We start from the raw sequence: 110,619 nt of genomic DNA on the forward strand, positions 1-110,619 counted from the left end.
GAACTCATATGTATTCCTGAAAGAATGGTCCCAACTACGAGCAACAAGGTGAGACAGCTTCCATTCAACGAAGAGAAAAAATATCTGCAACGAGCACCTCCTCCACCGCATACGGATTCGACGACGCCCATGCTATTTACTCTCGTGAGATTCAAAAGAGCGCGGCTGTCGACGACGTGCTCCATTGTGGAGGGAGACGTCCCAAGGGCAACAGGCGCAATGCAGAAACGTGCGGAGACGTCGAGGACGCTTTTCTGGGATACTGACTTTTGACCGAATAAACATAGGCAGACTATTCGGGCTCTGTAGTTCATGACCAGGAGGGTGAGATAATTCAGCCTCGAGCGTGTTTTCACCTCCACTTATTATTCCCCATCGCAATGAGATATTCAAAGTGCTCTCTGCGCTCGGCTGGGTAACGGGAGTTGGGAAATACTGGTTCGGGGGGAAGTTGCTGCCTAACACGCCTCTCGTAATCTCTGATTCCGTCGTGAGCTGCTGCAAGTGGAATTATCATTTTCCCTTCTTCCCTGGGGAATCGAATCGGAATATTCCTTGTTTGCCTGTGTGTTTCCCGTGTTCTGAGCTCATGTGATTTTTCAAAACCGAGCCGGATGAGGAGGGAACGTACCGAGCTCACAAAAACGCGGAAAAATTCAAAGAAGAAGAAGTGCAACCAGTAGCTCCTGCGCCGACGTTCTCGCAGTCTATCGAGGTAAGCATCGCGATGAATCTTGGACCGGAGCCAGAGCGCTGTTCTCGGGAGCTGGCTTCCCGAAAGGTCCTTCCTGCGGAGGTAGCAGTTTCGACGGTGCTAAAGTTCACATGCTCAATCAAACAATGCCGCGTTTGGCAACACTTTACTGCAGCTCTCTACTGACTGACTGAGCTGCTCCGCAGGGCACCCGGGGGAGCCGTTCGCCCAACCCTCCCTCCGAGTTCACTTACTCCCTCCACTGATTTCGAAAAGCATTTCTGGCCCGCTCAGGTCTGGCTGCGACCACGAGGACGATGGTCGTGGATGGCGTCACTCGATACAGGAGAAGACGGAGCTCCCCTCGAGGTTGACAGAGGTAGGTGCGATGAGGCGAGCGTCGAGAGATTTCCGAAATTCCAGAGACGGTCATCGGTGATTTATCACGCCGAACAAGAGCATGTTTCCACGCGGATGCTTGTCCTCGCTCTCAGCTCGAGTGACTTCTCTCCCCTGAGACTGGATGGATATGACTTACAGTCTCGTCGGCTTCTTGACGGAGGGGGAAGCAGGACATCAGTCCCGGGGCACAACGTCACACGTCGCGTCGGTCCAGCCATCCAGTCAGTGTTGCTTTTCCACTCGTGGTTTTCATTAATTACGAGCATAGTTGGGTTTCCCCGCCGCCCAAAGTTCTCCTCTGGGTGTTGCTCGAGTTGCTCAGAGTTCTCCTAGCATGACTCCCGGGAGTCTCCGTTCATCAAGTTTCCTCCTCGTCCGTCCGGGTGTCCGACGCTACGGGATAGCGTTCTTATGAATATTCTCGTCTAGATGTTCGTCCTCTCCCAATGCAGTCATGGCTCATGGCCATGGTCTCCTATGCTCCTAAGAGGCCATCACCGGCCAGCATCCGTTGACCGAGTTGCTAGGCCGATGGCATCGCTCCTTTTCCGCTCGAATTGCTGCCGTGGTCGTTATTGCATAAGAAAAAAAACGTCAATACTACGGTGAAGCCTTTTCGTCGTCCTTCACTCCCGTCCACTTGTCACAGTGGTCCGGGAACAACCTCAAAGGCTGTACGAGTCGTTAGCTGCTTTCACGTCACTCCGGAAAACGCTTGGATGAATTCGCGAGTAATCTAAATCGCTCGGCAGTCTTTCGAGTCTGATTCGGACATTTTTGTGCGGACGTGGGAACACACATATGTTTTTATGTGCGTCCATTCGAAATGCCCCGTTGAATCCTGGAGCTTGGTGGACGTATAGGTAGGTAAAACTTGCGCAGTAATACGCTTCTGGCTTCCCGCATCGACTTCATTTTCCGCTTTCTCGGTCAACAAATTTCAGTCTCCGTCAAGGCAACAGAAGGGGGTACGTAAGGGAGATCATACGCCGTGTGGGCTCCTCTATCGACCGCGTATATGCTCGACGGGTTCATGTTATCCGTTTGGTCCTTACAGTGGCTTATCCTCGGCTTACAACATTCTCGTGAGACTCCTACGGACATCGGGACGAACACGGGGTTCAGCTATGTTTGGGCAACGGTGGTTTTCCAGACGGATTCAGCGTGTACTCCGCCGGTGATTCAAGCTCAATGACTGGGAGGCTTATCGTGTTTGCTCGCTTGTTTGTCTTCTCTTCTCGGGTCAAAGTCTCGTGTACGCCTCGTCCGAGCTCAGTTCCGCGCGAATCCGCCGCGAGCGAAACCCAGGGGGACACATGCCGGAGCGAACTCGACTCGCGCTCGTAGGAGATCGAGATCTGGCCGCTTCGAGAAGTCCACAAAGAGGAGAAGCCGCAGCGAATTATCCTTCGTCGCGTCGGTCGGTGTCCCTCCTTCCAAAAGTCGAAATCCCGAAGAGGAATGACGACGTCCCACCGAGCCCACTGAGCTTCTGAACCCGATCCTCAGCGAGCTTAGTGAGATTCAGACTCTGCGTTCAACGTGACGTCAATCCCATGAGAGGAAATCAAGACCGAAACTGGAGGGAGTGTGTGAAGAAGAGGAATCCTCCTACCTTGAGAAATCCAGAGAAACTTCGACCCTGACTTCTCTGGACTCTCTCGTTCCGGGGCACGAGCGACCCCATCAACGGTGGGACCGCGTGCGCGTCGGTCGAACATCGCGCCTCAATTCGATCGCTATCCGCCGTTCGGCCTGATTGCTAAGGAAAATTGTGGAAAATGTGATGAAATGATATGATCGAGGAGAACCTCCGAGAGTGACGATGACACCCCGGATAATCCTTCGAAAAGGTCCATTGAACGGGGCAGAATGCAAATACACGTCCTCTGGGGAAAGACCGGAGAAAATGATATACAGCCTCGTATAAGCATGTGAGCGTGAAAGATCGAGGGGTTCACACGGTGGAAAAAAAAGCTTCCCGTTCGAAGTTTCATTATGCGACCGCAAGCGTGATAAACGTGACCATGATCCTCGGGGGCACGTGTTTTTATGGGCCGTGTGTTTTCGGAAACACTAGCGAGCGGAAAAACGAGCCGATGCGATATGCATCGTCTGGGAGCGTCGCGAGAATACGCTACGATGGTATTCGAGATCCGGGTATCTGGAGCTCCCTATCTAACTCGAGGGAAAACTGTCAATATTTCGAACTCTCATGTGCAGAATGTGAATGCTCTCCCACAAGCGGGAAAGCCCGCGGCGACAAGTACGGGAGTGATACGGTTCGGAAAGTTCAAGCCGTACGAGACGAGATTCCTATCATTCCTGTCGATCATCCAAGTTCCTGGAGTTTCTCCTTGACGGAAAGCATCTAGCGGACTCATGCCTCGCGTCAGGGACCGTCGTGAACGATTCCTGAACAAGATATTTCCACATGCTTGATCGTACATGTCACAGCGGATTTCCTATACGTGTCGACGCATCCAATAGCAAAGTGATGGGTTTAGAATATGCCGAGCAGTGATATGATGGTCCCGTATCGCGATTTTTTTTGATAGGAACGGCAATACCGAACATGAGCATCGCAGAATCGTCCTCGGACCGCTCGCTGACGATTGGGCGACCGAGAGAACTACTCCCTCCGATCGAGCGCAGCGTCAAATCGACGGTGACTCATCGGGATCTGGGCTATCAGGGCATGAGCATCTGAATAACTGCCTAGTCAGCGAAGACTCATGGGATAACAAGAAGATAATTCTAGCACCGAAGACCAGGTGAAGAAGCGTTGACCGACGGCTGGCACGCGACCCTGCCTGATCCGGGACCGAAACTTTTCGAGCTCCTCCGCGAACATTTCAATCTGGAGCGTGGTCATCAGAAATAGAATGGCGAAACCTTCTTTCCGGGGCTCGCCAATCGGGTTTTCATCGTCGAATCGGAACAGTGGTGACAAATCGGAGAGAATACCTCCTCGGGGGTCGCGATAATTTCCCAAATCATCCGAGTTCGCACGGGATAGTCGCGGAAGTTCACCGACCGGTCTCGTGGAGGTTCCGATGCGGCGGAACGTCCGAAATTCGCCATTTGTATTCGTTCTCGTAATCCGCTCCAGGGCTCGTCGCGCACATCATCATTACCAAGGCGGTCGGATTTGTCGGGTTCCGTACCGAATTCGTCGAACATTCCGCGCGTCAAAACACTCTAACCACCTGAGAAAAAGTTCTAGGGGAGCGAAGGAGCTACAGACACGTCCACCGAGTTTGCGATTGCGCTACCCAGACGACGAGACCTCAGAAGCACCGAATAATTGCGGTGAACGACAGGAGCTCTGCGGAAACGAGCTAGAGGTTTCCTAATATTTTCAACGGCTTTCCTGTCCTCTTCGAATGACGTGTGCCGATCCCATCTCCTCTTCCACCTTTGTGAAACGGCGACATTCTCTCCCGGCACGATCAGAGCTGAATCACGTCCGGAAGTCAGCGTGCCGTCCGTCCAGTCAAAACAGCGTCACAGGTCATCATCGAGTGCAGCTTGCCTACAGTTTAGCTTCATAATAATTCACTACCGTCGATGGGATTCTGCTGAACATCCACTAACCTTCATTTCGCAAGGCCGCACCGCCGTCCTCTCATCCGGTCGTGACCCGCTGTAATTCGCCTTATCAAATCTGGAAGGTAGAGAGAGGAGATATGTCTTGATGAGCCGTACTGACGGGTCAGATTGTCCCGTCCTGATGTAGTTCCCCGGAGTTCCCCGTCACCGCCAAACCCCTGACAGCCGAATCGACAAATCTTAATACCGCTTCAGATAAGCTCGGGCCTCGCTGCCCGGCACAAGCTCCTCTCGCACAAACTCGTGGCGGAACGGTCTTCCTGTCAGCGAAATGCCTCTGCTCCGTCAATGCATCTCTGAAGTAAAGGAACCGCGACTTGATGGATGCATTAAGCACGAGAATCGTCGTAGAGCCAATGTGCTCTAAGGGCTCCTAAGAGTCCTTTTCTGGCCGCTACAGAAGCCAAGGGACGACGTCGACGCCTGTCAATACGCCTCCGCGATCCGGCGCCTTGAGGGTGACAGCCCCACACTGCAGGAAGCTGCCGGTTTCCGTCACGATCGCTAGAAGCCGAGGTCGTCCCTGCCATAGAAGCGCCCTCTTCCCTTCCGTCCATCTACGCAGCTGCAGCTTGAGCCGGGATTCACCCACTACGGAGACCGTCGCTGCCAACTCCGAGCGGATTCGATATCATGGGCCCGGACGCATTCGTACAAACACATCTGTACATATAAACATTCCCGCATGCATACCTCTCGAAGCCCGTACGAAGTATATCGATCAAACGGTCGAGATCTTATGCCGACGGAGACCCGTATGCAACAAGATCGATGGAACAATCATACTGCGTCCTACGTAAACAGAACATCCACTTCCTGCTCAAGCATTCCGGAGGCTTATGCAATTAAGTACCATCACTTAAGTAAGCACGCTCGTAGAGAATCTCTTCCGAGCTCAAGAGACCCCGGAGAAGCGACCGATATCCATTCCCGATTCCGGCAATAGGGAATATAACTGCGATCGATGAGGCAAACTGCACGATCGTTCCCAGAAGACTTCCTCAGGAATCCCGAGTAGAATAATTGGAGGCGATTTGCGGTCCTCGGAGACTTTGAATGATCCCACTCTATATTGATATATTCATCTGACCCCCTCATCTCTTGCGGTGATTGACAAAACCGCCTTCTTCTCTAGTGCATCCAGCCTGACGCACTGAAGGTCCATCTCTGCATGTCTCGCCACACTCGGGGCTCGAATCCTATCATAGATTGAGATGCTGTTTACTGCTCGTATTCTCCACAGATTCGATAATAATAATCCACCAGACTCGTCGTCGTCGACGGACAGTCATTCCGTGATCGGAGCCGTCAAGAAGTTCCTGTGGATTCACACAGCAACAACAACAACGGGGAACTCGGAGAGCATTCGTCGAGAGCCCTATAAACACCGCCACTCGAGAAAGCCCGCTCTTATTGCTGGAAGCACCAAGGGAGGGAGCGCGTAGCATGGTTAGAGGAGGGGACATAGGATAGAAAGTTCGATGGAAAACTCTTCGACTAAGCGAGAAAGGCAGCTGATTCCCCCCATTTACCCCGCGAAAAGTTTCCCCCTCTTTGAATGAGTACCAGGAGCAACAATGCATCCTTGCAACTACGCCCGGAGCCTCACGCAGACCCTCGTGTGCATAGTAGCACGAACCCGATTACTCGCTGCCCAGAGTGAGGACACCGGGGGCCCGAGCAGCTGGACAAGATGATTACTGTCACTCCATTGACATTCGAAGAGCATGGGTCTAGCCATGCCAAGCGTTTCTGCTCGCGGGAACCACTATCGTACGTCCTTGGACCTGCCTGCGATAATTATTTATCGGGACTTGCGATCTGCATCCGCGCCGATCCGCATCTACGGCGCAGCGTCCCGACAGAATCCAAGGCCTCGTTTGTATTGTCTGCCAAAGCAGAAAATATGCAATCGAACGGGGCGTCCGTCCATCGGCTCGTCCATAGGTTCGATTCGACATCGGGCGGCTCGCCGAATTAATCCACCGCCACGGGACACAGACTCAATTCCGAGCTACAGAGCTCCCGGCTCGGAGCTCTCGGGAACGACGATTCCCACGGCTTCAGGGTAGCTCGCAACCGACGGTCGGCTCAAAGTCCCGCAACGGCTTGCCACCAGGCGTGCAGAGATAGGAGCTAAATTCGCACAACAAACGTCAGCGACAAGTAGTCCCCGAGCTCTCGGTGCGTGGCGCCGTCGCAAGGGTTAACGGTGAGCTTTGTCCGAGTCGGCAACGTTATTAATGAATGTGTCGACTCGCTCTGCTCGAGAACGCCGCTGCGAATACCCCGCGAGACCGGCGGGTCCGAAACTCAGTGGGTAGGGTTAGTTAGCGAGCGGAGCAACGAACGAACGAGCAAGCGGCAGTTCTGATGGCCAACACAGCGAGCGGTGACGAGAGGGCAGAAGAGTGCGTGCGGGAAGTGAAAAGGTATTATAGTAATGATAATGATTGTGATTACGAGGGGGGCTCCCGGGCTGGTGCCCCAGCTGCTCGCTTTCTCATCGTGAGTCCCGGAAAAAGATCGATGGGAGTCATACGGAACGACGGAAAACGCTATCCCGCTCGTAACTTTTTACTTTCCAGGATTCGGCGGGTGTTGCGGGAATACGCCGGTGCTGCGGCAGGCCGAAGACCAAACGGTTGCTCGCCGCTCTGATTTACAAACAGAGGACAGCCGTCGTCTATCCACTCTATTGAATAGAGGTGCCTCGCCTTAGGAGACTTCATTGCATGGGAGGAGACCATATAATAGCCGAAGAGGCAACCGGATTCATAATGCTCATTGAATCTACGCTGAAGGAGAAGGAGCCCAACGGATCTCCTTCTCGGAAGGAGGGAAAAGCTGAAGGAGTCCTGACCTCTACGTCGAGTCCTACCTACCTCGAAAGCAAAGACTCGGAGAGCGCTGTCTGGGAGGTTGGGACTTTTCAAGGAGCGTTCACCTGAGCAGCTGCCATAGGAACGGTGACAGCAGCTGGAGCGGTGCAATAGGGGAGGCGGCCCACAATACAAGGACTCTTATCCCTTCGGCGTTTAACCGGCTGGATTCAGCTGCCCTCAGACCCAACGTCGCTGGGCGAAGCCCTTCCTCCGACCCAGGGTGAAATCGACTATAGAAACTCACTTGTTAGCTGTCCCGACTCCCTCCGAGACGCTTTCCGGAGTGGAGCCTCGAAATTACTCAACGTAAGCGTTTTTAGATTTCGGAACCCGAAGATCAAAGATGTGCCACGTTGGCCCGATTTAATCATTAGTTTGTTGGGTCTCCTTCTGTTGAGCTGGAGGCCGCATTCCCTGCACAGATCGCTTCTGCACAGACACGGCGAGCGGCGCGGCGGCTCGGCGTCGAGATAGTTTATCTCGCTCAGAAGGGACCTACGTGTTCCGAGCCATAAGAACTATCGAGATTTCAGCCAGACGAATGAGTCTTTGTCGGACTTCATCCTTGCTTGGAACACTTCGAGCGCCGAGCAGCCATTCGCTTGAATGCCTTCCTCCCGATAGCCACTCATCGATTTAGATCATGGGCCGCCGAGAAAATAGTTCTTACTAGCACGAGCGGAAGTCTGCTTTCATTCCGTGTGCTGCTTGTCGCGTACGGGGAAATTCCTTGTCATAATTTTATACCGACGTGGGATTCCATCATATAAATATCGATCCTTTCGGAGACTTAAATTCTGCCTCGAGCGACACGCTGAACAATGCATGTCTGAGTGAAACGAGGAGAGGAACCATTCCATTGAGCGGTGCGGGAGAACGTCGCACCATGTCTTTCAAGAGCTGTCGTTGCCGTCCAGGCGACTGCGGATAGAAATCAACTGATCGTCGGAATTATCGACAGCAGCTGCATCAACGGGAAGCAAACAAAAGGAGCGAGCCGTCATTTCAGGAAACAGCGGGTAATCGCATCGGATCTCACCCTTCCTTCGCTAATAAGAGTTTCGATCGACTCGGTCCCCGGCTGGATTGAACATCCGAAACGTGGAGTACTACTCGCACTCTGCCGTCCTGTCAGAGATTTCAAGTCAAGGAAGGAAAGTGTCGACTCGTTACGCGGCCTTTGGAACGGCTTGCACTCTGAGCTCTAGCGAACGTTTCACGTCACATCGAATCTCCTTCCAGAACTGTCCGCCGATTTTCCCGTGGAACGAGCTCGCTTTCGGCGGAAATGTCATCTCTCGGCCAGCGATCTCTTACGGCCGTGAGCTCACACATGTCGTCACTAGTTCGTCCGCGCCCAGCATTGTGAAATTGATTTCCGCATAGGTACCGAATTTCTGTTTACCGCTCTCAGTCCGGTCTCTAGCAACACATGATGGACGAAGCTTCCTCTGCGATTCTTGTCCTGCTTCAGGTGTTACGGCACCGCTCGCAACTGAATTGGGCAGAAAACTGGAACAGCTGTGCTCTTTCCCAAGAGCAGGGACTTCAACGGCACAGCAAGCCCGAATGCCCAACTCCGGATATTCGGGACGCGAATCTCGAAGCCCTTGGACGTGTACATCCCATGTGCCGCGACCGACCGGCTTTTAGGAGCCGCGAGATCGCGATTTTCCGGAATACGGCGGTCGCGGGAGCTGCAGATGCGACGCTCAATCAAGGCAGAGGCTCTGATCACGAACGTGAGGAAAATTCATTTGTGCAACACATTGTCTTCAGAACGTCAACGGAGGAGCTCGTCTAGGTCCGCCACACGACTACAAAATTTTGCGGGCGGTCTCGGAATTGCCCTGGACCACGCGGCGGCGACATCTCTAATTTTCGGTGACCTCGCGGGAAAACGAATCATGAGCGAAATAGATGGATGGCAAGGGGAGAGACTGTGCGCTCGAGACGGACCCACTCGACGAGAAGAGGAGAGGAATGATCTCTCGGGCAAATGGCCGGCCAGGCTCTGGCGAGCGTGATGACTGGGGCATATAAGGAAGAAAAAAAGGTTACATGAGCACATCAGGGATCGCCCCTCAGACATAACGGCGAGTCGACGCGATTTCCTCTCCAGCACTCTGTATGCGCGTCTGATGCGTTTTTGGAGAAATTGTGTGAGCGAGTCAGCAGGGCTTTTTTCTCCACCTCAACAGTTGTTCCCGGCTGGCGACAGTGAACAAGGAATGTAAGACTCACAGAGCATTTCGCTGGTTCCGCTCCAGCTAGATTAATGTCGCGGACCGTTTCGCGAGTCCCCGTCCGGCGAGAACGAGATGCTTGGTGCCCCTAGCACAAGCATTCCTACAGCGTTTCTACATGGAGTACAGGTATGGTGCGTTTGTCAGCCGGCTTTGTCGGCCTCAGAGGAAAATACAATATTTCTCCAGTAAATAAACGATACACAACGGCAGCGAATTATGCAGCAGCCGCAATTCACCAGGACAGAATTAGACTCAATGTCCTCGGTCGCCTTACAACTAACTCGAACCCATCGCTGGACCGCGACATTCGAACGAAGTGTCCGGCAGGCGACAATTCCGTATATCAGCCCCGAGAACGAAATTCAGATGAATCAGGACCGTTCAGATTCAGGAAACCTCCGCGGAAGTATCCATCGTGTCGGTAAAGAATTTGAAATATGACTCGGGAAAGCGACTTTGGGCCGGATGATTTCGCTCGTGGATCTCCGCGGTTTCTCCCCTTTATCGCCTCTTTTATTGTCTTGGAATTCTCGCCATTTTTATTTCTCTCCATTCCGGGGACCGTATCTCCTCCATTGTGGAGTTGGAGCCATTTTTCTCTGGCCATTCTCTCGCCGGATGGACGGGCTTGCGATGGATTATGGACTTTCGATGCAAAGTCGAAAACGTGCGATAGAGCGACGCGCGAACAGCTCGAAGACGTCCGGAGTCTGGGCCAGCGTGAGCTCCTTATGGTGGAGAAGATTCAATTCGAAATCCATGGGTGACATGTCACTCCCGGCTGAGTTCCCGAATGACTCTGTGAGCTTTCTACAGTTCCGTCTCTCGCCCTATGCCTCGCTCAGTGAAGGACGGGTGAGCGAAAGATCTTGAGAATCTGAAGAATCAACTCGTTTTGTTCGAGAGAAAATTTTGAGGAAAAAGCCACGCCAGCAAGGATTCCGAATAGCAGTCCGGGGGACTCCTACCCTCCGCAATCGCCTATATCTCGGCTGAGATCGTTAGAGCTCCGGCCCTTCGGAATAGGCCGGTAGATCCGACCCTAAAGCTCGGACCATTGGTATCTTATCGGAGTGCCGTCGTAAAGCCCATGCTGCTGCTCGGCTCTCGACTCACCAAGAATACATATGCAGAGGACCGTGTCGTCTTACAATCCGTCCAGTCCCCTCTAGGGATCGATCAGGGAGAGGCACTTCTTAGAAGCCAGATCGAGATCTCACACTCGGGTACCGCCGGCAGAGAATGCGTTGACGATGCGCGCCATCGGCGTTCCGTGGAGAATCTGATACTTTGACGGACTTTGCGACAGTCCCGCGACGCGACGTCTGAAAGGCCCTTGTGGTAGTCTGAGCATGACACGACGGCTCCGGTCTAATGAAAATCCGCTCAGATGGTGTCTGGTGATCAAAGCCTGCGTACTTTCGCATGTGATTCGGTCTCTCGAGAGATTTCTGAAAGAGTGACTGACGCGAGAAACCGGTCCTCGTACTATTTTCTTGCGCGTGATTCGTGAGCGGGTTCGACGAAATCTTAGGCTCTGCCACGAAGAGGACGGACATGCTCTCGAGCTGGAAGATGCTTTGGGTCAGAATGTTCCTGATCGATTGGAGCTCCAGCTCTGCTGTGGCGATATTAATATCTCGCGGAGGACAAACTCTCCCAAAAGACTCGAGCGAGGACCGCAGTGAACATGGAGTCGTTGGGAATCATGAGTCGATGTCCCATCGATGTGTTCCTTGAACTGGACCACTTGAACCCTTCCGGCGTCCGTCCGGGTCGACATTCCTCGTATGACCGATGAGTTGGCTCAGAGTTCTTTCACAGCGAGTCCCCGCGGAATTTCGTGGCTTCTATTGTTCCCTCATGAGGGATCGTTGCGAGGATTGGGTCCGCGCAAAATCTTCAGCCTCACCGATGACGTATTGCTCCCGGAGACAGACTCAGAGAGCACGTGAGACCACGGGGATCGAGGCCGCGGTTCCCAGAATTTCTGGCTCCAAAGGAAGCTCACCATCGGAGATCTCCATGGAATCCCACTCGGGGGTGTGCCGGGAGCTGCTATTTTCCTCAAGAGGAGCGTGTTTCCACGGAGCGGAGGCATGGAGAGGGCTTCACGACGCTCAAAATCTATGTGGGAGGCACCTCCGCTCAGGGAAATTCCGATGCGCAATTGGCTCAACTACCCGTCAGTAACATTCTGTCGTAGAAGCTAGCAAGGATTTTCAACAACATCGGCAACATATTCTGCGCGGAAGGAATCGGGAAATGACACGGCCGTAGTAGCAACGTCGCGTCGTGATCGGGGCTCGGGCTCTTGGGGAGGGAGAATCTCCATGGCTCGAGGCGCGCATGGATTAAGTCTATGTAATTTCATTCGGTTACCAGGCCCTTGTAGGACTTGAATGAAATATTCATCAGGACGTCACCTTATCGTTGTACCTCACTGACTTGGTCTGCCCTTCCACACCTGGCTCCAGGACTCGGGAATGCCGACGGAAGGCGCAGAGACCTACCAACGGATGCGTGAGACAAGTGGCTTTCCAAGGGGGCTCCAACGACGTTGTTTATAAAGATTTCGGCCCAGAGAGGGTCCGCCGCCTTGGCCGCGGCCCATCGGCCACCAGTATGAGCTATGGCTCTGTTTGGCAAAATAACAATACCGGCATCTTTGTGAGTCGTCCTTGCGTTTGACGTATGGAGTATTCCTGGATCCGCCACGCCGTCGCGGTCGAGTTCCTGTGGAACTTCAAGTATTCCCGATTTCGGATCCTTCCCCCTGCAACGGCTGCTATCACTGCGTGGGCTCGTAGCAACGCGCCAGACTAGCATCTAATACAGAAAACACACCGGAAATACCGCTCGTCTTTTGGATGGTTGGCTCTTCCAATCAATTTACGTTCGACCCTCCTCACCGCTGGTTTCATCCCAGCTTCAATGTAATCGATGGGCCATAGTCCTCTGAATGAGTGGTTCGAGTGATGCTTTGGCGAGGTGGCTCTGACGAGATATTCTCATTGCGAAAGTAGAGAGAAGTCAAACAGTCCGATCCTTAGGTCCCAGTTACGAGCTGATTATAGTCATCAGTGTCGTCCGCTCCATGGCGCGAAAGGATAGAAGAGCGGAGCAAACGGACCCTCAGATATAGACCTCCCTGTCTTCCTTCGTCAGGTCGAGGAAGCTCATCGCCGATCACGCGAGCCTCTTTTAGGTAACAATTCCCAGCGACATCGTTCACTAGCCGATAGTGTGTGTAGAGGAAACTGTGGGCGAGGTCGATTTCTCAAGTAGGTAATACGGATAGCTCCGTGTCACACACCGTCGGCCTAAGCCAGCTCGCATGCGGCATCGACCCTCGAGGTAGACGATGCCGACGCCGACTTGAATGACTGCACAAAGCACTCACGATGCTTCATTTCTCTCAGAAACCTGAACACGAGAGGTCACAAGCCCCAGTAAGTGTATCGAAGCTCCGAGAATGCGGCCACGTAATTCGATTCACGCGAGAGACGCCCTCGATAGCAGCGGGTGCGATAGGACGAATACGGAGAGGACCTCTACCTCTATCTGAAGTAATCCTCGCTACGGGTAATTCCTGATCGGCCCTCCCGAATACGTCATTACCATCGCCACCAACGGACGGATTTCTGACTGATTGCGAGTGGAATTTCAACCACGGCCAGGAACAGATGGTCAGCTGAGTGGATCCGTTCGTTCGGAAAGATCGGCGGTATTCAACATCGATGAAAGGAGCGCTGAGCGAGTGTTTCGACCCGGGCCCGACCCCAACCCCCCCCCACCCTTCACCGGAGACTGGGCAAGCGCTCGCGGCCATCTAGCCGCGGGTCCAGCAAGCGAGCATTCTGAGTGCTCACTGTGTGAATAGATAATTAAATTAGTGGTTTGTGCTGCCTACAACTCGGGTCGGGCTCTGGATGGCGATGCAAAAGTCTACGCGAGAGGTCGAGCCGCATCCCGTTCTGAGCCCACCAGGAAGTTGCATCGGCATAGCGGATGCCTTCCCTCATCGAGGAGACTCCAAGCAGCGATCGCGTAAGCCACCATAGAACGAGCATTCAACGTCGCGCGTGTCCTCGGGGGGAGGGAGTAAAACCATTCGCAGAGAGCTCGGATCGGATGGGAGTCGGTAGCCTTGAGAGAAAGGCCTAGGATTAGCTTCGCGTTGTCCCGAGAGTACCTTGCTTATGACGTCGACCACGGTTACTTAGGAGTCTCCTCCTTCGACATTCGATCCGTTAATTTAGAGCCTCCTACCTGTCAGCAGACGGCCTAGAGCTGGCACTGGACATGAATATTACACGTGTAGAATCTCTTTCTCTTGAGCTTCAATGTGGCCGACTGAGAGTGCCCGTATGTCTTTGAGGTTGAGTGCTTTTCCGAAAAATCTTTATTTATCCCTATGATCCGCCGCATTCGGACCTTATTCAATCACTTGAATCTCTCCCAGAGGCTTTCCCGGACTGAGCCTCCCCAGATGAGGGGAATTCGATCAACTACGAATGCTGTGGAAGCTTCTCGACCGGCTCTAATAGCCGGGAAAGTCTTCCGACTTCCGTACAATAATTTTGTACCGAAAACTGTTCGTTGCCTCAAGCTCCTAGACCGGCGGGGACTTTCCTCTCTCCGCGAAGAGTTCTACAACTCGTTGACCTTTCCGGAAAGCACGACCTTTTCACCTTCAGGGTAGCGTCCACGAGACCGGAGACAATTATCAGGGACGGACTGATGGCCTTGAATTTGTTCGCGTCCGGATTCGCGCAGCCTGCTCCTCAATTCGGAGACTCGCTGGGAGATTTCCCTTGTCTCTTCCGGATACATTTGCGTGTTCTCTGTTTCGAATGATCGCCATGCGGTAGGTCCATGTCTGTTTATTGCATCAATTCTGGGCTAAAGCACCGCCCTCGAAAACAGAGGGCCCGAATGATTACAGCGAGCCCGAAGGCAATGGGATCCGTGATGCACGCTACCTGCACGTATCAGCCGCCGGCGCCGGCAAAACGCTTGTTCGTCCTTCGTCGTTTCGTGTATTAGCGCGGTTTTTGAACACTGCCATTCTACACTTAGTGCTTGAAGATGATTATTGTGGAAGCGGAATCACATAATACCGCGGAAAAACACCGAAGGCAATGCGAATTCTTCAGTTTTCAGGGTCGAGTGCGGAAACCTTTGCTATGACACGCTTCGATTGCGAGTGAGAATTGTTCTCTCAAAAGTACGACTTTCCTCGAAGAGGAGCGAGTCCGCGCTGATGGGGTGAGCGAGTAGAGAGGAACGGGGAAGCTCGGTCGAAAGGGCTCCCTTGCGACTGTAAATTTCGCAGCTCATAGAGAACGGTAGAATAATCCGATTCTTCTCCATGACGCACAAAGCGCTTCAGACTTTCTCCCGTTTCCGCTCTGGCAGGCGCTTCGGAAACGGGGGTGAAGGTCCGTTTGCTGATATTGTTTCCCTAGACCTTTCCTGTTGCAGATACTGGCACCTTCCCACTCCACGATGATAGTGGTTCGAGCCGTGCTCGCTCGAACGCCTCGCTCATACACCGGGACGACTTCTCCCGTTCATTCAGACAGTCAGTAAGTCGGTAGGTCGGTCAGAAAGGTGGTCGCATCTTAAGATCTGTGTCGAAGTGCCACGGAAGTCATTCAAACTGAGCAGAGGTTCTTTTTTCAACTCATGGGATCCTCAGCGGCTTTGATTTTCATTCCAATTGAGAAAAGAACATGATTACAGAGACGGAAATCTTCCGAACAGACAAGTTTTCGACCCATTGCGAGGACTTTTCCAGACGTTCCATCGATGACGCTTGCTATTTTTCGTTGCCACGATATTCCTGCGGTTGAGCAGAATACTTTTGTTCCAGACGAGCTCGTTGTGATTTCTGACTTACGTTCGGATGGTAGGGTTCTCACAGAAGCGAAGTCACTCGTTCCGCTTGAGCGGCGGAACCTTCGCTTCAAATCGTTGTCGACGCATATCAGTTTCTCATGCTCTTTTCCTCGGGGATTCGGCACCGAATTCCGGCATGGAGGTCCCATCATCTCGACGGAATTTCTGACATGCCAGCTCCTGACCTCATGGACCCTCGACGGAGGATTCCGGTGTACATGATTTGTTTGATACATCGTGCAACCAACTCGATCCCAGGTACTGACAAGAATCCCGCATTCTAGATTGACCTTCAATTTCCGTACGGTAATAAACTCATACCCGACGTAGTACGCCACGTGTCCAACGGCCAAGCTGATGTCTCGTCGCTACCGCATGAAAATCACGCACTCTCTGAATACGAGGCCGTATACCGTCGACCACCAGGACGGACCGATTGCATTACGGGATTGTCTCGTCAAGCACGCAACGAGAAGATTGATCGACTTCCAGGGCGTTTCGAAGGCATGCGCGGTGAACGGGGTGACTGATGCGCTGAGATTGTCTCTGACCCGAGTGTACAAACTTCTTGAATGGATGGTCATCGCTGAAAAATCGACTCATCGGCCTGTTGTCAGGCAGCTTCTCCAAAGGGGTGATGGTCTCTCGACTGAACTCTCTTGATATTTCACCAGCCCTGTTCCGAGCACTCGAAGGTCTCTTAAACCACTGCTTCGGCTGTTGCGGAGGTGGGATTAGTGGAGAGGGTGTCGAGGACCGGGACGAAGCCTTTTTGTGACGGCCAAACTTCGGAATGTTTGCGGAACGAGACCGCTTGAGTAAGTGATGAATTAAACCTCGAACTTTTACAAAGATTTCCCCTGAAAAGTGTTGATTTAGGGTTCTAGACTGATCCAATTGATTCGCGCCGAAGGTGCCTGGAAAATCAGCCCTGGAACTTATGGATTGCTTTCTCCTCGAGCTCCCCAACTAAGTATTGCTGTAGTCATCGTCGAGCCCTGGCATGGGAGCCTCATTTATTCGTCGCAAGTTTGCAAGACGAGATTCAGAGATTCTGTACGTGTTTCCGCAAGAGATGAGGAAACTCGGGAGATCATGCGAGTTGACTGGAAGAAAAGTCTTGATATCGGCGGAGAAGTTTCGAAAGACTTCCCGATATTCCGAAAGATTCCCGACGAGATAACCGAGAACCCCTGACACTGCACCAAACTTGATGACAGCATTCACACCATTCTATACGTTCGGGGGTGTCGAGTCTGTCATTGGATCCGAATACATCGGCCGAATTCGCCGCAGCGCCGGCGATTGCTAAGATTTCCCGACGTTCCGAAACGGTGATATTCAAAACCTGGCTGATCTCACGAATCGCGACTTGTGAATCATCCCTCGTGAGAGCTTCAACAATAAAATGCTTCGAGGCGCCTGCTTTACTCCATAAACCCACCAGCCGAATTGAGTCGTCTAGAAATAGCATATTTCTCCGGCCGTAAGTCGTTGTGGAAAGCAGCTGGAAACACTGCTCATGATCACGTCCTCGCGCATTCAGATCTGAGACCGGTCCGCATTACACAGCGAGATTCGTCGAGCAAGATTGCTCGCAAACACCATAACACTTTCGCACAAGAATTCGGGAGAACTTTCATTGTGTCGCGGGGAATTCCTAACTAGGGGACAAAAAAGTCGCTGCCTCCATTTTTCGCTCGCGTGCAGCAGTTGGAACGTTCACCGCTCCCTCGTGACGAATTTGAACGTCACCAGTTGCCTCGAATTCAGTCAGAGTTTTCACATCTGTGCACGTACGCGGCACCATGACCACTCCAAAAATATTCTCATATCCAGCGAAGGTACTAACCAGGGCTACTTCGCAATGGAAGTCCCTCATATCCCAAAGCTCGTCGAGTTTCCTCATCCCGGCTCCAAGCTCGGCGCATCTGGAAACTTCCATCGGCTCGATACGAACGGCTCCGAGAATACGACAGGTATCGTGTTTGCGTGAAATTACAGTGGACGACGCTGTCCGAGTCGGGACTCGGGACCCCGAGGCTGCACAGCGTCTGTGCGTGGATGCGACACTTCACGGGGAGCTTCACGAGAGGAAGGCTCTGGGCATCCGAATGACGCAGACCAGCGATATTGAGATCCTTTGAGAGAGTCCAGAAATCAGAGCTCGCGGGGAGTTATTAAGCTTCATTCGTGATATAATGCTTGCTGACTACAATGATACATAGATAAACGAGGCGAGATCCGCGTGCCGATCGGTCTCAGATGGATTTCGGTGTGCGTGATTCAGCGTGTTTGGCGGCTGTTCGGCCTTCCCGTGGTCACGGTCGTCGTTTTTTTCGACTCCGCGACAAGAATCCTGTACGCTGCGGCTCTGGCCGTCGAAATCGTGGGATGACGAATTCCGAGGACTGAAGTTTGGAGGAAGCGGTTCACAAACTTTGGAAGGGCACCTTGATAGGTTTTCTCCTCCAAATTCTGGACGTTGCAGCATGGTGGAGCGATGATCAACTTGACGGAGTGAGTCAACGTTGGATCCGCTTCAAGTACGAGTGTGTAGGACCACCACCCAATCAAAGCGTAGAGGTCTCTCGTGGGTGAAACACGTCAAGGTCAGAGCCATCACGTTAAGCATTACGTGATAGAGCTCGTTTCTTTCTCGGCTGCGTCGACACTAGAAGCGTGTCATCCAACGATCAAAATGCTCCGTATCCTCATGTTCGGGTCTATCCGAGCGAGTTCAAAGTCATCTAGAACATCCGTTTCGTTTCGGCGATTGAACTTACGGATCATCGAGGGGCATTGCAACCGCCAAAGTATAATCATAATCAGATCTCGATAATTTCCCCGAGGAGAGCTGTCGCTCGCGCAGGAATCTTGGCCCCGGAACCCATCTGAAGCCGTTCGTGCTTCTCGAGAGTGGAACCTGGTGGAAAAACGGGCTCTGTGACGCGCTCGCTCGCCTCTACTCTTCTATTGGTCTCCCGATAAAGCACCAGCTCAGACGAGGGAGATTATCGAGAAGATTATCGTCTTCGTCGCCGAGTCCGATTCGTTCGGTTCGGAATTAGGACGCTTGGCGAGACTTGCTTCTCCTACACGAGGCCGTTCCTTACGTTCTTGCTGTTCGTGTTTCATGCCTCCGTACTCCGTCTGTTCCGAATAATCGAAAGTCTTTGCCCGACTCCCGTACGACGCGACGGCTTATCGGAGCCAAGGTATCTCGCACACGAAAAACATACAGCCCGGAGCTAAGTGAAATCCGCGTAACTTCCGGAGATACACTGTGTGGCTGCTGCCAACGACGGCCGATGGGTAGATAGAGTTACCTCCTGGAAAACACGTCAGGAGACCCGCTCTGCACAAATTGAGTAATCTTTCCGACGCTCCACCTGTTCGAGAGGCTGTGTTCCGGCTTCGTATCGGAGCTCAAGCCTTCAATGTCCTGGATATCACCAGGAATTTATATTTTCGGGGAGGGCTTCAGACTCCAGACACGAGGAGTAATCTAGTGGGTCGAGGAAGGGGCTCGCGAACTCCGTACTTTTCTTCGAAGGATGCTTCCTGAATCAGGGCCAGAAGTTTATGGATAAAATCGGGATTAGGTCACGGCCCGACATGACGCATAAGGCGGACCCGAAGCTCGCTTGCCGAGCTCTTTCGAGAAGCCACGGCAGGATTGTGCACATGCTGCAGCACGGCATCCCAGATAATCCAAGCGTGTAGTGAGACACAACCCGAATCCATGCCGCAGGCTTCCGCCTCCATTGAGCGAGAGACAAGTCTCGCAGGTCTTTTTGTCCCGCTCCACGCGCCGGTATCCGCGAAGCGGTCTCTTCCCAGGCAGCTCGGATGGATCTCCCCTCAAGTATGCTCTGATTAGGAATGACTCCAGCGTTGCATTCCATATACCCTTAAGGGGCGAATGATACTCGTCATCCCGGCAAATCACGAGGATATCGTTAAAGGCGAGAGTTAAGAATCGGTCCAACTTCCCGAACGACATTAGACATTGCCGCAGCACTCCGCATGGGACTTGCGTTCGTGCAGCACAAGGAGATTCTTGGACTCAAGGTGCAGAACCCAATTAATATACATATATGATGATGTCTCACATGGGGGACCTGAAGCCTAATCCGGGGGCAAGCGCGGACACCCCAAACTGGGAGCGACCGACTCTCTCGGGCTCATGATCCTCGATTTCCTCAGGGACAAGCTGCGAATATTTTCCGCGTTTTCTCGGCTCATCTTCTGGTCGACTTCCGCGTTCTCCAATAAAGGCCGCTCGCGACAGATACGCATTCGCCCTGAGCAGAAGAGCGCCGAGAACCGCACCAATCGTTCAGTCGACCACGGCGGCTACAAAAACTCTGAAGAGGGTGGAAATATGGAAATGCGACCCATATCAGCGAAGTGATGGAATCGGGGATAAATCCTAAACGAGGTCCAATTTTCGCCGCTCCGAAAGCGGGATTCTATGCCTCCCCAGAGATGACATACAGTCATAAAAATTCCGAAAGTTTTTCCACTCGTTCCCTCCACCTCCAACCTTCGACCTCGGCTTTTTCGAACCTCGCAAATGTGCAAAAACAAGCGCTAGCTGAAAGCCTCATTGGGGACGACTTGCGAAGACGGGTGTTGTTCGACCATCTTCCGCTAATCTATATGTAAGTTGAATGAAAGGACATCCTCTCGAACACGAACGATTTGCACCCGAGTCTTTTCTCCCGAGTTGCCGGATGCGCTGAGCTCAAGTTCGGACGACGGTCTTGATGGAAGTACTGCTCTTTTGCCTGCTCCGCTTGGAGCGACGAAAAGCAAACAGTACTTATTCCGCGTTATCGAGTGCCGAAAGCCTGGGTTTACGTAAAACGCGGTCTGTCCTTCTATAATAATACGTAAACATCGGCTAGACACACGCGTTCCCCTGAGCCGAAGATCAGCAGTACACCTGTTCTTCGTCCGATAGATGCGAAGCCGCTGACAAGTTCACTCAGGAGTCTGTAGTTCGTTGAGAGCTTTGTTTTGACAAGCTTTGACGTTACGAAGGGAAAGGGTAAAGCTGGGAGAGAGTCGATCAAGACCAGGCTAGGAGCTATTAATTGATGAGCACTTGAAAACAGCGCTGGAAAGGTTGACAAGATTTGTAACGACCTTTTTACATTCTAGTCACGTTCCCCTCATCACGGTGTTAGAAGAGATTCAAGTCCCTTGAACTGTAGGGTGGACGTCGGGAACTCTTAGCGCCTAAAATTAAGACATCATTACTGCGGAGCTCGAATCGAATCAAAGTTGCGAAAGTCATGAAATTTCCCGGTCCTCGGATGCGAATAGGTACTTTCGCTTCGTATTCACAGCTGCGGGCCTCTGCCGAGCTCGCTCGAGACACAAGTCGGGTTCGTTCACACCATCGCATCGACTATCAATATTTGACGCAGGAGCCCTCGCATATACTGTGTCACCGCCTCGGCTCTCGACAAGGTAGAGGAGGGATCCGTCAGGCAATCGGGAAAAATACAATAACTCGCGTCCGTCATCGGGCAAAGTGAAGGTTTCGCCTGCTCGAGGAGGGTGCTTATCGACTCACGACGGGTGGAAGCCTTTAATTCGGGAAGGACGCGACGTTGATTCAGTAGACGATGATATAGTGCTTTCCACCACAGTGCGCGAAGCATTCCACCTTACTTCTGTGTTTATGGGCAATGAAGCGGTTTGGCCTCTTCCGTGGTTAGTTGGCATGGTCGCGGTACCATCTTATTAAGCTCGACCATCGGAACGAAGCAACATTCGAAAAGGCGACAGCGTCTCTTTGGGTACAAGTCGGGAGCCGAAAAAGTTTGCTTGGACTCCCCCCGGTCTCTCGGGGGAATATCGTAAATTCTTTCGGTCTTCCTCCAATGCCGCGGATGACCTTGTACCGTAATGGACGTTGCTGGAAACCTCTGGCGTAGTTCGGAGTAAACTGCGTCGGGGTGATGCTTCTCGCTTGTTTATTCGAGCTCGCTAAAAAGCCCCGACGGGATGGAACTTTCTCCCGAGGGAAGTATAGCCTGCGATCATTGACTAAAAACTGCCTGTCGAGAGCCTCCACGTAGATTCATTACTCCCCATTCGGAGCTCCCAAATCTGCCCTTGTCAGGCCCATCGACGGACGGGATAAGAATCGCGAGAATAAAAAGCCCGGGTTCTTAACTCCCTCCGAAATTCCGAATCAACGGATTCCGCTGAGGGCTCCGTCGTTTGCGGGGAATTGAGTGCAATGAATAGAGGACTTCATCATTCCATAGAGCATCGAGACTCCCGCAGCGATCGCCCAAGACCGGTACCCCGACTGGCGCGTGCAAATCGGGAACCTCGTGCTTGATAGGTAGATTATTCGATCGATTGATCGGTCGGCGGAACGCTTCGGGCTCGCCTGTAGCGAGCGAATGAACTCCGAGGATAGACTCCGGAGAAAAGCTCTTTTTTTTCCAGAGTCTGCGGAATGAAGTGCGAGGAATGTCAGAAAATGGATTTTCCCGGCAGCCTGCTCGCAAATGTCCCTGACTGTCATCGATCGATCGTTCGCTCAGACCGGAGCTCCCTGGGCGACGAGTGAATCTGTTCGACTTCGACGTCGAAGCACAAGCGCTAAATGGAGCGTTCCGATGAACGCAAACAGCAACCGAGGGAAAAAATATATTTCGCCCCCCTCCGGCGTGTCGTTTCCTCTTTTCCGTTGAGTTTGCCAACACAGATGCAACTCCGGAATCAATTTTCTCCATGCGCTCCGATGCTCCTCCGTCAGTCTAAGTACGATGTCTGGTTTCCAACGACAAAAGAACACCTAAAACCCGCTCATAATAGTCACCCGATAGCTCGTTCCGGCAGCTGTGTATGAGTTCTCGTCGAACAAGATCTATTAGCTATCAATGGGAAAATAGTTTACAAGCTCAGCCTATCAGCAATCGATACAACCGAAATTTCTGAGCTCATGCACGGCGTAATTATTTTTTCTGACGGGGGAAAACCTTTTCTGTTGTCAGAGAGCCGGCGATACGGTAAGAATATAATTGACAGTGACCTTCCTTCTATTGGAGGAGCGTTTTTTTAACTTTAGGAGGGCAATGGCTCGCAGTCAACGTCAATGATTCCTCTGCGTCGGAATGCGTTCGGAAAGCCGAGTTACCTTCTGCCATGTAAAGCTCACTTTGCAATGAACGCAACAGAGAGCTTCTGGGTGCCCCCCTGATTTCGAACTCCCGGGGACGGTAGCGGCACCGAACGGTAATTTTATCCTCCTCCCAATTATGCTCACGCATGCTCTACCGGTACTTCCCTATCGAGGTCTGTCTCTCTATTTTTGTTTCGAATGGTACTCACTTTTGGAATTTCCCCAATCGTCAGGTCGATGTCAAGACACAGAGCAATCCCAAGCATGAACAAGTGGTGATCGTGATTACTCAGCGATGGAACTTCCGGTCAGCGTTTATTTAGTTTCGAAATCCAAAGTTGTCAAACAAGCCGTCGGACACCCCAACACTCGTGTCCTCAGGACTGAGTGCCGGCTTCCAGCATGAGACCGCCTTTATATTCTGGCGATCGGGACGCCACCGGCGGACGGAAGACAAACTGAGGGCCTGTAACAATCGGGCGAACAGGGCCTGTTATCGCATTTTTCCTATTTTTCAGCGAATTGTCATTCCAGCAAGTGACATTCGTGAAGGGATATTGTGGAGACATTCCGAGTGAGACGGATAAGGAGCCGCAGATGCGGTTCTATGTAACGGGTGAACGTAGGGTCTCCCGAGTTTCAGGACTCGACGCATGTCGCTCGGTTCTCCAGCCGCCTGCGACATCACAGTTCGACTGATTAGTTCACTCGAGCTGTCCAGATGCCGGGCAGTCTATCGGGAGTTGTTTGACTAAGAATTTTTAATGAACCGGCGCGTCCATTATCGGGTCTTTGCCGGGGTTCGGAATGATGCGGCGCGGAGGAAGCCTATGCATCGGTTCCTCTCTCCGCGCGAGTACCCTGGAATATGAACATCGATGCCTCGAGCATGAAGGCTGAGTTACGCTACCGACAGAGCGGATGCGACGAAATGGTCGATGACGAGTCAGACTTTCATTTTCCGGACCTCGAATCGCAGGCCGATTTTGCAAGACCACTCCGATCTTCTGGGAGCGAAAGTCGACCGCGATCGAATCGTTTCCCGGCCGAAATCTCAAGCCGACCTTGGAGCGTAGATTCTGCAATCGTGGAATCGGATCATATAGAAAACTCTCGTTCGAAGCACGGAGGTCCTACTCGCTCAGGAAGCTACGCAATCAGGTATAGACGGGAGAGGATCCTGTGAGCATTGCTCGGCAAAGCAAAGTACTACCTGCAATCCCATAGGAGAAGAGTTACGACAGAGTTCCCGTAGCAGCTAGGGTCTCTGATTGCGTTCCAGCTCCGGTACGAGAATCCTCCGCTTCCTAGGCTTTCTGACAGAATTTAAGAAAAAAGTTGCCAAGTTAGCGTCTTTAGTGAGCCCGGCTCATCTCGTCTTCAATGCTCCACTCATGATTGAAGCTTCCCAGAGCGGACACAAACGCATGGAGTGCATCCATTATAAAACTAAGCCGTGCCCGAGTGCCGTGCCGTCTCCCCCCTCCAAGTTCGAGTGTCCGAAACTCGGGATTTTTGTGGGAAACCTCGGAATTCTGAAGCACGCGAATGTCTGCAGTAATTAGAGTTCAAGCGGCTCCACACTGAAATGTTTTGGTCTCGAGTTTTCCACGCTATTTGTTGCGGGGAAATTGCCCGCTGCATTGGTCCTAGATCTCACTAGTTTGTTGCTCAGGAATGACTGATGGTGCGCCGTCGCGCTGCCGGCACGCCGGACGAGCCCCACGAGCTGTTCCGACTTGAGCTCCAGTCTCCTCCATCGCTCAGAATGCCCTCTTTTGGAGCAGAACACCGAAAATAGTCGACCGTACGACGCCTGAGAGGGTAATTTGAGCGGTCGTCGACTCCAGTCTAAACACCCCCTGCCATCTATCCGCTCCCAAACCGACATTCTCTTCGCTGTGAGGTTAGTAAATCCTTCCCATACGGGTCGCCGGACGTGATTCATGGAGTTTCTGACTTGGGACGCCGAACCCCGTAAATTTTGATGGCATGGCGTCGAGCGAGAGGAAAGCACGAGTAGCTCGAGCGGTGGCGAGAAAAAAAACAAATGCGAGTTTGAAAAGTCTTCTTGTCATCTCTTTTGTGTTCAGGAGCTCTCGTTTCGGGAAAAGTCAGCGAGATCCGCAGAGCCTCTCCTTTTCAAAAGACTCGAGGATGGCTTTGAGGATAATTTTTTCAACAGCCAAACTGCAAGCGATGAGCCGCCGAGCAAATACGGGATTGAGGCAAACTCGATGAACGGCATGTTTCCACAAATGCCAATGTTTACATGATGCTCCTGAGCTCGTCGTCTTCGTTTTTCTCTTTTTTCCATCCCGAGCACGCGATCAGAAAGACCAGCTCCGTTTACTCAGCTTGGACGGCAGCGTAATGGAGAGAAAATTTGGCCCTCGCTCGAATTTCGCTTGGAGCAGAACTCTTGTCCCTGATTCTGGCCTCCGGGTCACGTCAGGAGGCAAGCTCGAATTTCGACCGGAATTCTCCTAATTGTGTTGCGGTACGTTCCTGCACCGGGAGATTCAATGAAAACATTCGGATGAATCGCATCTCGGCCCTAAGCGAATCCGGCTCGCGTTTGAGGATTCTAATGATCCAGTCAGGTGGATCCGACCTTGGAGTCATGGGGGTCTCCCAGCATTTTGCTGCTTTAGTCCCCTTCATACACTGATAGAATCGAACATTATTCCCATTTTTTTTTGGCGGGACGAGGCCGTGGTATGTTCCTCCCTCTACTTCCCTCAAGCGCGAACTTCAGGGACGCCCCCTTGGGCCCTGTTATCGCACACATCATACAAGCATCATTATCAACGAGCTCACAAGTGGTGTCGGGATGCACCTCTCGATCCGGAACCAATGAGTCCGTTTGTGGCTTTTGGTTGGACTTGTTGCGAGAGAATCTCTAAGATGACTTGAATCGATCCTCACTCATACCTCGTATCGCGTCTACCAATGCTCACCGAACTCTCAAGGAATGGGGGCATGAATTATTGAGATCATTGTATTAACGAGAACAGAATCTCTCGACGGGAGGCTGCATTTGCATCCCGCCTTCCTGCTTACGCGGGTACCGCATACCGCGAGTACTTCTAGCGAATGTTAGTTCCTCAGGTCGCTGCCCTCGAATGTTGAGGCGGCGGAAATGAACTCCTTGATGTTGAAACTTAACTGAAGCTAGGAGGGAGTCGCGCGACACCCGACCCCCTTCGGCCTGGCTGCGCTGGCGCAAGATATTGATCAAAATCAAATCTGAGCTCTGAAAGGATCCGCTACATCCGAGCAAGGTCTTCTGTTTATCAGAATATCCGCTCCCGACATTGTCTGGACACGCCCAGAGTTACCCTTATCGGATTCCTCACATCCTTCCGGGAAACACCATTCCGAAAGAGTTTCCAAGAGTCTCGGAGGAAGGTGAAAAGATCCTCTTTCAGCTTTGATCGCACACAAGGATAAGAGATCGAGTCAAGGGGAGAATCGAGCCAAAGTCAAGATGCCGCTCAAAAAATATGCCGGATATTTCTACTCATGATCATGATGATCGAGTCCCTTCATTGATACTGGAACGTTCCAGATTCAAGTCCGGGATCGAGCCGTGAGCCCGGATCTCCTTTATCGGATGCGACAATGCCGCGCTAATCGAGGTGCAGAGACGACGCGTGAGTCAGTGTATCGTGATAGCCGAGACCGGATATTCGCGAAAGAGAGGTCCAACGATGATGAGCCTTGGGGTTCACGATCATCAACGATCGGTGGAGAGCCTCCTCGAAAAGACCATGACTCCCCGGCAATCAGGCGCGTCTCGCGGTCCGGGATTCCAGAAGAGAAGGTCAGCCCGCCGTGGGAGACGGTTCACGCTCGAGGAGACAATACCTCCCGGATTCTCTCGATCGGAAATACGCAGAGATTGTGAGTCCCACGATGCTTCGGTCAGAAGCCGCCCGCCATTCTCGGGAACATACCAAGCAACTAAACCTCGATTGCCTGGCATCCGAGATTGTGGCTCCCTAGAGCCCATGGTGTCATGGAACGAGGATCTCGCTGCGTGCTATTTACACAGCGGTCATCGTGCTGCGTGTATTAGAAACAGTGGTGATTGATTGAGACAAGAAATGCTTATCGACACAACTCGCCAATTTCCTTCAAAATCGCATCCGCCTCTACTTCCTCATTGCAGTCCGTAGTTGCTCCACGGACGCTCGATGAGCCTATGTCGATTAATACCGCTGTGGCCTCTGTCTCAAATCGCGAGGGATGAAGGGGATCTACGGACGTCCTTCGACCAACCACTCCCAATCAACGTGACTCACATTCAGGAATTTCCACCCTTTGAGAAGTGTCTGAGAATCCGTAACGGGGTTCCACTTCTCAGGACCGAGAACATCTCGTATGCAAACATTCCCCAGTTGGGAATGTTTCCGAGTCAGATTTCCCGCCGGCGGAATCTCAGCCTTTGGATCCACCTGGAACTCCGGAATGAAAAAATTGTGCCAGGGATTTTTCCAGCGCTCGCATGCATCGTTGCCTGCTCAACATCCCTCGTGGGAAGAGGGATGTCTCGGGAAACAAATTGATTCTTCGAACGGGGACATGAGCATGACTGGAAGCAATAGAAGGGACGAATATCGGTCCAGAGCTCGAGGGGCTTATTAACTCTGCTGAACGAGCGGGATATTGACAGCGCAGCCATTTTCACAGGATCCACGAAGTTGATATGAATGCGTACGCGACGTCTTAACGATATATGTATTTCGACGCTCGACCTTTCTGCTTTAAAATCACAGCAGGAAGGCCCCCGCTCAAGTCGCAAGACTAGTTGAACTCTGCGGAATCGGTTGCGCTTATCTGGATCGACTTCAGGGAGAATACACCGGCGTCCCGCAAGCGCTGGGCTACCTAGCATAGTCACACCAGCAAAGTGATTTCGCTGCTAAGGAGATTCTCCTTCGCTTTCGACGACGGTCAGCTTGGGTCTGCAGAATGCGGAACGATGAAAAATCTCGTTCCTGAGTGAGCCGGAAACTCGCCGACTGAGGATGAGGCATGCGAGCATCTCATCTTCGACAGGTCCGACGTCCTAAGGTAATCTACGCACAGCCGGAGGAGGGGAATGACCCTCAGAGCGTCCACGGTCCCTATTACGCTGTATCGTCCAGCACTTGCTCTCATTAGAGAAGAGCCTAATAGCACCGTGGAGTACTCCGCACTGAGCTCACGAAGGAAAATGATTGACTAATCGGGAACGGGAATCCGCGGTCCCCGACCGGCCGGAATTCGGTGAAGCGTCACCGCTTCATCTGAAATGCAGATGAACCAGGGATTATTTTGTTTGTTGTCTTCTAGGAGTGTGGTGTAAAAACTGCTCCGCCTACGGAATACGACGACCATCTTCAGACTCCGTAGCTTGTGACGAGGCGGGAGCTCTGACGCGACACGACCTTGAGATGGACCGCCATGGAGGCGATTTTTTTCCGTCTCTCCGTCATGTTATATGATCACTCCCAGGACGCCGGCTGATGGCCGTGTCGTTCTGAAGACATTGAAGGCGCTAGTCTGTTTCTCGTCAGCGACAACACAATAAATATCACTTCTTTATTATTCATTCACAGCATCAGCTCATCGACAGTGTCGGTTCGGTGGAGCTTGAGACGCGCTACTCAAAACCTGCATAAGACCCAGAATCGGCTTGGGATGAAGATTATGCTGCGGTCCCGAATTACGCTCGAGATCTCCTTAATGATTTGGCCGGCGAAAATCTTCGTGTTTTCGATCGAGTCTCACCCACAACTCGTGGAGATTCTCGACCGATGAAGATTCTCGCGTCGCCTGCTTCTACGGAGTTCCATCCACCCGAGCCGTCGCGTCGTTGCTGATTCGACCAAGATGCGAGAGGAAAGGATCCGACACAAAAACTGAACTGAAGCCAGACGGGGCGAATCGATGGGCTGCTAATGCGATGCTCCACGCTGCGAGCATTCAGGTTTTTCGGAGCTCTTCCTTTTACAAGTCGATTCACGCAATTCATGACCCGCATGAAGAAAACTTCCCGCACCCCGCAGTAGCGCTGCTGGTGACTCCGTGACCATTCACGGACGGCGCAGCCCCCCGCGAAGTGGGAAGAGAAGCCCAGCCCTATTCCGAGCGGGTTACTCGTTGCGAAGATCAGCCGAAGGCATTACACTGATTGAGCTTCGACGCGGCTGAGACGACTTCGATTTCCGCCCGCGATTTTTCTGGATTGTCACCGTTCCCTCGCAATTCGAATTTTCCCTCCTCCTCTCCTAGGAGGACTACCAAGTATCCGCTCCCCTCAAGGCACTCTACGGTCACATTGGGGGGTTAAGGATTATCTCTCCCACCGGAGCAGCTCGGAAGCCGCTCACGTCTTGAGAGCCTTTTTTCCTTTCACCAGAGAGGCCTCAAGCGTCAATGAGGAGAGTCCTTGGAGGAACAGGTGGGATGTTCCCCGGCAGTAGAACCTTGAGCAAATGCCTCCCGGAACAGAACTGAAACTAGAGCTTCCCGAGATCTTCCTGAATCCCCGCGGGATCAAGGCGAAGCGGCGCACCCTCAAAAACAAAAGCATCGCTTCGCTCTCAAGTCGAGAGAGTTCCCGAGAGTTCCACTATTCCGGGGAACCTTTCGAGTTTCGAGGCGGCGTCCAGAACAAGAGACGACCGCGGTAAGGTGTCTTCAATGCCCGCATGCTCCTCTTGGGTCTGTGATGATCGACCTCGGCCCATTAAGCGGATACAGCGCGAATATCGGTCCCGAGTCGACACTGCGCGATGCTGCCCCTTGATGATTATAAGCAGGATGTTGTCTCGGCGGACGGCTTCGCGGGATCGATAAGGCGATGTCCTTCCCTTGGACCCCCGGGAGATACACACCGCGCAGCCGCTGGCTGCGTCAGGAAGCGACAAGTCAGGAAGGCAGGGGGGACTTGCGTTTAGTCGTTCCTTGGTGTCGCTTAAGGCTTATTCTCGGAGAGCTGAAAATAATCGAGTAAGGAAATTATCTCTCCCCTACCCCCGTTTTCGAGAACCTTGCGACACCAGAGGCTCCCCCTCCCTCCGAGGAACTCGATCGAGCCCGCGTCTGGACACTCAGGTGAGAACCGCGGACGGCGTGTCTCACGAGGCACCTACACCTGACTTGTTGTTCCCCCCCAAGTCATCAGAAAGGGATCGTTGTTCATCGTTTCTCCCGATGTTGATTCAGATCGATTCTCTGGCGGAGTCGATCAGCGGGGAAGGGTAGTTATTGCTACTGAATCAATTGTCCCTCCCGCGGAGAGAAGCCGAAGAGGAGACAATGACAATGGTCTCTTTGTGGAAGAATCGACGGATATGAGGTGAGCTGATACATGTATGTACGCATGAGGCCGGATACACTGTGATCTCGGTGAACAGAAGCCCACCTCGATCCTGCAAGAGACCGCAAGCTTGCGTCATCTGTTGGGTCGACTGGATGACGAGAGCTTCGCTATAGTCTCGCTCCCCTTTAGAAGATTTTGATTCCTAAGGCCACGTTAGCTAATCGATTTTTCCGACTGAAAATATAGAAAAAAATCGAGTACGTCTCTCGGTTTATTCGATTTTTTCGCTCCGCTCGAACCGTATGGTACTTGAGAGGATTAGAAAATGTTCACGTGTGTACATGTATACCGTAATTCCTCTGATTATTATTCGAGGGCGTGCTCGTACTCATGGGTATGCTCTAATTAGGACGCACCCAAGAAGTGTTCCGAGTACTCGGGCATGCTGTACAGCACCTTCCAAGCGTATGATTGTAGGGCACTTTTCAAGTCTCGATTCTGAGGCGGAAATCACTCTTATTAGTGAGAGTGAAACAGAGGAGTAAAACATAGGATGGGGCGAGAACCTTTCGAGTGAATTCAAAGTGAATGAAAGGAAACTCCTCTTAGGAACAGACCCTCGTGCCTGAAAATTGAGCCAACCAACTACCAGGAGGGCATCTTCCAATCGAAGGGCTCCTCTATTCGATGGGCACCCCGTCGGGGCGTCTGAACGATCCAGGGGCATGTCTGCCAATGAGAGGAGTCACGCTATTTCTAAGGCATCCTCTGAAGGGAGACGAATCCTCTCAAATTGGTCAGGGGGGTTCTTTCATATCTTCAGGACAGAGGCCGAACCTTCTTGTGTTCAAGGAATATTTGGCTCGGGCGAGCTTAAAGGACGATTCGAAGCCTCATATTGCTCGTCGCGGCACAATATCTCGGGAGCTCCAATCAAGGAACGTGAGAGAATGATATGCGACACGAGGTGTATGAAGGTATTCCGCGCGGGAATCTCCAGTATGACAGCTTGTCACGCGGAATGAGACCGGACGAGAACTCGGAGCATCCAAGCATTTTCGCGGGGAAGAAGAATGCGACACATTCATCTTCGTTGAGAATCAGCGCCAGACGAGCTTGTTCGAGGGCTCGCCCGAGTTTTGGAACAAGCCGACTCTGGTGTGTTCCCTCACGAAGTTTCTGGATGGAGGAACAATGCTGGACCGAGATGGATAGTCGAATAATGTGAAAGGAGTCGCGGGGAATAAATTTTCCCTGAGGTCGGAAGTCGAGGTTCTGAACCAAGTGCAAGATGGAGCTCCCTGCGAGACGAGCTGGAAACTCTCCCGACGTGCCGGTCCGATATAGGTCGAATCCGTCACAGCGCCCGTTCGCTAAGCGCAGAACTCCCCTCGCAGCGAACGAATCTCAAAGCGAGGCTTCCTCACGCGGTCTAACGTCGCTCATGATTCCTCCATCACCAATCATTCGCGAACGATTCGACCGACGGGTTCATCCATCATATGCCGTCACGTTCGCCCGCTTCCGCGGTCCGCATGTTCCCCTCTGCTTATTGTTAGCGTCAGCAGCGTGCAAATGTTTCTAGCGGTGCGCGATAAACAAAGCGAACCGCGAAGTGGAAGATGCGTTATCAACGGTTTCCTTACTCCGCACGCTTGCCTTCATTCTGACGCGCTGTGCACCATATCGGCAGCGAAACCGTTCTCGGCTAGTATAGCAGCTCGCCGTATCAAGTGATGGAGCAGCAGCAGGCGTTTAGTGCCTACTCTGACAGTTGTCGCAGACGAAGCTGAGCCGGGCTAATACACAGAAAATACCGCGAGAAGAAGAACTTCGTCAGCAAGCGAAAATCGCTCTCGGACATATTTATCGCGAGTTCGCCCTCTAAACAGTAGGAAGTCGATCCGAGGGTCGCAAACACATTGTAGGCGTGGGATGACCGGATCTATCCCTGCTCGAAGCGGAGCGTAACCGGAGAGGGTGTCGTGAAAATCAGCTGTCAGAGCTGTCCGAATGTCCAATGGCATGGTAGCGGAGCGAAATTGCTCAATCGGGCCCTCGAAGTGGGTGTATTGAGTTCATGTGATTGTCATTATTCCCTCGAGAGCGCATCCGGAACTCGGGGAAAGGGTCGGATCAGGATCGGCGACTCGTCACGTCAAGGTCGGAACGGGTCTATGGAATACCCCGTCGTCGCCTCCGCGTTGCAGCCGATCGAACCGGCACGGGAGCTTACACTCCCGGGCTTTGTTTTCACTCGAGGAACTCTTACTTACATATTCTCCAGCGACTCCCGATGCCGCCGAACAACAAGATTGTGCTTCTTCCAGTCCATTACGGACAGCTCCAGGGGGGCCGGGCTCTCTGAATAATAAATATTCTATTTTGAATACAGGCACGTGCCCTGAACAATGAACGAAATTCCGAATACTAAAGAGCGTTAGACAACCTGAGGTGCTCTCGTTGTTCGGACTTTGCCAAACCTCCCCTCCTTCCCTCGCTTCTTCCTCCTGATCTTCCTCCCGCTCAGCAGAGCTGCGAGAGACCGTTGCAGGGTCCCCCGCTGCTGTCAGCTATCAATGATTATTATCTCTCTTGGATGGCACTTCGATTCTGCGCCGGAGCTCCAAGTGACGACTCGCTGCTTGAGAAGTATTGCGGGCTGGAATTCATTACGATGATCTCGTGTCCCAATATGCGACCCTCCACAATTCATTGACGGCCTCAACGAGGACCCCTCCACGAGACCTTTCCGGGACGGTGTCATCACAGTGCCCGTTGGGACATCCGTGAGAATATCCCTAAAAGCTTATAGGCATCCGAGTCGACTGTCAGAACGAAGAAGCGACTCGGCGACCGATTGTCGAGGCAGATCCCGTCAGAGCGACGCGCGCTCAAAGAAATATTCTTGCGCGACAAGAATACGCGCATCGGGGAAGTCCGTATCTGTCCTCAATGAAACGGTATCCGTGACAGCATCCAATTCACTCGAAACTGAGGCTGGTTCGATGCGCCGGAAAATTTCTCGCCCGACATGAGAAACGATCGAGTGCGAAGCAACGAGTATGCATCGATTGTGATCGAAAATGACCGAGAGAATTCCATGATTCACCATCCTCCATGGATCGATCTGTTTGTTTATTCGAATGAGTGCAGGAACTTGAAGGAATCCCCGAAACCCCCTGTAATCGATGCTCTTGCATCTCTGCACCTCCCGGATGTGCGAGTCGAGCAAGTACGGCAAATGAGCGAGCGCCTAGTCCAAGAGCGAGGTCTCCTTGCGCTTGATTTGCCCGTCTGATAAAACATCCCCCAGGGTCCCCAGGGCTCGATTTTCGTTTCCTTTCGTTTCATGGAAACTAGATTCTTCCACGAGGATGGACGTCTTCCGAACGAGCCCGGGGACCGCTCCACACAGGCAGTCAAACGAAGCCATTCCCTGGGGATATCCATCGTAAAAACAGAATCGACTCCAGGTTTCATCGTCAGCGATCAAAACGACGTCGTATGAGACAGAGGAGGCGGGTTCCACCCGGAGGCATGGGTAATACCCTCCTCAGAGGCTCCGCAGCCGGAGTAAGCACAGAACAAGCTGAGGAACTTGCATCCCTAAATCGAATGCAGGCTCTCGCTCGATGAGGGCGTGATGAGGTCTTGGGTTGTGGGACGGGAGAGAGCCTGCAGCCTCGTAGGATTTACTGCCGTGCCCCCCGGCACGGGAAGACAAAGAGAACTTCGGAGACCCTCCTTGAAAAAAGTTATTTTGATGAGACCGCCTCCTCTCAGGGCCTGTTGCATCATCCGAGTTCGCCGTCACAACGACTACCCGCACGCTTCCTAAAGGTACACCTACGACAGTGAACCGAGGCTTGCACGAGAGGGGATGGATGAGCGAGTCTCTGAGTAGACGAGTGAAACGCTAGAAACTCGTCCGCCCTTGTACGAGGGGAGAAGACAACTGCTTGCTGGACTACTTGGGAAAGTAACTGAAACGACGGCTTGCCGTCGCAGTTCGAGTGGAAAGTTTTAACTGATCGTTTCGTAAAGCCTCCATCATCAAGGTTATCTTCTATCTAATAGAGAGCTCCCCGAAGCTTCTGGTTGCCGGATCCGCTAGTCAGTGCTGGCTGGCCTTGAACTCCCACGATCAAGAGCTTCTTTCTGGACTCCAAGCTCTCGCTGCTGGAGCAACAGGATGAGCTCTTCCGAACACGATAATCCAGGGGAACGCGGACGACTATCGAAGGCGTATTCTCCCGTAGATACCCACCCGACTCCTTCCCACGAGAATAGCCCGAAATTAGCGGGAGATCTACTTTCCTCGTCGCTCATTGTGGAGCGCATCATCCCAATTAGAAGAAAATTCATAAACTCTAAACGTTCCTTCCGACAACATCGATGCTGCAAATCCTCAACTGCAACGATGCCTCTCTGACGATAAAGTCTCAGGGATCTGAGATCGGCGCTGGGAGGGAACGCATATCGTATTGAAGCTCAACTGACTACTCGTGATACGTGCGAGCTGCGAGAGGCTTTGTCTTGCTCTGGACACGAAAGGAAGTGCTCATTTGTCTTCCTCACTTAAAAAACGGAAACCTCGACCGGTCTCGAGTCACTCGGCGACAATGTTCGAGTCAGTGCACCATGTCCAGACTCCAGACCCTAACTGGAACTCTGCGCAGAGCTCGCTTCCCTTTTCAATGTCCCTCATCGAATCTGCCTCGAGCGTTCGAACGTGCACTTTTCGACCGGATTGTTCGATTCCAGCTGGACGCTCAAACGAATCGAGATCGGGGGAGGAGTCGCAGGGCCTAATATCGTGGATATTCGTCGGCCTTAGATACATCGGACACTCTGCCCGGTTCGGAATCAAGGAACGCGGCGGACTCGAATATTCGAGACGCAATCAGCCGTCGGGATCCCCTACTATTGGGTACCTGCATAAGTTTTTAGCCCTCTCTGTCGATCCGCGATATCTCGGCTCCTGGAGGCCGTAGAAACCTCCCAATACATGCGTTTTGCGCGCAAAGAGGCCAGCTTTCACACAGACTGGTCAAAATTGTGATTGGACGAGCTGTTCTCGCGGAATCGCCAAAATACTGAAACTCACGAAATCGGCAAAATTGACTTCCAGAGGTAAATTTTTCAAAAAGTCCGAAATCCCCCGAATTAACATGCCCATTCGAAAGCTCGTCGAAAATGCAGTCAATTCATTTTTTTACGAAGGATTTTCGCCCATTGGAAGATCTCGCAATCGAGATCCGAAGGTTGAGATCGAATCATAGCGTCTCATAGCGAATCATAGCTCTCAGCGCGTCCACCGAGCCGAATCCCGACCGCCCTCTCTCAAAAAGAGAGAGACCGCCTACGCGCGAAGAATTCAAAAGCTCGAGACTCTTCGGACTGGCTCCTTTTTTGATTTCTTCCTTTTTCCCTGTTCGGAGTGACGCTTCAAGTGGCACGCTGGGTTGCGTTCCCATCGCTCCTCGGTCGCTGCTGACGTTAGACGCCGTGCACGAAGTGGGGACTTCCAGACGGAATTAGAGATGGAATCGAGCGGAGAAAAATCGATCTTGGGGTCTATATTTTCTGCGTTTTCCACGAGGAGAACGATGCGCATGTCGTCATGCGACCAGGAAAAGCCGGGAGCGGCGAGACGCTATGATTCGATCTCAACCTTCGGATCTCGATTGCGAGATCTTCCAATGGGCGAAAATCCTTCGTAAAAAAATGAATCGACTGCATTTTCGACGAGCTTTGGAATGAGCATGTTAATTCGGGGGATTTCGGACTTTTTGAAAAATTTACCTCAGGAAGTCAATTTTGCCAATTTCGAAAATTTCAGTATTTTGGCGATTCCGCGAGAACAGCTCGTCCAATCACAGTTTTGACCAGTCTGTGTGAAAGCTGGCCTCTTTGCGCGCAAAACGCATGTATTGGGAAGTTTCTACGGCCTCCAGGAGCCGATATATCGCGGATCGACAGAGAGGGCTAAAAACTTATGCAGGTACCTAATATAATTTTCGAGTTCTCAAGGTGGTCTTTCGACCAGCAAAAATTGCCATAGCCGACGGTATTTCACGTCGTCTCAGCGGGGTATTGGTAAAAGTTTTCAACTAGCAATAAACGCTCCTCGGTTAAACCTCATTGGATACGTTAACGCCTCTGCGCAAAGATGCGGCATCAAACGTGCAATCTGACCACATTCATTCGCTGGTCCAATTGCCGCCACTAATGACCACCACCTCTAGGGCGAAGTTCGCGACAGTCATGATGGGATCGTGATGTGTTTTTCCACCGAAAAGGGAGTCCATCCGGAGAAAGGAGATTCTATAAGGTCTCTCGCCAGCTACGCGAGTCGACACCCGAATTGATCGGGCCTTTTCTGGTCGCCAGTCGCCGAGCCGAGACGTCACAGAACAGCTGAGATCTTCGCCGCGGTTGCTGCCGTGTTCCCCGGATCCGCAGCACGAGTAGAAATCGGAAACCTGCGGAATGCTTTGCAAGGTACAGTCTCCGGGCGATCCTTCCGTCAAACAACGCAGCGACTCCAGGGACGTTTTCGAATGGACCTGGTAAGTCATGCCGATGAGCATGCAGATTCCCGCCACATCGGCTCGTTCCGCACCTTTTCGATCACCGGAACAATCAAGGCAGACGGAGATAATCGTGAGCAAGCGGAATTGAGCACGCTTCGGAAGGGATCAGGAATCAAGGTCGCCGCTGGGAGTCTACAGATTCGGTTGAGAATCCACCGTGAGATCTCGGAGTTGGCGACATTTCGACACGAAAACCGTGAGAGTAGCGATGGCGCGGGAATCTCGAGAATGGAGTCTGGAAGGTCCCCGTAACTCCACTGTTGACCAAGGCCAAACTTAGGATCCCCGGGACGAGCGCTCCATGCGTGAGTGAATGAATCCAGAGCCGATGGTCAGAGGAGCTCCCGTTTGATGGGAGGCTTCGTTTGAATTCGGGGCACGATATAGCACATCTTCTCGCTATTTAATTCCATGACACAGACCTGAACATGTCAAAAGAAAAACAGCTTCTCCCCATTCAGTAAACAGGTATATTGTATTGACTGCTTTCACAACGATCCTACAACCAAGCCCAAGACTCTAAAAATCCTAAATGCCGAAGAAATCGGGAACATCTTTCCGCAGCGGGTCGACTCGCTTATATTTCCGTTCGAGTTCCTTCAACTTCTCTGTCTCCTCCTCATATTCATCAAGAGCTTCACCCATCGCATCTTCTTTGAACATTTTTGGGAACTCGAAGAAAGATCCTTCGTGCAGCGTGACCGTGGCGATCCGGTAGTCGTCGTTTTTGACGAGGTATCCTTTCCACCGTTGCGGCTTGATCTCGCCGAGTATCACTTCAGTCTTCACGTGAGCAACGGGTATTTTATATATCTTTTCCAGGTAGTTTTTGACGTCGAATTGAGTCATCTGCAGTGGCACTTCGAATTTCACCATGTTTTTTGGAATATCGACTTTACTTTTCACGATCTTCATGAAGAAGTTCGGCAGGAAAACCCGTCGTTGAGGATTGCCCCTCCTGTAGAGGGGATACAACCTCGTCGACATTGTGAGTCGACTTCCTGATTCAGTTGCACAGATGCCGCGCAGAAAAAGACGGTCGATGCTCGCAAGCTCGTAGGGGGACACCCGGCTCCTGTTTATTGTTTTTGTCGAGCTCTCCCAACACAACTCTGCGCGGAAAGGTGTGGATCACGATGGGAGGACACACAGAGGGTCGATAGGCCCTGTGTGGGACGTAGATTTGTGAAACCTTAAAGACCTCAAGCTCAGCGGACATCTCTGGAGGCAGTGCCCGTGGTTCCGGGATTCGTCTAATATTGTAAACTCATATGTGGTGTTATCCGGAAAGGAATCTTTTCCGACCGACTGAGGGAAGGTCGTTGGAATTTAAAGCTCATTTGGAAGTCCCATCGACCGGGTTTCCGAGTGCCGCGAGGAGACCCTATGGCAAGGCTCGACAATGCCGCGGGCGGGACCTTGTATTCAAGGAATTTGACTCTCTGTCAAATGACGCAGACTCCACGGGAGTTTCCTCGGGACGCCCAATTTTATTCACTCACGGAGGCGTCATCGATGACATTTCGGACGATGGACGGCTATTCAGTGAAGGCCGATGCTACCCTTTCATGATTTTCCTTGAATCTTTATTTCCCGGCTTTCTCCGGAGTTTCCGAACGGATTTCGGCTGACGAAAAAGAAATGTGGGGCTCCGAGTCTTAAAGATCAACTGTATTGAAAGTCTGTTCCGTAGAACTTACGAAAAATACACTGGACGCAAGGGAGCGAAAGTTGAACTCTGTGCAAAAAAAAATTATCCGCACTATTCCGATCGACTCGAAGCAGCTCCGGCGCTTTACAATTGAATCTTTTCCAACCACGATCGCTGCTGTGATCCTTCAGACAGCGTACGGAACCTGAGAGGAGATCTGCTTAGCTGAGGAGAAGACATTCAACGGGAATACTTCTCGGTCGCGTATTCAATCGGATATAAATTAAGAAGTAGAGTGCCAATTCCAATGATCTGCTGGACATCGAGTCTGGCTCGATTGAAAAGCAGCGGGCGCTTCCAGAGTCGATCTCGAGAGTTTGGATGTCAGTCAAGTTCGAGTGAATATTGTTCCAAGCACATCTGCAACGCTCGGAGCTCTGACGCGATCCGAGCGTCATAGGCGTACATGGGAAGGTAGAAGTTTCCTCGGGTTCGGTTTTCGCAGGCCTTGAAGTGATGTTCCTTGTCGGAAGGACACTGCTTTCTATCTACTCTCTACTGTCGTCCATATCTAAGCGGAAAAATTCCTCCTTGGTGCTCCCGTGTCTCGAACCAAGGCTGAGCTTCTCTTGGAGATCATCACAGACCGAATCACTATTATCTTCACTGGAGTCGGACAGAGATCGTGTCCTCTGGGAGCGACGTTTGATTGAGATCCCGCCCGGTCTGCGAAGGAGAACGGAACAAATCTCGGTGAGTCGTCGTTCCAGGCTCGATTCCCCCATCGTCGCCGTCGTAGGAAACGAAACAGATGTACTCACTTGTATTTGGTTTCGAGAACCTTTTCATTGAATGTGACCTTCTTGGCGTCGTCGAATTGCATTGAGGAGCTTCGAAGACTCTCAGACAGATCCCACGAGCTGAACTCCATAGATTCCGAACATTCGCTCAGAGTTCTCGAACACAGTCGCCGGTTCTTCAGAATTCCTCGACAACCGTCGTTCGAGAAAAGCGACTCACAGGGTGCACTGAAACGTCTCTGGATGTCCTCGCCTCCGACGGGGGCGCAACTATCACAACTCTGCGAAGATCCGATCGATGCTCGGTGAGGAAATCATTCAATATATGGAGACGGGACCACCATGAAAATTTCGCCTCCGATGAATATTATCGCTAATAATAATAATAATCCATCTCGAATCTCATTGAATTGTCGTCTAGTGATTCCATGCGGCTGAGAACTTGCCTTGTCAACTGATTCGTCTACCAGGGAAAAAGTTCGCAGTTCCGAGGTTCCACCGGCACCAACGACGATTTCCGTCCAAAGATTGTGCTGGTCTTCAGCTTTTTCGAGATAAACAACGAGGGTGTCACGGATAACATCGAAACGAATCTTCTGGGGGAACAACAGTGAGCCTTCAATCGACGGGTGGCCCAGAACGATGCGGTACGTCGTGTGGTGCTCTGAACTCATGCTGAATTCGAGCCGGAGTAAGGAGTTGCAGGTACAGAATGACACGGCTAAAGAGTCCCTGTCAACGTTTTGGACGAAGAAAACAACCGTAAGCGTTGCCATCGTCTGGTGAACGGCGAACCTCGGTAAGCGGCATTTCTTCGCAGGAACGTCTTCTTGCAGTTCGAGCGCGGGCGTGTGATCTTCATGATCTGCAATCGGCAGGCAGAAGGTAAAGGAAAGTCCCTCGATTTTTCTGCCAGCAATGAGCTCTTCCACGTGGTGTCTGGAATCATCAGACACATCCACATGGGCGACGGAACGTGGGTGGGGACAAGAGGTCACGGGAAGTGCCGTGGAGACAACTGTCTCGGATGGAGATACTCACCACCGTCGTTGCTGAGATCGACGATTAGAGCGCCTCCGCCTTGGTCCCCAACGATTACAGCGTGTCGACCGCTGTTTAACCATGGCGTTTGATGAAGGACTTCTATGTCACAGTCATCCGTAATATCCTTTGCACCGAAGAGAAGGTGCAAAACCGAATGAGCAACCGGTTCGATGATTTCTGAAATTCCGAAGGGGGATCAAGCATTACTTTAGACTACAGATTCCCAAGGGAGATCATACACTCGAAGTCCTACAACCAAGCTTTATGATTTTCACATTTCTCCAATTATTCCACGGAATATTGCTCGTCAGACAGACGCAGTCGAAGCTTCCGCCGGATGCATTTCATCAATCTCGTGACGACCTTGAGACGGAAATTGATTGAGTCCACTCGCACACGTGGCCTGTATAATACTGAACAGGAGGTGATGCTAATAAGTTCCAACTCGTTTCTCTCCAGAGACGACGTTCGTTCGTCGCTTCAATTATTCTGTTAAGCATTCGGATGCTTTCTTCGTCGAAGAACTCCGGGTGCATTCGGGGGAATGTGGCAAGATCATCAGCCCGGACGCGTGGCGCTCGCTCCATTACGAGAGCTGATTTACGGTTTACGTGAACTCGACACAGATTCGACCGTTTCTCTCGTTTCTATGGGCCCCAAAGGTCCTTGTCGCTCTTTTCGAGACACTGCGATAGGCAGCGATGCACAGACTCAAAGAGGAGAATCCAGAAACCGCGCAGTTCCCAACGGTGTAGAAAGCCTAATGACCCGATTATGTCCGCCAGGCCGAGAAAATGCATGAGGACGACTCTAGTGATCACTGATCGCTCCGACCGCAATAGATTCCCATGAACTTCCCCCGACGATCTACCGCTGCTCTGTCTTCTGCGATCGCTAGCAACAACGAGCAGCCCACGAGCGATACGTGGCTTCGGCTGGACGGCGAAGCTTCGAGAAAGCCGTGCCATAGACCCTCTCAGAGAATCTTGTTTTCGAAAATCTGCTTTCGGAAATCAGCACTCAGCGAATTGTAGCGGCAATTGCAAATGTCACAACGCCGATCCAGAGAACAAAAGCCGGTTCCCCTCCGCATATGACCCCGATTCCGATGGTCAGTCACTACCGGCAAACAGTCCGAGCCATTCAACGACGCCGGGGACTGCTTTCTTTCGGCCCGTCGTCGTTCCAACCACGAGACAGTAAAAGTGTAGGAAAGAAGAATCAATACGAACCATTTTCCCAGAGTTCGCTGGGCAAACAGATTCTCGAAGATCCGCCATCGAAAATCAAGTCGCATAGGGTGAAGTCTCCGATGTCCAGAGAATCTCCGCAGAGTCGAGTCGCTTGGAGTTTTTCCGATGCTCGAACTTCCACAGCTTTTCCCGTACTGAGCGCGAAATTCAGCGACTGCTGATCGATGTCTTTTGAGGAATCACATGGTGACGGTTTACGTTTGTTGTTTCGCCGAGAACTACGGTTTTTCGTCATTGAAATGAAGACGGGCCGTGTCGTGTGCGACGCTCGAGTCGCAACTTGAAGAGCCAGGAGCTGCCTTGTGCGCAGAGGAGAGTCGAACCCACACACGCGCCAGCACACGTTTCCATACAGCAGCTTTCCTACCAGCGCGGCTCGGCAGCGGCCAGTTTATCCATAGTTCATGGGACGGGAGAGAATGAACGAATTTTCTGCCGCAGATGACAGTCTGATCTATGGGAAATCTTCCTCCCTGCGACGTTTGCCGATAAGAAATGGCGGGGCACAGCGATAGCCATTGATGAGTTCGCCCGAGTTTCAGTGCCGGGCAGCGCCGCTCTCTGGATTTTCTGCTCTCAAATCGGAAAGTGAGGAGCTATTGTCCGTCGCTAAGTGAGCGCTTCATCACATGAATATTGAGGTCTCGGGACTCTTGCGAGGCACGAATGCTACGGCTTACTGAAGTCTCGCTGCCCGCGCATCTCGATTTAGTACGGACACGACTTCAGTCTGTAGGGATATACTCTGCTCCGGGGAGATTGAACTCCGGTCGAAATGGGAAACGGAAAGTCGAAATTCCCCAGGAATCCCTCGGATCCCATCCACGACCTCCAAAGTCCTTCACGAAGCTCCCATATTTTGAGTTTTTAGCAGGGATTTATGGGACCCAGGAAACGTGTAATCACGCGTATTCGACCCGGATGCCGAACACCCGGATATCGCTACTGGTTCTAGGACAGTGTTCCTCAAGGATTTTTCGCTAGGCCCCAACTCAGTTTTAACTCGCGCCCCACCGTGTCCCACCTCCCTAAGGCTTCTATAGGGAAGGAAATTGTCCCACCCCCACCTCGAGAAACGCCGTTCTAGGACATCGGATTCTGTCACACGGAGTCTCATAAATAAGAACTAAATAGGAACATCGAACTCGGCTCTCGGATATGCGCGATGCAAACCCTTATAGCGGAATGATGATGCACTCTTGCTGGGAAGTGGCACTTTCGAAGCGGCGCGGCAGTTCAGCTGCGGATAGACAAAGATAGGATCTGGTCTTGGTTCCGGCTGGATAAACAATGCAGAACTCGCGAGATGTCTCATATATATTCCGATCTTCCAGGTCGATCTCAAGAGTTCAAGAGCAGGCGCAAGGGTACTCCTTGGCGATCGCGCTAGTCGCGGCCAGACAAATTTGGAGTGGCTTGCCAGAGCTGAGCTTCCCGCACATTTGACACCGCTTCAGATGCGACGGTGAGCACCCGTTAGGCACGCTGTTCCTCACAAAACTACGTCCTGGTCACAGCACCCAGGAAGAGTATCGCGGGCGGGTTTACGATTCCTCCTTCTCTTCGCCTAGATATCATTCTTCCCCGTCAGACCGCGATTGCCTTCCTGCCAGATGGGGCACGACTCCGAACGCAAGAGCTCAACCGGGACCGCGAGGGGCTGCCTCAAACCCGCTACGAACGCGGTTTACCGTTCTGGTACACTAATCACTGATTAGTAATCAGTCATCACGAAAATCAGAGTCGGTGCAGTTCTCCCTAATTACTGATTAAATGAGCTTCTTGATGACTGACTCCGATCGGAACGAGTAGATAAGGAGCGGGTAACAACAACCATGATCACCCTAAGCCATCAAACAACCTCCATTGAAAGAGAACATCGGTCGTCCGAACGATATTAGATATATTATAATATTATATGTTCAGTAGCGGGTTTTCCATCGTGGCTCGTTAAATCAACAACTCGTCATGATGTGATTCATCCGAGAAGGAAACTTATATCCTGGTTGTCAGTGAAGGTCTCCTTCGCGTCGTTGTGCCCTTCAGCAAATAATTTGGCACCGCGTTTGCCTTTCAATATGCATTTGTTCCCCTCAATTTCGAGCAGGCAGCCTTCGTACAGACCTGTAATGAACGGAATGTGAGGCTTTTCTACGCCTTCCCCCATATCGTCGAGAGTTAAGGATTTGTCTCCCTGGAGTGTAGGGAAACGGGTCGATTAGCGCTTGGTACGAAATCGGAACCCACCCAGAACTGGCCGGTTGTTGCCCATTTCGAGGTACTCGAGGATGCGTTGAGTGCGCGTTTCTCCCATGTGAGTGCTGGACGGATCAGGGTCCACGAAGTGCGGATTGATGTTGAAAGGGACCTTTCAAATGGGGAAGGAGGAGAGAGTTAGGTTTCCGGGGATCCTCTTCTCATTTCCGGCCCCGCGATGGCTTTCGGACGATTTACGGCGATCTATCATCTGTTCGATGTGACTCACAAGATTCAGCGCCTCGAAACTCGGAGGGTAGACGATCGGCATGTCGTTGGTTGTGTGTATGCTGGCCGTCGCAACGTTGGTACCGGCGCTGCAAATTCAGCTCGATTGAGACGACTCAGATTCTCCCTGGTGAATCAGGCCTCACTAATTGGTCCGATCAGAAAAGAGAAAGCAATATACTTGATATACCTTGCTCCCATGTACATCAATTTCCCGTCCATAACTCGTTTGTGAATTACATCGACGAGTTCATTATCGTAGAGCTCCTTCAAAAGCCGGAACGTGTTGCCCCCTCCCACGAACACGCACTGGGCCTTTTCGACGGCTTGTTTCGGCGACGGGAAGGTGTGGATGCCTGAGAGAAGAATGCTATAAAACACGACACTCGGCTGACGCTCGAAAGCTCCGAAGTGAAGAGATCAACGGTGCTTATCCAATTCATTGACTCACCACGAACAGTGAAGCCCATGGCAGCCAGGGGTTCAGTCATCATCTTGGTGTATTCGTCATGATCTTTCAAAGCGTAAGGCACGAAGAGGATGTCCGAGACACAGTGCTTCTTGCAGGAAGCAATTATCGTGTCCTGAAAACAATGACAGAGAGTCATCACGAAGTCTTGCGTCAAGTCCATAGGTCTTCTCCTCTCCTGATTTGCGCGTCTAACCTTGGCGAATTCCAAACGAGGTTCCCCATGGAGTTTCGAATTCGATAGAAGGAGGAGTTTACGCATCTGTCAATCGAAAGGAGGAATTAGCTCAATGGAATACGCCTCGAGAATCGGTCGAAGCAGGCGATGGTGACAGAAAACTCGATGCGCCCCATGGAAGCAACGTTGAAGGAGAACCCCCTCCGCCGAGTGAAACATCTTGGTGCTCACTTTTCGCTTTATTCACGATCCCAGCAAACACCAGCGGGGGTCAACGTGCGGCTGATTCGAGGCACTCTCGATCTCCTCTCTTACTGCCACCGGCGCCACATGAACAGCTGATTGAGAGAGTGACGTGAGTTAAGCAACGGATCGCGGGGCGTCTTAGTGCCCGTGAGGTCTGTGGCATCCCGACAGCTACTTCAGGATAGATGGCTCATGCTGCCACATCACACGCTGTCCTCAGACCGGCTGGCCCGACAGACGATGTGCTCAGGCGAGAAAAGACCGTCCGTCTCCGGGGACACGGAACATGGAGGAGCGCGCTCCTTAAAAGTCGGACAGAGTCGTCTGCTCATGCTCCTGGCGGGTGCTCGAAACTTACGCCGACTCCACTACTTATGCATGAGGGTATACCACTCCGTGAAAACGAATCTTCCTGATCGCTCGGGAGCCGAGGAGTCGAAATGGTACCGAGGGAAAACCGATTCGAAAGGAGTCGAGCGACTATCGTTTCTTGTTGAAATGCAATATCTATTCCCCAAGGATCCGCGCCGCAGCGCATCAACATAAGGAATGCTTCGTGGTTTTCATTGGCGATCGCAACATGCGATGCTGTGATGCATATGTTAGTCCGTATCCAATCTCAGAGCCTGATTCTGAAACGAGCGGAGCTAGTTGCCTAATCCGAGAAAACGTGTCGAATGTCGGGACCTGACCTTTGACGGGGTTAGAATAATGAATGTCTTCCCCGCGCACATCTTGGAACCTCTTCCTTCCCTGTGGGAGCCAGCCATACATTCCCGGGGTTCAGGGGACTCATCTGTATGCGGAATCGGAGAGTATCCTTCTCATAATTGGAAATGGCAAGTTTCTCGCGTGAAAAAAATGCGAGCTCCCATCCGCGGAACATCATAGCCGCCCCCATAACCCGTGATCTGTTGCTCGCAACCCCAGACGGTTAAGCTTCGAGCTTGAGCTTCCATTGATTGAGCCAGTCGATTCCAACAGTGGCCCTGTTCCTTCGCGATGGACGCAGGGTTGCTGATTGGGGGATTTCGGAGGACACCGGTTGCTCACAACGCGAAAACCCCTATTTCTTGATCAGAATGTCGATCAGAAGGCTACGATGGCACATTGCTCATGTGATATGAGTTGGCAGCTGTCGGCGGAGCGACTCCGGGATCGCAGATGATAATTTTGGATGCGGCTCCTTCGAAACTGTGCGGAACGTTTAGGTTCCTCAAAGAGCTCTTCGCACCTTGAGTGCTTCCCATGGATGGACGAAGTACGACCTCCACGAGGAGCATAGCTTGAAGCTTGGAGATGGAAGCTGCAGGCATTCGGAACCAGCGAATGGTCGACAATGGAGAACCGGGATGCGGGGAGTATCGTTTGCCTCCATCGATTGGGCAGTTTCCGTATCCGCCCTCCTGGAGGGTCTCGGGGTTTCCAGCGAGAACGAGTCCAAGTGTGAGCGAAGCTCGACCGCACTTGGAAAATGTTCGCCGTTCTTGGAAGTTTGGAGCTACCGGAATAGGTAGAAAAAGGAATGCATTTCGGAAGCTCGACCCGACTGTGAATGGACCCGAAACCCTGCGGTTCTCGTACGGGAGGATATTCTGGTTCCCAATGATCGTCGATGGCCGGGTCCCGAAGTGCCCCTGGGTCGTGGGTTCAGGGCTAGGCTCATCACGAAGCGATAAGAATCAGCATACTGCAATCCAAATCATCGAATTCGGATCCCGTGACTAGATTCACCGGATCGATAGTCTTCAAGATACATAAACCGATCCGATCTCTGTCCTCGAAGGTAGCCGGGAATGATTCGTCAAGCGTTCGGGAGGCGAACCATGCACTCGGAGCAAGATGGCGCAAGTTTAGTGGGAGAGGAGGTCTGGTGGGCGGTTCGAAAGAGAGCACAGTGAGGGTCGGAGGCCCGAGGGTGTCTTCAGGCTCTTCGCGCGATACATTAGAAAGCTTCAATCCACTTCGAGCATCTTGTGGGCATTCGAAGGATTGCGGTCTGCGATTACCCATGCCGGGTATGTGGAATATTGAATGGCAGACTTCACGCCGGATTCGAGGATAAGTTCGAGGAATGGCCACACATGCTAACTATGAGGGCCACAGAGTGCCAACTGATTCACATAATTGGAGTCTTGGAGATTATTCATAGTATACGGAAATCATCTCGACGGGTCCTGAAGTGAACAATGATAATACAGTATTTGGATTCTAACGGTCGCAAAGACGGAAGAGAAGGATTCGGCGTCGGCCGACGCCAATGCTGAGCGCGGCTTCCATGTGCACCCACTTCGACGCGGAAGGACCACCGCGAGCTAGAGACTCTGATCGAGAAGCACTTACATTGCGTCTTACGTTGACAAAGATTCTCTGTCAGGAGTGAGGTTTCACTAATTGAATGGTGCGCTCGTGTGATAATCCCAAGCGGTCTCTGGAGGACTGGAAGGGGAGCTGAGAAAAGAATGGAAGAGGTCAATTCAGAGGGGGAGGCCACCGTTCCTTTCCCGACCCCAGGTCCTGAAACAGAAGACGAACCTCCTACTCCTAGCGCTCGCGAAAATAGGAGCTCACTGCGAAAGAACGAGAAACAATGAAAACTTGTGGAACTTCTGTGGCAGTGAGGAAAGGGAATCAAGATTCTCCGCTGATTATCGGTGGCAGAATCAATGTCGTTCATGGCTTAAATGATAGGGCTACCGGCGGCAACAATAATTATGCTCACATTATAATGCTCGCATCGCCGGCTGCGGATCCTTTTCTCCAGGGGGCCTTCCTCGGGAACAGAAAGGGCATGATCCAATCGTCAGATTATAATTCGTTTCGGAGGGACAGAGAGAGCCGTGATCCATTCGGAATTGTGCTCAAGCAGAACCAGCAGACTGACTAAATGACGCTCTCGGATTACCGAGAATCCCACTTCATTGCGAAGGACGTCTTCATCACTGGATTGGGCTGCGAGTCCTCAAAACTTTACACGTAGCAGTCAGGAAAGTCTGCCGTAGCGTCGTCCTCGCTTTTTGATGGGGGTCGGGGACGTCAGAGCAGATATCAGCTCCGTATTCGGAAGGGATGTATCGCTCTTACGCACTGGCATTCATTTGTCAAGACCGCAGCGAAATACTACCCCGATAGCTCTGACCGAGGCATGCTGTGAGGGAATAGTTTTCTTTATCCATGTCCAGTACCTGGGAATAAGTTCCATCAGAGTGCTCCGACAGTCGCAAGCTCGCGCGGGCATGCGTGATATTACTCCCTCGAACCCGACAAATTCATAAGTAGGTCCAAGACGAGGTGTTTCATGGGAGCACCGCCGAGCATCCTATTTGTTGAGGCAGCGCTTCCCGCTCTGGCATACTTCCACTCCTGGATCGATTTAGGACGAAATATCAGATGTACGCTAACTCCGGTATCCGTGAATGGACTCCACCCAGTCCCACAGAAAGTAAACTTCCCGGAGAGCGCTTCTCGCGCAGGATAAACCGTATGCAAAGCGATTCGAGCACTCATACTCGTGCGGAGCAGCTCCGCGAGCTGCGTGCAAACGATTCCCCCACGTCAGAAGAGTTAGGAAGTTCGCTCCTCTCTGTCGATAGCCCTCGGTGCACCCATTGGGCAAGGTAGAGTGTTATCATGTTAAGCTAATTGGATGAGTCGATTGAATTCGTCGCCTCACAATCAGGCGATGCTACGAGCTCGTTCAAAGCCCGTGAAAAAGCTCCATGGAACAATTGTTGTGCCACAAATAGGCTTGATGTTCGGCTGTTGGGTGGCCACAATAAACAAGGCTAAGCTCCGGCCAAAGACTTTTATGAGGAGACATCGTCTACCATTCCAGCCTTGGAGCTGTGTAGAACAAACGTTTACAATGGTTCTGAAGCCCCCTTTCGAGTTCAGTGCACGGAACATGATGGAACTTCTCCAAAATCCTCCCAATACAGTTGCATTACTCAGTGTCGACACGAAGATAGTCCGAAGATGATCCCGACTCTAATCCCCATAGAATGTGGGAATCTGTTTACTCCCATCCCCATCTTCTTGTTCTCGTTCGGGTATTTTTCAAGTTTCGTTCGAGTTTTGCTATCGCGCAGAACAATCATGCAGATCGATGAATGAAGACGGGCGTGTGACATGTGTAAGTTATCTGGTCTTCCGAGCAGGGCGGACGTCGATCCGATGTTCCCCGACCCAGGTATGAATGAGGCTGTGAATAACGACGTATTATGAATATTTGATGAGACGGCCGTCGTCATCAGCATGCGTTCCCGACTTGATGAGTGTCTCCGTGAGGAACGTCCCAATGTGCGGATCCGCAATCACAGGGATGGAGGAAGCTCCTCGGCATGAAGGGTAGCGAGATGAGCGAAGTTTCGCTCTCGAAATTCGGAGACATGCACCGGATATCGGAGGAGGCCAGTGCCGCCGGGTTCGCTCCTGATTCAGTGGTGGAGACGGTAATCTGCCAGTTGTTGTCAAGTTGCCTGGAGGCAACGGTGGAAATTGTTCCGGTAGCAGTAATAAGAGATCCGGCTCGCTTCTCATCTCGTCGCACCAAGCGAACGAACGGAACAAGAAAAGTCGATAGGGGAAGCACAGTCGGCCGAACCACGAAGGAGACTCAGAGAACTGTGAGAAGACAGCTGCTGGGGCAAGCACCATCAACCGGTGGCGGCTGCTCCTGGTATCCGTCGAAATAATATAGACACTGATAGTGTGCACTTACATATACCGACAGGATGAGCGGCCGGACGGCGGGCTGGGCCGAGCGCCCGACCGGCCCGCTGGCCGGCTGGTAGGCTACCGGGTCATCCACGGAGAGTCGGACGGACAGAGCGAAAGTGGGGACACACCGACCGACGGACGGACCGGGCAAGGAAGCACCAACAACCACTACCAAGCGACATATATACACATTTAGACAACATACATACGTGCGGTGGTAACTGCGACACACATATATATCTTCCTCCGCGCACATATATACACCCCACTAGGGCCCCTGGACCCGCCCATGGAGGAGAGGTTTCGGGAGGCGCCGCCTTCGACCGTCAGCTCGCAAATCTCCTTGCTGAGATATCTTCTTACTTTCTCTTATATAGGAATATATATCTATTTAATGGATATATCAAGACGACAGCAGGATGCCACGCTGAAATGTGACGTGCGCTTCGGTTTGTCCGCCACTACTGCAAGCTGACTGGGATACTTTCAGAGTGCTCCGGAGTGTTCGGTGATCAATCTTCTAGTCAAAATGCCGCGAATTTAGTTATTTACCAACTCTTCGGGCAATGCTGTCGTGAACTCGTGCGGAGCAGTCTCTCAACCGAGTTTCCCTCTATCGTACTCTTCATCCTGCTCTCCAATCGAATTCGTCACCTATTTGTTTTCCGCTTGCCTTCGCTTGCGTCTCTCGATTATTTATCGAATTCTTGGTTCCTCGACAAACGATTCTCGGGAAGCTATGAACGCGCTCAATTAGAGCGATCTCTCTTCGAATTCACGCCTCCTCATCTGGGTTGTCCTGCGTGACCGTTCACCCCATCGACACCCCGATACGTGACACTGAAAGTATCACCGGAACGACGCGGTGGACGTACTCCGAATTACTCCTGCTTAGTGGGTGCGTGTGTGTAGTTGACGTGGTCACTCCGGTCGAGTGGAAAAGTGATTGGTGGAGTGCCAACTTTCGAGTTCAACGTCGGCAAGATGTCTTCGTACTACGACTACTACCAGACGCAACAGCCGAGGCGGTTCGAGCCTCCAAAGGACACGAACTACCGCTGTTACATGAACTATCAAAAATTTGAGCCTCAAACAACGCCATACGGAGATAGCCGCGCCGATTCGTACATGGCTCAAATGCCATGTGCTCCATGCGAACCGACACCGTATTTCGACGCTTGTCCGAAGACCGAAGACGCCCTGTCTAATTCTAGCGAAGATCTGTGTTGCAACGACTTAGCTGCGCCGCAAAGCTCACAAACCAGCGCTGGAACTTACCCCGTTTCGGCTGTGCCACCTGTGCCGCACGAGGATCGGACTTGCAGCTCATTGAGTCCCGGCAGCCCGTATTATCCGGCGACACCGAATGAATGGGAGAGGTATTTATTATCGTACCGTCAATGATATCACAACGTGGTGTTGCTCGTCGCTTCAGGTCAATGGAAACGATTAGCGTCTCCATGTACTTCGAAGAAATTTCTCCGTATCTCCTATCGATTCTTGATGGGGGAAAATACAGGGGCGAGCTTAGGTCAGTGACATAACCACTAGCTAAGGGGCAATGTCTTGCGCCTTTGCGTTGATCGAAAAGACGATTTGGAGCCCTCTGACCTAATGAATTGTTCATGGATATATGACCGCAAAGAGCGACAACTTACGGCTAGGTGGAGGACGGACTACACCGAGCTGGAGAGCTAAGCCTGGGTAATGACGTTTTCACGTCGAAACTGCTCATTGAACGAGTTGTGTGGCACGGAGTGCGGGTAGCCCTGGTCCCGTCCCCCGAGACAACTGATCGTAATGCCGAGTAAGGACCAAAACGGGCATAAAGGCGCTCATTACCGTGCCCCCGCACAGGTTGCTTTTACAATCGGAGAGCCCCTGTGATGACCAGCAATCGTCGGTGTCACTTATATCGACTGCTTTTCGGAATTGATACGGGAGCGAGTGTGTGGAACGACTTCAGCTTATCTCCACCCTTCAGAGGGAGCGAATTTTCTGCTCACCAGGTGGATAAAATCCAGAAGTATTCATCGCACATTGATCAGGCTCGCCACCGATGCGAATAGGGTATAGGTATGAAGAGTCTTGTGGAACAAAGTCACTCTCTCTTTGAGCTCTTAATCAGTGGAAGATGGAAGGAGGATATCGATCGCTGGATTCCGTTCTGTTTTAGGATTGTGCATTTAAGTGCATGATATTTCTGTTCTGTGACCGGACTCTCGTTGGCGCTGACGATGCAGCGACACTCCAATTAAGTCATTGATCACGATAGCGTTCCGAATGCGATCTCCTGCCCTGGTCACTTCCGAAAGTAAACAAGTCCCGACAAGATGAGGTCGTTGCTGTGAAATATTTGATGGGATCTTGTACACGGTTCACCGCTTGTTTGGCGGCCACTAAGCACGAAATATACGAGCATGCCCTCCCACCATCCGTGGCCGGTTGTATAAGCCTTAGTTTCGGCCTTTTAGCTGAATGACTTACCCGCTACGGCGATACATGCCAAGACATACGACCGCATGAATCTCATTGACTTCTTCGGAAGAAATATCGGAAATGAGCGTGTCGGACTCCGTCAAGTTCTTCTTCGACTGAATCACGGACGGCAGTATCGGAGCGACGGCTCAAGCCCTGGCTTCTTCCAAGACTTCCCTTGAGCTCTCGAGGACTCCGACTCAGGAGAGGGTTGACCTTCGATGAGAGCAATGGGATTGGAACATGAGCGGCGATTATCTACGTCATGTCTCTGATGGAACTCACCTGCAGAGCAGAAACGGAGGAGTTGTCTTGGGACATGCGGATATTTTTGTTTTGATTGCGGAGGTCGGGAAACACCCCTGACCTCCTCGAGGTTTTTCGGGAATTGCGCTGAAGGCACGACGATTCTCGCCTATGGCTTGGACTGGGACAGTCGACTCGAATGTTCAAATTAGACATGAGCGCTGCTGTCTCAATGTCTAGGGGGAGTAATCGGGTTTTGCTCCCAGCTCCATCATCCTTCCCCATCGTGCTCCGCTATCCCGACTCTACTTCCGATTTCCGAATACATGAGTTTCCGCAGACCCCTGAGAACTTCCGAAGTCGCTCCTTGATTCTTATGCTTCATTCATGTGTCAGTGGCTCTGTGGGGAAAAGGAGCCGAGTCACAACGAGTGCGTCAGAGACTAGGACAATCTATCTACTCTGCCATCACGAGTTCTTGACGTTTTCTCGTCGTCCACACCTTGCGTACTCAATGCGAGAGAGTCGTAGACTATGATCGCGATGAGCTTTACGCGGTTCGTGTACCGAGACCCGGGAGAGAATGAGGAAGCTTCCGTGCCGCGGGACTTCACATTCCGCATTCGTACGACCAGATTGAGCCCAAGCGTTTTCGGATCTCACAATCATTCAGAGAAAATTGCGGTCTATGAACGCGATTTTCAAATCTTTCTCTGGGACCTTCAGAACGAAGCGCCCGACTAATCCCGGATTTTCGAAAAAACCCTCGATTTCCGCTCTGCTCTGAAAAGGGGATTATGTGAACTCTCTTCCGTGAATTTCCCCCTGCAACTACAGCTCTCTCGAAAAGTAATTTGTGGACCACAACCTGTGGACTATAATTTGTGATTCTTCTCGACGTCATGAAGCAAACTCCTGGGGGCAAGGTCCAAAACGAGCTCTACACAGCGGGAATCTACGGAGCCTACACAGCGGCGATTTCTACCCGTAATGGCGAGATCCGCACACTCCATCCTCTAGTTTCTAACTATGTCTTGATTGAGGGCTACTGAATTTCCAGGCATTCGACTGGGACCCCGGAAAGTATGGTTCCCCAGTGTTATCCACCTCAGCAACCGCCGCCTGGAGGCGAATTCACACCGCAACAGGTACGACGTTCAGAAAATCATGGTTCATGTTTATGCCAGCAATATCGATTCGAAGCTTCCATCAAATCATGGTCGGAGGGAAGGATAGTCCATCTCATTCATTTCCGAGTCGATTGCGAGCGTTTGTGGGACAGTATATGGCAATGAACACAGAATGATATCACATGCGTGAATATTCCAATTGAATAGCCATCTCGAACATACGAGCAGTCTCTGATGAGCGAGCCACATTGGAGCCGAAAATCAGGTGTTCATGTCCAGAAGACTGAAAAATATCTTCGGCGAGAGCTTCAATAGACGATTCCGTACTGCGTATTGGTACGTCGGATTCTGGTATGATTGCACTCAGAAGGAGCCTTGTCCTATCCTCATCTTGGGGAATGAGCGAAAAGAAAGAACAGCCTTAAACATACGAGCAGTCTCTGACGAACGGGCAATTTGAGGATGCTCGGAAAGTAGACGAGCACGCTCTCCAATTATAATATTCACGGTATGAGGAAGGGGATACTTTTGGAAGTCCTCGTTCTAGCAACCAATACCGACGGAGGAGCGGAGGTCCTTCGTGAAGGAGTCCCTAACAGGGGGACATCGAAGAGAGAAGAGGTCTTCGCGACGGTGGTGCGCGGAAGAAGGACGAAGAGATCGATAGGCTTACGCCTCCTAACCGAAGTTGCAACTCGAGGGGGGGGACAGAGGAAAGGGGAGGAAGGTTCACGTCCTTGGAAAGACAGACGGGCATAGCGATAGATGTAGAGCTCATACCACTTTGAAAGAATGGAAGTGACGGGTGATAGAAGTACGTCGACGGAATTCCAGGACTGCTCGACAGGCAACATTTCGGCTGATTCGAAAGAATTTAAAAAGGGCGTGCGCGCAGATCCCCCGGCAGTGATTCCACATAAGGGGAGACACAGAAAAGTGATTCGTCCGCTTGGCCTCGAAGAATGCGCCGGAAGCCGCGGCGTCCAATGCGGTGGAGGCAGATTCAAAGGAGAAACATCCGATAGCTTCGCAAACTTCGGGCTCTATTCGTCCATCTGTCGGCCGACCTATCCTCCTAGACTGCAGTGGATGGATGCTCGACGATACGGGCTATGATTGTGACGATGACATCCATGTGCACAACGTTCCATCTCTTTTTGACCGCGAGCCGCAGTTCGGAGAATACCGCGGCTCCGATTCAAAAGTCGATCGGTCCGCTCTCGCGAATTCGCAATCGCAAGCAGGTTCACCTTCATTTTATTTTCTCCGGAATCGTCTAAGTACTGTGTTCACGAGTGTGAACCAAGTCTTCGTTTCATAAACAATCCTGGAAGAGTAATGTGGCAGACGTCGCGCTCGTTCGTTAGGGGAACGAGCCGATAAATCTCTCTTATGTTCGTGCCGGAACCGAATGTTTGGAGATTCCCGAATGGCTCTTCGGGAATGAAATCGACGACCTCGTTGGCACATTTTCCGAAACTGATCGCTCGAAGAGATACTTTTCGGGGAGCATTCGGACTCCGGTTACAATGTTTCTCCAGCTGACTCATGCGGAGAGATGATCTACGGAGGATTTCTTTGATTTCAGCCCGAAGACTGCAATAGCGACCAAGGATCGTCGAAAGACTGCAGCCTCTTGTATCCTTGGATGAGAAGTCAGTTCGGTGAGTCGAGTAATGAGGTTTCACACTGCAGCGATGGATACGATCAAATGTCGATCCGCAGGAATATGCTCGAATGAGCAGTATGTTGACGTTTCCCGGGAATAATCTTTTCAGCAGAGCGCAAAAGAGGCCGTCAGACCTACACGCGTTTTCAGACCCTGGAACTGGAAAAAGAGTTTCGCTTCAATCGATACTTGACCCGTAGGAGAAGGATTGAAATCGCGCACGCGCTTTGTCTCACCGAGCGTCAGATAAAAATTTGGTTTCAAAATCGGCGCATGAAATGGAAAAAGGTTAGTTGAAGTCGAACGAAAACGAGGGAAAAGTCGAAAGCGAGGAGCTCCGTGGCAAGTTCGCTTCCTTCCACTTCTCAGAGTGGTTTCCTCTATGGTCGGGATTATTTCCGACGGCGAAAGCGCATTAGATCAAGGGAAACCAGACTCAGTTCACCCGCCTTATGCGGTGATCCAGGGACGACGCATCTAAACTTTATGGAGCGCACACTGTGGGCTGTTGTTGCGAGCAGGCGTGGCGATAATCAATGGCGTGGAGTGCGGATTTCAAAGCCATAGACAGCACATGTTTGCAACGTGCTGTAAGCCTACTCCAGACAGGTAGCTGGACGGCTCACTGGCTTGCTTGCTTGCTTGTTGGCTCGTTCACTCGAGGCGTGCGGGTGGAACCGGTGTCTGCAGGGTGGTACTCGAGTGAATGCTAACTTATGAGATGGATCCGCGGTCGAGGATCACCCCGCGGAGGGCGATACCGTTACCCCAAGCGGCCCTAAGCGGCCATAGAGTTTGTCACCCCTCGCGAACCGAACGAGCTTCAGCCGAAATCGGCGTGGGAAAGACGACACTCAGAGTTCAGATTACATGCAAAAGCCTTTGCCCCTGATCTGCTGACATTAGCAAAACGTTTGTCACTCCCCCAATTTAGGCCCCCGGAGTCGACGAGTTTTCTCAATTATTCCTCGCAGAGAATGACTGATTCTCCGTGGTCAGAGTCGGGATTCGACATGCGGAATTCCCTTGAGACGCGATGACGCTTTGATGAGGGATCGATCGGATTGACATTCCCCAGAATAGAGTTCTCATGAATGGAGCATCTTCGCGAATCCTTTGCCGTGGGTGTATCGTACTAGGTCATTCTGGGTCATGGTGTTTCCACTCGATGCTCTAGCTCCGCGTCGCTCAGAACCGCCTAATGATCAACAGAAGCAGAAGAAGTACAACGACCATGTGAAGAGGTTGTTCTCTCGTAACGGGACTTTTATCGACCATAGAGGGGGATGCCGTTAGGAACAGATGACTGTTTCCCTCTACGAACTCGCGAGTCAGGTTGATGAAGCAGGCTCGTTCAGAGAGGGTACAACCAGTAACATACCTGAAGACGATCGGGAGGATCTAATGACATCCTCTTTCCAATAAAGACACACCCGAATTCTTTCGCTCGCCTACTCGCTCAGTCAATTCCCTCTCTTTGTTTCTCTTAAGCTGCAATCCCTTAATCGTGCAACGCTCGATCGTTCCTCGGTTCTTGCGTCTCGTTTCTGCTTTGCGTTCGCTCTTTTGGGTATATCTCGGATCCGCAGGAAATACTGACTGATTTACTGAGTCGGGCTCCAGACGGGCGAGCGGGAAAGCAGCAGCGATACGAAAGGATAAGTCTGAGGGAGGGAAAAAGCGAACGACAATCGTATGGTTCTTAGTTATCATCTGCGTCCCCGTCGACACACCGACCGACAGACTGAGTGAGTCTTTCCGTTCGCGAAATAATCCAGGGATGAGAGACAGGACGGAAGCAGAAGGAAGGAAGAGAGAACTGAAGGCGGGAACGGGGAGAAAGAGCCCTGGAGTCGTTCTTCCCCGTAGCAACGGCTTCTTCCTCGCCCTCCGAGGCGGCCGTGGCCGCTGGTGGATTCTGCTAGGCAGGCTGCCAGGTCGGCTTGAGCAGTGCGCTGCTTGGGAGGCAGCTGCAGCGACGGTGGTGAACGAAACACCGAGCGGGCGAACAAGCGGACGGAGCAGGCGTGCTGGCTGGCTGGCAGGCGAGTGAGCGAGCGGCAGCCAGGAGCCCGGCAGCAGCGAACGAGTCCGCATAATGTTGCCATTGCGGGCCATATAACCCCCATATAGCCATCGTAAATCTCCCGTCCGACGGAGAAGCCGAACAGCCGTAGGTTGTAAATTATTGAGGCTCTCACTCGCGTCTTCTCTCACTGTTCCGATCTCGCTGGTTCCGCCTCGGCTGCTGTCACCGCTTGGTACGGCTGAAGCCGCTTCCACTGGAGCTTTCTAACTCAAAGAGATCCAGCAGCTCAATCTTGCTCTCAGCTCTGATGTGAGCTCATATTCACTCCGGTGTTCTCGATCGCTCGGAATCTAGCTCGAACCTAGCCTTGCTCCGATTTCGCGGCCCCGGATTCGGCTCCGATGGATCTCGAGCTAAAGCTCGGAAACCATCTCGAGTGACCGCAAGCGCGTATCGGTTAAGAGCTCGAATATTTACGTGAATCGTTTATTGGAATCAACATTTTAACGGCAGTGATATCATCGGCATAGGCTGCGGGAAAGACGAGAGGATATCTCGGAGGAGCTGTAGGAGTATCGAAGCGGTATGAGAGACCCTTCTGAAGCCATAGATGCTCCAAGAAGGACTCATTCGAAGCTCTAAGCATTCCTACGAAACGAATTCCTCAATTTCGATCGAAAGCAGCAATAAAACGCAGTTCCCGGTCGATCTATGGAGGCTCTCTACCCCAATAAGGAAATCGCGCTGCTCTTCGTTGTGGTGAAATCGCTACTAGAGGTCGTTTTCTCTCCCGTTCAACGAATTGTTGAGCTGACGCGGCCTGATCCGCGGTCGAATCAGTTATGTAACTCCCGACGAGATGACCCACAACGACGCGGTTAGTTCTGCCCACCGCCACCAACACCGCGGTTGCTCCTCTCGGGCATATCATGGCTTCCGGGGTGATTCAGGTTTTCACGAACGGCCGCAGCAATCGTCATTTTACACTCACTGGTCCAGGGACATCCTTGGGGTTGTAAAATCAAGCCTCCAAAATATTCTTGCGAATTCTGTCGCGGCATTATTCTTAGTCTAGCAACGAAGCTTAAAACTAGGAAATGAATGCAGGCTATTCTACCCATGCGGAGATCACGAGCTACAACCCTCTCGCCGGATGAGTCTCCACGATAGAGGAGGCGGGAGCAGGTCGGAATCGCCAGGTCGGAAACATATCTATCTCATTCTCTCCGAACGGGCTATATTTATCCCCATGTTCAGTGAGATATTGAGCATTCGACATCTCCAGTGGAATGGAAAGATTACAGTAAGGAATGGAAGGGCGGAAACTTCGCCCCGTAAGCTTCGCGAAGCAGCATCAAGTTTGGCCCAACGCTCTCCCGGACGCATTGGAGATCTCGGCCGATGCTCAACCTGCGAGAAATAAGCCTACGGAGCTGCTCGCGCCTGGCTTGCAGACTTCACGCGGCTCTGCCCTCGATGAGCTTTGCATTTATCTCGAATTCATCTCGAGAATTGGAAGAGCACTAAGCACGCAGTGCCTTCAATCAGTCCTCCCTCCCCCCCCCCGGTACCTCCGGAGTCCTGCCGAAATGAATCTTCCGCAGATCGAGCAACGTGAGGATCCCCGGGTCGGATACCTAATCTTCTTTTAAATTCGTAGTCGTCAATTACGACTTCGAGGGGACTTCGAAAAAACGAGCTGGCTACGATATTCGAGCCAGCGACAATCAGCAGACGTCAACGTCCATTCGGCTCATCCGGATCTGCATGCGATATGCTCCCTGAATTATCCGACGGTCCGTCAACCCGGATAACATCGGCCGAGCTGCTTCCAGTTCAATGAGAGGGATCCGAAGAAGATATCGACGGTGCTTCCTCATGGTTCATACGTGCGGTCGACTTGTAGACGGCTGGAGGACGAGTATGGTACATCCCTCGAGAAAACGCATCTTGAATTCCCTCAACCACTTTGGGTTCTGCATATGTATATTCGCGCTCCCGACCGAGAAATATATCTTACCAGCTCGTTGAACACTCCTGGGAGATGGCATGGCGGCAAAGTCAGCCCCGCATTCTTCCCTTGGAGCATAAATGCTCATGTGGGCCATCGGAGCCCGCCCGGAACGCGCAAGTTTGAGTCTTTCAATTGCCTCGAATGTCCCGATTCGCAGGATTCCGGACCTCCGGCTGCCTTCGTAGCGAGATCGAGTCGGAGTTTAATTCGATTGCAGTGGTCGGCTCAATCTACACATCCTTCGAGGGATTTTCTTCTGAATGAGGGCTCCTCGTTGCGTACCTTCCGGGCACGATGGTCGGCGAGGCGATCCCTACCGCATGAAGCGTCCCGAGAGTCTCTCTCGTTGTATTATTTGGTCGCTGGATCATTATCGAATCTTTGCTTTCACCGTACATACTGCGTGCGAATCATGCGGAGTCTAGAAGTCTTCTCGTCGCTTGTGTCTCGAGTGAAGTTCCCTAGACTCTCTAATTCGATACGCTTCTTCCCGCTCCTACCATGGCATCTCTCATAGAAGAGCCCGTCCTCGGAGTGAACAGCGACAAAACATATTATGATGGCGACTCGAGGGTCGTTCTCGAGAATTTCCACGAAGTGTTGATCCAGCGTGGTTGAGTTCTGGCGGCAAAAGCGTATTCTCAAGGACTCTCCTCTGACGTCTGGCGGAGTGAATGGCTCGAGTTTTTCGCACGTCGAACCATTCATTCACGGACGAGCATTCCAAATGCCATTCATGAACATATCGAGTAAACACCCGGCCCTTTGGCATGCAGTGGCCCCGAAGCCGAGAGAAGTCCTCTCATGACTTCGAGCTGCGATAGGCCGCCGCAATAGATGCAATTGACTCGGAGACTCTTCTCCCGCTGGTACGGAATGCGCCCCGGAGCGGAGCAGAGGAGCGAGATTTCTCCGATCCGAGTTGTCCAGTTGGGGCCACATAGATAGCCAGGCAGTGCAACCCACCGTACGAGCTCCCGAGCAAGCGAGCGAGTCAGCAAGCGATCGACCAACAAACCCAACCCCCGACAAACAGATAGACAGTCAGCCGGGCAGATAGACAATTCGAATAGAGGCGCGCGAGTTGTTTCTCGGCTTCTTGTATTCCTTCTCTTCATCGTCGTAGGGGGGGCGGAGCCTTGGGCTCTCATAGCAGCAGCGGCAGCAGCCGCTGAACAGAGAGAAGGCCTTCCCAAAATGATATGGCGGCAGCTTCGACCGGCGGCGCTGTGAGCTCTGGGTGTCACAACCGCTCCCGGACTACCGAAGGAGATGCTTGCGCCATTCCGATCTAAGGAGAAGTTGTTTCTCCTGACTCAAACATATTTTCCCCTCTCGAATTGCTTATTCGTGTGGGGATCGATCGGGAACCCTACCCAGAGGCCATTTAACCTCACAACGCTTCAACGCTGTTGCTTGTGACTAGTCAACAAGGCCGAGTAAATCTTCAGTTGTCCAGCCGACCTCGAGGGAAAAAGCACGGACGCGTCATTCATCTCAGAGGAATAGAACTCTGATCCTTCCTCCGAGTTCCGAGCGGCCAGACACCTCAAAAACATTCCTGTGGGTGTTTCGCCGCACCGAATATCGAGAATCGAGAACGACAACCAATGTGGCTCTCTGATTAATCGTCGACGTACACTGTTGAAGATAAGGCGCTTGATTGCGCATGCTCCTCGTCTCCGATAGATGGGATGGAGTGTTCTCTGACTCCAGACGTAGATATTTCTCGTGGTTCTGACTGTGGCTTCGCTATTCGATCTGTCTGGATCGCTTCGTTGCGATGCTTCTTGTCAGTAGCTTACGCAACGGCTCATGAGCCCAGCACTCCTGAAGGCAGTGGCGCATTTAGCGAGGAAAGATAGACATCTGATGCATACAGATATCTGGTATCGTCATGGAATATTTAAGATGAAGACAGGCAGACAGTTGAGAATCTTATCCCGAGACTCCGGAAAGCTGAGGAAGTAGAACAGGACGACGTCAACTGGGAATGAAAGGATGCGAATCCTCCGGGGAGTAAATGAGAACAAGCCTGATCCGACGAAGATCAAAGAGAAAGTCGGTCGTCATGAGAAAAGCCAGTGCTCCGAATTCCAGCCTGACAGACGCTCCGCTCAGCATGCTGCTAATCGCAGTTTGTGTGCTTCAGGCAGTAGACGCGATGAACGAGCATTCCAACTCCAATGTGCAGTTTTCTAGTGCTGTCAGTGACGACTAACTTCCCGAAACAGTAGCCTGTTGGCATAGGTTTAACCGGAGGAACTGGTTTGTTGAGCATGAGGCTCTCAAGTCTCCAAGATAGATCATCTCCGCGAGCAATCGCACCTGGAATGGTGTTGGAATGGGTCATTCCTAAAAGAAGGAGGGTGCCCATCAGTGTTCGAGAAGGTGACGGTTGACTGTATCGCAGAGGTTTCCGGACTGTGCAGAAGATCGCTTTAGCGAATGCTGAAGAAGGAATCCAGCCCCCTGACCTGTCCAACGAACGATCCGGACACGCGGACCCGAAGCCGTATGGGGAGGGGGGCGGGGCTCAGTGTTCCTACTGCTTAGGCGAACCAAAAAAATGGGGTTCCGCAATATGGAATTAACGGAAAACGTCATTTCGATTTCAGGAAAGCAAGACAAAATCTCACGAAGAGGTTTTCGAGCCGGAGTACAGTGAGACGTGAGCGACCTTAGGACTGACGAATTGTCTCCAGCTCTACCACTTTCACTTTCGTCTATTCGTATCAGTAATTCAGTCAGGCAGTCTGTGTGTCTGTCCCTTGATAATTCGACTTTTCGACGTGTATTTTCTCCGGAAGGATTCCGGAGATTTGAAACTCGTTCGGTTTTGTTTCACGACACCCCGACAGCGACAGATGCCTCCTCAGCAGAGAGTCGAACCTCTTTTCTACCAAAAAAAGCGAATTCTGGAGTTCAACGAACAAAGAGTCAAGAAGGAAACTATTCCAAAGAGTGCGAGTTGCTTAAGAAGGAGCGAAAGTGAAACTCGCGTGTGTACGTTCACAGGGTTGACGCGACGGGTTCGACGCAGCTTTTGAATGAAATCAGCTGACTTCGACGCGCGGGATACGATCAAAAATAAGAGAATAAAATGTCATAGTGAATCAATCTCACCACATCCAGTCCGCTAGTCAATCGACCGGTTTAATGATTCGCCGGCTGGGCGGTCAGTCTGACCTCCGTGCAGTCGATCTCCATGCAGCGATCTATCCTTTTCTTCTGATGATAATTGACCTACCACATAGATTTCGCTCTATACCGCTCTATTATCATGATAAGAAAAAAGATATTCAGGACCTTCAAATCAAACCTTATCGAAAACTAATGAAGGCGTCGAAAAGGAATGAGATATGGTATCAACTAGGAAGAGTACTGAGACTTCGGCTATTGGTGACGACTCGAAGATCATTATTGATGACGATACTGATAAGTAAATGGAAATAATATCATTAATAATATATACAAAGAAGAGAAAGCAACGATCAATACGGAGAGTTTAGCTCTGGCGATAATGATGGAAGTTTAACCAAAATATTTAAGTAAGCAAGGTGATGACGACGGAAAACTTGAATTGAAGTTGAGAACGCGGACCTCAGACGGACGAGTTCGAACCCACAGCATTTAAGTCGACGTCTAAGATCTCAAACCTAGTAAACGCAATGTTTCTTAAGCAATCAATATACGAGTGTTTTCATTTATTGAGAGGAATTAGGAAATCCAAGCAGGGGCCGCGCGGCCCCTGGACAGATGCGCCGGCGCCGCTTCACCTCTGTATGGCCTTGTCGCGGAAAAGCGCGACTCCGATTCGAAGAGATTCAGTGGGTGTGAACTAAGCGCACGCAACGGGGTCAGATTCCTTCTCGATGCCAGCTATGACGACGTCGACGGAGAGGGAGCTCGGCCGATTAGAGGATGATGAACTCGGAGGTCGGCGTAACCGGCAGATTTCGACGCTTCTCCCATCGCGTACCTACTTCGGCAATCCTAGCTGGTCTGACGCCGCGGTTGTCGAATAGACCCCGCACTGCCCTCCTTCAGTCCGGAGTTACGCACTCAGTTAGAGGAGGAAGGAAGTGCCGGCAGTTCTACCCTACGGGGAAGTTCCAGCGCTGCGGAATACACGACCTGAAGTATCAAACAGCGGAGACTCAGGGGAGCCTACATCGAGCGTGAGTCACACGGTGGCACAAGACCGACACCAAGAGCTGCTCGAGCTGCTCGTGGATTCGACACCGAAAAATCTTCGAGGAGACGAGGGGGAATTACTTTCGGGATCGACGGAATCCTCCGGATTCTTGATCATTCGCTAATTCGAGTCGCCCGGGGGTCTCGTTATGATGAGGGGGGTCCATGATATTGGGCTGATAGCGGCTTGCCGCAGCATCTCGATTCTCCACCGTTCCCCAATAGGATTGCTCAAGAGATTCGCTGAGGATGGCCCCTCTAATGGGACAATCGCGGTCGAACGTCAAAGTTTCCGTTTTAAGAGGTAAATCGCCTCGCACGACGTATTGAGTCTGCTCAGTCAGAGGACTACAGAGCCCTACAGGGAAAACTCGTGAGCAGGAGCGCGGTAGAATACCATTGGGTGAGAACATATATGGAATCAAGCTGACAGATGACGACAGCGGAAAGAGCCTCTAGCTCTCTGAGTGTACGCAGGCCGGTCGAAGGCATAGCTTTCAAGCTTAGCGAAGAATTATAGCTCGGCACCTCTGGTTCGAGCGATGCTTACAAGCTAGAGAGCTAGAAATATTTATATTCCTGATTCGTGATTGGGTTTTCGATGCTTCCGGGCCCTTCTCGTCAATCATGTTTCGGAGCGATGCACTCCCGCGAAAGTGCTGATCGACGAGGAGGAGAACGTCTCGTCGAATGTATCCATTGCTCGGTCTGCATCGACCCTTAGATACCTTCGATGTGTGTCAAATGCCCTGCGCCCAAGTGAATGCGTAATCGGCTGGATGCTCCCTCGTTGCGTCGCGTCGGTGTCGTCGCAGGTTTCCAGGACTCGACTCATCGGTAGTTAGTCATCAGCTCAGGAAATCTTCGTGACGCAAAATCATCGCAATCGAACTCAGATCAAGGACACGCAAATCTGGGGATGTCTAGGATCCGTTCGCGCTCTGAGATTCTGCTGTCTAGTATGCGTGTCCTCATCCTACGTAGGCTATACAAATTATGAACTCTGCTTGAAGAGAACCACGCTGTTCCTCCATCTCTTCTCTGTATTGGGGTAGGGGAAACATTCTCCACCGCGGTGCAGTGTCCGTACCCTTCAGTCGCGAGCAGGCTCTGATCGCGAGCAAGGTCCCAACTCTCACACAGACCATATTTCCTATCCTTTCCAGCCCTCCGATGGTCAAGAATGTCTCCCGAATGGCCGTTAAAGCGAGCGCCCACGACGCGGCGCGTCTCGACAGGTTGGAGTTTCTAGAAATACGTAACCGGGAGCATTCCGGAGTTGCTCGGAATACGAGTGCGGATGCCCGCGCAGGAGAAATCCGGCCAGTTTTCGCGGGGCTGGTGGCACGAGAGAAATAAGAATGGCAAATCAAAATGGAGTATTTCCATATCCATAACACGGATGACACAGTTAGATTGCCTCATACAAGTTGAAGAGTTCAGGGAATCCACATTAGTTCCGCCGCATGGGATAGAGCTCTCCGGGGAGCCCGGCTCGAAGTTTTAAGCCTAAAGGATGCCGCGCGGTAAAGCAAATAAATACAAAACCGATGATTCGTGTTGCCTCGATGCATGCCATCATTTGAGAAGGTGTAGGCTGGAAGGAGAAACGCTGCAAAGCTCAGGAAATGCCCGATGTTGCTGGCACCGGCCCCATATGCCCTGATGCATCTAAATGTGAAGTTTTCAGGACGCCCTAGACGGCAATTAGCAGGGCTGAACTTTCGTCGCGGCATGTCAGCCCAGAATTCATTCTTCAGCTCCCATTGACTCTCTATGGGAGTGTGATGTGGAAAATCACGCTTCCAGGAACGACTCCGGCATTGAATAATAATCAGCTTCATGGGCGTAACTTCTCCGAGATTCAGAGAAAACGACTATCGGACTCCGTCACGGATTCCTCTCGGAAGCAAGACTCTAAAGTTCACGAAGATGGCCTCCAACACCGCCTCGACGATACTTCGGTGACAGCAAATGCTCGACAGGCTTTCCTTAGCAGAAAGACGAGCATTGAGCGAGTCAGAGACAGCCGCGGAGGGGGCGTACTCATTGTTCCCCGTCGCCCGTAGTCATCTCTACGTACATCGAGCTTCCCTTTCCGGAACCGTAGCATACCTGTCAAAGGAATGCTCTCTGCCGTGGCGGAAACTCTCGGGGGGGGGGGGTCCTTCCTCATTTTTGAGCCGGATCGAGCGAGCTTCGGGAGGGGATTTCGACATGCGCCCGTTGTGCGCTCCCTCGGAGAACGCACACAACAGAAAGAAGTTCCGAATTCGAAGTCTCTGGCGGAGCTTCTCGAGAAATGGAATTGCGCGATTACTGATCATCCCTCACCCTCAAGCACAAGAGGGCCCGGACGCGATCCTGACATGGCTCCAGCTCCCAGCGATCCGCTCCCTCCGGAAACGGCCTGACCGAGTGCGAAACTTTAACCTTTGTGAATCTAAATGGTGTTTCGATCTGCTGGTGCAGAAGCGCTTGCCTGTCTAGTGCCCGCAACAGACGTGAGGCCCTATACCAAACTTCCGTCGGCACCGTCGGCGCTCTACGGCGTCAACGGATGAACGACTGACAGAACTCGTTGCCTGGACAACGGCGCTGACTCGCCCCACAACAAACGAAGCGGCAGAGGAACTTGTTGGACCCGCTGACGTTCGCCGGTGCTCCGTCCTCCGACCTATCTCTGTACCTCCGGAAAAAAGTGCGCTCAATCCTCAAGCAGAATGCCGATTCTCGACCGGTGTTGGAATCCCTTGATGATGTATCACTTCACCAACGTGAGGTTTGGGAGCTACTACTGCGCCGTCTACACCATGGTACGTGATTCGCTGATCCAGAGCAAGCACCTGCCGGTTTGAAACTCAGATCTTTCCTCCAATTTGCTACGTCACAAAATAAATTCTCGTCCCTGAAACATTCCGGAGCTTTGTGCCATTTTGAGACCGCGCGGCCGCTTTCGGTGGTGCGGAATGGAGGCGAAACTCCGCGTAAGCGCTCCTCGAGGCAAATGACTTAAACGGAATCATTCTCTCGATCGCAGGTCCTCCATATCGTATTCATTTTCTATGCGATATACGCAATTCAAGGCGGGAGAACTGAATGGTTCTTTTCTCCCTACTTCGAATACTCACAACGAGGAACTACTGCAGCTGCGAGTATCACCATCGTACTCTGTCTCATCTTCCTTTTCTTCACGTTCCTGTTGTGCAGAGGCGTGCGGAGGGATAATCGGTGAGCTTCCCCGTTTTTCCAGCGGTTCGTGGCAGATCCCCCGACCGTATCACGAAAACTTGCAGCGTCGTGTTGCCCTAACTGTTATTTCACCTGTATATTGAATTGCAGGTGTATGTACTTCCCATGGATGATGGGTATGACGATCGAGATTCTGTTGATGATCGGTGTGGGGCTGTGGTACATCGTGCGCTACTACCGGAACGTAAGTGAATACTCTGGCTCTCTCTGAATCGTCTACTCATTCCCAATCACCCGAGGTGCCATTCATTCCCGAGAATGATTCCCAGTATATTATATCTTCCAGCTTTTCTCTGTGCTCGCCGCGATTCTACTCTGGACCATCGACGGATTTCACATTTACTGTCTCCTCATCGTGATATCTCAGTACCAGATCGTGAAGAACTTGCAGGAACCCAAATTCGAGTTTCTTTATCCCTGAAGTCGCTGGAGTCGAGACGCGATTCTGATCCCCTGATCAGAAGAGACTGCCAATCAGATTAATACCCTTGTACATAAAAGACGTGTTGAGGTCGGTCCGTTCCACCAAGAGGACAGCCTCGTATTCCCAAAACGTACGCCCGCTTGAAATTATCGAAGTTTACCAAGGATCAGCTTTCTTCTCGACTCGGAGTTTTCCGACAGTTCTGTCCTCGATTAGACATAATTTAGGATTCGATGCTGCTGGAATGCCACGTCCCGTCTGGGGGCTTATTCGGAAACAGACCAGGATCGGTCAGTGATTCGCCAAACCTTTCCGAACTCCGTATCGATTCTTTTCCGCAGTCATAGACGATATGGTTCGTCTATCGCGCGAAATTAGGGAGCTTCGGTAATTCAACTGATTCGATAACCACGAATGTTCGCCGCGATGAAGTTGACGAGGCAGGATTCCTCAATGGCCCGATGCTATTTTAGTCAATCTTGAGATCGGTACAGTCCTAGAATGATACGCATGATTCATTGCCGAAGTCTCGCTGTATTTAAGAATTTCCGGGAGGAGATCCGGGCCAAAACCCAGTCGGACGGAACTCAGCGATCAAACCTGCCGACCCTTACGTCACATTCCCCCTCAAGCGCAGCTCCCATGTCCTCGGTCCGTGAGTGCTCGATTGCTTCCCCGGTAAGCGCCCCGGTCCAGGCAGGAAGCGAGATTCGAGAGGAGGGGAGAAAGGCGCAATGATCTCATGGTTTTGATGTGATGTTTCATTGACTTTCGAGTCACGGACGCTAGCACTGTACTGTTCCAAATGTAAATATTGTCTTCATCATCTCCGGCATGTACTTAATAGCTAATAAAGTATCCTCTAATATTTATCGAATGCATGAACGACGCTCGAGTCCTCTTGGGTTAGCTGGCACTAAGTAAGTCGCGCAGAACCTCGCCTGAGCTGGATCGATTGACTTCTTGAGAATCATCGGCGGAAGCTGAAATCTACACCTGTACACTTCACGATTCGAAAATATCATTGGCTCAGCAATAGTGAAGGCAATTAGAGTCGTGACGAGAATCTCGGTCCCTACCATCTTCCTTCCTTCTTGGAATCCAAGCTCTATCGTAAACTAAGTCATGACCGGAGGAGGCTCATCCTTCCTTCTTATCCGAAGCTAGAATCGGTCAAGCATGACATCCGCCCAGCCTGATCGATCCAGTGAAAATCCAGTGGCGCATACAGAATAGCCTCCATCGGCAGAAGAATCAGCCGTCCGAGGAAATATCCACTCGAAGTTCCGAGGAACCCTTACTCGTTTGTTGCAATGCTCGCTCCGAGAACGTAGGATCGCCCAGCTCTGCTTGTCTGGCTATGGGAACAACTCGACTCCACCGGATTCCGTGATATGCCCTGCTCAGTTCGTTCCTGTGAAGGCTGCGCGGAATTTTCCTTCAGATATCGGGCGCAGAAATTCCGGTCAGTGACCCTCCAGCGCGGGACCCATGCCTCTTTCAAGAACCGGCTGGCGACTTCGTGGCTCAAGTGAAGCTGCGCTGTACCGTTAGCCCAGAAATGAGAGAGTTGAATATATCCAAAGGAGATCCGGGCAGAAAAGCCCATTGGAATTCAAACTCAGGAGGGGGGGGGGAGGGGTCGGAGGTACAGAGGAACATTCCATAAGAGTACGAAAGAAATCGATTGACAGTGCAGCATCGACGGTCAGCTGTTCTCCGTTCAGATCAAGCGCGCTCCCGAAGACTCCCGGTTCTGTGAGGATATCTGACCGTGAAGAGAGCCTCCGGGGGATCTCCGGGGATCTGACATACTGTGGAGTGGACGCCTTCCACGATTCCCGGCTGGATTCGAATGTCAAGGAAGTTGGGAAAATAGTTTCTCATTGCCTCTCCAAAGTTCTGACGAACTCGTTGCCCAGACGACGGTGGCGACTCGCCCCACAACAGAGCAAGATGCCAAAGAACTGGTCTTACCATCAGCGGTTGCCACCACACATGACTTTGACAACACTCGGAAAAAATTCAGAACGGCGAATGTTGTGAGAGCCTGTCCTGGATCAGGGTTCAAAATCGTTGTTAATGGCGAGGTAACTAGACTTGTCGCGATTCTTGAGGCTCTTCCCGTTTTAGGGAATCCGGTGTATTTCCAGTACAACTTTCGCTGCAGAGAGTTATCTTAGTGCTCTTCGCTATTTGACCGGGAAAATTGCCTCGAAATGCCGATCCTCGACCGTTGCTGGAACCCCTTGATGATGTATCATTTCACGAATGTACGCTTCGGAAGCTTTTATTGTGCCGTGTATACTATGGTAAGTCACCCGAGTCCCGGAACATTCCACCACAGAATTTCTACTCTGTAAGAGTGACTTGACTGCGTGAAGTCACAGTGTATGGGGCAACTGAGAAGAAATTTGCTAATTACAGGTCATCCATATACTATTCATATTCTACGCAATCTACGCGATTCAAGGAGGACGGACGGAATGGTTCTTCTCCCCGTATTTCGAGTACTCACAGAGAGGAACTGAGCGAGCCGCATCCCTGACCATTGTTCTATGTCTCATCTTTCTCATGTTCACATACATGCTCTGGAAGGGTATTAAGAGAGACAATCGGTGAGTATCTCGACGCGCCTGCGAGGAAACCAAGAGACCAGCGCCTTATGAGAACCTCATCCGATCTTGGTAGGCTCCCCGATGCGTATTTCATACCTTCCGATTACAGATGTATGTATGTCCCATGGATGTCAGCGATGACCATCGAAATTCTCCTCATGATTGGCGTCGGACTGTGGTTCATCGTTAGATATTATCGAAATGTGAGTTGGCAGTTAGAGGGATCTCTCTCAGTGTCCGGATTTCGTTCCAGATTCAACCTGACATTCTCCCTCTTTCCTTGCAGCTTTTTTCCGTCTTAGCCGCTATTTTGCTCTGGACCATCGATGGTTTCCATGTGTATTGCCTCCTTATAGTGCTGTCTCAGTACCAAATCGTGCGAGATCTTCAGGAGCCGAAGTTTGAGTTCCTCTACCCTTGAGTGCTTGTCGAAATCAGGGCGTCAGTCCAAGACATGCGAAGGCGTGGAGTGTCGACGGTGTGGAGTGCTTGGGAACTGCCTTATCGGTGCCACAGATGGCTGATGCTTCGAGCTCGAAACTCGCGAACCCGCAATTCTCATTGTCGCAGCCAACTCTATGCACAGAGAGACTGCGATTCTCGACCATCCATCCATCCATTCTCCTATGTCGTCATACTCGGATACGTCATGCTTTGAGATACTGCCCCATCGATCGACAGGATGAGAGTGGCCACTATGGAGGAGTCCCGAGGGTCAAATTGTTGAACAGCTCGTTCGGGCGTGGTAGATTTTGTTTGCATGGTCTCTGTCGGAATCCCGGACCCGTGAGAATGATACTCCTTAAGCGAGAGCTCCTAGCAGCGCGGATCTACTTCTGAATAAGTCATACTCAAGTGTTTTTCTCTAGGGATCCAATATATATTACCGCAAATCAAAGTTTTTACTTTTTATACCTCTTCAAATGAAGTCAGAGCGCCTCTGTAAACGTTCGCGGAAATATTCAGTGCCTATCCCGCAGCATTTATGACCACATTTCATCGCAGTATCGATGTGTGTGGGCTATATCGATTGATTCAGCGAATAAACGAGGTGATAATTCTCGTTGCTCGGGGGCCGGAGCTTCTTCTTTAGAGAGATATCAAGCGGACAGATGATGCTTCTCTTCGCAGGCTCGACGCTATCTATTGATGTGTCGCGTCGACTCTCAACGTCTCGATCGTTGAGGGCTTGACTTCAGTGTAGGTAAGTTCTTAGAATCGAATTGAACAACACAATGAATCAGCTCGGCTTCTCAGCGTGCTCAAGATTTTCCTTGACTAACTTCGCGCGTGATGGTTTTCGCATCAAATATCAGAATTCGAGACTTTCTCATGAATAATTCAAGGGCACCTCCCGTATCATTCCTGGATTCCTCCCCGCATGTTCCAGATTTTCCGGTAGAAACTCTGAGCTTCCACGATCCCGATGGAGAAGCCAAATCGATGCGGATAGGGAAATCCTCTATCGAAAATCTCGAGATGATCCCCAGCCAGCGGGGACACTCGAGGTTCAGGGCATCTTCGATCCGCTTTCATAACCCTGGGAGCACCATAATGAGACTCACACCGGGGCATGTTTTCAAGAATGATCCGGGGCGGAAATACATGGAGCTAGCAGAAGTCTCCTGTTCCACGGGTACCGATCACATATCGCCCCGCACCCTGATTCGCTGAGTTTTCAGATTCTATGCAGTCGAGAAGCAGGTGGCTTCTGGGCTGGGCTCAGAATGAGCGAGTCCCCTTCGCTTGAAATTAGAATCCGCCCGTCTTGTGCTCGCTCCGAGCTCCCGACTAGAGGTTTCATTCCCCTGGAAGTATGTCGATTCGGTAAACAGTGCGCTCAAGGAACGCTTCGGCTTGAGAATTTCGGACTGAAGCCTTCAGAGCCCTTTCCACGTAACGCTCTTTCGCTTCCTGGAGGAGACCACGACCTTCCCTGCCAGAACCGTGTGCATCGAGCGATCGGAGTGGAGAGCAAATTCACAGAGAGTTTTCCTCGAGGAATCCCGTCGACATGGATGACTTGCAAGCCGGACTCAACAAAATGGTTCTCGACACCAGAAAGAAGGTTCGTGTTGTAGAAGCTAGTCTGCGAACGGCAGCGACTTGCGCGCTTGCTTGCGAGCGAGCGTGCGTGCGTGCTTGCGAACTGAAAGCGGACTAATTGGAATGGTGCTTCGCTGAGAGTATTCGAGACGTCAACCGAGGAGTGTCGAAACGTTTGCCATCGTTTCCCTAAGGGACAGATCCTTGACATTTCGACTCCCCGACTCATGCTCGCGGAAAGGAGAATTCTGAAGGTTATCGACATCGAAAGAGTGGCATGGGAAATATGACAGCCAACATTCGAACTCGCAGTCGACGTCGAGTGTTCTGAGAGCGTCAGGAGCGGGAAGCCGCTGCGTTCGTGATCACGTGCTCTGCCGACTGCGTTCTTGCAGCCCCGACTCGGATTTCAGTTTAGATAGCGTCTACTCGATCTATTATGGGATATTCGAGGAGAAAGAGGCTCTCCTGCTCGGCCTTCATGGATTCTCGGTGAACACACTTCACGAAAAGTGTAGAGCGTGATAATCATTCCGCCCGCGCGACCCTTATCTAACCGGTATGATCGGTTGTTCCTGCATAACACGTCGGGCCATCGCTTGAGGTTCCATCACAGTGCGGAGGAACGCTCAAGACCCCTAGGGAAACCCTATTCGCTGACCTGAAACGATTCCTAATCTTTGACGAAAAGAAACAATAAACGTTCTCGGAATCAGCCCGCGAGTACAAGGAGGAATCACGACTTTCTGAAAAGCCTAGAGAGTCGGGTTCACTTCGAGCTGACAAGTACGCTCCCGATCTTGGCATTCGCAGAAAGTACTCCCATCCGATGCGCGTAAGCGATGACTCGCTTCGGAGCGTCGTGAAAGCTCGAAGCCCCGATAGGTTGATTCCCATGATAGAGAAATCGACGGATAGCTCAATCGGGGACCCATGAATTCGTTGCGGAGATTTCTGACGGCTCTGAAGTAATCTGTCGCCAACGCGTCCTTCCCAGTCAAAATTGAGACTGCAGGTCAAGAGCTTAATGAGGAGAACGCAGCGCAGCGCTACGAGTCCACGCTCACGTTCGCTCCTGGCTCATATGACCGTAATGCATGCCTTGACCACAGCGTGTTCTGACCGGGATGAAGGAATGTGCGGAGGCCTCAGCATGAATGCTCGACGATCTCGTCTGTGAGTGGGTTCACTACAAATAACTTTGTCGGGGGGAAAATCGTTTAGGAGCTATCCGGAGGAGCATCTCCGAGCTCCGCAGCTCGACGACATGCTCAATCCGTGATCTGCGGTGTCCGGAAAAGAAGTCGAGAGCAATGAAGCAGGATTGCAGAAAATCATCCATCGTACCGGAATCCTGAGTCGATTCCGCAACTCGGTGCTCATGACCCTCCATCTTGAGATGGAATCGGAGTCTACCGAGGTTTGCGGGGGACGTGCAGGCCAATCCAATCTCGCCTCCACGAACGTCGCAGCGTCTTATATCTGTCTCGAGGGATTCCCTTGGTGATGCTGATATTGCATGTGGCCATTCGTGGCCGGGTGAATGTCGCGGCGGAAGGCTGAAACTCCAATGCGTGAAGACATTGCGTGCGCTCATTTGCGCGATCTCATGGAGATAGATGCGGAGTCATCGGGACTCTTCGACGGAAAAATTGCGATAGGAGCTCGGCTTGACGAATGAGAAGCAAGAATCAGATTCTGTGCTCGTTTCTCGGAAGGAATTCCGGTGTTTATAGGGTTCCCCCGGAATCCCGAAGTGTATCGCCAATCACGCCAGACCAGACAGGCCTTTTAGGGCGCTTCCTCCTCGGCCCGCTTAGGCCAAACGACGTGAATGAGGACAACAGCCGAGGCACCGCGGGAGCTTGCCCACTCGGGCGGGATTCTACGTGAAGGACGATGCTTCCCGGATTTTCCTCCGCGATGCATTGGAGTAGCGGCATTCTGCAGCACCCTGGATGATTCCTACACGCGCATCCGTACGGGCAAGTCCTGATTCCTCGGATCCTCAGCAATCATTCGAAGATCAACGGCTTGTACACGAAGGATCCAGTCGAGTGACACCCTCCTAGAATTCATGGCAGGATCGCTGTAGTGTCAGATATGAGAGCTCGTAGAAGCACGTGCAAATTCGAAGCGATTCCGAGAGGGAGGGTGAAGCTCTCCTCTATGGCGAGGGTCACCTTCAGAGCAGGCGGTGCGCGCAGGATTCGCAATGACGCAGTACCGAGCACATAATACTCGTCTGATCAGTTCGGTGTCTATTCGCATTTTCTGTCGTTCTCTCTCGGGATCGTGGGACCGGACTCGGAATTCTCGTTCGCGGAAGAGTTCAGCATTAAGAAAGCTCCAATCGATGAAGTCTGAAACTTGAAACTTAGAAACTTTCGCGTTATCGACTAAAATCGTCGCATAATCACGTGACACAGCTGATTGACAGTATCCTCTTTATGAAGTCTCATTAGCGAGCTGGACACATGCTCCGATGACGCTAGCAATACAAACACTTATACCATGCTCAAGGACGAAATATGATTAGGAGCAGGCACAACTAGGCTGTGCAGTCGCGGTCGCACTTCGCTGCTGTTGTGGTATTAAATCCTGTTGTCGTAGAGGGCATGGCGTTTTCCTCGTCAGAGAGGGAACGCGCGGATTCGAGAGTGGATTCAGAGAGCAAACGGAGCCCCGAGTTGAGAAACCGAGAAGTCGCGAGGATGAAAGGTCTCCTCGATGTTCCCACGAGGAGTCGGGTAAATACGAAGCATTAATTTCCATCGGTAGGAATGATCTCGAACCCCGCTTCCGTTTAGCCGGCGGCGGGGGTCGAGATTTGCTGGGTTCGTTTTGAGCCGCATCGACGGGCCTCGGAGCGATGATCGTTTCTCGGCGATAATTTCTGGGGTAGCCGTCCGCAGACGCGATTCCAACCGCGGGATTAGATCTCGAGAAGTCGAGGGTCTCGTCTCTAGCTTGCACCACCTCAAACCTCAAACTCGCCACCCTTGCCCGTTGCGCTTGGCCCGCTTCTCGGAGAGGCGAATCAGTTTACACCTGGAGCCTTTCTGAAAGAGAATATGCCCTAAGACAATGCCGTCCGAGTGAACGAAGAAACATCGCTTTCTCCTGGCGCATGGATGGTGAGCGTCCCGCTCTCCATCGGCTCACTGGATGAGCTAAAACGATCAAATCGACGTTGTCGCGGAACATTGGGCTGACGTATTGACACGTCATGATTCAGCGCAGGGGAAAGTGGTTCGGTTCTCTTCTCTGGAATTGTTACCCTACAATTTTTGACGTCCAATCGTCGACGAAGTCACATATCCCGGCTCGCGTTCCTCCGAATTCGGGACAAAGATTAGATTCCGTGATTTGTTGGGCCGAGCATTCCGACGAAAGGAGAAAATCATTGGGTGTTAGGCGACGACACCGCTCGGTTGAGTTGTTCGAGGGCTCGATACCCATCCGCAGGGAGGGCGAGATCCATGCCAGCCGGAGCGGATTGGCCGTTTAGGACGCCGAGGAGACATTGAGAGCCGCGGAGCTCCACGTTTTCCCCTCAAGGAAGGAGTAGGTGCATGGGAATAGTAGCGGATCATGTCAGCTCCTCCCAAGGGTGGAATTCTAAATTGTAGACAACGACGTCATCGAAAAATTCGAGGATTCCGGAGGAAGATCGGACCCTTGTCCTCAAAATTAAATATGCACTGGTTCAAGAAGGCCAGGGAAAAGGTTCATACTATAGTCTCTGCTGAGCTTCCTCAATTCGCTTTAGAGTTCCCCGCATCTGCTTAGAATGGCGTATATCAAGTCGAGTCGAGACTGGGATTCGAAAATTGCTAGCGGAGCTCGCACGGTCCAGCCTCTGCTTGCTCGGTGGGTTTGATTTGTTCAGAGAGTGAGTCTCGACTCTGATCTCGATCTTTGCGCGTGCTGTGACGTTAGGCGGAGAAGGAAGGTCCGGCAGTTTCCGTAGCCGACTAGAATGGCGTGTCTGATCCATTGACGACTGGTTCCGTGCTCATGATGGGGAAAGGTCCAGCTCGCTCTCACCGCCGCCGCCACCGTCATCGTCGTCGTCGTTCAAGTTTCGTTCAGCATCGAACGATTGTGGCCGTGGTCCGAGCTGCTCTGAACGAGAGAGCCGTCTGTTTATTGTTCTTGCATCTGGAGCCACGGCTGCCTGCCAAACGTATCCAAAACGTTCGCTGTCTATTCGCCGTTTGATTTTCTGGTGTTGGCGGAACTTGTCCCGGAAGTTTCTTCACGCAAAGCTTCTGGGTGGCGCGCGGGATTTCTTAGAGGGCTCCCGACTGAGTGCTACCGTGTCAGTGAGCGGCTCAAATCAGCGCGCGCTTCGAGCTCGTTTCTCTCATTTCGCTCACGCTCCGGCTAAAGACGCAAGAAGCCTCGAGTTGCTCTCGCAGAATCCCGCGGCATCTCTGCTCAGAGCTCATTTCGAACTCGACTTCGATTGTTAGAATTAGCTCAGCCGCCGCCGAGCGGAGAAATTTCAACGGACTCACCAATCCTCGCTAACGTTCGACACCGCGCGATGCCGTCTCGAATTCCTCAGGTGTGTAGATTAGTCCATTATTAACCCTTTGCTCGCTAACACTTTCAGCTCGGAGTCGGTCTCGGCTGGGCAGAAAACACCGCCGCCGACGTCCAACACCAAATACAAGCTCGGCTCCTCAGGAGACAGTCAACGATGTCAACGGTATGAGATCTCCACGTGCTTACTCTTCCTCCGACCCTGGGATGCTGGAGTCAATACGAATCTATGTATTCGGACGCAAAACTCTATAGTAGTATCCGATCGTCGATTTTCGCTCCCATCCGAAAAGTTTCTCTTGAAACATGAAATGACTCTGGTAACGTCAGGATCTTTCGTAGCCTTCCCGGTCGCTTACTCCGTGGAGCTCCCGGAGTCTGAGCGGACTTGAAGAACATCAATGTGTAGATTTGCTATGGAACGACTTCCCCCTTTCTGATAGCTCTTTCTTTTTTGAGAGACCGCAGCTACAAACTTGCGTTGGCGACGTGTGCTCGCTTGAAGGATGCCGGTATGGCTTCTCCGAGTATCGGCTTGACGTTGTCGAAGCCATGAACGTCATACAATCGGACCTTTCGTCCGTCATCGTTTTGATCGCAGACGCTATTATTGACGCAATCTCGAGCTGCCTAGTTCCGGGGAAACGTAACATCATGAAATATTTTGAGAGTTTGCGGCTCCCCGAGATTAGGAATCAATTCTGAAAGGAACCCCCGCGGGTACTCTGTCTGGGTGTCTTGGCAGATTTTAGGACTAATCACCGCGCGTCAATTTAGCGGTAGACATCAGGACTCCATGTTCGAAAGTGACTCCGGAACTCTTATCCCTTCGAAAGTCGAAAATCGAACCATCGAGGTCTGCGAATCGTCGAGAGGGAAAACAGAGAGCTCATTACGCTACACATCGGATGCTTCTCATCCATAATTATATCGGTCCCGCAAGAATGAAGGACGAGACCATCGATTCATCGATTTGATCCGAGGTCATCTCGAATTTCGACGTCCCCTCAAGTGCAACGTAAGACGTTCCTGAGCGAAGGGCTAATCACTCGTAATTCCGGTAGTTTCTGTCCTATAGGCATGCCTCGACGCTTGACCCGTCGATTTACAGCTGTCGTAAAATCCGTTGAACTTATCAGCGATCAAGCTCAATGAGCGTCATCTGCTTGTAACCCTTGTAATTTAAGTACCCGAAGACACGACACCAAAAACATCGAATTCTCACTCAAAATATGTGCATTGGAGCGATCCCGCCGTGGGGATCTTCAGCCGTCTTCGAGATGGCACCACAATTTTCCCTCGTCCAATCCTCCTCTCTGTGCGCTGACAGTCTTGTTGACGAGGTTTCATTTTACGATCGGTTCCTTTTTTCTCGAATTATTCGAGTCCCCACTCCCCCTCTCCCGATAACGGACGGCAACTCAAGCGGAGTTTTCTAAAAATATCCTCCTCGTAGTCTCGAGCCAAGCGGATACATCTGATATCTCGTCTGGCGGTCGCATGATTCTTAAAGGCCATTTTCTAGGTGGTTCCGACTCACTGCTGCGGCGCTCGGTCTCTGTTTGGTCAGCCGAAAACTTCCCGCTCACACTGAGCGTTTTTTTAAACACACGCGCGAGTACAACACTCAACGCTCCAAACGAATGTCTTCATCTTAGTCATTGTCGTCCTTTACTGTTCATGCTCATTATAAGAAACTACTTGACAATAGGATTTCTGGTGGTACCTCGCTGTCGGCGGAGCTCTTTGCGGCGACGCTCCAGAGTATCTTCCGCCTAAGGAATGCTTCCCGTCTTCGCGTATCGGAAGCACACGGAAATCTTCAAGAGGGACTCCTCTATCTTGAATCTACTTCAAAAGGACTGTCGCGCATTACCTACGCGTCGTCACAGTCTGTCATGGTGGAACGCTTCATCGAGTTGCATCTATGTATAACGCGAGAACCGATCTATCAAAATAACCCGGTGGTTTATTCAGGGATACTGAAGAGAACGCACTGCCGCTCAAACGGACAGATCGAAGACGGACTCTCCCTTACCCCATTCATGGGGCAATGCCAACTTGTCTGTACATAAATAGCGGCTCAGAGGTCATTCCGAAAAGAAGAATAGAAATGTCCCACCGTTCTATTTCCGGTCAATGACAGCTCTCCTTCGCCCCGGTCTCTCGAGTCATCAATGTTCTCCAGCGTGAGATGGACTTCGAGAGCCGGTTTCATATGCGCGCCAAACGAACTCTTGCCGTAGTCATGATGTGATGTCATATTCTCACAGAGGAAGCCATCGCACCCTCTCTCGTCACTGCTTTATGTGTTGTGGCACAGCGAGGCTTGCGTGCAGTAAGCGTAGTGCGTGCGTTCGTGCGTCGAGCCCGAGCTTCCTAAATCTCTCAAATCGGAGCCGCGCAACAGATTGGTCTCTCTTGCAGTAGAAAGCCGAAGAATGACTATCTGCAATGGCAACTTGTTGACCCCCGAATACGCTAAGGTATGAAGACCACATTTCATGCTCAATCATGACAACATCGTCCAGCTCATTTCTCACCGCCTCCTGAATACAGTATCGAGAGCTACTTCCACTGACCGCGTATAATTTACTCGCGATTTTTCGGCGTAATATACTTATTCCGTCGCGATTCCGTCTTCACGTCCCATTTTCGCGCGCAAAACATGCTCGCTACTCTGTATCGCTCTGTTTGAGTTTCGGCTCCAGCTAACGAACGAATCTCCGACGCGCGATTAAAATCAAATTGTGCGCGAGCCGATCGAGAAGACAGCGGTCTCCGGTCACCGTGTCATTGGGAATATTTTTAGCTTCTGACCTCTGATGAGAGATGAGAGTTTCTCTCGATTCGATCGGTCCCGTGAGACTAGCCTAGACAGTGCAAATCGTTCTGGCCTCCGAACGGCGAGCTCCAGCCCCTGGGAGAATGACTTCTTCGCCGGAAATCATTCCAACTTCTGAGATTTGAACTAGATAAGCCACGGTCGGGCTGATATCGTCCTCTCGCGACTTCGGAGGATAGGTATCCGCGGAGCTCGATACTCGATAGAATTCTCTGCAGAAAAACCGTTTCTTGAAGGAATAATCGTCAGCAGCGGCTCCCGGACCAGGCTGCTCCTATTGCGGCTCGATGCCTTATTCGAACGCCTTATCAAGGAGTTTGCAGAGCAGCGATGCACAATCTCCAATTGGGTCGCAGTGAAATCCGAGACGATAGACCTGATTCCAGCCTGCATCTATAAATGTAGCCCCCTCGCTTCGGAGAAAGATGGACGAGTTTCTCTTCAGTTGAAATAGCGACTAAGCAGAGCAGGATAATGGGACAAAATATATTGCAAACTTCTATCTTGTATCGAGGGAACGTAGCTCCATTCGAAGCAGACTCCCATCTGCCCGCATGTTGTAGGAAACGAGATTGAAAACCGTGCTCTTCATCGTGGCTCTCCAATCAGATAGATTCCGATTTCTCTTCGGAGCCTTATTCTGACACTGAACTTCCGATCCAAGATCGAGTCGATGTACATCTCGACATCAATTCGACGCATGCCCGTCTCCGAGACTCCGGGGACTTGGCAGCGATCCCCGGAGCTGAGCCCTCTATTACACGCAACGTGCATGCTGAACTCGGAGGACTGCGGAGGGTTATCGACCGATAAGGATCTCCATTCGCGGCGAAGATGAATTTGGTTCTTATATGTTGGGCACATTCCTTGACGCAATCTATCAGAATGAGAAACACTGACGAAACAAAGCGGTCTCTCAGGCCGTCCTGCGAGGACCTGACAGAATCATTGAGCCGCTTGGATTCCCTATCTATGTATGGTATGCAGCATTCCTGCTGAAGATCCCGATTCTTCGCGCCATTTCTCCCCGGGGGAGCTTTGATGTGCTGCCTCGACGTTTGAACGGATGAGCCCTCGAATCCAGAGCAGAAGCCCTGATTCGTATAAATCATGACATCACATCGTCAAACGTTTCGATTCTGGCCAACGGTGTGGGCTCGACGTCTGAGCGACGGGTTGCAAAATATTCTTCATTTCTGAAATGGAGCCCAAACGATACAAGAGCAATCAAATGTAATGTGCATTATTCTCAGAATGACTGGCGCTGTTGCCATCCATACAATTCCGCGATTTCCGCAAACAACTGACGAAAGTGGATATTTTCTGTCAGTTGCAACAAGGGACTCATAAGATTATTATTGTTCGATATCGCATGGATGGGAGGGGAGCTGCCGATAGTTAGTACACGAATGCGTATCCGCGATTGCCAAAGCCCAGGTTATCGAGATGACAGGATCATCATGAGCGGAAGACCTCTTGACCTTTGTCAATCGGACTCTACAATTCGGCGCTCTTCGCTAGGGGCTGTACTCACTCGATTTGCCGTAATTATCCGTGGCCGTGATTTTTTGCGGACTGGTTTCCCGATAATTGGGACTATCGATTCGATCTGCGCACAACGATCAAATGCGGCAGGGAGTATTTCTGGTGCTATATGCTCATATGTACGCTCCGTCATGAGGTCATGAGCTCTTCGAGAGATCCCTGGCGCTGGGCAAAGGATTCAGGCATCGGCGAGGGAGGATGGGGGCTCTCTGAATCAGGAGTTGCTACAATCGTGAGCCCGTATCAATCACGGTCATCATCACTCTCTTGGTGGGACTGGATAGAGAGGGCAACCGATCGGTACGGAGGGCTAAATGAGCAGTGTTTCCGAACGCCGATCATAGCTCATCACGGAACGATGTTGTCTGCTCTCTGGACTGTAAATCAATTTGGACCGGACCCCCTTTCCCGACCTTGGCTGTGTTCGGTCGCTGCCGGTGGTTGCCACTCAATTGTGTATATATACAGAGAGAAGGGTTGGACACGAACTACTTCTTTGTCGGGGACAGCGTAAGCGGAACAGCTCAGAGACTTTGATCTTCGTTACACCTTGTCACCGAAAAGTCCTGCGCTGTTCCGACGACCGGTCTCGTGATCTCAGCATGAAAATTCTCTATAAGGTCGCTTCGGTCGTGGCCGGGAAATTCTGTGGTGCTCCTGTGGATCCTGTTAAGCGATTCGATGACATACTCAGGGTAGACGTGAAGAATTATGGAACGTAGTTTCGTGGTTGATGAATATCGCGCTCGAGTGCTTCTGGATTACACACCAAGTGTAGAGTCCCCAGTAATCGACTGAGGAGTTCTCAAAAAGACTGTTTCCCCCCAGGTGGAAGCCACCACTCGCGACTTGGAAATATCCAATGATGCCTTGGAGAAGGTCATGGGGGTACTCCTTGTCGAACTCAACAAAGGCCTCAAGAAAGAGACGAATCCAACGGCGGACATCAAGCAATATATAACATACGTGCGAGACGTACCCGACGGAAGCGGTAAGTTTACTTCTGCATTCGGAAGCTCCGAGGTGTTTTCGGGTATTGGAGAATATTCAGCGTCTGATCGGTTAGAGCCTGCTCTTCCGACAAGAGAGATTTTCTGGCTCCATTACCGCCTTGTTTGCTAAGCAGCGAAGCAGCGGGGCGTTCCGTCTCCCTCACCGCACAGCGGAACGCTCCATTTGCTAGTCATCGCCGAATAGAGTCCTTCCCGCGATCTGACAGTCTTCGAATCCGATTGTTTCGATGACTTCTTGAGTGAATCGCCAGAAACATGGAAAGCCCTTTATTAGGTTTCGGGGAACTTGTGGAGAGATTCGATTCTTTTAGTCTGAGCGATCGGGTTGATCGTTCAAGACGGAATATATCGCCCGATGACAGCACCAGCCATCATTCCGAAAATTATCCTCCTTCTGGAGCAAGAAACGCCAAGAAACACTTGGAATGTGGCCCAGTTTCCGGGCATCGGCCGAATGGATAATTTGAACTGTGTACCAATAATTCCATCCAAGGTCACTGGTACAGTGAGGACTCAATCGCGCGGGGCGAAACTCTCGGGAAATCCTATCTTCCGACTGAGTTCATTTTTCATCCACAGAACGGGGTAAGTTTCTGGCTCTCGATCTCGGAGGAACCAACTTCAGAGTCCTCCTCATCGAAATCGACGGAGACAAAGTCAAGATGGACACGGCCATCTACGCTGTCCCGCAAGAAATCATGCTCGGCACTGGAACGATGCTGTTCGATCACATTGCCGAGTGTCTCGCTACGTTCACGATGGGTGAGTAAGAACAGATCATCGGATCGCCTTAATGATCCCGAGACATAATGAGCTCGACGACTGAAATTCTGTGGTTCTTCGCTTCGATATCAATCGGATTTCCGTTGATTCCGAGACGTTTGATTTCCAGAACGAGGGATCTACGGTCAACGTCTCCCGTTAGGCTTCACTTTCTCGTTCCCTTGCCGTCAAGAAGGTTTGACGAGAGCTCGTCTAGTGCAGTGGACGAAAGGATTCAAGTGCAAAGGGGTCGAAGGCGAGGACGTTGTGTCCCTCCTCAGGGCAGCTATTGCCCGACGTGGTGATGTCCAGATCGATGTGATGGCCGTCGTGAACGATACGACCGGCACGTTGATGTCGTGCGCTCACAGAAACAAGGAGTGCAGACTCGGTGTAATTGTCGGAACCGGAACCAACGCCTGCTACATGGAAAAGATCGCCAACTGCGAGCTCTGGGACGGTGACGACCAGGAACCACGTCAGGTAATCATCAACACCGAATGGGGAGCGTTCGGAGACAACGGTTGCATCGACTTCATCAGGACGCAGTACGATCAGGAAGTCGATCAGGAGTCCCTCAATCCGTCGATGCAGAAATTCGAGAAGATGATCAGTGGAATGTACATGGGAGAGCTCGCTAGGAAAGTCATAGTTCGTTTAGCCGGCGAGAATCTCTTGTTCAACGGGAGACTTTCTCAGAAGATGAAGACGCCGTATCTCTTCAAGACGAAATATATCTCAGAAATCGAAAGCGACCCCAAGGGCTGCTTCGAGGAGACTAGGAAAGTTCTCGCCAAGCTCGACCAAGTTGGCAGTGACGACGACTGTCAGTGCCTCAAATTGGTGGTTTCAAGAGTGTCGTCGAGAGCCGCACATTTGGTATCGGCGGCAATCGCCACCGTTCTGAACAAAATGAAACGTCCACACACCACCGTCGGCGTCGACGGTTCTGTTTATCGTTACCACCCGAAATTCCATCAGTTGATGGTGGCCAAAATTGCCGAACTCACCAATCCTGATTATAAATTCGACTTGATGCTTTCGGAAGACGGCAGCGGCCGAGGCGCCGCCCTGATTGCCGCTGTCGCCGTGAGGAACATCGAAAGGGGTGGAAAGTCGCCTTGTATGGGTATATAAATTCTGTTCGATCACAACTGATTGATTGACTGATCGATTGGTCGGTTGTTTGATCGAGACATCCGGAGGGAACATTCGGATTGAGGGAAGCCACTAGATATACAATGTGTACCGAAAGCTAGAACACCGAAAATTCCGTATGTTCAACACAATCTCAGAATACGAGGCGCAATCTCACCACCAACATTGCTTTGTCTTTCAAGGCCAATTATTGTTTTAAAGGCCCTGCGTGGTGCTTTTGGAGTCTTCGATGTAAAGAGAGAGTAGGCAGACAGCTGATTACGGATCGAGTTGTTGCGAAACAGCGTGGGCTGTCGAGAGAAATCGAACAGTTCACTTTCCTGCTCCTCTCCGGGGAAAATCGACCTTTTCTTCCGATATGAGACCGGCAAATGGGACGTTGATTGGGCCGGTATCGGACGACCGGTGAAAACCGACTTCAGACTTCGGAACCCAATCCTTACTTAGTCTCGCCCCCTCGGATTAGTGGCGATATCCGTCGATACAGTGTAATGAGATGAAGACAAATACAGTGACTCGAGTCGAGATCACGTAGGCAATTTTTGAAGGGCTTCTACGAAAATTGTTCGCCGTAGCTGGCTACTTTGTTCCTATTTAAAGATAGAAAAACATGACAGACAGAGGATCGCTATGTTTGTTAATGTTGATTCATCAACGAAATCAGCAGTGACATCAACAAATTCAATCCGCGACGAATCGATCATTTAGCACGTCGAAGGATTGTATCCATAGAGCTAAGGTCAAGACGTGACGATACTTAGACGCATCGGAGAATGACATCTCCACATATACAGAGAGACGAAATCGATTATCTCTTCAAAGACACGAGGAGTTGATATCTTAGAAAGCTCGAGTTCGTTGCGAGCGACGACAGAGACAACAAAATCCAGGGAGGCCACTGGGAGTCTTCCATCTATGAACGAACTAGAAACCTGTATGATCACAGCCCGAAAACATATACATAAGTTAGGAGTCGCAGGGGGAGATGACGAATGCGAATCTGAACCAAGGTTCGAAAGAGCCACGCTGTCGGCCTTTCTATCGCTTGCGGAAGTGTCTCCGTTCGCGAGTCCGTGTTTCGTCTCTAGTCCTCCGTTCAACTGTTCAAGCTCAGTCTTAGCGAAGTTCGGAGACGAAAACGATCACGATCATATAAATTAGGACCCGAATTAGATTGGAAACTTATACTATGTATTTATTGAATTTTCGCGTTCGAGATGTAACTCTGACGATACGGTCGGAATGGCCGTCTCAGCGTACAGTAGACGAGAATAAATTTAGTTTCAATTAAATCGGTCTCTTCAGTCATTGTGCTTAGCATTAGGATCGTCCATGCCCGACATCGAAGCACATTTCGATTCTTTGAGTCTCTTTCGCTCGGGTCACACACTTCACGAATTTCCTGTAGCTCCGATCTTGGAGAGGCATCGAGGCAATCACGTGCGACTTGCTCAGGGGAGATAAGAGGGGCTTCATCTCGTCAAGATTCATGAAGAGCACCGCCATTATCAAGTGGACGTTCTTGGAAGCCTCCTCGATTTTAGTCACCACATCCAAAACCCTCGGAATCGCTGGTATTTCTGTCTCCTGGAACATACCACTCAGTTCCAATAGCATTTCAAGCACGACTTTCTCGTTCACTGTATTTATATCGATCAGTTCCTCCATCGTCTCTCGGGATATCCGATCACCGTCGGAGCTTGAGAAGTTTTCGAGCCACAGCTCCAGGTCACCGGACGCGTTGAGGGATTTCTGCACCTCGTTGAGCAACAACCGTGGATGGGTGTCTTTGCTGATGGTCGCGCCGCTCGCCACGGCGGTCTTTGCAAGCGCGTTGAAACCTTCCGAGATCGTCTCGAGCTGCTTGATGTCATCGTAGAGGAAAGTATGGAAGTTTCTGTCGTTTACACAAAGACAAAGTTTGAGCATAAAAAGCCAGAGCACTATCGGGAGCATTGTCGCGTTCACCTAGCCTTCCGGAGCTGACGACGATCTAGACCACAATCAATCTCAGCTCGGTCCTCGCAGACCCTTGTCGTGAACTCAATTTCCAGGAGAATTTACATAGATATTGGCCCAACCTGATTTGCGTCGTGTCGCGGACGGAGCTTAAGCTTGTCTCCCGCGACCTACGTAGGATTCTCAAAGTTGCTGACGAGCAGCAACAAATATCCCGAAACGGTATTTGCCTGTCAGCCGAGGGTAATAGGCCATAAAGGCAGAAATCCTTGACTAGGTCCCGGTTTTCATCTCCCCGACATGAAGACCCGGACCTTTACGAAAAAATATCTATCCTTAAGCGGCCCATGAAAATCGGCGGACTATACCTTATCTCAACAGACTCATCTATCAATTCAAGCCTGCGACGTGTCGTCAAATTATTCGACAGCAAATCCGCATCAAATAAGTACTCGCGGTCGGGGACTGCGATCTGCCGTATTCAAGGAGACCTTCTCAGTCACTCTGGGGAATCCGAGGGTAATCCGGGCAATCAGGATCCCGTGAGGGATTCTGTCTAGAGTTGTCCGCCGGACTGTCGTCAGGCCCACGTATGATATTCCCCTGCTCCGGAAGCGCGGACCCGGGGAGGAACATCCAGTTCTGAAGTCGCTCCTGCGAGGAACGGCCAGGGAGAGATTCTCGGAGTCCCGTCACTGGAGAGTCTCTCGCGATACTACCCCGAAGGAGGAAAGGAATACTACTTCTCGATCAACATTTTTGTCCTGGGACGCTCCCATCTTTTCGTGATAGAGCAGCTCCAGAGACGCATTCCATCTTGACGCTCCGTCAAAAAACGAGTCCTTCGAAACTTCCGAAGGCAGCACTGTTGCGAACTCGCGAGGGGTTTGGATCACCGCTGTTCGAACAGCAGTACCCAGACGTCACCCTCATCAAAGAAGGATTGGCTCTCCCTGCCTACGAGGTCTCCCTTTCAGCCCCTCGTGACTCCTTCAAATGCTGATATACATAAAATCGAGGCCATTTGAAGGCAATACGAATGAGCTGATTTTCACTTTCCCCGCACATTTCAGTCATCGGATCTTTTTCGTCTAGTCCGCCTGGCAGAAGACGGAACGGTTGGAACTCCTCGATGAGCGCTGATGCGTTTCTCACATCGATAATTCGTCCCTTCTGCCCACTAACTGCGATCGATTCTTCAGTGTGGTGATCGAAGGTTGTGACGCATCTCGCTGCTCCCAGAGGCGCGACTCGACTTCCGTCAGGGTCAGCTATGGCTCCGGCTCGAGGGGCTTCCGGCCGGACAGCCACGGCTTCCCCATGTGCTCACTACCGGAACCTTCGTGGAGACGCGTCGAGAGATCACTCCAATGATCACTCCGAAGGAAATGGAATGAATTTCGCGAGCGACGCGACAATGAGATCAAGGCTGACCCGTTACCACTGTCTCACCCTTGATAGCCACAGAAATTGTAATGTTTCGATGAGAAAGCCGATATTCTCGAAAGTTGCGGACTTCTGGTGATTCTCTGCCCTCGGTGGGACTCAGAGCGAATCGATCAATATGGCCATCGCACCGTCCACATATACCGGGTCAATAGAAACTTGAGGGATAGGATAACGATGCGCCTGACCCGCGGGGCGGCAGCGAAAAGAATCGAAGATTATGAAAATGAAATACTCCATGCAGACACGGTATTCCGAGCAGAATACGAGGCAAATGCATGTCCTAGGATATCGTATAGAGAGTTCAATCTCATATGCCTCATCGGCCAAGGTGGTTTCGGGAGAGTGTATAGAGGTATTCGAATGGAAAACGGGATTGAGAAAGCCTACGCGGTGAAGATACAGGTCAAAGACTATCTCCGCGAAGGGAATCGTCTGCAGAGAGCGATCAATGAGAAGAAAATTCATTACGCGCTAAGAAGGAGTCGCTTCATTGTGAAACTTTTTTGGACATGTCGAGCTCTGAGTAAGATATACATGATCACGGAATACGCCCAGCACGGCGACCTTGGTCAAATCTGTCGGACCGGGCCCCTCAAAGAAACAACGGCAAAGGAAGTCCTCGGCCAAGTCGTCATGGGCATCGAATACATTCACGCATGCAACGTCATCCACCGTGACCTGAAATTGGCAAATATCCTTATCTTCGGAAGGGGGCACGCGAAGATAACCGACTTCGGGCTTGCTATTAGGGGAAGCGATGATATGTTACGACGGGCGGGAACTCCAGGTTTCATAGCACCGGAGTTGCTTAAAGAGGAATATTCCTTGGTGACGGAGGCAGCGGACTGGTGGTCTCTCGGAGTGGTGATGTTCATGATCTTGCTGGGCTCACATCCCTTCTACGAGGGTGAGCTGAACGACGACAGGGGAATAAATGAAGCGGTCAGGAGAAATCAACTCCGAGATATGGGAATGGTCACCCCAGCAGCGAGAGCCATGATTATTCAGTTCCTCGAAGAAAATCCTGAGAGGCGACTTGGCGTCACGAGAGCTCGTGTCTCAGACGTCCAGAAGCACCCCTGGTTCAGTCCAGACGTGGACTTCAGTCGATTCCTCAGCGACGATTTCGAAATCCCTCAAGACTTCGAGAAAGACCCGCCGGTGCATCCGGTGACACCTAGTGCTCATGAGTTTTCAGGCGAAGATGATGGTGCCGAGGCGGAGTTCAATGATTTCTGAATTCGTTGTGGATATGGGCTGATGGCAGATACAGAGAGCCAAAATTCTTCCTTGAACTCGACCTGTCACTTCATATCCAGCTGAGATCTCTCGAGAACTGAGAGCGATCCCGGCTCCGTCAGGTGCGACTAGAGAACTCTAGGGAGTACTTGCCTCGGAACATTTCCCCTGAAATCGAGAAGGGCAGTAACGTGGCTCGCGGCTCCGACAGGTATGCTTAGACGAATTCGAGCTCGTGCCGCAGTATGGAAAACGAAAGGAAGAGCAAGGAGACTCCTCCGGACATTTCCATTCATCCCGCTCCTCCAGCCAGGGCGAACTCTCCGGACCTGTTAGACGAACAACCTGATCCACTCCTCGGGCAGAAAAAGCCCCTGACAGTCCTTCTGGTAACTCCGATCAGCCTCCAGGTGCACCTTGAGACTTCCGCATCGGGGCGTCGACCCGACGGCTTCTCCCGAGAGGTCTCCTGAGAATGAGTCCTGAGCAGGACAATCTGGTTGAAGCTCCCAGCTGGCGCTACGTCAGTACCAAGACTCGAGGTGAAGAGCGAGGCTCAGAATCCCATTCCAATTCTCCAACATTCCAACATCGTCCACCCAACCTGGCGCCCTTGTCACCCGAGAATCCATGTATTATCGAAGTTATTCCACAGAAACAGCGCCGCTTGACGGGAATTTACTCCAGGAATAACGGCGGGTCGAGTGACCATGTTTGCCCTCTCCTGGCTGGGCCATTGAAATTGCCATTTCAAAGTTTCGCGCACTCGACGTCTCGATGATTCAGCTCGTTAAGCTCCAATTATTATTGGACGATCGCGCGTTTTTCGGATAATCGGGAAGTCACAGGGTCCGCAGACTTCCCGAATTATCATTGGTGATTCTCATATCCGAAAGGAAACCTTATGGCCTCTAATGTCAGATGCGCCGTTGGCCGAGTCCCCATAATGACTTTCGAGCACTCATCCCTCGAGGATCCGCGGCTCTAGAAAGTTCTGAAAACGAGTTCCGATCTTGAGAACATGGGGCGGATGGCAGAGCATCGAATTCGACAGTCATCGCGACACCGTCCTCGTTTTCGGATGATCTTTGAGCATCGAAGCGCTCGCTCAGTCTCTCATTGCCTCAGGTTGCGTGTAGGAAGACTACCGACGGGTGGGAACAACTCCGCTCAGAGCCTGGAGATACCCGCTGCAATCGACATTCGTGTACTTGAAGAATTCATTCAGATAATCGGATGCGGACCGAAGTCCGTCCTCGATCTATTTCAAATGCAAGAGCTTGCGAGACTATATTTTCGATGTCCCATTCCCGACTCGCTATACCCTTCAGGTCGTACCTGATAGCTGGGTCCGATCCGCGCGGGATTCCCTCCGACACAACGCTAGAGGGTCTACTTAGTGGGGGCACGCTGGATGACCGAAGTTCCCGCGGTGTTCTCCTCCTGTCGATGATTCTCGTGGCGTCCGGAAGCGTATGGAATCGACGGCATCACGGGATTATGAGCCCCTACCTCAACCCTAATTGGGACCGCCGGCGCCGCGAATCTTGGACGACGGCTAATCCTAGACTATACCTGTATTCGCGCGAGCCGACATGCGGAGTGGATAAAGACTCAGATTTGTGAATTCCGGCGGGAGGTAATCTCATCTGGAACAGATGCTCGTTTGCCTTTGGAGATAGTTCCTCCTCATCGAGCTCCATCAAAGCAAATTAGCACCAACTGCAAAGTCTCGCAGGCTTCCGTTTCAGCACCCGCAGATGTTCGGAGGAAACAAGGGATTTAAAGAGGAATCCGCCGCGGATGACCGACCGTGACAGTAGGTCCGGGAAGTGATAATCCTGATTAGGCTGCGGCGCCAGTGTTACTCTCGTCTACATCCAATGACTCTCGTGAAATTTCGCAGCATGCAGGGTTTGATCGAAAATTCCGTTGCGGGTCGATCCGGAGCGAACACGACCTGAAAAACTGATCCCGATGCGGGTTGCACCAGTCTCGTATTCGTAGGAACGCCGCTCGTATATTGGGCCTTCCGGAGACATCGGAGCTCTCGCTCCGCTCTCGCGAGATTCCGTGGTTGCCGACGATGCCACACAGGAGGGATAACTCCCCGGAAGGAAACAACATTCACCATGTGATTCTGATGATGTAGGATACTGAACATAAGAATATTACACCATACACCTAATGCGAGTGACACATGATACCATAGGAAAATGATTCGATGCGCGATAGGGTCGGGAATCAGCGGCGGATGCTCCCGGATGCAATCACCCCTATTGAGGATGACGTTTCCCCAGAAAGTTTCATACTACACTCTGGGAACTAGCATTACCAGCTCCTCATCATCGGTCCCTCTGGGCATTGAGCCAAGCGAGGAAATAGCTTAGTTTCTTGGATCGTCAGCCAGCCCCATGCTAGGCGGAATCCCTCCCCGTCCCATTCCTCTCCCGGGACTCACAGTTCGCCCTGAACGCTTTCCCCTACCTACGATGACAACACCCCGTGTTCTTGAACGTGACTTGACCTAGGAGTGCGACCGAGAAATATTAGAGGTACCATATTTTGATCGGTTGTCAGGCTCAGAATCATCCCCCGACCCCGTGTCACTGAGAGCGTACAAGAACTGACCACTCTCTTGAGCGCTGGCATTAACGAATCGCGCAGGAGTGAGTTTCACAGTGTGTAATCCGTGGAAAGAGTTCGGTTCGTTTGCGCGGCGAGGCTGTGGTCGTTCGCCGTCCATGAGAGTGCGAAAAAAAGGGAAAGTCTTAATGCGCGATCGAAAAGTCAGCGACGACTCTGATGTCTACAACGAGCTAGCGTCAATCAGTTCTTATGCACGCTCCGAAGGCTCAAGTGCTGGCTGCAGCGAAAAGGATTTGATAATTATTCGAGTAGTGCCTGAGGAGCTCCATCGGCCATTGGGAAGACGCCGTCAAAGAGGAGACTTGACCTCGCGCCGCGGGAAGGTATCGGATCCATCCGCGATAGTGTCCCCGTGGGAAAGTTCTCGTTTGCGGAGAACATTCGTTGTTACACCCTGCTTGGGTCGGCATCTAGATGTCCTCAGATCCAGAAACTCCCACACAAGCTGATCCGAGCCTCAGCGATCACGCTCATCTAAGCTTCTCGGGAGGCGGATTTCTCGGAATCTACCATGCCGGAGTTCTACAAGCCTTCAAAGACTTCGCTCCGGAGATAACCACACGTAAAGTTCTCGGAGCCTCCTCCGGAGCCCTGGCTTCGTGTTTCCTCGTTTGCGATCTACCCGTCGAGCGGGCGGTCGATGTCGTTGCCCGCATGGCGGTCCACTGCAGGAGCTTGAGTCTGGGTCCTCTGGATCCTGGCTTCGACATTTTCAACATCATGAGGGATGGACTCGAGAAGTGTTTGCCCGAAGACGCGCATATTCGGTGTTCGGGCAGAATGTTCATCTCCGTCACCCGAGCCTTCAGTCAACGGAACGAGATCATATCGGTGTTCGACTCGCGCGAAGAGCTCATCAACGCGGTCATGGCATCGTGCTTCATTCCATATTTCTTAGGGATCATAGCTCCGAGAGTCAAAGGTGTGTTTTACATCGACGGAGGTTTCAGCGTCAACGAACCGGTGCACGACGAGTTCACCGTGACAGTGTCTCCTTTCCCTAATCGAGGAACCGTTATACGACCTCGGAAGGAAATGTTCCCCATCTCGACGATGCCTTCCTCGATAATTACGATGTACAAAACGGTAGCGGCTCCGCCGCTGGAGAAGCTCATCGAAATATGCCAGCAAGGCTATGAGGACGCTGTTCACTATTTGCGAACACATAATCTGCTCTCATGCCGAGAGTGCTCCGAATCGAGACGGAAGACGTCGATGAAGAAGAAGAATAAAAAAGGTTCCGCAATCGCTTGTTCCAAATGCGACAGCCTTATTTCGCTGTCGAGATCTCCACGGATGGAGGAAAAGTACCTGAAACCCTTCATCGATGCCGCAGCCGCTGAGCGCAAACATCGAGAGCTACACCCGCTAGTTTCAACACGTGCCGTGCAGACCCTAATTGTGCTCTTTTCACTTCTGGCTCTGCCTATAACATCTGTTGTGACATGGGCGCTGAGGGTTTATAGGTATCTCGTGGAGCATTCTACTTTCGTCGGGTACGTGAAGCAGATCACCTCGCAAAACGAGACGCACTTGGAAGGCTCTGAGGGTCGCGGGAAATCCTTCAGGGGTCGTTCGTATCCTCATTCTTGACGTTCCCTCAGGATCGTGCTCCCGGGAAGGAACTTTCTCCGCTTCCCGCCTCAATGAGTAATGGGAAGGGCTGGAACTGCAGCGCGGGCGCGCCAAAAGTCGTGAATTCTCATGGTATTCCCTGGCGATCATCGATGGAAAGTCTAGGGGGTCGGAAACCCGGCGGACTCCCGGGAGAAATGCCGGGAATAGGTCCCAGCCTTAGAAATGAGTATGTAATTGTGCGCAAACGAAGAACGTTGGTGTAGGGATTTCAAATTTAATTAAAGCTGAAAAGTTGTGTGGTGAACTCGAATCAATTCTTTCTTTTCCGAAGGGGGTCCCCTCGTCTGCCACGCTCGGCAAAGCACTCGATAATGATCATTGGTGGAATCTCGTTGAGTGGTGAATCCTACTTCGCGAATGTGCCGGGGAATTTTGATTAAAAAAAAAAGTTCGCCGCGGCATTCTCGGCGGGTATCCATGGGAGCTCTCCCCTCGCTTTCGTCGCAGCCACGACGGGAGGATACCCTACATCTGAAGAACCGATTTGATGGGCCCTATATTCTATAGGCGACGAATTGGGATGATCTTCGGACAGTTTCCCGCGGAGAAGCTGCTCTTGCTTCCGTTTTGTGGGTATCCAAAATTCTTGCCTGGCTACAGCCCGGCGGTTTCCTGTGATTTTCCCTCCTTCGGTCTGTTTCCGCCTGTCACGCATATGCAGTTCACGCTTGCGCCTCAGAGTTGGTTAGATGGGCGGGACCTCAGAGTGATATTTATATGGGCGGGACCTCCCTCGTTGTCGCATCCGGCGCCGGAGGTCAGCAAATTGTTCTGCCACTTCCGGCATTGCTCCCTTTGAACTTTCTATTCTATGGCGCGGCTCTGAATCCGTTCAGCTGAATGAACGGCCTATCCGATTGAGGATGGAATTGAATGGAATCGATCAGGTCAGAAACGTCTACTGTGCGCAGAGATACTCAAGGAATTGAGATCGAGCTTGTGCCTTGACTTTAGAGGCAGAGCTGCTAGTTCAGCTCATGCCGTAGCCTCCGACGCCAATTTGCGATTCCAGATGCCTCCACAGCCGATCGGGGAATGTCTGTCCGCATCCGGTCTCCGAGCTTTCCTGCCAGAGAAACATCAATCCACTCCGCTCAGACGGATCTGTGTTCAGGGAGAATAGGGTCAAAGCCAGGATGCGGGTACAATCGAAATTTATTCAATCAAGCAGCTTTCACATTTTACTTCTGCTTATTTGTCACATGGAGTGATTCATAGTACCTACCAGCAATTCTTCTCGAAGCCTCGGAACTTTGGCGGTGTCAACGAAGGACGTTGCATTCATTCACCCGTTTTCCATTCGTTCCAGAAGTACATATTGTACACATATACACAAGTCTTCCAAGCTGTACGCTGTTCTAAGATAGGATCGGTCCCGTTGTGATTCCGGGGATCGGAATCGATTCTTGATCGCACCGAATGTGGACCTCGACTCCCTAGTTTTACATAGATAGGCATGCCTCCCAATCATTCAAATCCTGCCATAACTCATAGTAACAGTGATTCGCATAATGATTTCTCCCGAATCTCAATACCTTAATAGTATAGTATTTAAAATAAATACACTTAAATAGCAGACCTCTAAGCAGAAGTCTCTTTCAAGCCATACTCTTCTTTTCCGTCCTTCTCTTTCTTGGCCCGATTCAATCTCTGTGCTCTTCGCCTGTAGATGAAGTATGCGAATACTCCGATGCCGAGGACCACGGCAAACAGAATAACGCTTATGACGAACCAGGGCGTCGGGATCGCAGCCGGGTATGGATCGGCTTCGGGAATAGCGTTCGTAGCGTTGATCATGTAGCCCAAAGACCACCCGAGGTTGTATCCCTTGGCCTCCCGCAAGAAGCTGACCCGATTCAAATTCTCGTTGCTGATGCCGAAGTTTTGAAGTAGACTGGTGACGTAGGCGGCTCTGAAACAGCCCGTGGAGGCGAACTTGTCTTTCCCTTTGTATACCTCGTCTTTGACCTCTTGGTACGGCCGTCCGCAGAAGTCGTAGACGGATCTCCCGAGCTCGTCCATTGAGGTCCCATTGAAGCCCAGCTCGTCGATAACATAAGTGAAGCCAGAGAGCGCCGAGAAATTGGCGTTGGGGACGGCGATCGGCATCCTTCTGAAGCATTCATTGAAACCGCGGAATCTGCAGTCCTTTTCGGGGAACAGGTTCGATACGGTGCTTTGACAGACAGCGCTTTCGCCGGTGCCAACGATTCGGAGCTTCTGCAAAGGTTAAGAATGAGAGTACTGATTTTGAACTCATGAAGATCGACCTCGACGATTTCAAGAATCCTTGATTTACGAGGACGTATCCGCTCTTCTCTGGCTCACCGTGGCTTTCTTCTGGTAGAGATTTTCAGGCATGTCCTTGTGAACCGTGCATGGAGAGAGAATTCTCTCGAGGTTTACGAAATCTTTGTAGCCCTTGTTGTGACACGGAGAGTCAATTTGTCTACCGAGATCGTATTTCTGCAGAATAAAATCCGCCCTTGAAAAACTACGCAATGCGGAGTCCTTGGCGTATGTCGTCACTTTCTTCCTCATAGCGCGATTAATATGGGATTCTTATTCCTATCATATGGAAGAGAAACCAACCTGCTCGCTTAGGAGCAACATAATGTAACGGGAGAAGGCCTCGTTGAGTCCGAAGCATAAATAAGTTCGCGAGAACACGTTGTATTCGTGACCGTATAACTTCATGAGACGGAACTCGGGATGATTCGAATTTCGGTCAACTTCGAAGGCGATTTGCGTCGACGCTCCTCCGCAATCCATGGCACCAACGAGATCTTCCGGTTTCGTCTGAAATATGGATATAAAATTGATGAAAAAGCTCCATTTCACTGTCGCATATCTGATTCTTCGTTTTTCCGAATCTCGATTCGTTTTTCCGATTTTCAAGTGAATATCAACGCAGGGTCTCAAACGCGAGAAGTCGTGAGTCAGCAAAGTCATGTAATGTAGAGTGAGGGAAACACGAAATCAAGATCGAGTGATCGCTTCGGGAACCTTGACCGTTACGCGCTCATGCTCGCGAGCGTTGTTGCCGTCCGAGTGCACTCCATTGCACCCGGGAGGGGGGAACTCAGTGTCTTGACCGCAACATCCGGCACGCGGATGCTCCTTCACCACGGGGATAATTTCATCGAGGCCGACGGCTAGATCGCTTCATGCAACCTCGAATGAGCGATCACTTATCATGAGTCAATGCATCGTCCGGATTTCATCGAGCTTTGTTTCGCGCGTTATTGAACGAAGCGTATATGAAGGCGGCGCGTCGATTCTGACGAGCAGAACAATGCTTGCTGAAGAACCCGACCGAGGGATCGCATTTCTGAGTTTAGATCGATGAAAACGAACGAACGACAGACCGCCCTGCAGCGTTAACCGTCACAGAAGCGTCACGAGTCAGCAAAGTGCTCGGAATCGACGTTCCGGAAGGACACGATTCTCGAATGCACACTCTTATCGGGACTGTGTGAGAAACACGATCCTGGAGTTCATGGCGATTCGCGAATCAGTCTGCTCCCGCCGCTTTCGATAACCCGTGTCGAGGAGTACAGAGCGTGAAATCGCTGTGTAGCTAAGTAAGTCAGATAGCTAGCCAGTTCGATGATTTTAACGAACGATTGACGAGAGCAGCACTCCGGTGTCCGTGGCTGTCTGCCTCCGAGACGATTCGGCGATTCTCGTCTTCAGGAGTGCTCGCTCACTGGCTGATGACCGGAATATATCCAATTGGTCTTCGGGGCCTCTCACACGACGCTGAAGATAGCTGTGGCTTCGACCTCTCTCAGCCTCATTCAAACAGCGTGCGAGCGACAAGCAGTCGGCCCGTCAGTCAGCCAGCAAGATCGTCTCGATCCGGAGGGGCACGAAACATGTAATGAAAATCGTCGTCAAGATCTCCTCCTGTGGCTGCGATTCCGACAGCGACCCGCAGAAGATCTTTCATCGAGCTTATCGGTATTATATCGCCAACCTCGCCTCTTGACTGATCTCTTCCCTTCGAGGACATGCATCCGATTGCGGAGCGTTACCCATCTGGAGATAATTCCGACTGCCGGAGATCAGAACTTACGCGATCCTTCGGGAGCTTATCGAGGAGATAATTCGCTGAAAGCCACGCCGAGAGTCCTTCATCTTGACCGGTCAGGATCCCCGCCGAACCAAAGGACATCCCTGAGCCTTTTATGGCTGCTTCCGCGGCCAGAAAATTCAAGTCGGCTTTCTCGGGATCGGTGATGCTAGTGGGGGAAAGATCGACATTTCATTGTGGTCTTCTGATTCGAAGGAAACATCGGATTTCGAACTTTGAATTGAAGCGAATATGAATTTTCCCAGGAGTTCCCGATAATCAGCTTAGTAGACTCACTTGAGAAGCCGCATTCCGGCGGTTGCACTGAGATAAACTTTGGTTCTGTAGAGTTCTTGAGGAGGAATGGCCTTCTTCACTTCTTCCAGCAGATCTTCCAAAACCTTCTGCGTTTCTCGCGGGGTGAGGGCCGAGATCCCAGACGAGTCTGATCCAGCATGGGCGACCTTCGGAAAATTAATGGAGAGTTTAGCCGTTGTGCCGAACGGACAAATAAGGCGTGTCTGCACAAAAATCACTCGTCTCGTATCATAAATTTCGAATTGCACATGGTCTGAACTACTCCGACTCCGAACAGTGATTGGGACATGACTCTTCCTGTCGGTATAATTCGATACCCGCTGAGGTAACCATTATTGATGATTGAGGATTTATCGATTCAAAAAGGGCAAAAAGGAAACACAAACCTGTATCGCTTTTCCGGTTCCGAAAAACTTCGATCCATCCCAATGGTAGAGCGTTGCCTCTGAATGTGAGGAACCCGCATCGATCACCACCCCATACTGGAAGCGAAACGTGAATGAAAACCCGAATCTGACTCCGCTGGGAGGAGGAATATGGTGATGATTTCATCGAGCCCACAGGAAATGTCCCAAGGGATTCAGGGTTAGGGTTCCGAAACGTTTGGCTCGCCCGAATTCCGCCGGGCTGGTTAGTGACTGAAATCTCGGCTCTTGAGTCTCCTGAGCCTAAGACGTATTTTGTGAGCAATCACGGAAGGGTTATCGGGGTTTGTTTGGTTCGACCGTTTGATGGGATCGATGCCGTCGGTGCAACGTTGCCGTGAAGCTATTTCCGCCATCAAGAGTAACAAAAAGGAAAGGCCGATCACGACTCCGCTCCGGCGTAGCGTCGAATGAATCGTGGAGACAACTGTCTTCATTAGCGCACCCGAAACGCGGTTCACAACTTGATTGACCGCGTAGGGGCCGCTCTGCCAGGCTGCTTCCGACCGGAGTTTTGAATTTCTCCGCGGACCAAGAGCAGGCATCGTCATTTCGACACTGCGACAAAAATCTGTCGCGGTCGACCATTCTCGGGATTCCCGATCGCGAGAGCGATCATTGAAAGCTCTCACGCAATCGCTCATTTCGTCTCTCTTGTCGCTCGCACTTCTGATTGTCCGCCTCAGCCTTTCCAGTGGGACCCCGGCTCCTTATTTTCTCGTGATTTCATTCCATGGTGTTTGTAAGTTTTTTTTTCTCTTTGTTTCCCTCGATCAGGACGTTGCTATGCCATCCTTCCACAGCGACATTCACGCAACCCGGATTTCCACCGGGATTTTTAGGAAAGATGACGAGAGCAGTTCTGAGGAATTCCCGATAACGGACCCACATTTCTTAGTTGTCCCGGTGGCTTCTTCGCTCGGTCTCACTGTATCGTGGAGGACCATGGGGGATCGGTTTCGACAGTCTCGAGAAGTCTTGATCCGAACTTTCTCTCACACCTCAGTCGAGTATCTCAAGGAGGAGGACCGCGATCGAGACAATATTAGATGTCGGAAAACTGTTATTCACTAAGCCTGCTCGAGCCGGCACACTGGCTCCGTAGGCCTTCGCGATGCGTGCGAAAGCAGGTTCAGTGAGCATAGCAGCGCTCGATCAGATGCGGCGCTCGACTTACTCAGCCGAATGCTTCCGTGAAGGACAGTCAGCTGTACAGGTATCCACTGACAAGATCGTCAAGTTGTAATTTACATCGCTATTGGACCCTCTCGGCGCCGGTGACGGGAGCGTCTCTGCTCGACACGAAGTCGAACAATCGAATGTGTACAGATTTTCCGTCAGTGTTTCAAAAACTCGCCGTAAGAGAGGCAATCGAGCCTGTGTGTCCAGCACGAAGCTTTGGTCTCAAATATTCTCCGTCTTGTAAATATATCAACATTTCCTCCTTCCCCCCCCTGTCAGCTGTGTGATCAGTCTCGGATAGTCGAGAAAAATGCTACAGATTTCGGATGCACCCTGAGGCGAAGCGTTTTCCATCCCAGGAGCGATCCTGCGGCAGCGCATCACCTACAGTAATCAGTACTTTCTGTGCGCCAAGCTGAACATGACTTCCGACCTGGCAGCTCGTCGGCTAGACTAAGTAATTTGCCGTCTCCAAAAACGCACGCCATGCAGGATCCGTTGGGAAAGCAAAACGAACGTTTTTTGTCGTTGCCGCTAGCCCCGAACACTGCGGTCGCTTCTTCCAACGGCCCGAAAGGAGAGAACGAGCTGTTCAAGGTCGTTCACGAGCAGTACCGTGAGAAGAATCTCTTTGACAGATAGCGTTGAGACAGGGTGACTTTCTGTTTCGTTGAATTGAGCGAATTTATCGGAAAGCTCGAGGCGAGAAGACTTCTAGTGAGAAGGAGTAGACCGCCGGAGCCAAATGGGACGACTGAACGAAAAATCCTTTCTCGGTGCCATCACGAGATCACCGCGCTTCGTTTTCGGGGATGAAACATCTTTGCAACGTGATACTCGAGAATCCTCTATACTATAGTTAGTTTATGGAAGCATTGGAATGAGTACGATCTCCCAGATCCTGCTTTCGGGTATCAAATATACACCGGAGGCAGAATGTGGAAACGCGCTAGACCTGTTTTTAGCGCCGAGCCGGTAAACATGAATAATTCGATTCTCGCCAGATTTCCGCGGTACGTCACCGTAGGAACTCCGGAAGCGATGACGCATTTTTCACTGCGAACGCCCGGGTAGGTACTTTTCTTCGTGGATTGACGATGACCGTGCTCAACAGAACGCTCACGGCTCGAAAGTTCACTTCTGTCGGCGTGACAGAACGCGTCCAGCACACAAAAAGCGCGTCGCGTGGCTTCCTCTCCCATTTTGATACAGAATTTTAACATTCAAGTCCATTCATTGTACGGCTTTTCAATCCATACCGCCTCTAAACGTTGTCAGCGCGTTTCCTAACAACTCTTGAGCGTCGATAATGTCACCCGGGAGTTTATCCCAGCCCGCGTTCTGACCTGGTTTATGAATTCCGCATATCACCAGCCTGGAGCCCGCTCACCACGAATGAGATCGGCACGATCCCCGAACCGATTCTTGGTCAAATTATCCGATGGCAGAGAATACTCGGAGAGAAAAGATTTTTTGGACACTTACCACGAACGGAGCTTTCCCAGATGTCGCGGCGTATATTGAGCCGACGATCACGAGTCCGGTCAGAGCGAGCAGCGATATATATGTTGCCAGCACTCGCCAGTTGATCAAGAATAGGAGATCGTCACCTTCAGCTGGAAACCGAGAATTTTCTCTAAAACACCGTCGAGAATTGAGTGCAATATAGACGGATCAATCACCCCCCAGTGTAAAGTCCACGTTAATCTTCACGGCTTATATTCTGAGACAGCCAAGGGCAGTACACGAGTATTGACCGTGGGGAGTATGAACGTTTTCAGACTTCGAGGCTCGGAGGAGACCAGTTTACGATCTCAGAGCCGGCCTATCCTTTCGAAGTGCTTCGATTATGAACGTTTATTCGAAGGTCTCCACGCACGAATCGAATGCTTTGTTTGACCGAGCGCTTCACTTTCTCGCTACAAACATCTCAGTCATCGTTTCGTCAAAAGCCCCTTTTCCGTCCGTCAATTATTGCACGGGCCTTTTCTCGTCCGTTCCCCGAAATTCCTATATCGTTCGCTCAGCATTCTGAGCGAGCGTCCCTGTGCCTTGATAATTTCTTCAACGAATGTACCCCGCTAGGTATGATTCACCCGGGAAGAAGACTCTCGCGAAGAATTCCGATTGTATGACAGACGCCGCTTTCGTACAAGCGGTCAATGCGGTTGGCATGATGGGAAATAAAGAAGGGAGCTTCCGAGAAACGGATCGTAGATGTGAGCTGTGAATCACGCTGGGTGACTACGTATTTCCAACCAGAATGAGCTCAGTGATGCTATCACCGAACGATCCCGATTGGCGTTTTGAAGCGGCTAATGTCCTCCGTATAGTTTACCTTTCGGCCTCAAATAGACCGTGTCGCCGGTGGTCAGTTTATAGCTGGAGACTTGTTTCCTCTCCGCAAGCATAACATTTTCTTCCGTATATAATCCTGCGGGAGAGAAAACGAATGAAGCGTTTAGAACGACGATCTGGTGTCGTGATTCTTCCCCGAGCTAATTGAGATATACACAGAACGAGCCGTCAACGGGTTTTAATGGGATGAACATAGATTGACGAAGAGGAACGTTCCAACAAATTGTTGCGACAGGAGCCGTGGCTCTATCGAGGAGTGGAGCCTCAGCGATTACATCATCGGAGTCGGCAGAAAAGTAATGAGGGAAACAATCTTGCTGTCAATTCGCTCCGGACGGGAAGCTTCGACCCTCGAGCACTTCCGTTCTTGCTTCCGACGTGAATTTGTCTCATCTTCGGACGGTATGGCTGGATCTATCCGCTTTCAGCGGGTAGTCGATTGGGATGGTTCGATCGTAGTGTCACGGAGAGCTTTTGTCGATCTGCCTCATTTAGATTTACTGCGAGGGAGCCCGGAATTCACTTACCGAGTCGAATGTCCAGGGGTATTTTGAACTCATGACACGCTGCGCCGAGTATCGATGCTGCCGGCGTTTTGGCGCTGGTTGCAACGGTTGCGCTCTCGCCCATCTCCTTCGTCTGGTTGACCACCCGGAGCTCCATCGTATCGATGGCCGAGTAATCCCTGGAAACATAGGTAGAGAAGATGAAGCTTCCGTCGACATCTTTGAATTTGAATTTTCCAACCCGAGGAGAGTCGGTGTTTGCGGAGGCGAGAGCTCTTCAGTGAACATTGAGAACTTGATTATCGATTCTATTGTCTTCATCGAAGCTTCGGTAGGTCCAGCCAGCTTCTTCGAATGGAACACCACGTGAAAGTCGAGCCTATTCAACGGGGAACACTTTCGGAATTTCACTCCGGCAGCGGTCAAAACAAAGAGCCTTTTGAATAGCCGAACGTACGGTTTTCTCGAAACTATTTGCGAGGAATTGTCTTCGAATTAAGCTTGAAAAATCATTCAAAAGCCGACCCGCCGCTTCCTTCTCACGCTGATTAGCCACACTGACGTTTCCCCGAGAGTCGGAGCAGCTACGCTGCGATCCTCGTTGCTCGGTCGGAAATCATTATTTTCCACCGCAAATCGTGAAGGTGTCAACCACGGGTCGGGGTTCACGCAATACTAACGATCAATCTACGAAGGTTTGATTCGGATGTTTGTTTGATTGTTTTTTTGAACCGCGATTAAGTTCCCCAATCGGATTTTCCAACGCGATTCGACGTTGCACGGTACCGTCGAGGTGCTTCCGACTGTGGTTTCATAGGAATTCGAAGTGAGCTCAGCCGCCGGATAAGATTAGTTCGGCATTGTGGCTTCTGTCGAGATTATTAGCTGATATTTAGTCGCCAGGCTACTATCATTGTTTTGCGTTCTTAGATAGCGACCTGACATTGCACTTCAGCCCGTAGACAGGGAGAGTAATAACTCTGTTTCTTTCAGAGACGTTTCTCTCCGACTCGGTCAGCCGTTCGACAACCACACTGATGGGAAACACTGCGGCCGCAGTCGCTCAATCACCACCAGCCCTGGGCAGAATGTAGAGCACCATCGGAATGACGAGGAAACTCCGTTCTCGACTTTCGTCGGAACTCGAAAATCTTCCCTGCCCCGCGCTTCAAGTCGTGAGTTCCGAGCAAATGCTCGTATACCTAATAAATAAATGAATAAAAGCCTCGGAGGGCACGCGAGGGGAATCACGAAGTCCGACGCAAAAAGTACGGTGGTCCGAGACACCGACTCGAGTCTATCTCGTGAACGATCACCTCGCGCTCTCAGGTGGGCGTTGGCGGGTATCGATAACAGCATTGAGCAGGCAACGGGATCGGCAGGCGTCGCTCGCTCACCGAGCCTCAGTCAGAGTTTGTAGTGCTCGCGAGCTTGTATTTTCGGGACACGAGTTGGCTGAGCAATCATTGGGTAAGAAGGCAATTGCTCTGATCACCGGTTCCGCCGGACCGCTCGGGTTCGGCTCAGGCTTCGAGAACGACGAGAGTAGCGATTCTTCCACCCAAAGACCACAAGCAAAATGGACGAGCGGGAAACGACACAGGAAGACGTCCAAACATTTCAGGAAACGGCGGTATGTCCCTAGCGAGGCTACGGCTGTCAAGGGTAGCACGAACGCTGGGCGGTGGTCGAGGTACAAGCGAAACACGGCAACAAGGACGTGTCATCTGGGTTTTAGGACCTTGCTAACGACAACTAGACTTCAAACTAGACCCAAGGACAAGCGAAGTGCGCGCTCTCTGCTAGAATGAGGTCGAGCGCGACTTTTTGAGTTTGAGCCCCGGGAGCACGCTCCGGGGTTTCTAGAGTCGGTGTTGCTCGGAAGTCCGCTGAGAAGTTTGCGAACTTTCGGAGAACGCAGCCATCCTACATTTCGTCTATTGCTCGGTCTTATGGAAACGAGCGAAAAGAGGCTTCTAGGGAAGTCATTCAGAAGTGGGAAAAATTCAACGTACCATCTCGATCGGAAAACTGAAATGCTTGCGAAGAGCCACAGCATAGCGAAGCGTTCAGGAGAGGAGTCCTATCAAAAGGACTCGCGCAGGGTCCCGCTCGGAGTTCAAGCTCGGAGATCGTTGTCCGAGCGAGGAAGGCACACTCCGATGACTCCAATGACAGGTCGCCCTGAGGGCTTGTCGAATTCGAGCTCGAGAGACGTTGACTAGCAGGTCGAGACCCTTTCGCTTGAGAAAGTGAGGTTTGGAACTTTGATAAGACGTCACTTTTTGCGTCGCTTGTGTCAGGATTCATCGAAAGTGAGTAACCTCCTTTCAGATAGAGTTCAGGTATTGAGGGGGGTCGACCGGTCGTATCTACATCGTTTTGAGTACACCCGATTTCGTTCACGATTCCAAAAGATAACGTGGATTCGTCGAAGCTGGTGCTACCGGTGCTGATTCGACGTCAATCTGACCTGTCGGAAGCGGAAACAAGTGACTTACTGATTACGAGGAGAGAGATTCGGCGGTCCAAGGCGCACTGCTTCCTTCGGCTCGCGCCTATCCGAAGCTCGCTCGTTTGAATATTATCCGACGGTACACTGTACTTCAGTCAACGGTCCTCGGAGGAACGATTCCACGAACAAAACAGGTTTCAGTGGCCGTTGCTTGACGCAGAAACTCAATGAAGAGTCGTGGATAAATGCGCGCCACTCTGAACTACCCTTACCGAAAGCAAGAGGAGAAGGGCTCGCTTTGCTCACTGACTGTCAGACTGTCTGAGCCTCTTACCAGAGCCATCATCGCATCGAATGAATGGTTCGATGTCGATCCGATCGATAGATAGAAAACGGTGGTACGCAGAGCGAAAATTGCCTCGCGTTCGGATATATATTCAATTCTTCGATTACCCTGCCTAATCACGGAACAAGCGACCCGCACTCCACGGAGCTAGAACGACAGCTCCGTCTTCGAAACGTCGAAAGAGAGAGCGATCGATGCATCTGTGGGATCGACTCGCGGAAAATACGCCTTGTCGCTGGACTCGACCGCAGTTCTGAGCTTAGGACGCGCATTCTTCTGTCAATCTCCCTTTCATTGTTGCAGCAGTCGGTGGCGTGCGCGCGATCTAGCGAGCAGACTCCTTTGTGCATTCCGACCTTGACGCTGCATGTCAGTTTTTTTCGAGAAAAGTTGAGACATCCTCGCGTGCATGGTTACAGTAATAGGGCTCGCTAAATGATTTTCACGCGGGTACCAACTGAGTCGTCACCATTGATTTTATCCGCTCACACAGGGAATGCCATACGATTCGGCTGCGAAGAAACGAGCGACGTCGAGGTTTCGCGGTTCCTGCATCATTTCACTGCCGCGGCGTCCGTAATTATGGTTGATAAGTTCGTGCGGTGTGGCCTCTGCATTTCTACGGCGTGGATTCGTCCCGGAGGAGCCGATCGTTTGCCTGAAGATTCTCATGTCAGATTCCAAAATCTAATCTTCAATGATCTCACCAGCCTCTGGTCCGACTGCCGAATAGGTGACAGGTTCTCCAGACTCGGGGAGCCGGTGAGCTCCGATGCATCGGAGGACCCTAAGGCGTGTGGAGCCCTTCTGTTGATCTAGCGAGACTGAGATCACTGGGCGCCATCCCTGTGAATCATCTGGCCACGACAGCCAGGCGCCAGACATTCTGCTCTGGCGTGTCGGTGCGTGGTCAGTTCGACCTGCCGTCCCGTAGATATCTAAAGGCTGAGTGAGCATAGACTCTTCCCGGACTGGATCTAAGTAGATCTGCCAAGGAGCGGAGTCTTATGCGAGGAGAGTCACCTCTGTCGTTCTCGAACTCACAATTAGATTCGGGGCGCTAGGCAGCAGCTACGAACTTCCCGGATGAGGAGCCTCGGTCCTGGCGTTCACCGTGCAAGAGCGGATAGGAACGCGCGATCGCGCACAGGGAGTCAGACGCGCAAAATTCTCGATTGGAGGTCGATTCCTCTCTGTTCTCTTCGTCCTTATCGCGAGCTCTGCCTCCGGCGATTGGCGAGTTCGAACCTAAAACGGACTCGGCGCTCCGTCACTGTCTTGAGGAGCGTCTCCGAATGGTGCGAGGTATCGACGAGCTGGGTGAGCCCGCTGCAAAATTCTTCAGAACATCCTCGGAGCTACTTGATTTCGGTTGCACTGCCATGCAGCCCCAATCGATACAGACAGACGCGGAATCGGGCCAGATGTCCGTTGATCTGTCATTGAACGAGTTCATCTATGGTTCGAGCTTGCATGAGGGACAAGGAAAAGATAGAAGAGAGGATGATTGAGAGAATACAGGATGAGGATATGAAATATAGAGCAGAACTCCGAGAAATGCTCATCGTGGGGCTTCGCTAATGGAAAGCTTAGCCGTGACCTGCAATGCGTGAGCCAAAACAAACGGTATCCTTGCCTTCCCCAGAATGACCTCTGGCACTTTTGGTAGAGCAATTATTATTGATGTTGCAAAACTGAATGTTGTACACAATAATTTCCCCATCCCGCATCATTAAGCCTACCACGAATTTCCGCGCGTACCATCTTCGCTTCTCTCCTCATGAACAATTCCAGTGGATACATTTGGCTGAAGAAGAGTGAGAACACTGACTGCCAGAGGGGAGAGGCGAGTTCATGACAGAGAGATAGCCGAGGACGCATCGGAGACTCCGCATGACTCAGAGCATGCGGCAGGGGGAATTTCAGCGTCCTCTCGCCAAGTAGAGATGAACACGGATACCACATCCCTCGATCAACCCATCAACACTAGAACCGATCTCAGAGTATGGATGATGGGCTCCACCTCTTCCAAGGTTGCGATAAGTGCTTTAAAAAATAATAAGTATCGCGATATTTCTTGCTCCACCACGCCCTCCCTCTGCCGGCACTCCCGGCTGCTCATACATTGAAATATTATTGTCATTTCAGTTTGATTGCGAGGCACAAAGTGAGCGCTAATCACCGCCGTGGTCTCACTTCCCGAGATTCGGCTGGACGCCCAGCCGAGAAATCGCTTCTGGCGGGATCATGTCTCGCTCGCAGCGCATGAAATCTTCCGACGAAGTGTGCAATCCGCTTTTCGCTACCCACAAATTCAGGATGAAAAAAAAACATCCCTGAAGTCTTCGTTAGGGTAAGCTCCCGATCCGGTATGGGAAAGACGAATCCGATGAACCGAGTAGACTCTGGCGCTGACGCTCCGCGGAGGAACTCCGAACGGAATCAGTGGACACGATAATCCAAAACTCTCGCGGACAAGCATGATACCCACCGACCATATTTAAGGTCCGGAAAGGTGAGACGCGTGATTGACAGAGACGTCGTTCTCTCCGTTGTGCCGGAAGCACGGATTTCTGTTCATGTTTTTAACATAACAACCAAAGTCGGAACTCCCACACTGAAACATACGAGACGACTACGCCGATCGCTAACATTAAACGAGCGGCTCGCCATTTAATCAATGCGGTGAATGTTGATGCTCTACCACTTGCGGAATGCGAGCCGCAGTGTCTTCAACACATTCCAGAAGGAGCCGCACAGCTCGTACCGACCAACTGATAGAAACATCCATCAAAAATCTTCCACAATACATACGAACAGCTCAAGCTGAGTGAGTCCATCACCGCGGCGGCACACAATGATAGCTATTGGACGCATTACCTCGTTTCTGCCTCTTCGGCGGCGAAAAAACGAAGGAAAAAACTTCGCCATTTTCCATCAAAATGTCAGTGCACCCGCGCGATCGACTATGTGTTAGCCGCTCCGCTGCTGAATCCCTGTGACCGGGAGACTTGATGCTTAGGCGGTTCCTGTCTCGTATGCTCGACTGCTCCACGTACACTTCATGCATGAGATGATTAACATCCGTGCAGCGGTCACGTTCACTTAATGTCGCCGGTCGTAACGTAGGATGGTCGCCTTCAGTAGCCACGGTGAACTTGGAGCACGAAGCCTACGGCAAAAGCACTCCCGGAATCATTTTCGTCTGGAGGTTCCAATGGCGCGAGAAACCCAAAACGTCGTAGTACCTCAGTTCAAAGCTACGATTCCATACGTCGCAACGGATCCTAGAATTATTGCTCGTTCTCATGCTCATCGCGGTCCCCGGGAAAACACCCCGATCTGGTCCTCCGAATCGCGTTGCCTCTGATCGCCGCTCATGTTAATGACAAGTAAAACAAAACTCGAGACGAGAAAGTATAACTGTCGACGCTCACGAGATTCCCTTCCGAAAAAACATTCTCTCTGACCATTGATTCTTTTCCCGACGCGGCCCGTTGAAGCTTCTCACAGCCGTGAGCGGGCTCCGGGCAGATTGGAAGCCGATTTTCCGTTTTCCTCAAGACCGAGCGGAAAATGGGAACCGGTCTCACCGGCGGATCCGGGCGTGCTCAGATCTGTGAGTATGAGTACGTCTGCTCTCGGAGCTGACAGTACGAAAGCGAATTTCCGCGAAAACGAGATATCCAGCTCCCTACAATGGCCGATATGGCACTTGACGCGCACGGCCCCGCTCGTATCCTCAGAAAATGCGATTGTGTAATTCGTAACGGGCAGCTTGTAATGAGGCGCGCATCCGAACTCTTCCTCATCGCTCCACCGACTTTCTGTCATAGCTGAGTCTTCGGGAAGCGGACTCATCCGCCGCGGTGATGTAGCGACTTTGTATCCAGGTGTCACAGCACATCACTGATAAGGCGTGATATTGAGGCAGAAGGTTCATGTTTGCTAACTACTCACCCTTGAGTTTTCATCGTGACGGTCCGGTGTTTGATTTCGTGAACCGTGTTGCTCCAACGGCGCCACACCTCACTTCAGCGCAAAGCCGCCATCGCCGTGGGTGAGAGAGCTGGCCCTCACTCTCCTCCATCGAAGTGCCCCAGCCAGTGAGCGTCGCTATACTCGTGAAAAAAAATGTTCTGAAACATGTCGGGGGTAGCTGTATCAGAGGGGCTCAGCTCGTGGGGCTTCGGATAACGAAAAAAAGAATTGCCACGGCTTAATTGCTCATTGGACAAAGAGCTGAGCAGGGCTAATCCGAAAAGAGGTTCAAACGTGATCGAGAACTGGACTTGGGATCGTAGAGGCCCACTGTCCCGAACGACCGACCCATGCCTGAGTGAGTGCCTGCCTGCCATGGCCAGGGATCAACGACCTCCATCGCTCTCTGGGGGATCATGGGTTAAGATTCTGAACCACAATCATTGGGATGAGGTCGGACTCCCTCGAGCCGAGGGTGCTCAACCGATGTCTGCAAGGTTCCTGTCATCGCGCGTTTTTCCGGGATGCTCCCCGAACCGCGCGTAGCGGTGACTCACGCAAGGCTCCGCCAGTGAAGGTACATGGATGACGGTTGTCTGGCCGGAAGAAAATGGTTCAAGACTCGAGATTCGGGGGGGGGGGGCTGCGACCTCAGCGAGGCTCGAATGGACTCTTCGTTGGGAGGTTTGCCAACAACGATTGCTATTGGCTCCCAGAAAACCCTCCTGAAGACCAGGAATCGATTTGTGCGCGTAAGGTGCGATCGGTGGCCGGGGCTGGGATCCCGAAAATTGAAACAAGTTTGAGTCGAAGCTGGACACCCTTTCCGATGCTCTTCGGGTCATGGCTCATCACCTTTCCTTTCCGTGCGCATGTGAGCGCGAATGTCACGCAGAATCGCGGTACACCAATCGTGTAAGCGAGACTGGTCGAGGCGCGGATCATCGGAGGCATCGAAGCGATTCCTGCATCCAGGCCATGGACTCTTACTGGTAATGGGGCGAACGGCTGTACACTGATTCTTTCAGAAATGTTCCGCGAGAGCGATGCTTTTAATTGCGCAGGAGCGTTCTTCGACGAACGAGCCGTTGTGACAGCTGCGCATTGTCCGACAGAAACGGCACCTGCCGAAATCAAGATCATGTTGGTCGCCGAAGGCCGTGGCTGAAAGCTTGGTGCAGGACGTTTTCTTTCTAATGATTTCCGAAATCCATCCTGAATGGGTCATCACGGATGACTCATCAGCAATTCTGATGACTGATGACCCAATGATATTGGTTAAGTATTGTGTAGCATCGAACAATTCGGGCGATTTATCTACCCTCGGCAACAAAAAATGTCGTGATAGCCGCCGACGATGCCTTCGTGACAGTTCGGGGCATGACGAACCTATTGGACGAGGAGGCTCCATATGTTTCGAAACAAGCTAGGCAGACTTCTGTTGCGTGAGACGTGCGTTCGAAGATGGGGAGAATGGACTCGAATGCGACGATACTCTGTGCCAGCCATGATCTCGGCTCGACTTGCGAGCGAGGCTTTGAGGGATCTTTAGCCCTCCGGATCAATGATACGTGGCCGCTCGACAAAGCTGTCTCAGCGGCACCGGCCGCCTGCCGTTCGAACGCACCCGGATTCACTGCATGCAAGTTTCAGCACACACGACATGGATTCCCGCTTATCAAGTCGGGATTCAGACGAGGAACTCTCTCGTCCCATGATCCAACCAGCTTGTTAAATATCCACATGCATTCTCATGATGACCATGATTCGTAAGGTGCGAATGAATAGACGAGCTGCGGTTTAGCGAGAGATAATTTTTTCTTTACATGCTGCTGCAGCTGATGATGATGTGTTCTCGTCCAGCGAAAATCTTTCTCTACAAAAAAGGCTTTCTTCCGACAGAGTTTACAATAATCCTTTTGTACCGACGCATCACGATTCTTATCTTAATCAACTTTTTGAACATGTTTACATACATCCACATGAATTATGGCAGCCTCTTCAGCGGGGAGACGGGATCTCACTCAAGATCAACCTAGGCGGACTCGTTCCGCGATCAGCGATGGACGAATTGCTTCGAAAATTTCAGAGCGAAGAGGGACGTTTTCGTCTTATTATTTTCCCTCGGCATGATCGGAGAAAGTCAAATCTTTCAGATTGATGATCGAACAGAAAAACGACCGAATCCTCGAAAATTGGGAGTCCCCTGGGAGCTGTTTATCGAGAGGCCGGCGAAAGCAACCCGGAATCGTGCCTCGTTTCGGAGTACCGAGCTTGTGTCTCGTAGAAGCTGCTTAGACATATATGTCAATGTCAATTATATTATGATTGTATGATCAAAGTTCAAGCCTCTTCGCTACTGTACAATGTACATCGTTCAATCCTATAATGTCGTCTACGATGTG

The 110,619-nt window shown here is 51.5% G+C and overlaps 10 protein-coding genes and 1 non-coding gene across 11 annotated transcripts; 6 read left to right on the top strand and 5 right to left on the bottom strand.

Annotated features, from left to right (window-relative positions):
• Positions 1–36,252: 36,252 nt before the first annotated feature.
• Positions 36,253–36,391, bottom strand: LOC114828466 (U4 spliceosomal RNA). The gene has a single exon (XR_003777132.1). It is a non-coding gene; the product is annotated as a U4 spliceosomal RNA (small nuclear RNA).
• Positions 36,392–37,269: 878 nt separating this feature from the next.
• On the bottom strand, positions 37,270–38,268 carry mRpL23 (mitochondrial ribosomal protein L23). The gene has a single exon (XM_003747849.2). It carries the CDS (start codon positions 37,798–37,800, stop codon positions 37,342–37,344), a length of 459 nt encoding a protein of 152 aa, XP_003747897.1. The 5' UTR covers positions 37,801–38,268; the 3' UTR covers positions 37,270–37,341.
• Positions 38,269–38,467: 199 nt separating this feature from the next.
• LOC100897796 (uncharacterized) lies at positions 38,468–41,886 on the bottom strand. The gene is made up of 5 exons (XM_003747867.1): positions 41,541–41,886; positions 40,306–40,485; positions 39,711–40,129; positions 39,286–39,545; positions 38,468–39,190 (listed from the first exon to the last, which is right to left on the bottom strand). The coding sequence occupies exons 1-5, from the start codon at positions 41,794–41,796 to the stop codon at positions 39,013–39,015; spliced, it is 1,293 nt and encodes a 430-aa protein (XP_003747915.1). The 5' UTR covers positions 41,797–41,886; the 3' UTR covers positions 38,468–39,012.
• A 1,565-nt stretch (positions 41,887–43,451) lies between these two features.
• LOC100907625 (alpha-aspartyl dipeptidase) lies at positions 43,452–45,075 on the bottom strand. The gene is made up of 7 exons (XM_003747850.1): positions 44,924–45,075; positions 44,711–44,776; positions 44,497–44,629; positions 44,236–44,401; positions 44,047–44,134; positions 43,809–43,929; positions 43,452–43,685 (listed from the first exon to the last, which is right to left on the bottom strand). The coding sequence occupies exons 2-7, from the start codon at positions 44,774–44,776 to the stop codon at positions 43,540–43,542; spliced, it is 720 nt and encodes a 239-aa protein (XP_003747898.1). The 5' UTR covers positions 44,924–45,075; the 3' UTR covers positions 43,452–43,539.
• Positions 45,076–50,641: 5,566 nt separating this feature from the next.
• Positions 50,642–61,898, top strand: LOC100897942 (homeobox protein Hox-B7-B). The gene is made up of 5 exons (XM_018641190.1): positions 50,642–51,036; positions 53,442–53,529; positions 55,100–55,175; positions 55,290–55,468; positions 61,842–61,898. Exons 1-5 carry the CDS (start codon positions 50,642–50,644, stop codon positions 61,896–61,898), a joined length of 795 nt encoding a protein of 264 aa, XP_018496706.1.
• A 4,245-nt stretch (positions 61,899–66,143) lies between these two features.
• On the top strand, positions 66,144–67,093 carry LOC100898088 (uncharacterized). The gene is made up of 4 exons (XM_003747869.1): positions 66,144–66,236; positions 66,461–66,651; positions 66,763–66,856; positions 66,959–67,093. The coding sequence occupies exons 1-4, from the start codon at positions 66,144–66,146 to the stop codon at positions 67,091–67,093; spliced, it is 513 nt and encodes a 170-aa protein (XP_003747917.1).
• Positions 67,094–69,315: 2,222 nt separating this feature from the next.
• Positions 69,316–70,135, top strand: LOC100898227 (uncharacterized). Its single transcript, XM_003747870.1, has 4 exons — positions 69,316–69,408; positions 69,524–69,714; positions 69,824–69,917; positions 70,001–70,135. Exons 1-4 carry the CDS (start codon positions 69,316–69,318, stop codon positions 70,133–70,135), a joined length of 513 nt encoding a protein of 170 aa, XP_003747918.1.
• An 8,508-nt stretch (positions 70,136–78,643) lies between these two features.
• On the top strand, positions 78,644–84,921 carry Hex-A (Hexokinase A). Its single transcript, XM_003747851.2, has 4 exons — positions 78,644–78,797; positions 81,530–81,692; positions 82,294–82,476; positions 82,607–84,921. The coding sequence occupies exons 1-4, from the start codon at positions 78,753–78,755 to the stop codon at positions 83,611–83,613; spliced, it is 1,398 nt and encodes a 465-aa protein (XP_003747899.1). The 5' UTR covers positions 78,644–78,752; the 3' UTR covers positions 83,614–84,921.
• Positions 84,922–87,216: 2,295 nt separating this feature from the next.
• Positions 87,217–88,281, top strand: LOC100898376 (cAMP-dependent protein kinase catalytic subunit gamma-like). Its single transcript, XM_003747871.1, has one exon. The coding sequence runs from the start codon at positions 87,217–87,219 to the stop codon at positions 88,279–88,281; it is 1,065 nt and encodes a 354-aa protein (XP_003747919.1).
• A 2,816-nt stretch (positions 88,282–91,097) lies between these two features.
• LOC100898521 (patanin-like phospholipase domain-containing protein) lies at positions 91,098–92,523 on the top strand. The gene has a single exon (XM_003747872.2). It carries the CDS (start codon positions 91,345–91,347, stop codon positions 92,521–92,523), a length of 1,179 nt encoding a protein of 392 aa, XP_003747920.1. The 5' UTR covers positions 91,098–91,344.
• A 1,189-nt stretch (positions 92,524–93,712) lies between these two features.
• On the bottom strand, positions 93,713–108,207 carry LOC100898662 (ectonucleoside triphosphate diphosphohydrolase 1). Its single transcript, XM_018641191.1, has 10 exons — positions 108,194–108,207; positions 101,454–101,611; positions 100,907–101,002; positions 100,054–100,184; positions 97,348–97,443; positions 96,941–97,107; positions 96,647–96,812; positions 95,161–95,367; positions 94,897–95,034; positions 93,713–94,788 (listed from the first exon to the last, which is right to left on the bottom strand). Exons 1-10 carry the CDS (start codon positions 108,205–108,207, stop codon positions 94,150–94,152), a joined length of 1,812 nt encoding a protein of 603 aa, XP_018496707.1. The 3' UTR covers positions 93,713–94,149.
• Positions 108,208–110,619: the final 2,412 nt, after the last annotated feature.

The sequence above is a fragment of the Galendromus occidentalis genome, unplaced genomic scaffold (assembly GCF_000255335.2).
Source record: "Galendromus occidentalis unplaced genomic scaffold, Mocc_1.1 scf7180000077525, whole genome shotgun sequence".
In the NCBI taxonomy this organism is placed as follows: Eukaryota; Metazoa; Arthropoda; class Arachnida; order Mesostigmata; family Phytoseiidae; genus Galendromus; species Galendromus occidentalis.

What these genes read in the sequence shown, in the direction of transcription:
- mRpL23 (XM_003747849.2), bottom strand. Translation starts at nt 37,800, where the DNA reads ATGTCGACGAGGTTGTATCCCCTCTACAGGAGGGGCAATCCTCAACGA.
- LOC100897796 (XM_003747867.1), bottom strand. Translation starts at nt 41,796, where the DNA reads ATGACGAAAAACCGTAGTTCTCGGCGAAACAACAAACGTAAACCGTCA. An exon ending in CAGCGAACTCTGGGAAAATG is followed by an intron (nt 40,486 to 41,540) that starts GTTCGTATTGAT and finishes TCGGAATTTCAG; the next exon opens with AAATCATCGAACCGGTTGCT. An exon ending in CGATCTCAGCAACGACGGTG is followed by an intron (nt 40,130 to 40,305) that starts GTGAGTATCTCC and finishes TGCCGATTGCAG; the next exon opens with ATCATGAAGATCACACGCCC.
- LOC100907625 (XM_003747850.1), bottom strand. Translation starts at nt 44,776, where the DNA reads ATGCGTAAACTCCTCCTTCTATCGAATTCGAAACTCCATGGGGAACCT. An exon ending in CTCGTTTGGAATTCGCCAAG is followed by an intron (nt 44,630 to 44,710) that starts GTTAGACGCGCA and finishes CATTGTTTTCAG; the next exon opens with GACACGATAATTGCTTCCTG. An exon ending in CATGGGCTTCACTGTTCGTG is followed by an intron (nt 44,402 to 44,496) that starts GTGAGTCAATGA and finishes TTCTTCTCTCAG; the next exon opens with GCATCCACACCTTCCCGTCG.
- LOC100897942 (XM_018641190.1), top strand. Translation starts at nt 50,642, where the DNA reads ATGTCTTCGTACTACGACTACTACCAGACGCAACAGCCGAGGCGGTTC. An exon ending in GCGAATTCACACCGCAACAG is followed by an intron (nt 53,530 to 55,099) that starts GTACGACGTTCA and finishes CTTTGATTTCAG; the next exon opens with CCCGAAGACTGCAATAGCGA. An exon ending in GGCGCATGAAATGGAAAAAG is followed by an intron (nt 55,469 to 61,841) that starts GTTAGTTGAAGT and finishes TTTCGATTTCAG; the next exon opens with GAAAGCAAGACAAAATCTCA.
- LOC100898088 (XM_003747869.1), top strand. Translation starts at nt 66,144, where the DNA reads ATGCCGATTCTCGACCGGTGTTGGAATCCCTTGATGATGTATCACTTC. An exon ending in GGCGTGCGGAGGGATAATCG is followed by an intron (nt 66,652 to 66,762) that starts GTGAGCTTCCCC and finishes ATTGAATTGCAG; the next exon opens with GTGTATGTACTTCCCATGGA. An exon ending in TCGTGCGCTACTACCGGAAC is followed by an intron (nt 66,857 to 66,958) that starts GTAAGTGAATAC and finishes TATATCTTCCAG; the next exon opens with CTTTTCTCTGTGCTCGCCGC.
- LOC100898227 (XM_003747870.1), top strand. Translation starts at nt 69,316, where the DNA reads ATGCCGATCCTCGACCGTTGCTGGAACCCCTTGATGATGTATCATTTC. An exon ending in GGTATTAAGAGAGACAATCG is followed by an intron (nt 69,715 to 69,823) that starts GTGAGTATCTCG and finishes TTCCGATTACAG; the next exon opens with ATGTATGTATGTCCCATGGA. An exon ending in TCGTTAGATATTATCGAAAT is followed by an intron (nt 69,918 to 70,000) that starts GTGAGTTGGCAG and finishes CTTTCCTTGCAG; the next exon opens with CTTTTTTCCGTCTTAGCCGC.
- Hex-A (XM_003747851.2), top strand. Translation starts at nt 78,753, where the DNA reads ATGACTATCTGCAATGGCAACTTGTTGACCCCCGAATACGCTAAG. An exon ending in TGACCCCCGAATACGCTAAG is followed by an intron (nt 78,798 to 81,529) that starts GTATGAAGACCA and finishes GTTTCCCCCCAG; the next exon opens with GTGGAAGCCACCACTCGCGA. An exon ending in AGACGTACCCGACGGAAGCG is followed by an intron (nt 81,693 to 82,293) that starts GTAAGTTTACTT and finishes TTTCATCCACAG; the next exon opens with AACGGGGTAAGTTTCTGGCT.
- LOC100898376 (XM_003747871.1), top strand. Translation starts at nt 87,217, where the DNA reads ATGCGCCTGACCCGCGGGGCGGCAGCGAAAAGAATCGAAGATTATGAA.
- LOC100898521 (XM_003747872.2), top strand. Translation starts at nt 91,345, where the DNA reads ATGTCCTCAGATCCAGAAACTCCCACACAAGCTGATCCGAGCCTCAGC.
- LOC100898662 (XM_018641191.1), bottom strand. An exon ending in ACCCCTGGACATTCGACTCG is followed by an intron (nt 101,003 to 101,453) that starts GTAAGTGAATTC and finishes TCTCTCCCGCAG; the next exon opens with GATTATATACGGAAGAAAAT. An exon ending in GCCGGAATGCGGCTTCTCAA is followed by an intron (nt 96,813 to 96,940) that starts GTGAGTCTACTA and finishes TTCCCCCACTAG; the next exon opens with CATCACCGATCCCGAGAAAG.